General features: G+C 47.7%; 2 protein-coding genes across 9 annotated transcripts; one reads left to right on the top strand and one right to left on the bottom strand.

The window, feature by feature from the left end:
- Nucleotides 1-47,487: 47,487 nt before the first annotated feature.
- LOC119373294 (turripeptide OL55-like) lies at nucleotides 47,488-80,006 on the bottom strand. Of its 8 annotated transcripts, XM_049420491.1 has the most exons (9): nucleotides 79,816-79,943; nucleotides 75,692-75,729; nucleotides 74,880-74,961; nucleotides 74,736-74,764; nucleotides 73,794-73,848; nucleotides 72,921-72,964; nucleotides 69,676-69,699; nucleotides 49,122-49,191; nucleotides 47,488-47,733 (listed from the first exon to the last, which is right to left on the bottom strand). In XM_049420491.1, the coding sequence occupies exons 1-9, from the start codon at nucleotides 79,856-79,858 to the stop codon at nucleotides 47,618-47,620; spliced, it is 501 nt and encodes a 166-aa protein (XP_049276448.1). In that variant the 5' UTR covers nucleotides 79,859-79,943; the 3' UTR covers nucleotides 47,488-47,617. The 8 variants fall into 8 exon arrangements, with proteins under 8 accessions (XP_049276448.1, XP_049276449.1, XP_049276447.1 ...); XM_049420492.1 differs by lacking the exon at nucleotides 49,122-49,191 and having other exon boundaries at nucleotides 69,606-69,699; nucleotides 79,816-79,952; XM_049420490.1 differs by lacking the exons at nucleotides 69,676-69,699; nucleotides 72,921-72,964; nucleotides 73,794-73,848; nucleotides 74,736-74,764; nucleotides 74,880-74,961 and adding exons at nucleotides 54,150-54,193; nucleotides 56,773-56,827; nucleotides 57,515-57,543; nucleotides 57,683-57,764 and having other exon boundaries at nucleotides 49,122-49,215; nucleotides 79,816-79,941.
- A 17,946-nt stretch (nucleotides 80,007-97,952) lies between these two features.
- On the top strand, nucleotides 97,953-140,098 carry LOC119373425 (chymotrypsinogen B). The gene is made up of 8 exons (XM_037643451.2): nucleotides 97,953-98,193; nucleotides 107,469-107,505; nucleotides 108,450-108,529; nucleotides 111,340-111,423; nucleotides 113,986-114,104; nucleotides 137,434-137,678; nucleotides 138,923-139,065; nucleotides 139,852-140,098. Exons 1-8 carry the CDS (start codon nucleotides 98,128-98,130, stop codon nucleotides 140,020-140,022), a joined length of 945 nt encoding a protein of 314 aa, XP_037499379.1. The 5' UTR covers nucleotides 97,953-98,127; the 3' UTR covers nucleotides 140,023-140,098.
- The last annotated feature ends 4,081 nt before the right edge of the window (nucleotides 140,099-144,179 follow it).

Raw genomic sequence — 144,179 nt, 5'->3', positions numbered from 1 at the left:
TAGGCTAAAATCAACGTTTTCATGGCTGACGAAAAAGGCAGGTTTCTTGCCATAAAAATAACTTTATTTAATTGTGCACACATCTGCTGCCGTGGACGATGAGGGCCGAATTTCACTTATTGCAATGGTTTCGTGAAACTACAAGCAAAAGCATGCCTTATATGCGGCGTTTGACGTATTTCCAGCGCTTAATATAAATAGGGAACAAAACTGAACAGGCAGAAAGACCAAAGCAGAGTAAGAGCGCCGGTTTTCAACAAATTTTATTGCACAGAAAGAAGAGCTTTTTGTGTTAAATGATCATGCGCAAACAGACGCCGGAAGAGGAAATCTGGAGCATGCATTGTGCTACCCATCGGCTACACACGTCAGACACGTTTGTTAATAACAGAAAACATAGCGCGCGCTAGAAGAAGAGGGAGACGAGAAACGGCGCGTGGCACGCGAAGCTTTGGTTTTTTTGGACTGGAATGAATGAATGAATTGAACCTTTATTTCGCAGCAGAGGAAGGCGCTCGGCCGCAGTTTGGGATTGTTCGGTAAACAGCATATGATAAAGGGCTGCGTTGGGACGCGCTGCTCTATATCTTCAGGCGTATTGTCCTTAAACCCGGTATATATTAGAACGAAGTCTTCGGATTTTACAACGTCACCAAAAAGATAAACCCGTTTCTTTTTCCGTAAACGTTACATTGGATGTGCTTCCACAATTTTCGCCTCATTTTGTATCGCGAAATCTTCGGCAACCAAACGCCATCTTTCGTCCTTATATCTGTCAAGATCAGTAAAGTTAACAGTTGGGCGAGTTGGTGATAATTTCATGTTAACTTGTGAAGCCGCGTACGGAGGAGAGGCACAAATTGTTGCCCTGGCGCACGGAGACAAGGCACGAAAGGCAGCGGTTGTCCTGTCGTTTCGTTCCTTTTGGGCCTTGTCTCCGTGCGCTGCTTCACACATTAACATGAATCTGTCAAGAACGCGTGTGCTGTCAGACATTGGTTTGCACTGGCATCGCTTGCCACGGTCGTGTGTCCGTATCTGTATGTTTCTTTCCTATTTTTATGAAGCGCTGGAAATGCATCAAACGTCAGTATTCCAACTAGCCCACTGACAGCATTAAGCACTGGCATATGGCGTTCGCAGATCGTCTTGCGGGTGGTAATGTAATGGAGCATCCAGGCAGCCAGGAGGATGGTGGCGTAGTCAGGGCAGTGGTTTGCGGGGTTCGAACCTCCCCGAAATTGTGACGTGTTGTACCTGTATATATACGCGCACGTATACAAACACGCAAACATGCATAAAGTGAGTGGTCGAATACCCCCCCCCCTCCTCTCCGGCTCCCTTTCAAAAAATATTTCTTGTGACACCCCTGCAGGAAGACCTGATTAGGAAACAGGAACCCTTAAATTGACATACCGCTGATTTCGCCTTAGTGGACGACGAGCGTCCAGCTGCCCCTCAAGATTAAGCAGTGCCCCAGGATAAGAATTGCGCAAGGAGTTCCACACAACAACAGCAGCCACCTCACCCGACAGCACAGACAAACATATTGTTACGGGGTCGTGATGTCGACGAAGGCAGCAGTCGGCGTGTCGAAGATGGAACTCTTTATTTTGCCGAACTTGTGGCCGGAAAACGGAAAGACAAACTACAACAATGCACACTGTACAGAGATAGCGGCGAACAGAGCGTCGGCCGTCGATAAAACTCATCATGGCTGGGACGCGCCGTTTTTAGATGCGAAGTATCTTAAGGCGGAGCTCAATCCGGTGGTGGTGGTATGCGGCGTGGCCGCCCTTACTGCGCATGCGCATACCCTCTCCACACACCTGCTCTCCACTCCCCCTCTCCCCTTCCCCTCTCCACATACCCTCCCCCTCTCCCATACCTCTCTCCACTTCCCCTCTCCCCTCCCCCATTCCACTCTTCCTCTGAAAAGTGGGCTAGACATGCCGAAATTCTCTCCTGCGCAACGCCGCGATGAGCTCGAGCGCATGCGCGTCCCCTCCCCTTCTCTCTCCTCTTCTACGCTGCCCCCCTCTCGCCCGCCTGTGAACCGCGTTCCCCGCTTGCCCTGTGAGAATTAACGGCCAGGCTAGATGGAAGATACGACGCGCATAGTGTCCCTCTTCGCGTTCCACGACGCGAGGTCGGTAGCATGCCCAATGAACGCCAACGGAACGCGATCGTGCAAGTGCTCCGGCTTCGCATCGCCTCATGGTCCCCTTTAGCGGCAGATGGTGTAATTTTTTATACATCACGCATCGAACTTTCCAGCCTTATCACTGGTGGTCGCGCAAGCTCTGGAATAATCTTGACTATTCGCGTCCTGCGCGCAATGTTAACAATATGTTCTACTAGAATCACGAAGCTTCTCGAACACTGCGGCGCGGTCAGCGTCGAGCGTGGCTAGCCGTTCTTGCGGGTCAAATCCGAATACATCAAACTAAAATTTGCAGTGGCTTAGCTCGGCTATGCCAAGATATACGTAGCGTTAGCAAAGGTTCAGCTGATTATTCTGAGCTTTCCAGATTTCTGCAGCACGTTTAGCTTTCCGCAGCACGTTTAGCGTTCCTCTGTTCATTCTTCTTACGCTGTAGCGCTAATTGCCAGGCAACTACTTCGGCATCCGATGACATAAGCTTCTCGGCTCTTCTGAGCCGTTGAGCAGCATTTGCGCTCTCCTTCTCCATGGCGTTACCCACCTGCAAACGCCAGTCAGAGGCGCTATCAAGCGGCACCAGCGCACTGTCAGACGGCGACTGCACAGCGAAGGCGAATACACCATCTCCCGCTAAAGGGGACCATGAGTAGATTCGAAGCCGGAGCACTTGCACGATCGCGTTCCGTTGGCGTTCGTTGGGCATGCTACCGAGCTCGCGTCCTGGAACGCGAAGAGCGACGCTACGCGCGTCGTATCTTCCATCTAGCCTGGCCGTTAATTCTCACAGGGCGAGCGGGGAACGCGGTCGACAGGTGGGCGAGAGGGGGCAGCGTAGGAGAGGAGAGAGAAGCGGAGGGGACGCGCTCGAGCTCATCGCGGCGTTGCCCAACGCCACCTAGACAAACTTTGTCTAGGTGGCTTTGTCTAGATGGGAGAGGGGAATGGGAGAGGCTGAGTGGAGAGGGGAAATGGGAGAGGGTAGATGACATGGTGAATGGTGAGGTGAGTGGAGAGGAGGTGTGTGGAGAGGGTATGCGCATGCGCAGTAAGGGTGGTCACGCCGCACACCACCACCGGATTGAGCTCCGCCTTAAGATACTTCGCATCTAATGGGATCTTCGGCTGAGCCACACGGGCACCGTGCCAGTACGCCGGAAATTACGTCAAGCACGACACGAGTTCCGCGCCCTGCGCGATGCCAGACGAACGTCCGATTTGCTGGCGCCCCCTATGCTGCGCGTCTTAGCAGACGACATTTAGCAGACGACACTGCCCCTTCGCATTACGGAAACCTGAATTTCGATCGCGTTGCAATGAACACGGTGGAGCTATACGTCGACGGCAAGTGTTTTAGATGTCAACTGACAAATGAACAGTTGGAAAACCTCCAGGCAAGTAAGCATAACATTTTAGTTGACATGTTTCTGTGTCGGAGATAACATGCGCATGCTTCGACTTTTGCGGATCTCAAGCGTTTCTATTTGCATTTGGACTTTTTCCCTCTTTGCACGAAATATTAGATCCATCTCGAGTTCCTGGTTTCGCTGCTTCATTACAAGCGAGTGGTGATGAAAGCACCGAGGGACCGGCGGAGTGTTTTGCAAATGGTAAGCTGTGCGATGCTTTCTCATTGATCAGATGCTGTTTTGTGCTTTGTTTCAAGAGATCAACGTTCATGGATCATAATGAAGTTGTAGGCATCTCATGCTCACAAGAATGTCACACATGTACGCGATAAATAGATAAATAAATAAATAAAGAAATGAACAAATAAATAAACGCGTGCATATGTTTGTGCGAGCGAAACGTCTTTATTGTGCAGAGAAGAAAACTACGTCAAGGCTTAAGGTGTATCGCTACATCCTTTGCAGGGGACGCAACTGCAGAAGCCCAGTCGAAGGATACAACCTTATGGAGTGAGGGTGAAACGCGGAAGCTGCTGGAGAAATTCACAAACTGCATGCCAGAAGTTAACCGATGAAAAAATTCAAAGACAAGAAGACCATGTGGACAGCCATCGCCGCAGAACTGCGCCATGAAACCGGCATCGAGAGGACCCCACTGCAGTGCGAAAACCGCTTGAAGACGGTGAAGAAACGCTATAGCAATGCCCGAAAGCACAACAGGCAGTCTGGGGTTAGCCCCGTAGAAGTCCCCTATGCCGAAGAAATGAGCAAGCTCGCCGCCGTAGATTACAGCGTGCTCCCTGAAGTAATGAGAGGTGTCGGGCGCGTAGAGCGGAACCCGCCTCATATGAGCCAAGTCAGCGCCTCCGCTGGCCAAGCGAACGTACAAGCGTCTGCCGTTGAGCACGGGTCGGGTGCTGCTCAAGATTCTATAAACGTTGGCTCAAGAGAGTGACGTCGCAGCTTCACCGTCAGCTTCAAAGCGACCGAGAACCTCTCAGTCGCTCGCCAACGTTCTGTGGATGATCCACAAGGACAGAGAGGAGGCTAGGGAGCGAAGACATCAAGAAAAGATGGCCCTCATCGGGCAGTTGTTTTCCGAAAAAAATTAGAGGTATTGACAGATGCGAGATATTGCACACAGTCAGCAAACATAAAATAGTTTATTTTCTTGCTCGTTGAGGAAAAACGTAATAAAGTTTTTTTTTTTTTTTTTGTGGGTTCGTCTTGCTGCGTCCGCTCGTTGCAGCTTCAGCGGAAAGAACGTACCAACTTACATGCGTTTTCGCATCGTCTAGCAGATCGTGATTTCGGTATCATCTGTGGCACTTGTTGTCGCCTACCGGTTTCCTGACCTCCGAAACATTTAAGGAAGAGATAATTCGTTGTTGTTTCGTTGTTTATTCGTTTTTATTGTGTACAAAACGAGCTCACATAATACATACAGCATCAGGAGGTCCCAAGTGAGACACTGTCAGGGGGACCTCCTATCAATAGTATATACTATTGATAGGAGGTCCCCCTGACAGTGTCCCACTTTGGGACCTCCTGATGCTGTGGTACATAAAAGGTAAGTAGCAGCAGCAAAAGTTAAAACTGCGAACAAAAATAAAAAATGCATTCAATAGAGAACAATGAATAGTGAAATATAAAAAGTTAATTTACCAGAACAACATTATACAAAACTAAAAAGTACACATAAGTAGGAATACGAAGCAAGGAGGTGATAACAATAACAATAGTATCTGGGGTTTAACGTCCCAAAACCACGACATTATTATGAGAGACGCCGTAGGGGAGGGCTCCGGAAATTTCGACCATCTGGGGATCTTTAACGTCTAAATCTAAGTACACGGGTCTCGAACATTTTCGCGGGCCTCGACGGGCCTCGAACATTTTACTATACTCTAGCAGTAAACATGGCCCTAAGGTCTGCTATAATTAACACCATCAGTAACATTCAGTTAAAAGATCGCGCCAAGGCGCGCCTGTTTGCCTCCCCGAGTCGCCTCAGCAACCGAGTGGTGGCGGTGCTATCTTGCGTGTTTTCCTCGTCGGAGCTGTCATCCGTCCCCGACTCGTCATCCATATCCCGTTCCCCGTTCATGATACATATGTTGTGCAGCACGCAGCATGCAAGCATGAATTTTGTTGACCTCTCTGGTGTGTGAAACTCGAGGTACAAAAGTTGGCGAAACCTACTCTTGAGAACTCCGAAGGCGTTCTCGATACGCACGCGTGTTCGGCTCAGCCTGTAGTTGAATCGCTTTTCCTCGACGGTCATGTGCCCGTGGTCGCGGAACGGCGTCATAATGTACTCACGCAGTGGGTACGCCGCGTCTGCAATTATGTGGAAGCGGCCAGCCTCGCAGATTACAGGCAGCTTCGCGCTCACAAAAGATAACTCATAGACGTTTGAGTCATGACAATGACCCGGCGGTCCGCAAAATACATCTAAAAATAATCTATCTGCATTGCAGATTCCCTGCAGTGTGTACGTCGGGGTGTCGTGCCTATCGACGAAGCTGGCCTTGACTTTTTTGTTAGGGCACCGGGTCCGAATATGTGTCCCGTCCATTGCGCCAAGGACGTTCGGGAATCCCGCTATCTGAAATAAAATACAACAGTGAACAGTAATCATTGGTAGCTCCATGCGTATGTGATTTTGTCTAAATTTCCAACGTGAAAACTGTTGAGGCGAGCACTGCTCTTTAATTTTGCTGACCGTTAATAAAACCGCGATGAGCTCTTGCCTTTAGAGACTGCAATTGGCATGCACGTCAGCGTCGCTTACGTGGGCTGACCGTATGCTGGCCCTTGCACAATCGTTCATGCACAGAATACATACATACCGCCTCAAAGCAGACACTCGTCTGCTGTTTCTCCTCTTCTGTGAGCGGCATCTTCAGGAACTTAGGAGCAACAGCCTCGAGGAAGTCGGCGACCCGGTCCACCACTTCATGGAGCGTGCTCTCTGACATCCCAAATAGCTGGGCTACAGATCGAAATGTGGCCTTCTTCCCAGCATACCTGTAACAAGTAGTCACATCCAGATCTCAACTGAAGATGTCCTCGTGACTACATTTTTTCGTAGCTTATTATAATTGTTTTCGACAACGTTTGAGCATTCTAATGTAAGCGCGCTCTCACCAAAGGAAAGCTAAAATGTGTTCTTCGGCACTCTTCTGTGGCGTCTCGCCATGTGAGTGGTTCAGACTGAGCCGGCAGGTACTGCGACTCAGTCTGAAGTGTCTTCTGAACTGGAAAGAAATAACGAAAACAAACGTTACAGGATCAAACGTCGAACCTGACCCAACTGCTTTGTACCTCTTCATCATCGAACGATGCCACAACATCAGCGACGAAGTTGTCCACCTTTGGCCGCTCGCGTCGATGCTCTTGGATGGTAGCGATGATTGTGTCGTCTTCGCTATCCGATGAGCTACTCGATTCTAGCAGCACAATTAGCTTTTTGCAAGACGCGGGATCCATCCTGACCGTCTGCGAAAAATGCCCTCTGAACTGCGCGGCTCTCCTGCTACGTCGTCTGCTGCCGCAGTGTCGTCTGCTAGAGCGCGCTGCACGACGGGATTGCACCACGCTCCACCGTCGATCTCCGCGGTGGCGCGGTGGCGTGCACTCGTGTCGTGGCCGGCCCAGCCGAACATGCGGCACCGCACGCGTGGTGCCCAGGCGAACGTACGGCACCGCACGAGTGCGCAGAATACGCCACGAGTGCCGCCAGCCGAAGATGCCATAATAGCTGCGCGCGCCATGGCTACGTCGTCACCCCTCTCGAATGCGCAGAGCAGCAGCGGCGAGTCGCGCGCGCATGCGCAGCACGGCTCATGATGACCCCCGCGAAACCTGCTCTGGCTAGGCAAGTGTAGCTAACGCTACAAAACAAGAAGTGGGCATATCAATATCAACTACTGCTTCAGCGCTGAATAACTACACGCGCGGCCTGAAGCTGCCGAGGAATAAAAACCTCGTAGGCACAAGGAGAACACGCTGCGCATGCGCGTGATGAGAACGGAACGAAAAGCCCGAAAAACGGAAATGAAAGGAGTGCTTTTAAGCATGGAAAGTCAAGTACTGCGGAAGAAGATAAAATGAATGGTATTTTATTCCAAACAATGTTGCCCTCTCCCCTCCTATTCACTTCCTTTTCCCACATCCTTGCTAAACTATACTATACATGGCTATGTTATAAGAAGCATGCACTGAGCCGGTGGCGCCGCAGTGCAGGTGTGAACGAAAACCACTCGCGTGCTCCGTGCGACAGCCGACCCATGAGCGGAGCCGTGCCATGCTGTTAGCGGTGCTCCGCGATGTTGCGCATGGATTGCTGTGTCGTAAACTGTGCGAATAGCTATAAGAACTGCCCACCTGGCACAATGTTTTTCCGTTTTCCTCCGTGAGCATACTACAGAAGCCAGCGGGAACGATTCACAGCGCACGCCGCGTAAAGCAAGTGATCCCGGGCATGCTGTAGCTATGCCGCTGTGAATTCACGCTCCACGCAAGTTAACTGATATAGCACTCTGAAACGCGGTTCCGAAAACACAGTGCGGTTTAATAATGTATCTCCGCCATTGTTCCAACTACCTCTCTCTCCTCCTCAGGAGACTACCCACTACTAGTTTTTGTCCCAAGTGTGTCGTGCCAGGAGAAGAAGAAAAGTATACCACAGATAGGCCCCCCCTGCAGACAAGTGGCCGTGGGCACTTCAAGAAAAAAAATGATGAGACGGAGCTTGTCAGAATGGGTGCCGGCTTGATCCTTTCAATGCTGACTGTGTCGTCATGCCCATTACGCAGGATTGTAAAATGATGTTCACAACGCTTGATGACTGGGAAAGGACCGTCATAGCGAGGCTGAAGAGCACGGCGAGACGCATCGACACGAACAAAAACGAGTGAAGATGTCTGTAGGTTTGCCGGCAGAAAAACGTCGTTCTTAGTGTGAGCTGAAGTTGGTGATGGGCGCAAGTTTTGCATGAAGATCCGCAGACGCTGGACGAAAGAAGATGGATCCGAAACACTCTTCGTAGTAAAGGGGCTGACGAGGTCACAGGCAAACGGAGTGTGCAGCCGTAAACCATCTCGGCTACAGATCAGGCAAATTCTGGCCGAAGTGTTGAACGAAGGCCGAGAAGCACGATGGGGAGGTGTGATACCCAATCTTCGGCGTGAGGCTGCGAGGCGAGTGCTGCTTTTAGATGACGATGAATGGAGTCTCTCTACCATGCCATTTGATGCTGGATGATACGCAGTTGTGCGAATACGCGCACAACCCAGTAGAGATGTGACAGAGTTGAAAAGCGCTGACTCAAACTGTCTGCCTCGATCAGTAGTCACCGTTTATGGTACAACGAAACGGCTAATCCAGGTAGCAAGAAAGGTACGAGCGACTGTTTCTGCTGTGATGTCAGGCATTGGAGCTGCTTCAGGCCACCTAGTGTACCTGTCAATACACATAAGCAAATACGTATATCCTCGACATGGAGGTAAAGGCCCGACAATGTCCAAATGAATGGTGTCGAAACGTGTATCAGGGAGAGGGAATTTTCCCCATGGGGGCTTGGTGTGCCGTTGTACCTTGATACGCTGACACGCTGTGCAAGTGCGAACCGAGTCACGAATGTTAGCGCGTATGCGCGGCCAGACATAGCGTTCAGTAACCAGGTGTTGCGTAGCTCTTACGCCTGGATGGCAGATGGAGTGGACGGTGTCAGAAACAGCACGACGCAGCTGTGAAGGAACATAGATACGAGTGCAGTTGTGTGAAACATCGCATCAGAGCGTAACGTCGTCGTCGGGAAAGTTGACTTGTTACAGTCGGAGGGAAGTGGAGGACCGGAGTCGTGGAAGCTCATCGTCTAATGCCTGTGCCTCCGCGAGCGAAGAGAATGAAAGGTCGGTGGTGCCTGTCGTGCCATTGATGGTAATACGACTGAGAGCGTCCGCTGCACTGTTAAAGCTGCCTTTTACATAACGTATGTCTGTGGTGAATTCGGCAATGAAAGCAAGGTGTCGAAGTTCTCTAGGAGTGTACGTGGCACTGCAGGAACGTAAAGCTGAAACAAGTGGCTTGTGGTCGGTAAGAATGGCAAATTGTCGCCCTTCAAGGAAGTACCTGAAATGCTTCACCGCAAGGTAGGCCGCGAGAAGCTCCCGTCTGAAAGTACTGTATCGGCGCTCAGTGTCGCGTAACTTGCGGGAAAAGAAGGAAATTGGAGCCCATGCACCATTGATCCATTGATGAAGAGCGGCTCCAACTGCTTCTGAAGAAGCGTCCACCATGAGGCTAGTAGGAGCAGTTGGTGAAGGGTGGTGCAGGAGGGTGACCTGGGCGAGTTTGGCCTTAACGGCGGCAAAAGCTTGATCCGCAACCGCGTCAAAGGGAAGTGCCGCTGGCTCGGCTGTTGAAATCGAGAGTAGTGCTTCCAGAGGCTGCAGCAGTGAAGAGCATGTAGGGATGAAGCGGCGATAAAAATTTACGAGTCCGAGAAAACGCCGCAGACTACGTAGGGACGTAGGAGGCGGGTAGTCGATGATAGCTTGAACCTTGTCAGGTAGAGGAGTGATGCCATCGTTAGTGATCTGATGTCCGAGGAATGCTATCTCCAAGACTACAAACTGACACTTTTCTACATTGATGACAAGGTCGTAATCACGCAGTCGAGTGAAAAGCTCACGTAGATGTGCCTTGTGCGTTTCAGCGTCCTTGCTGGCAACGAGAAGATCGTCTATATAGGCCAAACAAAACGGCAAACCTCTTGTGACTTCGTCTATAAAACGCTGAAATGTCTGAGCTGCGTTTCTCAAACCCAAAGGCATTCGTAAATACTCATAGAGCCCAAATGGGGTAATTATTGTAGTTTTTGGAATGTCAGAAGGCTCAACGGGGATCTGGTGATAAGCTTTCACGAGATCAATCTTCGAGTATACAGTTGTGCCGGTTAAAAAGGCAGTACAGTCCTGAATATTTGGTAACGGGTATCGATCTGGAACGATGACTGCATTGAGAGCCCGATAATCACCACAGGGCCGCCAGTCATTGTTCTTCTTGGAAACCATCTGTAGCGCCGACGACCACGAGCTTGATGACGGACGAATGATCTGGAGCTGTAACATATGCTCGAACTCGTTGCGAGCAATTCGAAGTTTATCAGGGCCAAGTCGACGAAGGCGGCAGTCAACATGTGGGCCTGTGGTAACGATGCAGTGTGTCACAGAGTGCTTGGGGGTCTTATCCATTGGAGACTGCGTTGTAATCTCCGGAAACTCGTTGAGCAGAGTTGTATATGGTGACGTAGACGGTTTCACGAAAGTGGGGTTTAGGGACGTAGCGCGTGACACAAAACCATTGACCGATAAGCCGGTATAGCTATCCACCAGGCGACAGCGGTTCATATCCACGAGCATATGAAAATTCCTTAAGAAATCGGCGCCTAAGATTGCGTAGCGTACGTGTGCTATCCAAAATAACCACTGCAGTTTCCTCTTGAGACCAAAATCAAGGGTCAGAGACTTCTGTCCGTAAGTTGCAATGACAGAAGAATTGATCGCTTGCAAAGGAGTTGACTTCTCGCGGAGACGCCGGTCAGTTTTGGAAGCTGGAATTATGCTGACTTCTGCTCCAGTGTCCACCAGCAAGCGAAGACCTGTGGTTCTGTCGGTGATGTGGAAGAGGTGGCTTGATGATTGGCCTTGATCGCCCGCCGCTGTTATTGACGATCGGCCGGAGCGTTTCCCATGCGCCATGAGCAGGGTGGCACACATCTGCGAGCCGCGGCACGAAAACGCCGGTGATAGTAGCATGTGTTCTGCGATGAAAAGCGGTGATCGGGCTGGTGGAGGGGCCGTTGCTGAGCAGGCGACGTGAGAGATGGTCGGTGTGGACGAGGCTGGTCATTTAAGTCGCGAATGCTCAGCAACTGCAGACGCAAGTTGGCGACTTCAGCTGCGAGATCTTTTAGCGTTTCTCGAAGGGAATCTGCTTCAGAAATTGGAGAGGTGTGGGCAGCGTTTATGACTGCCGGAGCAACGCCCATGTCATCGGCCATTTCTGCCAGCTCCGACAGAGTCTTATCCTGAGCTGGGACAAGAGCCATTCGCACGGTAGGTGGAAGACGCTGTAGAAACAACTCACGTAGTATGTGTGTTTCCGAGCCGTCCGGCTGGTCCCCAAGCAGGTGTTGCAGGTGACGTAGAAACTGTGTGGGACGTCGGTCCCCGAGCTCTTCGTTGCACAGAAGTTGCTGAATACGCCGATCCGATGCTTAGGCGGAACGAGTCGGTGAAGAAGAGCCTGTTTGACTGTCGTATATGGAATGTCACCAGGCGGGCCCACGAGGATGTCGCGTATTTCGGCCATTGCCTGGGGCGGCAACGCTTCAACGAGGAGCTCATGCTTGCGAACTTCTGACGTGATGCGATGCATGCGGAACTTGTTCTCGACTTGAATGAACCACAAGGAGGGATCGGCAAGCCACAGCTGTGGTAGCGTTATGGTAGTAGTACATCCAATAACACCCGAAGAGGGTACATGGCCGAGTGCAGTGGCAGCGGTACCAGTGCTGAAGCCGTCGAGATTCTCACGCTGCTCCATGGAAGGTCGCGTTCGTAGTCCGGGTCACCAATAAATATAGCACTCTGAAACGCGGTTCCGAAAACACAGCGTGGTTTATTAATGTATCTCCGCCATTGTTCCAACTACTTCTCCCTCCTTCTCAGCAGACTAGCCACTACTAGTTTATGTCCCAAGTGTGTCGTGGCAGAAGAAGAAGAAAGTATGCCACACTGATATTATTACAGCGTTGACGGAAGCGAGTGGCAGCCGGCAAAGTCATCTCCAGTCTGCATTCTACATTTCTGCGGTTTTACGGCCGTACCGCAGTTACTCGAGCGGCGCAGTCCGCAGACTGCGCAGTTCGTAAACGAGAACAGTAAGGAAGAAGCCCAGGACGTGCGGCAAAATGCATCGGGGACCGCGAGAATTTCAAAAATTATTTCCCTCGTACTGCCTTTGCCCCGTAACAGCAATGTTCGTGCAAGTGAAGCCGTGCCACGCCGTTCTATTGTGCTACGTGACGGCTAAGATATGACGTGCAAAGCTGGCACGTGACAAAGTTACTTGAGCATTCATGCAGCCCGAGCAGCTTCTGCAAACGGAGTTAAACTACAGCACAGAACACTTCGCGGAACTGTTACGGCATTACTAAATGCAACACGCGCAGTTCAGCGATCGTACGTTTTTACTGGCACCCATCGCAACGGGTTGTCTGATACATGTCACACACAAATGTCATCGTCTACGCAACAATATGCAGTCAAAAGGGCAAGAAAGAATGCATACAAACATCGATGGTGACGGCCTATGTTTCTAGGTTTACGCTGGCCTGCCGCACAAATCGCCCTTCCAAAACACTCTGTTGCATGTCCCGGCTGCTTCGCGTCACATCTAAAACATGATTGATTCCGTATGATCTATGTCCTTTCTCTTTGTTCGAGGCCCTAAAAAGAATACTGCACTGCTAAATTTCTGAAAGCCTATCCGTTTTATTAAAGATGTCGCCTTCGCGCACACGCACTTGCATGCAACGCGGGCGTAGCAGACGAAAAGACAATTCGTAGCACGCGAGTGGAGAGAGAATAAAACGTTTATTTGATGTTCTTGAGAAGATCGGTCAGTGGGATCCTTAGTCCGGGATCCCATTGGCGCGGGCCGCTGTCCTCGCACGTTTCACAAGGGCCTCTTGGGACTTCGGATCCGAGCTGGACAGAGCTGCCTCCCACCCTTTTATGTTTAGTTGTGTCATGGGTTGCTTGGGTAGATTGTGCGGACATTCCCATACCATGTGGTACAGGGTGGAACAATACATAGGTACGCTCGATCACAAATCCGACATCATAGCTCTACACGATGCCATAGTTCCCGATATCAGATTTTCGTCGTACACAACACATGCCAACAAACACAACACATCGGTGAGCACGCGAGTGGGAACTGAAGTGGACTGTTGCGCCACCTGTGGGTGCTGTACGTTTCCCATGACAGGAGCCGCATGGCACATAACCGCTAGGCTATATAGTTATAAACAGCTTCATTTTTTTTAGTGGACCGGCGGTGAGTAGTGGGGCTCGTCTCATTTCTGTGGCACATGTCCGCTTCGCTGTGCTGCGAACATCAACGACCTCGTTAAGCTCGGCTTTAAAAGCCCCGCAGTAAAAATAGTGAACAATTCAGAGTACTGTGTAGCGTGTAGAATAAATTCTAAACGCTTTAGAGTACTATATCCACTTTACTATGGGTGAGCAATAAGCTCTCCCTGTTAAGCAGGGCCATACGCAGGAATTTTTAAAGACGATAGTCTTTCTTGGGGAACTTAAACGCAGAAATTTTGGTCTGTCTTTCTGTCTTTCTGTTTGTCGGCACGTCCCTCGATTCAGCCACTCGGCCAAAGTTGAACCACTTGCCCAAGGGCCAGCCGTCTTGAACTGGTAGGGCTGTTCATACTTGTGAACGTTGTCGATCAAAAAGTAAATATCATGCATATCTGAGGTGCAACATCACTAGGTAAGTATTAGGTGGCGTGTTCCTTTAATAGAAAATGCATACATACGTAATTTTAAGGACCCTAGTTTCTTAAGCTGCGCTGAAAATGCATAAGAATGGAAGCTTGAGCGAGTTGGTATGCGTTCATCTTTGTTGAAACAGCGCTCACTAGACGACGACGAAGTAAAAGAAGGCACAGGACAGGCGCTGCCTGTCCTGTGCCTTCTTTTACTTCGTCGTCGTCTAGTGAGCGCTGTTTCAACAAAGCTGAAAATGCGACTGCGCTGAAATTTGCCTTCCTCCGTGCCCGTCGCACGAGCTCAATGTTGTGTTTCGGTTTCGGTTCTGTATTGCACTGTACGAATGCCATGGGTTGGTGTTGGAAAACTTTAGTTTTGAGAAGGCCAAGAAGGTGAAAAAAAATATTTTAAAAATGAAAAAGCAGCGTTGTGGGCGGCCTTCAGGCTGCCGGTTGTGGGCGCCGCTCTGGCGTTCCTGTTTTACCCAGGCGACGTGTAAATAAAAGAGTGTGTGGAGAGTACTCGTTGAGTGCGGACGTTTCTCTGCTTCAGCGCTTCGCGCCAAACCGCGTTTTCGGGCTGGCTGGCGTCCCCGCCGGTCGCGTTGGTCACCGCCGGCCTTCGCCTGCTGCTGCGCCGGGACTACCAGCACGCAACACAGCACTCATGTTTCCCGACGTATTGCCAGATGGCGTCCATATCTCACACAGCGCCTCTTCTATCGTCTTTACACGACATTTGCAGCGAAGCACGCAGATACGCGGCCAATTTTTTTTTCGGGGGGTGTTTTTGTGTGGAACGGCTAACTTTGGCAACTGGTGGTCGCTGTGAAGGCGTGTAAATATTTAATATCACTCGAACAGGTAAAGCATGAGAAAACTTCGGGGGGGGGGGGGGGACCTAGTTATGGACCTGCTGTTAAGGGTAACTCCGCAGCAATTACAGACTGGAGTACTGTGCTTACAACTAATTGTCAACAATTCAGGGTATACTATATTCGCGGACAACTGTTCTTCGCAACGAAGGGAACGCTACGGGGGCGGAGCTTCTTCACATGCGCTCCTACGCGAAGTAGTCCGGTTTGGTGAGCGTCTCTTACCGCTGTGGAAAGGGATGGCTGCGCGCAACCAGCGTTGCATACCGATGTATACGCCGCTTAGAGTTTGAGGTACACGTGAAAGGCCGGATTTTCTCACGCCCGCAAAAACGCAAAGTGGCAACGTATAAAGGAAAATAAATGCAAATATCTCACTGGTGTGTGCTGCGTCCTGTCTCAAAGAGCTAGATATAAAAAATAAAGAAGTAGGTTCAAGTGCAACGCACTTATACACCGAAGGCGAACGGTGGCATGGTCACGAAGTTCCAAGCGCAACACCGGCCGAGCATCGCCGCTAGACCGGGAGAGGGCGCCACCATCACATCATCGTTGCTAAGGTTTTCGCCGCTACGGGCGCCCCCACGCAACAACCAATTGAAATAATTAAGAGACGAGATTGAAATAAGAGACGGTTAGAGTATTGGTGGCAGAAAATGAGAGAGAAAGAACAAAAACAAATAGTGGGAAAATTAGGGACATTCTGTCGTAAAGGGCAGAGAACTGGGCTGTGAATTAAAGTTTTTTTTTTTTCTAGTAGGATAGATTTAATCGAAGTAGAGGCATTAGGCCAGCATTTAAAAAAAAGCAAAAAAGTTTTTTTTTATTTGTCGAGCCTGGTGGCACACTTGTCGCCGCCCCATTATTAAGGGGACGCTCATAGCATCCATCCATCCATCCATCCAATAGGAAGGTGCCGGCTGGCGGTGGGTCTTTCCCGCCATGGACGCTGCTGAGGAGGCTCACCGAGAACGACAGCGCGCGCTCGCCGGAGAATGGCAGTGTCTGACGAAGAGCGGATCCCGCCGTTAGGGCTAAGCGAGCAAAGGAAGAGGGACTAGGTCACTTGCTCAACCCTTCTTTAGGAAAACAGGACACGGTAGCCAAACGGCAACAACGTAAAGGAAATCCCAAGGTGACAGCCAGAGAAACGCCGGTATCCAGCCGATCCCGACGTGCGGGCCCAAAAAAAATTCCGCGAAATGGAAACACAGCGAAAGGATGTGCATTGCACTTCCCCAGCATTCACTGAGAGTGGAGCTGCCCGCAATTTTTTATCTTGCGCCGAAAATATAGGCGCAGTTGCGGAACTACATTCATTAGCGGTAGCCTTCTCTTCGTTGTCAAGAAAGGTTGTGCGCGAGTATATATATTGTAATGACGAGACAAAGAGACACAACGCCTGTTCGCTAGGCCGGCTGTTCTAATCCCTCAACTTCCTCTTTCTCTCCTTCCGGTAGCCCGGCTCGCGCCAGCGCCCGAGTGCCGCTCTTTCTTCCTTACACTCGGCCACACTGCGGCATTGCAAGGCGAGCTGCGAAATCGGCTCCGGAGGGCGGCATTGACTGTTGCGTGGCGGCCGGTCTTGGCCACGCAGAGACTTGGTCTGAAGAGGTGCCAACGATACCTCTGGCGGTCGGCATTGGCTGTGTTGCGGAGGTCGGTCGTGTGACTGGTGTGGTTGCGATGGTCGCGACTTGACTGGCCAAGCTGACAAGCATTCTGGGGGGCGACATTGGCTGTGTCGAAGTGGTCGTTGACGGCCTCGATCGTGCTGTGGCCTAACGTGGTGGGCGGCAGCGGACGACGGTAGCATCTGGCACTTTTTAAGCAACCTCGGGACAAGCTTCCGCGCTGCTGAGTCATCAGTGTCCCCTACTTTAGCGCCGCACACATGTGAATGCTGTGTCTGCGACAAAACTTCAGGTACTTTGGTCGTAGAAGAGCGACGCTTAGATCGCAGCAGAATGTCTCGGATGTCTGCAGCCATGCTTGCCTCTCCGGCCTTAATCAGAGAGACATCGCTGAAAGGGATGGGAATGCCGCTGCAAGTGCTTTCTGGTGCGCGTCTGCGATATACTCGAACCGTCGAATGAGGAATCATGGATGTGGCGACTTTGTTGCGGAATCCATTAGTCAGGCCATCGGCGCACGTGGGCTGTACTGGCACGTCTCTTGTACCAGCAGTTTGGTTCTTGCTCAGCGTAAGGTGACCATCTGTGCATTCAGCCAATGACTGCACTGGACTTCGCGCACGTTGCTCCGGCTTCTGAGCTGGTAGCGTGTTGACAATTAGAGAAGCCGGCGTCTCCACGTGCTGAAGTGGTGATGAGCTTAGGGCTTGCGTCGTCGCCATTTGTGGCGTAGAGGCGGTCTTGGTCTCGGGCATGTAAGCTCGGAAAATGTAAGGTCGTTGTTGCTTGAACGTGGTCGTTGTCTCTGGTGATGATACTGGATTGGGAATGGGAATCGTGGAATGGGAGCGCTGTGGCGGAAAACCCTGCTCGCATCCGGTGCTGGTGTCTGCCGCGTGGCCTTCTGCGATTCTCTCTGTGCAATAGCTGCAGGGCACACCTGTACAGTCGAAGTGGGTTGCATCGCAGCGCCCATCCGCGGTAAATAGTGGGCCAGAGATGATAGGGTCGAATGCATTCGAAAGGGGACGAAAAAGACTTGTCAATTTGGCACACCATTCAGGCCAGGTTTGTTGCCTGATGCCTTCGTAGGCATGCCATGCCTTGGCGGCATCGCGAAGGCGGTCGATGGCTGCTAGCCATTTCTGCTGGTCCGTCCAGGCATGGTGATCGCCGAGCGAGTTGATGGTCTTGATCCACCCGACCGCGTCGTCCTGGAATCCGCGGAACACCGGTAGTTTGCAGGCAGCCGCCGATCGTGGGACGGCAGACGAAAATCCGGAGTGTGCCCACGCCAAGCATCCCAGTTGCTCTGAGAGCCGCGCCAGGGCGCAGCGGAGCTCTCGGCGGTTCTCGGGTGATTTGGCCTCAAGATCTTGTGAGGCGGTCGCAGCCAACACGGCATTGATGGCGCACAGTATTGGCAGCGCGGCAGGAGGCAGCTTGCAACTCGACGCTGTCAAGGCGTTAGTCGTGATGCGGAGTTGCGTGATGGTACGCAGCAGCTCCGCGGCGCTGTCGGTTGATCCGCATGGAGAGACAGGGCCGGCCTCTGCGGAGGATACAGCGGCTCCGGTAATCACGGCGGCAGGATGCTTATCGAAGAGAGCTTGTACAGCATCCCAAAGCGGCTCATGCGCTGATGGAATCTTGAGTGAGACGGCGTCGCCACAGGAAGCGTGAACGGCGTTCCCGGGCAACAGTAGGTCGTGCGCTGTCTTGGCGTCGCCGGGATATGCCTGCCCTTGGGCCACCGAGGAGGCCTGGACGCCGTCCTTGAGTGGTGGCATAGGTTCTTCCGGCAGTTGGGACGCGGGCTGCATAATCGTGGACGTTCCTTCGATGGAAGGCCCGCAGCGCCGATGACCTACGAGGACGCACTTACGGTTCGTGTTGCGTAGACTGCGCCATTGTAATGACGAGACAAATAGACACAACGCCTGTTCGCTAGGCCGGCTGTTCTGTTTGTTTGTTTGTAGCCTACGAATTTTGGCACATACCCACTCTGGGGGATTGGCCAAGAAAAATTATTGTAGCCACGGATGATAATTACGGTAATTTTTTTTCACCTCCCTATTACTAAAGTAGAAAAAAAACGCGAAGATACAAAGCAATCTAATTACAAAAGGTAATATAGCATATGAAGGATAATTATATTAATTACAATTTTTAGCCGACCAGACAGCTGAGTTTACCTGACCAGAACAAAATTTGGCTCTATGACTTACTTTTAATCACATTTTATAATTACGTCGCAAGTATTTTTCCAGTATTTCTTAGACCTTATGTTGGAATACGTTTAGTTGCTAAAATGAAATTACACACAGCATCAAAAATTTCTCTATGACAATGTCCCAAAACAGAGGCACCGAAATTTAGAACATTTTCTGCAGTTAAATTTAAACCAATCATTGAAAATGGGATGACCAGAAGTCTTTTCCTAATTATTGAATAGTTGCGGCATGATATAAAATAATAAAATCCCTCAACTTCCTCTTTCTCTCCTTCCGGTAGCCCGGCTCGCGCCAGCGCCCGAGTGCCGCTCTTGCTTCCTTACAATATGTATACTACCACGGCCGCTACATAAAAAAAAAAAAAAAACAGGTGCGGCCTGCTGCGTGGCGCCGAAACGGCGTCCGGGGCCTAGTTCTCCTGGCGCCCGCTCTGGCGCCGCAACACCGGTCCAGCTGTTCACGGAAAAGCGCTTCGACAGCCGCGATTGTACGCCCGACACTTACTCCAATCAGGCCGTAGATAAGGCGTTTTATAGTTGCGCATTACACATTGAAAATTGAAGTCTTTATTAAACTGCCAATTACCCCACATATGTGAACAGTTTGCCCTGGAGTACCAATGTTTTGTAGAGTGGCTCTCAATACTCTTCGTGAATGCTGCCTGTTTGACTCAACTGAAATGAAAAGTGCCACTCAATCACTCATCCCGTTAATGGAGGGGCAGTCGCCGGGCAGGTTCCAAGGGCTGACTTATCGGCCCACCGAAACGCACCACGAAAGCACACACAATTTAAATGTGGGTCATTTTAGTGCGCCAAGAAATGCCGGTTGCGGTCCAAAGCAAGAGTTAAAGCCAAAAGTTGACAACACAAACAAAATATATTCTCACTTAAGGCAGTACAAGCATCACGCAAACATCCACACTCGGCAGGTATCAATTACAACTCACAACATCACTTAGATGGTGTTTGAAACAACGGGAACAAACTTACCGTGCTACAAATGCACTCTCATCCATTAGAAACTATCCAAACACGTAAAGGCCTTGAATATTCATGAAACGTGTGCAGCCCACAATTCTTCGAACGTTTCACGAATATGTCTCTTCCAAGAAGCACTCAAACAATATCCAGCTCTGGTCACCGTCATTCGGCGACACTCTTCTAAACAGTGCTCCCACGGTGTCATCACTCGATTATCCAAGATCGACTGACTGCACTACAGGACTCACACGAACAACATAACTTTTTCGCCGACTTCACCATACCTTCCTACCCTCCGTCGTCTCTCGTTTGGATCCTTCCCGGTTTCGCGAACATTCCAAGTGATTGTTCCGCTCGTAGCACGCAGCGCAGGGACAGCTAGGGGAAGGGGGTTCGTCTCGCCGGTTTGTCTGCGGGCGGAATCGGTCGGTTCCACTTTGATTTCTTGGATTCCCCGAATCTGTGCGGGTATTACGCTGTCCCGACTGCGACGACGTCTTCGGTGCAGAGGGTAGGGGCTCGCCCTGGGCGCCTTTTGATACTTGTCTTTTTTTTTTCCTTGCGCGCACCCGTTGGGGGTAGCAGTCGGCGCAGTGGCTTGATGCTTTAGTCTGGATGCGGCGGCGCGCGCCTGTTTTAGCGCTCGTTTGAGACAGAAAGAAGTGCTCTCTTACGAATATTACGCTTCCCGACACTGCAGAATGCATGGGAATGCGTGGTACTTCACAGTAGCGTCTTTTCACACATTCGAGTTGCACAGCGGCACACAACAGCTTCGCGTCATAACGCCGCTAGAAAAAACCGTCTGCCACACACGCGCAGACCGAAAAACCGTACTCAGGCGCAGGAAACGTGAGGCAAGCTGCTCACACGCGCGGTCACACACAAGAAAGACACGAGAAAGCACACGGACACGCATAAATCCTGAGGCGACCACATAGTAACGCGAACCGGCGTCTGCCTTGCGGACCTAAAGCCCCTTGATGTTGGAAAGTAGCGACGCTCCTTTATCCACGCCGGCTCATCCTCGCCGCGCCGTCAACCTCCTCTTTTTTCACCCTCTCTTTCGCGGAGCCGGCGCATCCGCAACGCTGAATGGCTGCGACGCGCGATAGCTCCCAGTCAGGTGACCCTGACGTCACGAGAAGCGAGCGCAAGCAAACTTCGCGCGCTTTCAGCTGCTCACGCCCGCCATGAACCCTCCAGGCGTCAATCCTCCAGGCGTGTGTGTACGGGTGTGTGCAGGTGTATGCGTGTTTGTATGCGCGCATATGAGCGCCTGCGTTTGTATGTGCGTGTGCGCACGTGTTAACGTGTGTGCATGTGAGTGCGTTTGTGTATTCGCGGTGTTTGTGCGTGTACGCACGTATGTGTATGCGTGCGCCTGCGCGTGCGTGTCTGTACTCTGTATCACTTGTGCATGCGCGTGCGTCTCTGTATCGCTGTGTATGTGCGTGTGGGTCTGTATCGCGTGTGTATGTATGTGTCTGCGTGTCAGTATCGCGTGTGTATTTATGCGCGTGCGTGTCTGCATAGCGTGTGTATGTATGTGCGTGCGTGTCTGCATTGCGTGTGTATGTATGCGCGTGCGTGTCTGTATCGCGTGTGTATGTGCGTGCGTGTCTGTATCGCGTGTGTATGTATGTATGAGCGTGCGTGTCTGTATCGCGTGTGTATGTATGTATGAGCGCGCGTGTCTGTATCGCGTGTGTATGTGTGTATGTGCGTGCGTGTCTGTATCGCGTCTATATGCGCATGTATATGTATGTATGTGCGTGCGTGCGTGTCTATATCGCGTGTGTATGCGCATGTGTATGTAAGTGCGTGCTTGTCAGTTCGCATGTCCAGGCACGTGTGTCTGTAACACGTGTGTACGCGCCTGTGTATGTATGTGCTTATCTATATTGCGTGTGTCGGAGCGTGCGTGCCTGTATCCCGTGCGTATGATCGTGTGTATCTATGTGTGTGCGTGTCTGTATCGCGTGTGTATGCATGTCCGTGTGTGTACGTATGTGCGTGTCTTTATCACGTGCGTATAAGCGTGTCTGTGTGCCTGCGTGCATGCATCGTGTGCGTGCGTGTCTGACAGCGGCATTGACACAAAAGGCTTCGGGCTCACTCATTTGGCCCAATTTAAGTAAACCACCACATTCCTTCTTGGGTACCTTCTTTTAGCTCATCAAGACCACAATTATGAAAAAAATTCTAGCCTATACTTTATGCTGGTTACATTATATGCCTTAATACACCGCGTTAAGGACGGCCGAGGCGGCGACGGCAAGGTAAACCGCTCAGCCGCCAGTTGATATACTCATTTTTTTCGAAGCGCTTATTTGCATATACCGAAGCGTCTTTAAAAATATACTTGTCACTTTGTTCTATCGGAAGCCCGCTTTCATAATGACTATTGCTTAAGAAACAGGTTCTCATTTGACGCTTCAAGGGGCCGATTAAACAAGGGGCTTTATGCGGACCGTGATTGTGGCGCCCTCACCCAAAACAGCTGCCGCTCAGCCGACCCGCGCTTGCCCATTGACGGCGACACGACGCAGCAGGCCGCACCTGTTTTTAAAGACGATAGTCTTTTTTGGGAAACTTAAACGCAGAAATTTTGGTCTGTCTTTCTGTTTGTCGGCACGTCCCTCGATTCAGCCACTCGGCCAAAGTTGAACCACTTGCCCAAAGGCCAGCCGTCTTGAACTGGTACGGCTGTTCATACTTGTGAACGCTGTCGATCAAAAAGTAAATATCTTGCATATCTGAGGTGCAACATCACTAGGTAAGTATTAGGTGGCGTGTTCCTTTAATAGAAAATGCATACATACGTAATTTTAAGGACCCTAGTTTCTTAAGCTGCGCTGAAAATGCATAAAAATGGAAGCTTGAGCGAGTTGGTATGCGTTCATCTTTGTTGAAACAGCGCTCACTAGACGACGACGAAGTAAAAGAAGGCACAGGACAGGCGCTGCCTCTCCTGTGCCTTCTTTTACTTCGTCGTCGTCTAGTGAGCGCTGTTTCAGCAAAGCTGAAAATGCGACTGCGCTGAAATTTGCTTTCCTCCGTGCCCTTCGCACGAGCTCATTGTTGTGTTTCGGTTTCGGTTCTGTATTGCACTGTACGAATGCCATGGGTTGGTGTTGAAAAACTTTAGTTTTGAGAAGGCCAAGAAGGTGAAAAAAATATTTAAAAATTGAAAAAGCAGCGTTGTGGGCGGCCTTCAGGCTGCCGGTTGTGGGCGCCGCTCTGGCGTTCCTGTTTTACCCAGGCGACGTGTAAATAAAAGAGTGTGTGGAGAGTACTCGTTGAGTGCGGACGTTTCTCTGCTTCAGCGCTTCGCGCCAAACCGCGTTTTCGGGCTGGCTGGCGTCCCCGCCGGTCGCGTTGGTCACCGCCGGTCTTCGCCTGCTGCTGCGCCGGGACTACCAGCACGCAACACAGCACTCATGTTTCCCGACGTATTGCCAGATGGCGTCCATATCTCACACAGCGCCTCTTCTATCGTCTTTACACGACATTTGCAGCGAAGCACGCAGATACGCGGCCAATTTTTTAATGACGATAGTCTTTCTTGGGGAACTTAAACGCAGAAATTTTGGTCTGTCTTTGTTTAGAAAAAATTTATTTCATCACAGAACGCTACTAACAGTACAGTACAGTGTCGTAATCAAAGACAGTAACATATACAAGTGTCTGCGCACTATATACATGAAACATTTTTACACAGAAGTGCAAGTCCACAGGACGTCTTCAACACATGCTACTGTGGGCTAACATACACTTACAACAATCTTATTTTCACATGATATACATGACTTCGTGAACATGCAAGCACATATGTACAGCAGATGTTATGGTGTTGGCAATGTACAGATTGAATAATGGTGGCATGAAATGTATATATACAAGAACCCACTCGAATACGGGAACATGCACACACAGAAATAATAAATACATACATATTATATACATTCATCAAGCTCTGTCTGATGACCTGGCTACAAAAACCAGGCTAGATGGAAATCCAGCCGCACACGCCCATCAACCACCGACAAGAAACGGCATGACCATTGCCGTAGGAATTCCTCTTGCCCAAGGAAGAACAATTCCTCCGACAAAAAGGACATAAGTTCGGAGTACAACCGTTCCAGAATCGGAAACAGAGTTCGGCGACGGTGACCTGCTGCAACAGCCTCACACCTGTTACGCCACAAACAAAAAGCCCCCGCAGCAATTAGAAGGCGTGCAAAGCGACTACGCGAGCAGCGGCCAGATGTGACGAAACGATTAACTCCTAGGCCACGGAAACCAGTGTTAACGGCTCGCCAAAATACCCTTGCAATTACACACTGCTGCAGCACATGCTCGTTGGACTCTTGTAGTGGACAGTTAGGACAAATGGAAGATGGGACCATGCCCCACCTCTCCAGCCTGTCTCGTGTTGGGAGTACTCTCCATCCCAGACGCCACATGAAGTCACGGAGATGACCAGGTAGAAAGGATGCCGTTATCGCGCTCCACGAGACACGACTCGAACGTGCTAGACGGGCTGGAGGAACCAGAGGGAGCGGCAGGGCTGCCGTTGTATCTACAACCCGGTTTTCTAGAATGTCCACATCAGGGCAAACCTGCTGTGCATGCCGATAAAATGCTACTGCCGTGGAGTAAAATGCCGGCACGTTAAGTGCTTGCGGCGCGGAGTTAAGCCTTGCTCCCGGTAACAAATAGCGTAACTTTGTGCCTAAGAAATAGCAGGCAAGATCACGCGCTGGACACTGGTCACCGTTTAGCAACCGAAGCAAGAATCGCAGAGCAAGCAGCCGGCAGCGAACAGACACAGACGGGAACGCGAATCCACCTCTGTTGCGTGGTTGCCCAAGCGCAGCGCGGCAAACCAGCTCTGTTCCACCTGACCAGAAAAACGAGCCAAGAAGGGATTGCAACGACCGAGTTATTCGCAAGGGGGGCTGCACAACATGAGAAATGTACCATGCACGGCCGCAAAATACTGTCTGTGCTAAGTACCGTCTTTCCAACAGCGGTAAATCGTACTCTTGCGCTTCCCGGACGCGTCGTTTTACATCTTCGAGTACTGAAACCCACACGGAGGATGATATGCCGTGGTAGGTATAATCAAGCCCCAAAATACGTAGACAGCCGCTTTTTTGAAGGCGGAAGAAGGGACTTAGGCAGATGTCTGGGGAAACAATAAACAAATATCGACATTTTGAAAAATTTAACGCAGCACCGGAGATATTCCCATATTCATCGAAAAGCCGTAGGCTACGGGATAGGCTGTCCTCGTTCTTTAGATACAATGTGATGTCATCGGCGAAAGCTGTCACCTTCACAGTATCACTTCCAGGTAGTGGGAGGCCTCGAATGTATGGATCGTTAAGTAGTGAGCGCAGGAACGGTTCGGGACTAAGCACAAAAAATACTGGAGATAGAGGACACCCTTGGCGAACTCCGCGGGTAACAGGAAATGGCGCACTTTCATAACCATCAAGAAACAACGTGCTGTGTATGTTTCTGTATGCGTTTCTGAGAAGCTCAACAAAGTTTTGCGAGAAGCCAAACGCCTCCATAACGCTAAATATGTAGCTATGTTCAAGGCGATCGAATGCCTTTTCTTGATCAAGTGAAACCAAGAGCCCACGTGCTGATCTCGCTACCGTATACGCGATGATGTCACGCGTAACAAAGGAGAGACTATGAATTTCTCGTCCAGGGATCGAGCACGTCTGATGATGTCCTATTAAGGAAGGCATCAGGCTTCTCAAGCGCCGAGTGACAACGGCTGCAAAAGTTTTGTAATCAACGTTGAGAAGCGTAATTGGTCTCCAATCCTCCGGGCGAACTGAAGATGGGTCATGTTTAGGTATCAACACAATGCGGCCATCGTGAAAGCTATCTGGGAAATCAAAGTGCTCAAAGCAACGGCAAATAACAGAGGGGAAAGTGGAACCAATGTCATCCCAAAAGGTTAAATAAAACTCAACGGGCAACCCGTCCGGGCCAGGAGCCGAACCACGCTTCATAGAAGACAATGCTTCTTTGACCTCATCAGCTGATGGACTTGCACAAAGTTGTGCAGTTACATCTGCTGGAACCTGAGGCAGACCACTAAGCATTGTGAATGTCTCAGCGGTACCATGATGCGTTGACATAGCCGTTCGAGCCATGTTCTCGAAATGAGTTAAGAAATGTGATCGATCACGCGCAGGTGGCAACGCAACGGGAACGGCTCTGGCGGCTTGGGCAATCAGCGGATTTGACTGTCTGAGGAGCGAGCTTCTCGCAAAGCGCAGTACTTCGGGGTGAGCACATGGATTACGTCTGCAACGCCAGGCAGCCGCTGACAACGACGATGCTGCAATAAGGCGTTGGAAACGGCCCCTTAGCTCTCGCTGCCATGCGCGCATCAAAGGAGTAAGTCGGTCGACCCGAAGAGCAATGCGTAGCTTTGTGGCAGTGTCTGCTAGTTCCTCCGACATACGCCGTCTCAAAGCACGCCCTTCAACTGAGCAGTGTAGACGCCACTGTACCTTGAGCGCGTCCCACGAGTCCGGACCGGATCCAAAAAGGGAGGCGCGCAAGACTCTAGATAAACTGGAGCGCGAACGCGTGTCATGCAAAACGCGAATGTCAAGGCGCCATGGTCTCACTGACGAAGTGAAAGGAAACGAAGCCTCGAGCGCTACTGGTCGATGATCAGAGACATAAACAGGGGATGACGGTAATGGTATCACATCGGATCGCGTCACGTAAGAAGCTAGCGCACTTGACACGTAGAAGCGATCCAACCTACTTGACGATGAGCCACGCCGCCAAGTCCAGGCATATTGGGATCCGTGTACTAGTCTGTACGTATCTATCAAAGAGAAGTGCTGGACAAGGCGACACAGCTCTCGCGCGTTCCAGTCAGGTCGACCCCATCCCGGGCCCTGGACATCAGCTCGCGTATCTAAGACACAGTTAAAATCTCCGGTGAGTATTACATGCCGACCGTCAAGAAAATACACGTCCAGGTCACGGAAAAAATCATTAGATTTGGCTGCTTGGGCTGGCCCATAAATACACAGAATGCGTAGCCTGAATGACGATAGGTTGCAGTCAAAAGCCAGTACGCGACCTAGCCCATCATAGAAAACGTGGTGATCTCGCAAAAGAGTTCGGTTAAAAATAATGATTCCAACTCCACTGAAGCGAGATGTCGCGAAAGAAAAGTAACAGTCCAGGTTGAATGCGCGCTTGAACGCACGAACGTGGCCAATGGTACAAAAATTTGTTTCTTGTAAACACAGAACATCACAATGTTCTGCGCGAGCTACGCTGATAACCTCGGCTTGTTTTACAGGATTACGTCTGATGATGTCCTATTAAGGAAGGCATCAGGCATCGATTCAGCCACTCGGCCAAACTTGAACCACTTGCCCAAGGGCCAGCCGTCTTGAACTGGTGCGGCTGTTCATACTTGTGAACGTTGTCGATCAAAAAGTAAATATCATGCATATCTGAGGTGCAACATCACTAGGTAAGTATTAGGTGGCGTGTTCCTTTAATAGATAATGCATTCATACGTAATTTTAAGGACCCTAGTTTCTTAAGCTGCGCTGAAAATGCATAAGAATGGAAGCTTGAGCGAGTTGGTATGCGTTCATCTTTGTTGAAACAGCGCTCACTAAACGACAACGAAGTAAAAGAAGGCACAGGACAGGCAGCGCCTGTCCTGTGCCTTCTTTTACTTCGTCGTCGTCTAGTGAGCGCTGTTTCAACAAAGCTGAAAATGCGACTGCGCTGACATTTGCCTTCCTCCGTGCCCTTCGCACGAGCTCATTGTTGTGTTTCGGTTTCGGTTCTGTATTTCACTGTACGAATGCCATGGGTTGGTGTTGAAAAACTTTAGTTTTGAGAAGGCCAAGAAGGCGAAAAAAAATATTTAAAAAATGAAAAAGCAGCGTTGTGGGCGGCCTTCAGGCTGCCGGTTGTGGGCGCCGCTCTGGCGTTCCTGTTTTACCCAGGCGACGTGTTAATAAAAGAGTATGTGGAGAGTACTCGCTGAGTGCGGACGTTTCTCTGCTTCAGCGCTTCGCGCCAAACCGCGTTTTCGGGCTGGCTGGCGTCCCCGGCGGTCGCGTTGGTCACCGCCGGTCTTCGCCTGCTGCTGCGCCGGGACTACCAGCACGCAACACAGCACTCATGTTTCCCGACGTATTGCCAGATGGCGTCCATATCTCACACAGCGCCTCTTCTATCGTCTTTACACGACATTTGCAGCGAAGCACGCAGATACGCGGCCAATTTTTTTATGTAGCGGCCGTGATACTACAGAGTCGAGGTCTTTGTCACGAATGAAATACTAGGCACAAACGCCTAGCAACTTTTAGAGAATGCACCATTTCAAGACTAACTAGTGGCGCAGGTTTGTTCTGCTTTTCGGCATCATCTAACAAGTCTATTCGTCGTGCAATCGAGAAACGGTATCGGACAACAGGTTTCTTCGCATTCCTAACGGTCTTTTTTATTTGAATAAACGATGCGTGCCAGATAAAGACGTTGTGATGATTTGGATTGTGTGGCCGCGACGAAGCAAAGATGCAACGGCGGTTCGGCTCTGCGCTATGTGCTTCTGACGGAAGGAAGACGAAAACTACACCATAAAAAAAAAATTTTTTTTGTAAGACAACTTCTTGGCCAATCCCCCTGAGTGGGTATGAGCCATGCAGTAGAGGACACTACTACTACTCCCGCTAAAGGGAACCATGTGTATATCTGAGGCAGCGGGGAGATGGTTAGCTTGAGCGGGAGAAGGTGTAATATTTTTTTTTTGCTTGCGTTCTCGAGCCTGTGCCTTCCTCTGGCGTAGAATGAGCACTGCCAACCAGTCTCGGTCCAGCTCCCGCTGCGTCGAACTGCCGGCATCCGAGATATTCGACTCCCGCAAAGTCGCAAGATCATGTGCTTCTGTCTCTCTGCAGTCCATGCCATTGGTGTCGTCGTGGCATCCTTCATCGAGGGAAGGAGAGCACGAGCGCACCGCGTCTAGAGCCGCAGAAACAGAGGCGGCCATCGGCCGCTCGTGCCACGTCAAGACGCCGGAGGCGTCGCTGCTGCCTACTCGTCGCAGGAGTTAATAAGGCGCACGGGAGCTGAGAGGGGGGAGTGGAGAGGAGGTGTGTGTGGAGAGGGTTTGCGCATGCGCAGTAAGGGTGGTCACGCTGCTCACCCGATTGAACTCCGCCATAAGATGCTTCGCATCCAATAAACACTGATACTCCATATGCACTCCTCCAAAGCGTCGTGAAACGCGAAGACACACGCTACGCGCGTTAGCTATCTGAAGGATCTGCGTTTTGTGGCGTAGTGATTAGCGCCGCGCGTTGCGGAGCGAGAGTTCGCTGGTTCACTTCCGCGCTTCGGAAGCATCTTTCTGAATTATTTTCCTTTTGCACTTTTATATATATACACATATACATATACGGTGCATGACGACGGCGACGGCAAAAAAATCACAGCATATCCACGGAGTGAATGATGATGAGTGGGCGAAGCTGCGGAGGTTCATCGGTAAACCCTGAATCATCCGTGAATTCTGCACAGTACATCATCACCGACGTGAGATCGGGCGCGTTTATACTAAAGGTTCGATGAGTTATGACGACTTGCAGCGCACTTTAATTTTACATGTACGCTGTGAATTTTCATTGTTTAGAAAACCATTGCTTAGAAAACATCTGGCGTCTTTCGTTAAGCAGCTGGCGTCTTTTCGTTTTGCTTTAGAAACATCTGGCGTTCTTTCGTTTTGCTTTTACAAAACATCTGGCGTCTTTCGTTGGTTTATTTCATCAATCAACGGCGTTTTGAACAAAATTTTTATTGTTTAATCACGCACAGGAAAAATCTCACCAGGCACTACCCTGGAGGTAAACAATGGCTGCTACTAGGAATGGGAGACAGCAGAAGTCGGCTTTTAGCTACCACTTACACTTCTACTTCTACTAACGTTTCCTACTGGAACGTGCCAATGGCTGCTAATGGGGAATGAGAGACAGAAGAATTCGGCTTTTAGTTAACGCGCACGCTGCGAATGTTTTTTATTGTTCAACAACGCACAGGAGAATACTCCCACCGGCACCACCTTGCAGGTCAAAGCGTAAGACTGGTTACATACTACGCTACGAGGGACGAACGAGTGCCGCTATGAGGAGCTTCGCCCCTAAAACCAGCCGAGACTGTCCATGGCCTCCTAGATTAGCCGGCGGCGCGCCGTTGCTACGGCCGTCCCATTCGGCGCGTTGCCCAGCGGAGAAGCGTAATTTTGTCGCCTCTTGAAGGGCGCCGCAAAATGGCGATGTTTCCCCAAGGCTCGTGCGGCGCTTCGTTTGGCTTGTCTGCCTGGAACAGCCTGCAATTTCACTCACAACATCAACCGTGTTGGCACGTAGCACGCAGTCAACGTGCATCTACGCCTTGCTGCAGCTACAAAGAAGTTCAGGTACGTTATTAAAAGTTACTCCTTGCTTTTGCATACAACTTTAGCGGTCGTTTAAAAGCCGATTTGGGCAACAGAGGCTTCTACCGCGGAATATTTCATCTAGGTTGAATGCAAGCTTGCCGAACGGCGTTTTCCAAGTTGTCGCGAAAAATGACAACACGTAGGTATGCATTTTAGATGCGAAGCATCTTATAGCGGAGTTCAATCCGGTGGTGGTGGTGGTGGTGGTGTGCGGCGTGACCACCCTTACTGCGCATGCGCATACCCTCTCCACACGCCTACCCTCCACTCACCATCTCTCCCCTTTCCCTCTCCGCTCACCCTTTCCCCTCTCCCCTTTCCTCTCCCCTTTCCTCACCCCTCCCTCCCTCCCCTACCCCTCTCCTCTACCCCTCTCCACCCTTCCTCTGAAACGCGGGCTAGACATGCCGAAATTCTCTCCTGCGCAACGCCGCGATGAGCGCCAGCTCATGCGCGTCCCCTCCCCCTCTCTCTCCTCTCTTCCGCTGCCCCCTCTCGCAAGCCTGTCGACCGCGTTCCCCGCTCGCCCTGTGAGAATTAACGGCCAGGCTAGAGGGAAGAGAAGACGCGCGTAGCGTTCCCCTTCGCGTTCCACGACGTGAGGTCGGTAGCATGCCCAACGAACGCCAACTGAACGCGATCGTGCAAGTGCTCCGGCTTCGTATCGCCTCATCGTTCCCTTTAGAGGGAAATGGTGTACTTTTTAAAATCATTTGCACGAACTACGAAAGTACTGGGGCAGCTACATTACAGCATAGCTCTCTTTTGCTCAAACACCATAAGTGCTAGCATGCTACCGCGCTAGAAGACATTTTGAGGGACTGCAGGTAATTTGCTATATGCTCAAAAAATGTTTGTACATGCTGTCTACAAATTGCTGCTCACCTTTATTATGTGTTACTGCGAAGGGCAGATTTTTTTTTTTTGCTTTCACAAATGGTTATGCATTGCAAAATGTCTTATTTCATATACTAAGATAAGTATGTTGTTTTTCAGTGAAGCGGCCACCATCAGCCATAACAGGGTTCGTGGCGAGAGCAGTTGAGGAACAGAAAATATGCAGCTTCTGCCTTTCTCTCCACCTGTCAGATAAGTCCGGCCCGGCGCTGATGGGGCTTATTAGCCTGCAATAAAGGGGAGGGCTAAATTTCCCAAAGCCGGAATTTTTCACTGTCGTTCTGACAGTTAAGAACGCTGTTGACATAGCCCTGCCGCATATAAAAAAGAGCAACGTGCGTTAACAGGTGGCTGAACTGCTGTTGCCTCGACTCGAGAAATGCACCATTTTCATTTGTCCATCAATGATGACCACGCGACGAGCACAATATCTGTTGTGTTTGATAAATTCATAAGGCCACTATTAACTAACGCGGGCAGCACCGTGACTGCTCGAGCAACCTACCGCAGAAAGCTTGCTTGCAAGTCACTTCACAGAGAAGTGCTCACAATTTCAGTTGCGTTTGTTTTTGTATATGCTGAAAATCAAAGCTCTGGCTCTTGTCTTTGTAAATAAAGTGTCTTGTATCCTCGAGTGATGTTGTCTGCCCCCCACCCCCTCCCCCATCCAGGCTGTAGCTTTGGTGCATCAAACACCTTTCTTGCTTGTCCAGCACGTACACTAAAGAGGTTACTACGTTCACCTCAATTCCATACAAAATGTCAAAAACCTTATGCATTGCAGGCTGTTATGCACAGCTCTACCCAGAACACTGTATTAAGGTCGCCTCATGTCCCTCACTCACCGGTCGCCTCACAGTACAACACGCGAGGCGACCGATCAGCGCTCGTGTCTATTCCGTGTGTGTTTTTTGCTACAAACCGTCCCCGAGAGAAAATTACCAGCGCATAGCAAAACGTAACGTATGGCATCAGCGAACGGTCTTGTGGCGATGTGCCTCTCCCCGCAGTGCTAAGTATGCGTCAGAATTGAAGAGGCAATAGAACCAGTAAGCGACATTTTTCCTTTAGTCGGCGCACATGTGGGTTGCAATTTTCTATTACGCGTCGCACAGAGGCTGCGATTGCCGAGCTTTCGCCCCTCCGCGCGTGCCCGCGTCGAGGGAAGCGGGCCATGGGGAGCGTGCGCCGCGGTGCGGCGGCGGGAGTCGTTAACCCTAGGGTGCCTCGATGCGCGCGCCCCCGCTTAGAGTGGTGTCAGCTTTTGAAAAGGCAGGTGCCGCCTCCTCGGCCTTGGCGGCAGCGTGGCCGCCATTTTGAATCCCCCGCCCGGTCACTTGTGCATGGCGCGCGTACTGTTTTTAGGTCGGTGCTTGTTTCCCTCCAGTTTTATGAGCTCACTACCGTCACCGTGGCCGGGTGTTGCGTGCCGCAGTGCACCAATCATTCCAGAAACGCTGGGAGCTGTATCGTTTGAGAAGATACGAGGTTTCTTTGGACAGCAAAAATCAAACGTGACAAGCGGCATCCGAAGAACACAATATGTAGTTGCAGCGTAAGTTTCCGGCCGGTATTTCGAATGCACATGCAAGGATAACTTCTGCCGGTGTTAACCTTGCGTGATAAATGGGCACACTGATATCAGCTACATGCTTGAAATGCTTTGGTTCACGTGTGCATGAATCCTGCATTTTTCTTCGCGAACATTCTTTACTGCACTTGGTTGGTCCTGTATCTGCCTTTGATTTTTGCTTTCGCCATTTTTGTGATTTGAAATGTATCATGGAATATATTATGCGTGTTTGTCTGCAGATCAGATCCTTCTTTTTTCCTAATAATAATTATTTGTGAGAATTTACGTCCCAAGAGCCACGATATGTTTATGAGAGGCGCCGTATATAGTAGCAGGCTCCCCAAATTTTGACCATCTGTTGTTCTTTAATGTACACCTAAATCTAAGTACGCGGACCTCTGTCATTTCCCCTCCATCGAAATGGGGCCGCTGCGGCCGGGATTCCATTCCGCAACCTTCGGGTCACCAGTCAAGCACCATAACTAAAACCACGGCGGGTTCTTGTTTTTATATTCCTTTCCGTGTTTCAAGTACACCATCTGTGCTGGTCTGATGCCCATGTATGTATGTGTGCAGTTACATGTTTTTTATCCTTCCCAGTTTCTGTGTTTCAAGGTTACATTTTCGTCCTGTCTTAAATAATTACACAGTTCCTGTTTTTTTAATCATTTACTATCACTGTGAATCGACTAGTGGCAGTTGTGTTTTATTGTGTAATTTGCGTTTTATTTGTGTAATTGATTCTGTCAGCGCAGCATTATTGCGCACAAATAAATGGCCTGTACACTGGCTCGCGCACGCACGCACGCACGCACGCACGCACACACACACACACACACACACACACACACACAAACACAAACACACACACACACACACACACACACACACACACACACACACACACACACACACACACACACACACACACATATTCAGTATTTCATTTCTTTGAGCAAGCATAATTTATTTCTCAATAATGTAAGCCCTGAAGGCTCATACAGGAATGCGCATACAAACAGTTCTCGCGAAGCGTCTGTACAAATAAGACGCATGAAAACAACAAAAAGACGGGGAAGCATTGCGTACAGTAGACACGCTATGTCAGTAAAAAAATACAAAAAACAAAGTCAAGCTGTACAATGAGTACGTAATAGAAAACCAGTTATTGAAATAAAAACTCACAGGCTCCCTTATCATCTTCTTAGTTTTTTGCGCACGAAGCGCGGTTTTGCATTGCCTCCAAGATTGGAGGCACCTCACCTGGTTTTGCACTGCTTCCGTGATCTGACCATTTTTGACCGAGCTACGATGCCATGTGATAACGGCATCATGTGACGTCACGCCAAAATTTGTGACGCCATGATGACGTCATCACGTGACGATGATTTTTTGCGTCCTTCGTCCCCTACGTCGTGGTACGCTGACGCCGTAGACGCGGGACGCCGACGATCAAATTTCGCGTTTGATGAGGCATTTATGGCTTTCGCCTTAAAAAATACGTCTGCCACGGCGGTATAGTGGTGACGGAGCTCGGCTGCTGACCCGAAAGTCACGGGTTCGATCCCGGCCGCGGCGGTCGCATTTAGGTGGAGGTGAAATGCTAGAGGCCCATGTACTGTGCGATGTCAGTGCAGGTTAAAGAACACCAGATGGACAAAATTCATGGAGCCCTCCACTATGGCGTGCCTCGTAATCATATCATGGTTCTGGCAAGTAAAATTTCAGATAATAATAAAAGAGACAAATAAACTACGCCGTGCATCTGCCGCACAAAGTGTAAAACAGTATTGGAAACACTCAATATTATGTGCATGCAATTGGGCATGCGAGAAAACCTACAGAAAAAGAAACTGCAGATACAAAAAGAAGGAAAACCGCACTGATACTGCGCGCGGCGCATGCAAAGTTTTACGGCATACTACTCAACAATGTATTCATCTTTTGATAAGGACTCAAGGTGCAACTCGAGTGCCGATACAGTAGCGGCTACAGATTATGAGCAAGAAATGTCAGCAATAATAATGATAAAGAAGCTTTCGTTTCATTTTAGCAGGTATTCGCACCATACTGCCCCTCGGCCCTTTATTCTGTGTATAATATGTATGATGCCATTTATAATAAACGAGTAAATTGTTTGCAAACTTAGCAAAATGAGCCACCTTAATAGCGCTTAGGTAGCTTCGCAACACTAAATTGTGTGTGTTCAGATACATATACTGCTGCTGCTGACATGTATACAAATACTTTAAACGATTATTTGTGTATTTGGAATGCAGACCTTACGAGAAAATTAAGTAAAGCTTTAGACCTTGTCGTTTCCGGCGTAAGGAGGAGGATTCGCTTTCAACATAGCAGAGTCTACGTCTACCTCTAGCGCATAACACATGCACAGCCCATCAGCTTACATGAATTATATGCTTCCTTAATAAACATTTAGGCAACAACAGCAATAAAAGCTACCCAAGCTTCAAAAAAGAAAAGAAAAAGAGAAAGCTCACTAGCGTGCACTTATTTCCGGACGCATCCGCGCGCCGCAAGCGCTTTGTGTAGCGCGTTTCGCATGCTGCCGAGATGCGGCGGGATTCGCAATGGCGGCCGTCGTAGCAGACGACGCGCCTGTCCTCACCCTCAGCGGAGCGCGCGGGCATCAAGGCACCCTAGTTAACCCGCTTTCTCCGATTACGCGCTCTGCGTGCGGATGGAACGGCCGTAGCAACGGCGCGCCGCTGGCTAATCTCGGAGGCCATGGTCCATATAATTGCTATCGCAATAAAAAATTTGATGTTGCGTTTGAATCCGTGAGTACTGTACATTTCCACTCTATTGCATGACAAGCGTCGTTGGCGTTGTGTAGGTCATAGAGTTTCCTAAAATGACCTAGAGGGAACTCTGGCGCTGCGATCGTTCAGCCACCATGGGAATGATGGGTGGTACACGGATTTGCCTAGTCTTCGTGCTTGTGGGCTTCGAACGCACTTGTGGCTTTGTTTATTGCTATGTTTTGGTTTTTTTTTTTTTTCGGATAAAAGAATGGATCGTTGTGATCTTCGTGACCAGATTTGAATCGGTGAGCCTAAAGAAGTTAAAGTAGCGAAGTGAAACTGCTGATTTTTGCTGAACTTCGTTTTGCGACAAAGCGGATGCAGGCGACGCGGAGCCAAACGGAGCCAAAAGAACGAAGTTTAGACAAATCCGTGTACTACCCATGATTCCCATGCTGGCTGAAGCGCGATGCATTGCAGCTCCCATAGACACCAGCGCCAGAGTTCCCTCTAGTAAGTATTATAGGAAACTCTATGGTGTAGGTATATGACAGCAAAAAAAAAAAAAAACTGCGCTAAGGAACGCGGCGTTCGAAGGGGCGCCGGTCACATGCGTGTTTGTATGCACCGTTTTAACGCGATAGCGTTAGAGAGCTCGTTTCGCAGAAATTGCGCCGTCGGCGTCGGTGACGGCGTCGCTAGTGAGCGAAAAATCGTCTGTGACCAAAAAATCGAGAAAGATGCAAATAAAATAATCAATAGAAATCTTCGGTCCCATTCAGGATCGAACCCGAGCCGTTTGCGTGGTAAGAAGGTGTCCTACCCCGAAGCCACGGTGTTCTTTGCGACTACTTCGAAAACAAAAAACACTACATAACTGCCATGTAGTGGAAGGAGTCTACTTAACGCATTTTGTTCGCCAGGTGTCACGACGAAAATGAGCCCATTCGGCGATTTATAGCGCCTTGGCAAGGCCATTAAACTACGTTTTTCGCGCGATGTCACGCTTCGAAAAAAGCCGGGATAGTGCACCCATCGCCGCTAAAAACAAACACAGGCTTGAAAACAGCTCCAAAAATCGACAACTATGTCCATCTAGCGGAAAACATGTCGAGCAAAGAGCAAACATTAGATAATGTGCTGCCATCTGTGAGGCCCATTCTGAGAAACACGTCTCGACTCTCGCACAGGGAAGTGCTTTAGATCGAAAACCTTTACCATTAATATAGATACATCGCGCGACCGCGTGTGTGTGTCTGTGTGCGCTTGTGTGTGTGTATAACAACACACATTTAATAAGTTCAACTCTTAAAGGCGAAGCTTATGGCTCCCCCAATTTTTCCAATAATTCATGCGTCCTTGATAGTGGACATGTCGGCCAACCGCCATTTCTGACGCGGCAAACTGATCTTTTATCGACATTTTCGAGGCGGCTTGTCATTTCGCGGTGCCATATTCCCTTGTTTCTTGGACATGAACGTATCAACGACGTTGCTGCCTGTGGCAACTGCATTGCCGCGCTGCTAACCACGTGGATTCCGGTCCAATTCCCGGCATGAAGAAAAGAAACAGTCAGGAGGTAGCATGGTGCAGTGCGATAGAAAAACAAATTATATAATATCTGGGTTTTAACGTTCCAAAACCACGGAGCCCTCCACTACGGCGAGAGACGCCGCAGTGGAGGGCTCCGGAAATTTCGACCACCTGGAGTTCTTTAACGTGCACCTAAATCTAAGTCTATACCAGGCACGTAGGCAAGGGGGCCCGGGCGCCCCCACCACCCCGCAATTCGTCCCGCCCTCTATATTCCCGGGCAACTTTTTTGCCTTGCCCTCCCCCACGAAAAAAAATCCTGGCTACGTGCCTGGCTCATATATATATATATATATATATATATATATATATATATAGAGAGAGAGAGAGAGAGAGAGAGAGAGAGGGGTAACTTGTCGCCGGTCGCTGCCGGCAGCAAGTTATCTTTTCGTCCACTTTACTTTCCTCACATTTATATCCCATTTATTACACATAACATCTCGTGTACTTTCCTTGGCATTATTGTGAGTTAGTTCTCATGAATGTTGAGTCTAACAAAGAAAAGCGAGCCCTTTAAAAGTCACCTTCTTTCCTTCACTCATAGCAAGGGTCTCGTTTTGAAAGACTTCATGCCTTCAGGTAGTATACGAGGGATTATTGGTCAACTGCCAGCTCGTAAAAAGATCACGTGCTACGTGACGCCAAAAGGCAGAAAAAGAGTGCTCCACACTCGCCGTCATGGCTCCGATCGGCGCTAACACTCCTAGGCTTAAATGCACACACTATATACCCCATGAAGTGGACGGGAGGATGAGCGCCACCGTAGCTCAGTGGTAGAGCATCGGACACGTTATTCGAAGGTCGCAGGCTCGGTCCCTGCCGGCAGCAAGTTACCTTTTCGTCTACTTTGCTTTCCTCACATTTATGTCCCAATTATTACAAATAACACCGCCTATACTTTCCTTGGCATTATTGTCAGTGAGTTCTCACTAAAATTGCGTCTAACGAAGAAAAACGAGCCCTTAGAGGCCATCTTCTTTCCTATATATATATATATATATATATATATATATATATATATATATATAGTACGTCAGACACGCGCACGCCAGTTTTCGCTTGCCTCCATTTTCTCCATAAGCCAAGGGCTCCCGAATTTTCGAAACTCAGTTCTGAAACCCAGCAACGCCTCAATATATATGCAAATTCATTTTTTGCAAAAACTATTCAGCAGTGGAATTCACTGCCTTCATCATTGTTCCAATGTACCTCAGTGGAAAACTTCGAGGAAGGGCTCAAGCAATATTTCGCGCAAAGATTGACATATGTTTGACTGTTCGATGTTAATTGTGTTATGCTGTAACTCTTGCTATATTAACTTTATTTAGGAGCTTGCTTAACAAACACACATCCGTATTGTATTGCACTGTATTTTATTCTATCGTATTGCTTGAATTTTGTATTTTGAAATGTCGTATTTGTAGTGCTTGAAATGTTTTTATTGTATTAGTGATAGCAACTGTAACCCAACCCTGTAACGGCCTCAGGGGCAACAGTATGCTGAAATAAATAAAAGATAAAATAAAATAAGAAATGGGACGATGCCAGAATGAAACACTGCTATTTTTGTTTAAATATAACAGTTTTATGCGAAAGGCAGGATCTCCACGTTGTGTGGTCGAGTGGTGTCTTTCTCACGCTGGAGGAACGCCGGACACTGCTCACACCGTGCTGTAACAAATACAGGGGCATCTATTGGCACCTTTTACAGGCGAGCCTCCCAGTCAAATGTTTTAAATAACTACAGTAGCATGGCAAATAACACTCCAGAATGCCAATATAACACACAAAGACAAAAGACGCGTGAGTCAGCGGGAAAGAGCCGCGGAATCAGCCCCAACGGACGTCCGCACGAGACACGACTGTCGACGAGCAATCGCAAACCGCGAAGATAGAGAGCTGTTCAAGCTAAAGCCCCTCCATCGCGTCTACTGCCGCTTTTTTAGGTACCGCCATCTATTGTTCGACGACGACGCCCACATCCGGTTCCGGAGCTTCGGGAAGGAAGTTCTTGAGCCACTCCCTTCCGCTTTTTCCTTCCATCTTGTTTCTGCGCACGCATGTGCACACGCGAGAAAGCACACATTTGCTTCTCCGTTTCGCAAGTGTTGTTGTTTTGAGGTTCGTCGTAAACTGCCTGCCGCCGAGCGAGTTCTCGCTCGGTGTTTCTGCATCGCGAGGGCGTGGGCGGGCATGGGGCAGGTGGATCAACCGGAAAAGCAGCAGAAACATCATGGCGGCACTTCGGCTTCCGCTAGGCGGGGAACCGGTGTAAAGGGAGAGGATGCGGACGAGTTGGCGCTACTTAACCTAGCCGGCGGAAAACGCATGGAGGGGCTTTAGTTCAAGCTGTATCCTGAATTTTCGTGACAGGTCATGGCATTGAAAAACAAACTTTACGGCGCATTTTATGTTTTTTAACGATACAGAGTTCTTTTGTTAACTTGAGTGCTTGCATTCATAACCAAGGAAATAAAGCCAGTCGAATAAATTGTCATCCCAAAAATTGCTTTCTCTACTTTTATCAAGCTTGACCAAAGGAATATTGTTTATTTGGTCTCGAATTGCTTTTTTTTTATTTCTTCCCTGAAAGTCTGATACTGCCGTTTTCAGAACTCGGAGTGTAGAATCCTTTTGTCTGTGACATGCATTCACGTTCTCTCAGGGCTGTCGCATCTAAAGAATAAATGTTTCTTGTCTTTTTTTTTATTTTCTTTTCTTTTAGTGCATAGAGCCGTATACAGTCGAACCCCTCAATAACGAAATCATCGGGAAAGCGATTTTCGTTTGTTCTCGCGAGAATTTCGTTCTCGCGAAAATAGCAAAATACGCACACCCATCAATTACTTAGCACAACCAACATTTATTTAAAGATGTCGCTTATCTTGCTCTGTTTTCTGTTGCTTTAAAGAAGCTTGACAGCTCGAGCCTCGTAACTTAATAGGCTTTGCAAAGCTTCGTCGTCGTGGTAGTGGGCACCCAGGAAATTGAGAATGATGTCAAAAGCATCAGGAAGTTCGCACGAACTTACTTGCCTTTCTTGCGTTTTGTTGCTTTCCTCACTCTCGTCGTCACTCTCATATTCTTTGCGCACACTTTCAATGATAGCGTCGTGGCTGAACTATTCGTGCATGATAAGGTCGGCGTCAGCGCACAAAAAGTCGTGCAGTTCAACAGCGTCTGGTATCGCTTGTTGCTCTCATCATCTCCTGACCATGTAAACAGCAATGGTAGCGCCGATGCTTGTTGGTAGAAACGTATGTGCCCGACTTGTCGAATGAGCGGTGCTGCAATTTTCCAACTTCTAGGTTCCCATCTATTTCATGGGCTCAAAAAAAATGTTGCTGATCTCTAACTGAAACCTTCGTTGTTGCGGGGGTACTTTTTAAAACATCTTCGCTGCTTAGAGGTGGCAAATACATTGAACTCTGCGGACGTTCGCCAGGGACGCCAGATTACTTTGTTGCCGCGAGAATTTCGTTCTTGAGGGCTTTCGTTACTGAGGATTTCATCTGTATTTGCCGAAAAAATTTACTAAGCGGAACTTTCGTTCAGCTAAAGCAGTAATTACGGTTATCGCACGAACGTTCAGCTTGGAGTCGGAGCTCCACGGACCCGAAAGTCATACGGCCCCTTCTTCATTACTTGGCAGCGAACTTACGAGCTTGTCTGCAGCTACTCTGCATTTTGCATGTGAATTGTGAATCACATGCAGCCATGATTTCTTCCTCCCATATTTTACCCTTCGTTCCCCTGCCCACTATCAGGGTAGAAAAGTACATAAAGTCTAAAGTAGCTAAAATCTATGTAACGTGCTTAATTCCTTCCTTTCTATCTCTCTCAGTCTCTCTCAGTCTCTCAGTCTCTCTCAGTCCCTCTCAGTCTATCTCTCTCAGTCTCTCAGTCTCAGTCTTGGCGCTGGTGGGCTCGGAAAGTGTCGGTGAAGTTCTTTATTAAGCCCTATCTATCTCAGCTTCATAGCAGTCCTTACTTTTTTAGCAGATCAAAACGACTGGACTCTGTCCACAGCCATAATAGCCGCGCATTGCTTCGCTTAAAACGTAAGAGTTAATTCAAATGATCAAACTTCAGTCACAAAGTCGTTTGATTCGAGAATGACGAAGCTTAGGATATACTATAGGTAAATTAATCGCTTCATTTCTGCCTGTGTTTGTTTGCGTGCGTGTGTGTACGTGCGTGCGTGCGTGCGTCTGCGCGCGCGCGCATGTGTGTGTGTGTGTGTGCGCGCGCGCGCATTTTGCCCAATCAACCTGTTAACGCCGTCACCATTAGAACCTGCCACCACAAGTTCACCAGGGCAAAAGAGAAAATCAAAGTCATACTGAATCGCGACACGACAAATACTAGCATTCATTAGTCAAGAGCGTAGGTGATCTATATTACGCTTCCTGCGTTGAACGAAGAGTGCTCGAATTTAGTCACAGTTCAGCCAGGAAAGCTCTTGTTGACACTTTATATGTTATGTACTGAAGATCACGACCCATGCACTACGTACCGATGGTTAACCTGTGTAACGCAAATGTGCCGCCAAGATTTTAAAGACGATAGTCTTTCTTGGGGAACTTAAACGCAGAAATTTTGGTCTGTCTTTCTGTCTGTCTTTCTGTTTGACGGCACGTCCCTCGATTCAGCCACTCGGCCAAAGTTGAACCACTTGCCCAAGGGCCAGCCATCGTGAACGGCTGACGAGGTTCATACTTGTGTACATTGTTGATCAAAAAGCAAACATTACGCATATCTGAGGCGCAACATCACTAGGTAAGTATTAGGCGGTGTATTCCTTTAACAGAAAATACATAGATACGCAATTTTAAAGACCTTGATGGTATGCGTTTAACGTTGAGACGGTAACGCGTTTATTAAAAGATTGCCACAGCTGAAGCGATCAGCGGTCCAAGCCGAGCAAGCGCGAGCGCCAACAACAACCGTCATCGTCGTCTTCTTTCGCAGGCGTTCTTGTCAGCGCCCTACCATGTTACAAATCTCTCCCCCGCGGAAAGGGAGCCATCCTGGCGACTTAAGGAACAGGTACAACTGGTGGGTCATAATGCGGCTTCAGTCGATCGACGTGAACAGTCTCGCGGCCGCGACGACGGCGGTCCGTAGATGATTGAACAGGCTCAATCATATAGTTAACTGGGGATGCTTGACGTAGGACGCGGTAGGGGCCTTCGTACTTAGGCAGTAGCTTTGTGGAAAGGCCAGGAGCGGAGGAGGGAACGCGAAGCCACACCAACGTTCCAGGCGAATACGACTGAGGAGGCAGGTTTTCGTCGTGACGGTCCTTCTGGCCCTACTCGCCCTACAATATTACAACCCTAGTTTCTTAAGGTGCGCTGAAAATGCGACTGCGCTGAAACTTGTCTTCCTCCGTGCCCTCTGCACAAGCTCATGTTGTGTTTCGGTTTCGGTTCAGTATTGCATTGTACGAATGACAGGGGTCGCCGCTCTGGCATTCCTGTTTTACCCAGGCGACGTGTAAGTAAGAGAGTTTGTGGAGAGTACTCGTTGAGTGCGGACGTTTCTTCTCCTTCGGCGCATCGCGCCAAACAGCGTGTTCAGGCTGGCCGGCGTCCCCACCGGTCGCGTTGGTCACCGCCGGTCTTCGCCTGCCGCTGCGCCGGGACTACCAGCCCGCAACACAGCACTCGTGCTTCCCGACGTATTGCCAGATGGCGTCCATATCTCACGCAGCGCCTCTTCTATCGTCTTTAGACGACATTTGCAGCGAAGCACGCAGATACGCGGCCAATTTTTTATCACTGGGTTTATCCCGACAGTTCATTAAAAATTTTCACAGTTCTTCGTTACGTCTGCTTAATTATGTTGCCGTCCATGTGTTCCCTTAATTTTTAGTGGACCAGTGGCGAGTAGTGAGATCTGCCCAATTTCTGTGGCATACACGCGCAGAAGTTCTGGCGTACACATGACGGAAGAATTTCGGTTTCGCCGAGTCGAAAACGTACAAAAACCGGTAAATTGTTGGAATAACACGCATTCTTGAATCGAGGTTTGCAAGGCCTCCGAATGTTCAGCAAAATTTAACGCCGCGATTCTGCAAAACCCACTAGGCATGGCCAAAGCGGTGGGCACCGTCTGGAAGGACCCCATCGCTTTGCGTATACGACCTCGAGACTCCATGTAATCGTCTTTCTGTTAGGCCTCTAAGCTGTCAGAGTGACTACGGAAAGCCTCAGTGGAGGAACTGCGATGCTTTTAGTCTGACAGCTGGCCTCGTGTTGCCATTCTAGAGTCGCCGCGCCGTCGCGGTGGGGCTCGGAGGCCCGCTCCGCAAGCGAGCAGACGGGGTCCTACGTCTGGCTGCGTAGTGCAGTACATCCGACAGCTGCTTATCGGCGCATAGCGAGCCGCTGTCGAGGTCAGTGGTTTTTCGCGGTGCTGTTTCTCGGCCAGACAGTGAGCAGATGGTAAACAGCAGACGGCACGTGTCGTGTCGTCGCTTGCGTTGAAACGAGCGTCGTTCATTGTCAGTGAAGGAGGACATGTTGAACGGCTGCTGCGCGCCAGAAAAACTACGCACAAAACTAGACCCGCAGCTTCTACCTTTCATTGTGATCGCGTAATTAAAGTAATCCTATGGCGGATACAAGAAGTAAATCGAAGATCATTTCTTCTTGCTGCCACAGTTGTGATTCTGTTAACTTCGTGATGCATCGAAATGAGTGAGTGAGTGAGTGAGTGAGTGAGTGAGTGAGTGAGTGAGTGAGTGAGTGAGTGAGTGAGTGAGTGAGTGAGTGAGTGAGTGAGTGAGTGAGTGAGTGAGTGAGTGAGTGAGTGAGTGAGTGAGTGAGTGAGTGAGTGAGTGAGTGAGTGAGTGAGTGAGTGAGTGAGTGAGTGAGTGAGTGAGTGAGTTACTTTTCGGATACAATGAGTGCGGGTACGGTACGCATACGAAACGTAAGTGTTTTATGCTCGACTCCACTAAGAATTCAGTGACGTTATTACCACAAAAGAGCACGCTACTTCTCTTTCATTGGCGCAACATTTTCCTGATTGGCTACCAGCTTCCACTTTCACTCTTCTGAATTATACTTTCAGTTTTAACTTGACTTCTCGTTATAAACCTCCTAAGGAAAGCCTCTTAAACAAATGCGGTCAGAAATAATTGTCCATTGGGGTGGAAAAAGTTGGATTATTCAGGGGAAGGGTTAGAATGGGAAAGAGCGAGTCGGTGGGCCCCTATTCCCGGACTCCAGTGATCCTGGCTACACGCTCCGTCTTGTCCGAGCGGCCTCTTCGGACCTCGAGCCCTGGCCGAGCGAGGAGGGTCTCCAACGGCTCCCTATGGAGTAAATAACGCAACATAGGCGAGTTTGACTCCTGCGGCCTTGCTGCGCATTCCCACGTCACATGTGTCAGTGCCGGCCGCGCACCACACCATGGACAAGCGCCGCTATGTAATGGCGCTATGTAATAGTGGTGGGCCCTTTCCAGGCGGGGATGTCGTGAACATCGTACTCCTTTACAGAAGGTGAACGGACGAGAACTAGGAAGACACGCTGCGTCGGGCACAGCGAACCAATAGTTGAAAGCCGGAAACGTGAAGACTCGCCGTTCGTGGATTCTAAAAGGGTGTGCTAGATCTGCTGCCATTTTCTCATGTTGTTCTTTTTGGCGATACGCACAGCAAATATTGGATTTCTTAACGTCTCATAAATCTGATACTTCTCTTAAAACAAGTTTAACTTCCGTGTTATGATAGATTCCGATGAAAGAATAATTTTTTTACCCCCTGTCCCTAACTGAACTTAGCCAGCCTGCTAAGTCGGGATCAAACCCGCAGCGTCGGCCTTTTAAGTGACGCGCACCGGCCGTACCAAGCGGCTGCGGTCAGTTCACTTAGTCTTCGGCGTTTGGGTTGTTCAGTTGTCGAGTGCGGCCGTAGTTTGCTTCCCTCATTTATTCGTCTAGTTTTCCGAAGCCAGCGTTTGTTTGATCATGTCGATACAATTTGAGAGAGTAAAGCAATTTTTCTTTATTGCGAGAATGACCCTCAATTCCCTTGTGTGGTACAGCAGGTAGGGTACAGCATACAAAAAAAAGAATGCCTCACTTTGACAACATACTTGCTCTTCAGACAGCTTGTTCCATTCCGCTACACGCTTCGGAAAAAGGAATTAGCTAACATGCACCTCCCGAGCCGGTACTGAATTACTTTCGAGATTATGATCATTACGTTTAGAGACATAAAACGGCTTCTTCAGGCAAGATTCCTTGTTAATTTTAACCTTGTTGAATATTCGAAAAAGTAGTTACAAATAATGGAGGGCAGCGCAAGCCAATGAGACTTGGTTACCCCTTGCGGGTGACCAGGGTGAGGGACAAACGAGACGTTTGCTTGGAAGGTCAGCAACAAACAGTCTGTCGGCTTCGCGCAATCACCGACCTTTTTCAGTGGGCTGCCTCCTAATGATAACTCACTGAAAACGGACGACGACGAAGTGTGCGTCTTGCACAGCGCTTTGTTTACCGGGTGACAGTTTTTGGTGATTTTTCATGTTCCTCGCGTAGCCATCGGTATTTTATTTGGCTACACAGGAAGTAGACTGGCCTTCAGACCCTCCAGGCATGCCTCCGCCGTCGGCGGGCCCCTCGAGGAAACGGAACAGCGAACTCAGCGACGCCGACAGTGAGTCCACCGAACTGTATTCGGCAAGCAGTGACGATTCCGAGGATGAATTCACGCCTGTTTACAGTCGTAAACCAAAACGAAGATCTACGGGAGCTTCAACAGCTTCAACCGCACCTACTGTGAAGCCGAAGGAGGCTTCAATGAACTACACCGTCCTATTTGTGCCTGTTACGCCATCGGACAATCTGAGACACCTGAATCGGCAGACCATCTCGAGGAAACTCGAGTCTCTGGCTCCAAACGAAATCAAGGATGTTCGAGTCAACCCCCGCAAGAATGTCTTGGCTATCGACGTTATACACCAGGCATCTCTGCTTGCTCTGACCAGGGTCACAGACTTCGACGGTATCAAGGTTCGAGCTCACCTTCCACTTAACAAGGACATGGTGGTAGGTGTAATATACGATGTAGACATCTCCATTCCTTGTGGCGACCTTCCAATGCTCGTCAAGGAAGTTAGTGACCATAGCAACATCGTCCAAGTCTCACGTCTTGGCAACTCGCGTTGCGTGAAGATTGTCTTCAAAGGTGACATATTGCCATCCCACGTGAAGGTGGGACACTTTCGTCACGTGGTCCGTCCGTTTACACCAAGACCACTCCAGTGCCGTAAATGTCAAAAAATGGGTCATGTGAGCGGAGTTTGCAGGAACGTGGCGATTTGCCCCCGCTGTGCAGAGCCACACAATGCGGAATCCTGCCGAGCAACTGCCCTCAAATGTACCAACTGCCATGGAGCACACGAAGCCTCATCAAGGGACTGTCCATTAGTGAAAAAAGAATGGAGCGTCATGAAACAGATGGTACGGGACGGCTCGACGCACAAAGAGGCTGCTGATGTGGTGAGAAATAGACAACGACGCTCGCGTCGGCGACGAAGGTCTAAGACTACTGCTACCCAATCTGGACGGACAACGCGATCTCCTACACCGACAGATCGTCAGACTTCCCTTAAGCGACAGCTACCACTACTGCCGCCACCACCACCGCCCAACGCATCACAATTGGAGAGCCGGAAAGACGCAGAAGCTTTAAAAGCGGCGGCGGATGTCGCGTGGCCCTCACTGCCACCACTGCGCACTCATAAAGAGCCGATGCAGAATGCCCCGCAGTGTGCTTCATCGTCCACAGATGATTGTCACGACAAGAACCTACAAGTCCTCGCTGTGTTGAGGTCTCTCATGACCACGATGCGCACTCTCCTCAACGGAATGACAACCCCGTCGGCTCAATGCGCTCTGCAAGTACTGGATTCCTTGGAGCCAATCCTTGCAAGCCTTTTTTAGCATCTCGCAGAGGAACTGATGTCAAATATTTTCCCGTTGTGACTGTCTGTGTGTATGCGGTGAACACTGATGTGTGCACGCGTACTACTTGTTCCATCTTTCCTCCTTGCTCTCTCTCTTCTTTTTTCTCCCCTTCCTCCTCCCCCCGTGTAGGGTAGCAAACCGGGTACAACCTGGTTAACCTCCCTGCCTTTCCTTCGCTTTTATCTCTCTCTCTCTCTCATTGAAATAATGCACGGACGCTGTGACACAGTCGAGACGCGGTAAAAAGCAATGAAGAGAGACATTGCAAGTGTACAACCCTCAGCGTCTACAACATATCGGTATTCATTTATTTGAGTGGCACTTCAGATGTGCGAGGCGTGCCCGCATCACGACATTTCTCGTTCGAAATAATGACGTGACTTGGCGACTTGAGTGACGTCGCTGCTTCCACTATCGAGTGAGGACGGAAGTGGCGGAGGCGCAGCCCTTGCACACGTAGCTGTTGTTGCTGTTCACCTGGACGATGCTGTTGGGTCCACACACGACGCCCGGCTGCTTCTTCACGCCTGCACCATGAAAAAAAAAAAAGGCGTTTCTGTTCATGTAAGAATTCAGTATTACGCTTACTTCATCAAGACGTTCGGCAGCCTAAGTGGTTAATAGCTTTTAGACGTTATTAAACTGCGCGAGAAGACTCTGCGCTCGTGGTGTTCTGTATGTTTCTTACTCGGGGCCTCGTCTTCTTGTGTAGTTTATTAACGTCTAAATGCTTATTTCATCTCCGAAAGACGCGAAAGCGTAGAAAAACAGTAAATGACATAAGCCTCACAATAAGAAGATATGATAAAACATTCGGCAATAATATTTCAAAAATTTCGACACTACAGTCAGAGTTGGTTCGTGTTATGGCCAATGTACGTGTGTGGTGTTTGTGATCTTTAAGCGAGGATGACTTTTATTTATATTACGTCGTCTGTACCCACCGTGCGCCACGTAAACGCGGAATTAAAAGAGGACCAGTCTCGAATATTGCCGGTATTACTGAGCAGTAGCTGTCCAGGAGTGAAGCTTAAGGCATCGTGGAGGCGCGGACCACGCTGTTGGCGATGCTCTTCGAAGGCCCAGTGTGGTTACTATGTCCAAAGGTAATGAGTAGCATCTACTCCATTCTGATTATTCTCAGTCTGGTTCGAGATATGAAGCGCCTGAAGAGTACGTTTACTCCGACTGGACCGTTGTGGGTAGTCGAGTGACCGCAGTGATCATCATCTTCTTCATCGTAATCATCAGCCTGTCTTGCGTCCTCTGCAAGACTAAGGCATCTCCCAATGACCTCCAACCACCCTGTCCGTCGCGAGTCGACTCCATCTTATGCCGCCGAACTTTTTTTTTTTTTAATTTCGTCAATCCACCCATCTCTTAGCCGTCCCCGTCCGCGCTTCCCATCTCGTCGTATCCATTCCGATGTTGTAACTGACCCCCTCTTCTTTGTCTTTCTCACAACGTGGCCTGCCAAGGTCCATTTTTTTTTCCTTTTAATATATATACTAGGATATTACAGGGGTGTGTTCTCAAACAGGCTAAGCCTGTTTGAGAACACACCCCTGTTTAAGTGATATTTACTTACATTTGCACGTGCCTGTCAACAGCATCACAGTAAGCAAAAAGCACAGCGGAGCGATCTCGTTGAAAATAATTATTAGCACTGGATTCATTGATTCTACGAGAACGCGTGCATATAATCATGGCTGAATGTGCACTTACAGCTGGAATATTGGTTTCAGTCTCATGCACGAGTTATGCATTCGCGAAATGCAGAGAAACTAAGCAGGATGGTGGTGTAATAACGTTGGAACCCACCCTTATTGCATTTATAACTGCCGGGTTCAAAGCAGCGAGAGTTAAAAGAACAATCATTGCTGGTCCCACAGATTACCAAGATGTATACACTTACACACGGCACGGTCGGTACCGTAGCAAGGACACTTGATGCACACCAGTCCGGTCTTCTGGTATCCGCACACCTGGTTCGGGCCACACTTCGGACCCTGCAAAGTTTAAGGGTGGGACAGGCAGCGAATGACGATGCAAAGAATCGTTTAAAAGAATAAAAGACAGATGTAATAGAAACTCTTAGTCGCATACGGCTTAGGCGGCTACATCAATTAACGTAACAGTGGTGGAAGAAAGACATTGTATGGCTCTGCTCCTGGACCTAATTCTGCCATCTGTTTTGTTACGTCTACTATCAAAGCTAATATCAACCATCATATCAAATCCACAAATCATGGCGTTATGCGATCGCTTATTTCATGGTGCTTATGGATCGCTCTGAATAGCTTATTTAAGATTATCCACCGAAATTTACAATTTGTATGTGTATATATACATGTACACATACAAACACACGCACAAACGCACGTACGTTGCGGAGACACCCTAAGCGCCTGGAACGAAGCACGTGATGAACGCGCCGAGAATCTGGAGAAAAGTCGGCGCAAACTCGTCCGCGAGAACTTTGCGCCATCTCGCGGATCACGTGTAAACAATTTTCTGTGGAGCTGACGCAGCTCAGAGATGCTGGCGTGACCTGGCTGAGCTTGAAGGTCAAATTCACGGAACCAGGCACCTTGTGGGTCTGTATCTGGAGGTGTAGAACTGTCACTCCAATATTCACATAGTGTTTCGTCTTTCATCCAGAGTGATCAGAGACGAACGTATGCTCCCGTCCAAGGAAGAGAACAAAACATAAAAACAAGTGAAACACAAGTTATTCTCATGGGCGAGCCTTAGTCGAGGGGCTCACTGGCCTTAGCCGCCCGTTTAACCTAGTCGACCAGCGCCAGGAGGTTTAAAAAAAAATAACAATGCGCTTCTTTTTAAACCTCCTTGCTCCAGTCAAGCAGCGAGAGCCCACGTGTCATGCTCATCCTTCTTACAACGCAAATGTGGTTGCGTCATGCCTCCGACGATGAGCCTTCGATATCGAGAACAAGTGCCGCCAATGATCAGAATCAAGATTACCGTTGAAAGTTCTCTACGTTGACAGGGACAAGCAGTTGACAAATCGTTTTTTAATGCAACTGATGCCGACATTTTTACGAAAGCTTTTAAGCAGACTCGGACAAAATTAGGGAGCAAGTAATCAGATAACCTATTCTAGGCGTGCGATATGGTATCTAGGCGACGCCATCGCTCGCATTGGTTCGAACTGTAAACCTTGAAGATGCTGTTTCGTGACGGCGGTAACAGCTGCATGCGTTTCAACCGAAGGAACTTCCGGTCACTTCATTTATCACACCGAAGCGGAAAGTGTGTTATATGCGAAGCAGCTTATGGCGGAGTTCAATCGGGTGTGCGTCGTGACCACCCTTACTGCGCATGCGCAGACCCTCTCCACACACCTCCTCTCTACTTCCCCTCCCTCTCTCCACACCCCTCCTCGTTTAGATAAAAGGCTCGCGTTAGGCCGTACACCCGCTCAGTCACTGCGCCGGCTGCGCTGGTGTCATGAGTTCCAACGTCAACGTCGGCGCCAGTTGCAGTAATACCTTAACGCCTGCCGAGACCGCAGAGCAGCGGAAGGCTGGACGCGCCGAAGCGCAACGGAAACACCGGCAAGCGGACCCCGAGCTCCGGACTAGGGAAGCCCAGCGCAAACGTCAACGTCGGCGGGAAACTGCTACGGATGAAAGGCGTCCTCGACATGCCGAAACGCTGTTTCGCATCGCCTCATGGTCCCCTTTAGCGGGAGATGGTGTAATTTTTTTCTTGTGTCAGAGTAAAAAAAAAGGACTTTTTACATTTACACATAAAAGAATGTCGCCTAAACTTCAAGGGTACCTCTTAAAATGTCGCGCGGAGCTTAGAAGACTACTTATTTGAAATGTTTGGCGAAACACGTGGAGAAAAGGGCTGAAAATCTGCGGGCTACTCGCCAAGGCTTTTCTTCACCGCCATTGCTAGTAGGCTACGCCTGTGGACAAAACCGGAAGCCGTCCAGTAAATGCGTTTGTAGACAGCGAAACAATACGTGCATACAGTTTCCCTGTAGTCCACAACGCGTTTCCGAATACAATTCAAGAGCTTCAGCCACGATCCGCATGCTGGCATAGAACTAGCTCGCTACATCGTGATGGATGAACGATTAGCCGTTGCCAGCCATTTTGCAGTCACGTGCGCGTGGTAGCGTTGGTTGTGGCGGTACTTAACAATGGGGGTGGCTAAACCGAAATAAGCAGAGCACATTTCGGGTTAACTAAGACACGGGGTGTATGGAGCCGCGGTCACATTGAGAACAAAGTCGCAAATAACGAAATTTGTGTTTGTTACACGGCTCCTATGGAAAACAAGTCCAGTATTGACGTGTTCGACAAGAAAATGAAAGTGTATACATTTGTTTAATCTTTTCTTTATACTTTCGACAATACAGCGTTTGGCTAATTCGGACATTTTTTCTTTCCGGACCCGTGAAATCCGAGTTAACGAGCTTTTACCGATATCTAATGAGAAAACTTTCTATGAAGGCTTTGTTGAAGTATATGCGAGAGCGGGATAAAATACTATCAAGGGCAACGTGTAAAGCCGACAAGGATTATTGATTCCTAACGTAAGGAATTGCACAGCGCGGAATACAGGACGAAGCACTTGAAGAAACACTTGATAAAGTATTATTGTGCGTATCAGGGAAACTCCGACTTTGAGAACGAAAAATTGTGTCGAACAAGTTTTCGATGATCGCGGCATGAATCTTGTCTTAGCTCGTAACAGAGGCTGAGAAAGGCTAGAATAGAGAAGACGCCGGGCGCATGCCGCATGCAAACGTATTTCCGGAAAAGGCAGCAATCGTACAGTTTCCGGCAATAGAGAGCTTTAGAATTTGGGTCCCAAGAGGCTTGGGGGACCCAATAAGTTTGCGAGCCGCCAGCGTGAAAGCGCAGAAGCCAAGCCATTCTTGGGTCCTTGCGTTCGCGTTCAGTCCAGACGCAGAAAATTACAGCATATCCACGGGTGAATGATGAAGAGCTTGGGCGAAGCTCCTGAAGCAATCATGGTTACACCGTGAAATGTTCAGTGGTTTCGCCCAGCAGTAATCAAAGCGATGCGCCGCTTTGATTATGTTTGCTTTTTTTCTTCTTTTTTTATTCTATTTTTATTTTTGACAATTTTTATTTTTTGTTGTTTTTTTGTTTTTTTTTTTTGTTGGTTTTTTTTTTTCGATTTTTATGGGACAGCGCCATCTAGTATATAGTCACCCAACTGCAGTTTGCATGCATCTCTATGGAACAGCGCCATCTATTGAATGATACGGGAGACGAGACGGCGGGGACACGCCGCATGGAGCGACGACCGACCAGGTGATGCTATAAGGAGCTTCGCCCCTAAAATCTAAATCTATCGTGGGTCCCCAAGGCACCTCGCTTCGCTAGGCAGGCGACACAGATGCAGCGCGGGCCCCAACGCCGCGGGGCCCGCATCTTGCATAATGTTAATTTCCCCGCGTGTGGCGCCACGCGCGCTTTAACGCCGCCTGCGTTTTACCCAGCTCTCAAACTGTGCTGCTCCTTCGAACACAAGAGCAGCCCACACAATGCAACTTTGGGACCCAGTGTCTTAGGTCCCCAATTCTGAGACTCTCTAATAAAACACTACGCTTACGCATCACTTAGACAACTCCCAAATAAGATTCTGCGTGTATTTATCTTATTTTCTTAGGATAGTATGATGTGGTGTTAAGCGAATGCTATTCGCCGCGATAAGTATGCATGCTTGGTGAATACAGCGATAAGCATTACATGCTTATCGCTGTAATTATCAAATTTTGCTGGGAAGCGCTTGAAAAGCGAGGCGCGAGCGCGCCTTCATTTCATATTTACGTGTATTTCGTGGGCTGGGCTATCTCGGAGCGAAAAAGCAGGCACATTACAGCTCTAAATAAATACACGATTTCGAGGTTACGTGAGGCGTCCCGCAACTTTACAACTGACGTGTCAGAAGTGGACTCGAATATATGTATACAGGGACTCTAATCCCGATCCTCCCATGCGTCTCTGATATGGAAACCTAAGCCATCCAAGCGTGTAGGGTATCGAACCGTCGACATCCGAAGTATCAGATCGGCATGCTTCAAAGAATGAATAGCGATGACAAGTACTGATAAGGTGTACTGGTATACGAGTGCAATAAAGGTCGATAGTGTAGCGAAGCGGATGAAATGGTGCCAATGACATATGGGAATGCGTGCTGTCTGATCTAGCACAGCAAGCTTGAATAAACTCAGATAGCCGTTACGAATACTCCGATTAAAGACCGATAAAGTTCTGATGCGTCCGACGAGGTTACATCGGGGACTGATCGGCTCAGATCGGACTCGATGACTGTCCGATGGCGTTCTATCTGGTCTGGTGAAGGTTGCATGCGCTTCGATCGATCAGCCTCATTTACAAGAGGAGTCTTTAATTACCAGAGAACCTTGCAAAAGATTTGTAGGCGTTCGGGATTAAAACACCGCAGTTCTAGAGGTGACGTCACGCCACGCGTGATACCACACGTCACAACATCAAGGCTTTCCGGAGGCACCTCTTTGGACGGAGCACCAAAGCTCGCGCGCTCTTAGAAAACTCCTGCGGAGTCTCTGTATAACTTTTTCGCCCTTGCACTTAAGTAACACGGCTAAAACATGTTACAGAAACCACCAGACACTGATCGCTTGTAAGGGGTAGCCATCTTTGCTCAGGCGCTGCCGTTCGGGAGGAGCGAAGGGTCACCGTAGCGTTTGGCTTGCTCTTATCGCAGGCGTGTCGCTAGTGCTCGTTGGTCGTCAGCTGTAACGCAACGAAACCCGCAAGCCTCACGTGAAGCCAGCATCACCAGGTGATAACTGGGATCGTTATTATGTACGCTCGTTGTAAACACGGACGTGGGAACAAAAGAAGCTTACGCTCCGCTAATTGTACCCTATAATAAGAAGCCTTTTACGTACGTTTGTTCCACCGCATCTTGTATCCTGGTGTTCCAGGACCAGACCTGAAAAAAACAAACACATAACAGAGGAACAACTTGCATCAGGTCCAGCACTAGAGCTGTTATTTTTATACATAACAGTGCACACCATCCGGCACTATATATAAGGAACAAGAGAGTACGACGCACGTTGATTTTTTACGGTATATTTACTGGCGGCTCGGCTAGGGGACCAGCCTTTGCCAAAGGCGAGCGAGTTACCAAAGGCTGGTCCACCAGCCGAAACGTCAGTAAATATACCGTGAAATATATATATATATATATATATATATATATATATATATATATATATATATATATATAAAGAGAGAGAGATAGAGATAATGTAGCAAGGCCTATGTCAAGACCTATCAGTCATTTGCGCCTGTGTAAATCCGAGATGCTTCACCTCATCCTTCTTACAACGCGAATGTGGTTGCCCCATGCCTCCGACGATGACCCTTCGATATGGAGAACAAGTGTCGCCAATGATCAGAAACAAGATTACTGTTGAACGTTCTCTACGTTAACAGGGACAAGCAGCTGACAAATCGTTTTTTTAATGAAACTGGTGCCGACAGTTTCGCGAAAGCTTTTAAGAAAACTGACAAAATTAGGGATCAAGTAATCAGATAACCTATTGTAGGCATGCGATATGGTATCTAAGCGACGCCATCGCTTTCACTGCTTCGAACTGTAAGCGTTAAATTCGCCCTTTCGGGACGACGGTAATAGCTGCAAGCGTTTCAACCGAAAAAACTTCCGGTCGCTTCATTTATCAGTCGGAAAGTGTGTGTTTATGTTGTGTCAGAGTTAAAAAAAAAAGACTCAACTATGGGCTGTCGAGAGGGCCCACGCTGCGGCGGTCGGGCTTGGCCTGACTGTCCCAACGTGGGAGCGGCCCGCTGCGCGTTGAGTCGTGCTCCTCGGGACTTACAATAAAGTTTCGCATCCATCCATCAATTTTTACGTTTACAGATAAAAGGAAGGCGCTTAAAATTCGAGGCTACCTCTTGTAATGTTGTTCAGAGCTTAGAAGAATACTTATTTGAAACGTTTGGCGAAACACGGGGAGAAAAGTGTTGAAAATCTGCGGGCTACTCGCCAAGGCTTTTCTTCCCCGCCATTTACGTCAGGGGACGAAACCGGAAACCATCCAGATAATGCGTTTGTAAAAAGCGAAACAATAGGTGCACACACTTTCCCTGTAGTCCAGAACGAGTCTCCATATACAATTCAAGAGCTTCAGCCACGGTCCGCATGCTGGCATAGGACCAGCTTGCTACATCGTGATGGATGAACGAGTGCACCTTTCTTGTGTGTCGTGTTTGTATTGCGCTAAGTAATTTTTGTCAGTACTATGCACCAACTAGGCCCCCAAAAGGTCGTATGAAGATGAACGATTAGCCGTTGCCAGCCATTTTGCAGTCACATGCGCGTGGTAGCGTGTCGGTTGTGACGGTACTTAATAATGGGGGTGGTGCAGAGCACATTTCGGTTTTAACTAAGACACGGGGGGTGTGGAGCAGCGGTCACATTGAGAACAAAGTCGCAAATAACGACATTTGTGGTTTTTACACGGCTCCTATGGAAAACAAGTCCAGTATTTACGTGTTCGACAAGAAAATGAATGTTTATACATTTGTTTAATCTTTTCTTTATACTTTCGACAATACAGTGTTTGGCTAATGCGGACATGTTTTTCTTTCCGGAACAGTGAAATCCGAGTTAACGAGCTTTTACCGATATCTAATGAGAAAACTTCCTTTGAAGGCTTTGTTGAAGTATATGCGAGGGCGGGATTAAAGACCATCAAGGGCAACGTGTAAAACCGACAAGGATTATTGATTCATAGCGTATGGAATTGCACAGCGCGGAATACAGGACAAAACACTTCATAAAGGCTTATTGTGCGTGTCAGGGAAATTCCGACTTTGAGAATGAAATATTGTGCAGAACGCGTTTTCGATGATCGCAGCATGGGCCTTGTCTTGGCTCGTAACAGAGGCTGAAAAAGGCTAGAATAGAGAAGACGCCGTGCCCCCCCCCCCCCCCATGCCGCATGCAAAGGGGTTTCCTGAAAAGGCAGCAATCGTACACTTTCCTGCAATAGAAAGCTTTAGAATCGTGACGTAACGAAGGCGTATGTCACGTTATTTATATCAAGACCTATCAGTCATTTGCACCTGTGTAAAGTCGACATGCTTCAGCTCGTAGTAGATAGGTTGACCTTGCTATAGCCGGTTTTAGGGGTTAGGCTGTTACTTCAAGTTGTCCTTACCGTGCGTATAAAGGGATTTTGTTAAGAAAACGGCAGCCATCAGCGGTTTTGCTTTTTATTCCTGACACTTAATCTGCTAGATTTAAAGCTATTATTTTCATATTAGACTTTAGCTCTGATATCGTATATGTCACGAACTTTAACCTCAGCCAACATCATTTATGGTTCTATTTTTCGCAGATTATTTTTTACCTAAACCAGAAGTCGGTAGGTGAAGCGGAAGTTCTAGAAGAGTTCTAGAAGCGCTAGTGCTGCTCGAGGAACAAGAGTGTCGCTCGGTGCTCGCACCACGAGAAATAGAAGTGACAAAAGCTGTACTCACACTCGTAGGGTGATGAGGGGCAATCCTTCAGCCGGCATTGGAAACCAGGCGCACACTAAGAACAAGAAAAAAAAAGGAGCGTACTGGAGACGAGGACGTCGCATATTTTCAAGCATCGTTATTTAGCATGAAATGATATTGTGGTGGCCACATTGACACGGAGCAGAGAGAAAGCGGGTTTCGACTGATTCAGTTCTTGGAGGATGTGCATTCCTTTATTTAGAAAAAAAAAAATTTAGATACGTACAGTACGCATGCCTTAAAATACTTCGGCCTCAAGGCCCCCAAATATGTTACGTTGCAGAAGTTGTACGATTTTGCGACGTAACATAACATCTAACATCACACAACCATGAGGTATAAATACAAATGCATGAAAAAAAAAGCATAAAGACGCAGTAATTAGGACGAGAGCAAACAGCGCTAAACACGGGACGGAGAAGAACGACAGACCGCGTTTCCGTGTTCTCCTTCCCGTGTTTAGCGCTGTTTGCTCTCGTCCTAATCATGTTTACCAAGCAGCCCAGTTAAGCGCACTCGCGCAGTGATTGGAATCAAAACATGGCGGATTCCGCGAATGCAATCCAAATGAGGCGTAGAGTCGTTTATGGCATGCCATACTAAAGTATAGCGAAAATAACACCAAACAATAGTAACATTGATAACAGTTGCGAGGAAGTCTGTAGAAAACTGAAAAACGTCTGCGCTAATGCTCAAAGCACAGGACACAAATAATACTCACCGAGCAGGAGGTTGAAGAAACAGCGATGCCTGCAAAGGAGGCAGAACATCAGTGAGTTTGCGCATTGCGTGATCGGAAATGAAATTACGACGATTCAAAAGCGCATTCCCGAAGCTTGCTTAACAAACCGAAGAATACGATAACAGAGTGAAGAATCGCTATACTTACAGCGAAAATCGGTCTCACAGTTCGCGCTGCTCGAGAAGTTGGAGTGGAGAACGCAGCGCTGGCCTCCAGAGCAATCGGCATCCTGCAAGCGTCAGAGGGGATCAGTTTAACCCTTTCACTACCTTGAGAAAAAGCAGAAATTTTTACCGAATTTTTTTTGTTTGGCTAAGTTTGTATAACTTTCTTTTTTCTAAATGAACCGGTACCATTATTTCAATTCAATGGGGTTCCGTTATTTCAATAATGGCGTAATAAGGATAGCTGGAAGATGGCTTCACCACATGACATTACAATGAAAGCCGAGGCACAAGTGGCACAACATGAACAAGTGTGGCCATCTAGCGTCAAGAAACACAACTATGACAAGTATAGTCGTCATTGGTTTCATGTGGGACCATTTTTTGTTGATGAGTATAGTCGTAATCGGAAATTTTGGTACAAAATCTCATCACGACTATATACTCGTTAACGGGAGGGAAATAATTAACCCATAATGGCATGGAAATTAGGAACTTATGAGAAACAAGCAAGTCTCATTCGTGAAATAGGTTCACGGTGTGGCAACGATGCGAGAAAAATTACCCAGAGTAAGCATTTATTAGCTGTTTCGTAAATAATATCGGACTGCATCGTGCAAAAACATTCTCCCCGTGAATGTTTGTTTCAATCACAAGGGGCAACAAAAGCTGGAATTATCACTCCGTAACTATTACATTAGCAAGGGAGTGCGAATAACTAAACGTACTCACCGACTGGCAGGAAGCCGCTGACACAGCCACGACGCATCCTGGAAAGCAGTGTCCGAGTGTACAGAATGCGAGTGACAGTTACGTGCAGTACACACACAAAGCAAAGCGCTTTGCGGAAGAAGTGCTCGCCCTTCATTGTTACGTCACGCTAGACGCACCTAACTCTAATACTTTTTACTTTACAAAGCTCTATATTAACGCTTTGCGGCCCAACGACGCACCACTTTTGTGGGACCTATTTTCTTAAGCGTAGCGTTAAATGTGCACGAAGCGCACGGTTGTTAAATTCAGACAAGCATTCTTTGAGGCATGTGTAGTCGCGAGAGAAAAATATCACAAGTGCCAAATATCGCCACGGGAAAAATCGCAACACTGGGTGTCTTGTTCCCAAGCTTAGCATGACGAGAATGGCAGGAACGATCTACCTGTTGAAACGGGAGTAGCCGGCAAAAAGCAGCCCTTACTAAAGGCCAAACTTCCAGTGCTATTTGCGATTTTTTTTCTCTGCTAATGGGCAACGTGTGCTAATCTATTTTCTTTTTTCCGTTGCGACTGTACGTCTACAATTGACATATGCCCGCATTAGCCGGTTGTATTAGCAATGTAGGATTCCTGATGCATTAATAAGAAACAGTAGCGACGGTAATCAAAGCTGGCGTGGTAGTCGGCACTTACAGGAACCTCACGCTTTCGGCACTGGCCGACTTAACTAAGCATGAAAAACGTGGTAAGCAGTTTTCCGATGGGTATTCGGTGTGACTACAGACACTACAAGGTTCTCTTTTTTGTTTTTTTTTGTTTTATTTTTTGACAGCAAAGCTATAGCCTGTAGTACACGGGTCTCATACACGCGGCTCGCGGACCTTTCGCCCGCGTTCAGGCACGCCCGGTCTTCGTAGCATAATTTCTTCCTTGATAAGTGCATCCATCACCTGCGCAGACATGACTGGTCTACATTACTTTTTACGTGAGGCATCCCATTCGGTCGTCATGTGTTGAAGCATAAGCTTTAAACAGAAACTATTTCAGAATCGGCGGCCAGATTTTAGTTCCGGAGATTGGTATCGATATGTTGTTCGAAACCTGACGCCAAATGCCGTTCAGAAATTACCCTTTGACCCATATACAAGATATGGATAAGGCCTTCTTTCAAGTGGTAACAGCGCAGAAAGCGCAGTACGTGAAACTGCCCTGGTACAGGAATAAGGCTTTTCACGAAACATATGTTGAGCCTGTGTTTCCCGACTGTTGTCCTTGGCACGGTTCCGAGCAAATTTTTTTAACGCCTTACTTATCCCGCAATTAATGAGGCCCCTGAAAATCACCAATAAATTACAGGATAATGTTTGGTGTCTGGATAAGCAATTATAGCCTGTATTTTTTATGCATGGAAACTACACAGTAAAGCTCCTTTATCGAAAAGGATTGTTATGTCCAAAAGTTATGAAGATCACATTTGCATGTTCAAATCTATTTGAGGCGGGGCTATATATGTTAACGCGTAAATTACGTAAATGTACGATGCGTAAATTTGTCTGCATTTTATAAAACCCGTAAACTTATTCCGTGTTCATGTAGTTCAATCGTCTTAACATGATGGGCACGCATTAATTAAGCCCTATGGTCCTTTTTTGCAATTGAGGTGTCAAGGCATAGGACTGTAGGCTGTACGGGACAAAGTGGGCTATTTTGAAATTCCGACTCCGCAACTAAGCAGGAAAAGAGAGACAAATATCGGCAAGCTATATTGTCACGGGGTCGTTACGTGGGCGAAGAAGTGGGCGTGGCAATATAAACGAACTGACACAAGCAAACAAAGAACGTGTCTGATGGGCAGCAGCACTGAGGTTCACAAGCTACGCTGAAATGCACGAGCAGGTTAACCCGAGTGCGCGTTGAAACGTCGGAGATATTTTGTCCTCGTAACGAAAAAAAAAAGTATGCAGACAAAAATCCACACGTGCGCGCGCAGCGCGGTTGCGGCGGGGATTCTGTGTGCACGGGCAAAGCTCGGAAATATCTAGGCTTTTACGTGTCAGAACCAGTATACGATGATGAAGCGCGCCGTAGTGCTGGGCTCCGGAAATTTCGACTACCTGGGGTTACTTAAGGTGCACCTAAAGCTAAGTACATGGCTGCCATCAAAAATACGACCGTCGTGGCCAAGAGATCGGAAAGCAATGAGCTTCACGCAAATAAAATCACTTGTCATTTAAGGTGGAAGTCTTTAGAATAAACCTTGCACAAGAATATGCAATAACGGTGTGTACGCAAACGATCGACCGGTTAACGTGTACACTGGTCAAAATATGTCACGGAAAAAAAGCATACGTGTATAGATATTACACAACGACGCTGCTTTATAAATTGCTGCACGTAGACTACACATAGACTCCACCTAGAAATGCATTTTTAATTAGACTAATACGAAATATAGATCATTATAATGGCTGGGACAACCAAGGTATCTAATGTTTCGTTTCACGCTTGCTATAGGGACAAATGTAACTGATAGTTACATAAATATGTAGTCGTGCAGCCGAGTTCGTCGACAAGGGTTCGATTCCCGGCGACGGCGGCCGTGTTTCGATGGGGGCGAAATGCAAGGACCTTAGATCTGCTTATATTTCGGTGCACGTTAAGGAAGCCCATGCGATTGAAATTAACCCGGAGTCGTCTACTACGGCTTTACTCAAATCACATCGCAGTATTGAGGCGTAAACTCCTCAAGTTAATACTACTATAATTAGCAGCAGTAGTATTACTAAGCGTATGTGAATGCTTTAACCTCTGTGCCCTCAGTAACCTCCCCGTCGAGCCATCTGCACTTCCTGAAATTAACGAAGCTTGTTCGGGTTCGCTTACCTAGTACGGCCAGTGCAGCCAGCATCAAGTGAAATGAACCCATCGTTCTGCCTGTCTGCTTGGGTAAAACACTCGTTCCGGTGTCCTCGCCGCGCACACGCCAAAAAACTGACTAGTCAGGGGCGGCAGAAGCTACACGCTCGTTATATAGTAGCCAACGTAGCAAGCCGCCGCATGGTTTGCAGACTGCAATCGCAGCGACACTTGCTGGCTACTGCGGCAACAGAACGGCCTCTTTTTTCCCCTTGTATGCGCGTGCCTGAGTGTGTATGTATGTACTACTAGTGAAAGCAGGCAAGCGTGTGTATGTATGTCCGTTCCGCGGCGAGGGCACGTGCTCTCTTATCGGCGCACCGGTGAGGAAGGAACTGACGAGATCGGCAGCTTCAAGATGTGGTTTTGCACGTTTTGACCGGGAGTGGACGACTGGCCGGCAAGCGGGTGCAACGCACCGGCCAGAGTCGCACGTGTTGCGTCCGGTTATCGTTAAAGAAGCGTCGCCCTTGAACTGAGCATCTGTTACTTCGCTATACATTTCGGCCTGTGGCTCCGGCTTCCTGGGGTTTCCGATCTACGCTTTGTTAAAATATCTAGAGTGAAACTGTTTAGGCCGGAGGATAGGGCGTTCGGTGGGCGCAGGAAAACCTCCCCGAGCGATGACATCATCATGCGTCGCCTAGCAACGAGTTAGAGAAAGAAAAGGGGAAGTATAGAAGCGTTGAGGAGGGAAAGAAATAAATAAAGCCAAATGAAATTTCTCGGCCAGGCGGGATTCGTATCCGGGTAACCACAGTCCGAAGGTGAACACCTCTAGGCTATCCAGGCACGCTAGAACATATGTGGGAACCATATGATTGCGTTGCTATGGGCGAGAGAACGAAAAAAAGATAGAAAGAAAAAGAAAGAAAGAAGGAGAGAGAAATAGACAGAGAGAAAGAAAAATGTAGTAAGAGAAAGGGATAGATATACAGAGGGAGGCTCAACTTAGTTTTCCCAGGCTTAACTGGCCCTCTCCCTAGTTATGTGGCTATATCTAGACTTAACTGGCAGCCTCTAGCTTAGGCTTGGCTGGCATGCTAAGGAAGGCCATCCAGCTCCGCCGCTCCTTCAAGCTTGGCACCATCAGCGCGAAGATGCCCTAATTTTTTTTCCTTACACAATAAACGCATCGAAGTAGATTTTAAGCTGCAGAAGAATTAGCCCTGTATAATTATTTTGCACCACCTAGTTAGCGCTGTGTTGTGGCGATTGTGCATTTCTTTTGTCCTTGTCTTTAGCCTGCTCTACCGTCAAGTATCATGTGATGACGTCGCGTTTGCGAGACATCTAAGGCTTTCGTCCTAACAAATAACAGGGAACGAATGAGACGCGAACCAATCAGAGTCGGCGCCCCTGCGCAGGTGATGAAGGTTAGAGATAAACAAGACGCCAAATTAAACCTGCGACTCTAAAGTACGCGAGAGTCTGGCTGTCATAGCATTTAGATACGATTGGCTGGAATACACTGCAGGCTTTATCGATTTCAAAAATGGCGAACAGGAAATTCACTGACAAGTTATATAGAGACAAGTGAGCAAGAAGTGCGCGGGCATTTTCTTTATTGCCTCTGTAACTAACACTAGTCAACATAAGCCAACGGTACTGGCATTATGCGGGCAAGTGCGACAGGCCAGCCACAAACAGACCTTTTTAAACTTTGCTCCGTCCTAATAATTGTGTCTTCATTGTGTCACAACCCCCGCGCAGTAATGCGCAGGGGCTGTGACACAATCAAGGCACATTTGAATAAAGATGGAAGAGAGAGTTCAATAAAACTTCATTTGTCCCTCGTTGGTGCATATTCCCGAGGTAAAAGTAGCAGCGCAAACACGCAAGACGCCCCACATGAAAACGACACGACACAGACACACAAGCGCTATCAACTGCTTTATTCCTTCATATGTCAATGCATATAGGCCCAAGTATATGTGTGTTTGTGCTGGTACTTTTACCTCAGGAATATGCACCATTTAGGCCCAAATAAAGTTTTATTGCAGTTTCTTTCTAGTGCAGTGCAGCTCTTTGCGGCTCTTTTTGCGTGCCTTCTCCAAGTGCTTCGACTTCTACTGCCGTCAATGCATTGCTAAGCCACATCGTACTCGCGATCTGCAGAGCAAGGTTGTATGAATTTTCCCTGCGTCAAGGGCGTGTACCGGCAGATGTGAGTGTTTTTTCGGTCCCGTGTCTCCTTCCTGGGGCCATGTCAAGAGACTGTGCAAATTACTAAGTTCGGAACTATGGCGGCAAGTTCATCTCTTTCAGGGCTGACTTTGGGCTATTTGCCATTCAGCTGGTACTGAGTGGCTGGCTTTGAAGAAGTACCTTCTTGTGTTGGACTTGAGGCTCATCTCGCGGAAGCTAGGCGGAACTGTATGGTAAGGCTTTTGGGTCGCTCTGGTGGAAACAGCGCTCCTGTGGAAAAGATAACCGTTAATGTAATTTGGGTCAGCATATGCATGCAGACTGTGTCTTGGGCCCTTTACCCTGCGCCACGCAACAGAGGCATGCGATGAAACTACTATTCAGATATTTAGAGAGCATCGGTCAGCTCGACAAACTTTAATGGCACCTTGAAAGCACGTAATAAGTCACTGTCAGCACACGTCCCCGCCCAAGAGACAATAAACTCAGTTTGTGTGTTAACCTGTTTTTTTATTCTATTTTAACTTTTTTCTATTTCTTCTATATCTCTCTCTCTTTATGTATTTTAGTCCCCAATTCCCTTCCCCACGCAGAGTAGCAAGTCAGCGAATTTACACGAGCCGGCTAAATGCTCTGCCTTTCAATAAAGAATTCTCTCTCTCTCTCAATGTACTCTGAAATGTTAGCCTGTCTAATGACATTGACCAAATGCTAGTGAAAAGCCCTAAATTTTGCGTCCCTTCTCGTGTCCCTGCGCATTATTTGATGGCAATAAATAGAAATATTGCATCTAAGGCGAAAGGCGAAGCAGGAAGCCACGATCAATGTCTTCTTGAAGGCGTGGGGTGTTTAGATAGGTCGGTGCCCAAAGTCCAATCGCGGCGTTCGGATGTTAGTGTCCGACGTAATTCGTCTTTTTTAAATGCAAATGACCTCTGCCTTACGCAGACTGATAAGGAGGAGGGTTTCGTTGTGGCGGAAAAACGCATTTTTAACGAGAAAGCGCTGCAGGCTGTGTCAAAAAATTTTGTTCCTTTTTTTTATTGAAATAGAAAATAAATGAAAGAGTTGTTGTCACCATTGCTTGGTGACGGCTACCCCTTTCCACATAGTTGTTAGGATAAAAAAATAAGAATCGAAAATAATATATATATATATATATATATGTATATATATATATATACATATATATATACACACACTCCTAAAAGTTCAAGAACTCAGTAGCCATCGCAAATATTAGTGTCCTCAAAAAAACGCTGGAGCACATTCATCGCTTTGCGGTTTATCCTAGTCGGCCATGGGCCTAGTATTTTCGCTAACGAAAACGTTCGCTCCAAGTCCAGCGTGTGAAGTTCCTGTTCGAGTCGCTGCCTATGTGTGTCATGCTTGGGACAGTCGAGCAACAGATGATGCACGACCTCGTCGTCGTGGCCGCACGAACATGTTGACGATGATGCACGCTGAATCCGGAATAAGAAGTGCTTTGTGTAAGCGGTTCCGAGTCTTAGGCGATGAATGAGTGTGTCGATACGTCTTCCGTTGGGACAAGGGAGGTCGAGGTGAAAACAAAGTTTATAAAATTCACTGTAAAAAATTGGATTTGACGTCACTCCCAAAATGCATACAAAGTAGCTTGCGTCGCTCGCAAACGCGTAGAAAATTGACAGTGTTTTTCATGGCAAATACGCGAATTTCACAAGTACCTTTTAGGACCATTACCAGTGAGTCTGGTTGTTGGCAGCAGAATGTTAGCATGTTTTTGAAGAAAAAAAATTAAAGTCTCTAACTTACAACGATCCTTTTCGAACGAAACATTAGGATGACGTGGTGCAGTTTTTGCGCGTGAATGAAAAAGTGCGATATGTTATTTTCTGTTGATATAGAAGATTTTATCTATTCAGTACCACAGCGTGATCTTTTGTCTCCGGTGCATACATGCATCGAGAACAACGGTGCTATATCATTCCAAAATTTTGTCGATGTTTCAGTGAATAGTTTTTTTAAGTATTTTAGAGTACTATCTTAAAGGTACTTTTATTGCTTTTAATGACCAGCCATGTTTAAAGCGCAATCGCATAAGTATCAGGTCCTGTCTTGCTCGTGTCCTTGTTGATATTTTTTGCCCAGTGTGGACTGCGCTTTAAATAAAGTTTTTAGCGCCAAGAAGGTTTTAAAATTTTTTCAGGCATAGAAGTTTTTTTTTTCTTACCACAAGACTCATCCCAGCAGGATTTAGTCCTTAGGATTTTAGATTATCTTAATCAACTCGGACAATGTCTTTTTTTACTTTTGAGCGTCCTCGGGAAGGCATGTTGTAGTTTTTGGAACACAGGCTAGAATTCTGTTAACGGCATGTGTGTTGGTCGTACCAGCCACGAGCTAAAAAGCATCTTTTGCCTTTTAAGTCGGCGCACTCCAAAATTGTAGAGAGATGAATTGCGAACGTCTGCTATGGAACCGGCTTTAAAAAATAATGCTCTCACAAGACGCAAAACAGCTTCACCGATTAAATAAGCCAGCTTTTGGCACCAGGTTTCCATAAGTCGTTTCTCACTGTACTTGCCGAGTCCCTGATTCAGCAAAGGAAAACCGCCGAGAGGGCGGCCGCCGTACGTGACAAGTTGAGGCCAGTGGTGGTCCCTTATCTGCATAGGGTCACCCATCAGCTTAAGAAAGTTGCTGCCAGACATGGTGTCCCTGTGGCGTTTTCTGCGCCGAACAAGCTTTCGAAGCTATGCTCCCGCACCTGCGTTGTGAGCAGAGGAGGATGCAAAATCCTACACGTTGCTTCCTACGTTCCGTGTGCCGTCGGCGTGATTTATGCCATCCCGCTTTCATGTGGCAAGACCTACGTGGGTCAAACGGGAAGATGCGTCAACGAACGGCTCAGGGTACATGCGCAAAAGGTTAACAAGAATGCTGACAAAGAAGCACGCTTGTGGCTCGTTATAATTCTTGCTGCCATTATGAGGCACGATTTGAAGGGACGTCGATCCTAGGCAAAAGCAAGAATGAGCATGCGCGACTGGCCTTAGAAGCTTACCACATAATGAAAAGAGCTCGACTATGTATCAGTGATACTTCTTTGTCCCTGCACTCATCTGAATGCGAATTCTGGTCTTCGCGTATCTAATAAACCGATTTCGTCATTGTTTCGCTTTTGTTTAGTAGTATTGTGCACGCATGCATGGTAAGGCGGCCTTGGGCGTATATATGCATTGAGATATGTAGTAATACCGCACTTGGTAGTTTGCGCTTGCGTGTATGTCGCGTCTTTTCTTTGTGTGGCGTCTTGTGTGTTTGCGCTGCTACTTTTGACTCCGGAAGGAAGAACAAGAGCGCAAGGACAACCCTGAGCATGTACAACATACCGCGGAGTTCATTTATTTGAGTGGCACTTGTCGAGACAGCCAAGGCGCGGACGCATGTCGTCATTTCTCGTTCAAATGAGGACAACTGGCGAGTTACTGTTTCCGCCGTCACTGTTTCCGCTAATCAGTGAGCACAGAAGTGGCGGAGGCGCAGCCCTTGCACACGTAGCTGTTGTCGCGGTTCACCTGGGCGATGCTGTTCGGGCCACACTCGACGCCCGGCTGCTTCTCCACGCCTGCACCATGAGAAATATCGGAGTTTATAACAGAAGATATCGCAACGCTTATTTGACACCTTAAAGATGGCGAAAGTCAGGAGCGTAGCCAGGGGGGGGGGCGGAATTTTTCAATTTTGCTTGGGCATATATACACGCACACATACAAACGCACGCACGAACATACATAATGTATGGTTGACCCCCCCCCCCCCCCCGAAAAAATTTTCTGGCTACCCCCTTGGCGAAAGTCAAGCGGCAGAATCAATGAATAAACTTGATTTAAGATTAGTCCAGCAGTTTCCTTCGGGCGAGGTGGGGAGAAGAGGAGATTAAACTCTGTCTCGTCCCATCTTTCGTCGATGATGGCGGCGCAAAAAAAAAAAAAGAAAATTCAGCAGCCCTTCAGGAGAGGCGATCGAAGGTTAGTCTTCCTATATTGAACTGAACGAAGTAGGCGCAGCGCGCGCGATACCCTTTCCCTACCCGGCGGAAGCTAAACGGCTGTGATTTGTTAGGGACGTGGCGTTAGGGCGCGCCTACGCAGTTAACATCGCTCCAAATGGCTCCTATTCCGGCGCCGGAACGCGAGGTCGTGCATTCATATCCAGGCAACGATGAAATGCGGCAACGCGAAACCACAGGTCACCTCGACAAAGATCAGATTGCTGTATCAGAAACGGCTGACCGCCGACAAGCCCACGGTCTACAGGGCATCAATTATTGAAAACCGGCGCATACAAATGCGCATACTAGCGGCGCTCCTTCGAGGCCCACATTTCTGTATGTTCCGGCGCCGGGTTTTTGCGTACTACCACATCTCCACCGAAATCCAAATCCGAACAACCATTTCTCGAAAAACTAAGTTAGGCTTCCAAATATGAAGGTTCGCTAGAACGCTAGGTCATAACATTTCAAAAATTTTACACGACGGTCAGTGTAAGATGTTATCATGGCCCTCGTAGTACATCTACGCTGTTGGTAACAGTCAGTCGAGTAGGATGAAGTCTTCTTTATATTACGATGCAACGTAAACGCTGAAGTATACAAGAACTGACTAATCGGGAGCACAGCGGCTACTGGAGGGCGGCGTATTCCAAGAGGAAAGCTTGAAGCATCGCGGAGGCGCGCACCCCACTAGTGGTGCTGCTCTTCGAAGGCCCAGTGTGACCACTATGCCCAAAGGAAACTAGCAGCTTCTGCTCAACTACGATTAATATGCTTGGGGTTCAAGATACGAAGCACGTGAAAAGTTCGCAGTGAACGCACAAGCTGTTTAAGTGATCGTTTCTTACAGTTTCACATGCCTGTCCACAGCATCCCAGCCAGTAAATAGCACGGCGCAGCAGTCATGCAGAAAAAGAGTCATTCGCACTGAATTAATTGGTTCTACGAGACTGCATGCATACATACGGCTAAATGCATTTACAGTGGGCATATTAGTTTCGACCTAACAAACGCGCGCTGTATATTCGCGCGATGAAGAAAAGTTAAACAGGACGGCGGTGTACAAACGCGGGAGCGCCATGACGCTTCATTGAATTCTCGAGTTCACTTTAACTCGTGTTAACCCTTTGAGGCGCATGTACACAATTGTGTACACCACTTGTTTTTGTTAGTTGTATCGACTAGTGGCTAAGAGCCAGGTGAATTGAGCTTTGGATGAATTGAACCTCCTCCATAACTAATTTGTTTTCATTTACCTTCATTTTGCAGTGTATTGTTGCATATGACCACTTTGCATAAGGCACTGTCATGTTCGACGAGTCGTTCGACGTACCGCTTTCCGCGAGCCACGTCTAAAGTATCATTTTTTTTTTACTCAAAACTGGCATAACCGAAAACGAATTCGCACTCTATTTCTAGCCTACGATTTGATTTTATTTATACAAAAACAAGGCATGAATTACTTCAGAATAAATATATATTTATTTAACATGTAATTGGGAATAATACTATAACACACATAAATTAAAGTAATATCACACTATTTTTGCTGCAACAGAATATCGAGTGCCTTGAAATCATGTATCGATTTCACGCATTTACAGACAGTTCTTCATAGGTGGCGCCTGAAAGGGTTAACAATGAATGTTGGTACCACAAATAACCAAGAGTATGAAGTTGGGTATGTTGGTAATGCATAACTGATCGCGTAGCGCAAAATTTGACACAGGACAAGAGAGGGGGACGAAGACAAGCGCTTACTTCCAACAAGGTTTATTTCGAGGAGCGTACAGATATATACACTCGAAATGCGAAAAACAAACAAATCATTCAAGAAGCTCACAATTGCCATGCGCGAAAATCTTACATTCTCAGGAAAGAATTGTCTTTCCTGAGAATGTAAGATTTTCGCGCATGGCAATTGTGAGCTTCTTGAATGATTTGTTTGTTTTTCGCATTTCGAGTGTATATATCTGTACGCTCCTCGAAATAAACCTTGTTGGAAGTAAGCGCTTGTCTTCGTCCCCCTCTCTTGTCCTGTGTCAAATTTTGCGCTACGTGATCAGTTATGAAATAACCAAGATATACTTACACACGGCGCGTTCTGTACCGTAACAGGGGCACTTGAAACAAACCAGTCCGGTCTTCTGGTATCCGCACACCTGGTTCGTGCCACACTGCGGACCCTGCATTATTGAAAGGCAAGGCAAGCAGCGAATAATGATAGAATAATTTAAAAGAATGAAACAAATAATGTGAGCCTAGATTTTTCTCCCATGACACCAGTCATATATCTTCACTTTACGTGTATACCAACCAGTCCCGTTGATTACGCCACATTCTGATCACGTTCCATCAACAATACGGAATAATGTTGCCTTAGGTGCTCAACTTTGGTATTGCTTCCAGCAATACGAAAACGACCACTCTTATAGCGCTTGGAAAGCCAGAATGAAACAAGAGAACAAAACACAACAGGCAACACCAAAGCGGTATCGCGTGTGCAGTAGACTAGTGAAACAGTTCATCGAGTACGAAAGTAGGGGGAATCGTCCGAGGGGTTTGTTTTCTGTATTATACACAACTAATGAAACCGAGAGACAATTAAGCCAAGGAAAGCGTAGGGGACATTATATTTGTGGTTTCCTAACTTTACTGTAATAATTCTCACTTACACTGAAAGAAATAAAAGTGGACGGAAGATTACCCTTGCCATCGGTGGGATCCGAACCCACAACCTTCGAATTGCGCTTCGGATGCTCTACCATTTTAGCTACGACAGAAGGTGCTCCCCAGTGCGCTTTTCTGTGGGGTATTTATGTGTGCTTAATACCTGGGAGTATTAGCCAGCGCCACGCTCGCCGCCTGGGCTACGGGTGGCGTTATGGTTCTTCAACGTTAAAGAACCCCACGGGACCACCTGGGATTCTTTAACGTGCAGCTGTTATCGACAAATGTGATCTTTTATCGAGGTCGCTTGTCATTACGCTTTGCCGCATATCACTATTGCCTCGATACGAACGCATGACCGTCGTTGTTGCCTGTAGCAACAGAAGTGTGGCGCTTAGTGATGCAGAACTATCGATGGTACTATCGATAGTATCGATAGTTGAGTCACTATCGAACTATCGATAGTTAAAGATACTATCGATAGTGCTATCGATAGTAAGTACTATCGATAGTTTAAAATCAACAGCGCGAACTCATTGCAGAAAAAAATTACATCATCTCCCACTAAAGGGAACCATGTGGGGATGCGAAGCAGCGCATGGGTCGACTTAAAGTTCCGTTCATCACGGGCACCTTGCCCGATGTTAACGCGTCCTTGCAAGTGGAGCACACCATGAAATCACTGTTGTTGCTGTTGCTGTTACTCCTCCCGAACTCTTGTTGAAGTACGCCATGCGGATTCATCGCAGAATCTCGTTCCCCGACGCCATCACATGATTGCTGAGAGAGTGTAAAGGGGAGAGGCCACAACGTCTTACATAGCCCCTTACACAGGCCCGAACGCGCTAGCGCGTGCCAGCACACATGGTTTTGTCTGCGTTACGCCAAGCTAGGACAGCATACGGCAACCCGGGCCCCTAAAGTGCTCTGCACGTATCATCGTCAAGGCGGTCGAAGAACAAGAGGAGGAAGACTTCTCCTTGGGGCAAGCGCACGCTCAGATGGCTATGCTAGGTGGTACAAAGCGGACTGTCGCCAATGGAACTACGTACCTACGGACACAGCCCCGAGCAAAAGCTGCTTCGCATCTAGCAAATTTGGTTCCCCGCGCGCGTGTTTACATAGTGGAGCCGGAGGAGCAGGCTGTAGCGGAAAGGAAGCCGTTACATGAGGTAGAACTGCGCGGTTTGAGTTTTATATTGCATTTGATGATTTCAATATAAAAAAAATTATCAAGAACTAAGTTTGTTAACTGTAAGATGTAACTGGTTGCTTTTAAATATTAATTTATTAATGGACATATGCCGCCATTTTCACTGCGCAAATAATTTCTCTCTATAAAAATTTCCTCATAAATTAAGCGAAGCTGATAGTAGGCTATCGCGAATATTTTGGCAATTTGGCCAGCCAGCAACACCATCGTTATTCGCACCACTATGGATAGTTTGTCACGTGGTTGTGACAGTGAAGAATTCTGCAGCAAGACTGGGAAATACGAAGCTCTTTTTTTTTTGGTCGAACTTGTGCCCAGGAAATCAATACTCAGAATACAAGCGATACACGCTGCGCACTGATTGCGGCGAGAACAGTCGCCGGCCGTCGAGTAATCTGATAACCAGTGGAACGCGTCGTCTCTTATACATCAGTCATCAAACCTTCCAGCGTTATCGCTGGTGCTGGCGTAAGCTCTCGAATAAACTTGAATATTCGCGTCCGGCGCGTAATCTTAAAATGTCAAACAATCGCGAAGCTTCTCAAACATTGCGGCGCGGTCTGCGTCAAACACAGCTAACAGTCTGTGGGTGAAACCCGAATATTTCAAAACAAAGCAATAAACACGCGTGGCAGTAGCATCGCTAGTAATATTACCGATGGTACCACCGATTCGACTATCGATAGTTTATCGATAGTAGTACTATCGATAGTTTGTTTACACTATCGATAGTTTCAAAGAAACTATCGATACTATCGATAGTCAATTTACCGATAGTTCTGCATCACTAGTGGTGCTGCTAAGCACGTGGATGCCGCGAATGAGTGTCCAATTCCCGGCACAGAGGAAGGAAAAACTTAGGAGGGAGCATTGAGCAATGTGATCGAAAGAAATGAAGTAACTCAGGAACGCACACGCCAAGCTTCGCTTGCCCCCATTTTCCCGATAAGGAAAAGGCTGCTCAATTTTTTAGAGCTTTTTTTTTAATCTTGGTCCATGTTTTCTTGGGCACCTTGTATGTCAAAATCGACTCGAGTGTGATGGAGCACGAACCCTCTCCCTGCGAAGCGTACAATGACTCGGACCCCGATCCCTCTATACGTATATGGCATGGGACCTTGAACCTTCCGAGCGTGTAGGGTATCAAGCCGTCGACCTCCGCAGCATCAGATCGGTATGTATCAAAGTGGACAATGATGACAAATACTGATAAGATGTAATATGGCTCCGATAGCGGTCTAGCGAAGTGGATGAAACGGTGCCAGAGACCAATGTGCATAAATGCGTTAGGAGCTGGCTCACGAAGGTTTCTAAGGTCGGATAACGTATCAATACAATCGATTGAGCTGGAAAAAAAAACAATACGGCTTTCGACTTCGAGTAGACGTAAGCAAATTCATAAAGGAATGTGTGACATATACGCTCGCTGTAGGCTTGGGTGTGAGAACAAACTAAGTTGGTCTGTAGCTTCGGAGGCGAAAGATTCACTAATAAATGCGGTGTAACAAAAAGCCGTTTACGTACGTTATTTCCACCGCATCTGGTATTCTGGCGCTCCAGGACAAGACCTGCGGAAGCATGAAATATAAGTAACTGCACTCGCCAGTGGTCCAGTTTTGATTCATAACAGTGTACAGAATCAAAGACTGATAAAAAATTGCAGTTTATAGTTCCGGCATATCAATAGTCGGATGTATTACGAAGTGGTGCAAAACGCAATAATACTGCAAGAATTGTGGTTGAGCCTATGATTAAGTTGTCACTATGAGTGCCTATAGACACTGCAGCTGACAACTTAACCCTTTCAGACGCCAACTACGAATAACCGTCTGTAAATGTGTCAAATCGATGCAACTTTATTTCGTGGCACTCAATAGTCTATTGCAACAAGAGATAATGTCGTAATATTTTAATTTATGGGCGTTATAATAACTAATCGTAATTAAGTTGTAATTAAATATACATTTATCCTGTAGTCATTGATGCTCTGTTTTGGCATAAGTAGAACGAAACCTCAGGCTGGAAATATAGTGGAAGTTCACTTGTGGTATGTTCATTTTCAGCAAAGAAAAATTGTACTTTTCACATATCTGGCAGAAAGCGACATGTCGACCGACTCGTCGAACGTGGTAGTGCCTTCAACAAAGTGATCATATGCAACAGTAGACTCCAAAATGAAATTAAATGAAGGCAAATATATTATGCAGGAGTTTCATTTCATCCAAATCTCGATATATCTCGCTCTTCCTTAGCCCCTAGTTTATACAAAAAGAAAGAACAAGTGGTGTACACAATTGTGTACATAGCGTGTCAAAGGGTTCATGCCGGAGCTCAGTTAACCAGCGCTTTGCACCAGCTGTGTAAGGCCGATAAATAGAAACGACAGACGATACTCACACTCGTAGGGTGATGAGGGGCAATCCTTCAGTCGGCATTCGAAGCCAGGGTAACACTGAGAACAAGAAGAAAGATAAATAATTGCTGGGGTTGTACGTCCTAAACCACGATATGGTTATCAGAGACGCCGTAGTGGAGGGCTCCGGAAATTTCGACCACCTGGGGTTCCTTCACGTGCACCTAAATCGAAGCACACTGGCCTCTAGCATTTTCGCCTCCACCGAGAACAAGAAGAAAGAAAGTACGATGCTTACCACAGGGACGTCAAATATCTTCAAGAAGAATAGCTGTTATCTTATATATCGACGGTTACATTGACTATGAGTAGAGAGAAAGTAGGTATTGAGTGGTACTGTAGATTGTCAGATATTCATCTAAATAAGGCTAAATATGTATGGGACATGGCTTGAAACTAGGCCCAAAATATTTTGTTACGTTGCATAAGTTCTACAATTTTACACAGCTAACAGCACAACCATTTGGCACTCAAACAAATTCATGAAAGAAAACTCAGCAAAGGTGACCCCGAAGGAGGAAATGTGTGAGGATGGGGGGAAGGGAGGGGGGTTGCTTCTACACCCTGACAATAGAAAAAAATCCTGGCTTGAGGAGACTTTCTTTAGACACGTGAACTCTTACGAGATCATTATGCTCTCCTCTGGGAGTCATGGGGCTCAAAAGAGCTCATGTGCCTCTTTAAATAGTCATACAAGTGGCTAGTCAGGACTTGCCGAAAATAGTAGCACATGCCCCCTTTTTTTTTTCTTTTTCTTGGAGTGTACCAGACAGTGCTGGAAATCAAATACAGGTGATACTAAGCTTACAAGAAGAAAGAAAATACTTACAAAAAACAACGGTAATAGTGAAACAGTTTCGGGAAGTTCGCAGAGAATTAAGGAACGGTTGCCTTATGCAGTCTTCAATGCACAGGATATAACTCACCGAGCACGAGGCTGAAGAAACAGAGATGCCTGCAAACGAGGCAGAACGTGATAATTACGGATGCAACGACCGCAATTCGAGAAGTCCAACCTCGCGTAGTAAACCCTCCAATGAAAAATTTTTTTGTCTTAAAGGTTTACTTACAGCGATGATCGGTTTCACAGTTTGCTCTGTTCGAGTAGTTGGAGTGTAAAACGCAGCGCTGGCCCCCTGAACAATCGGCATCCTGCGTGCGGTATTCAATCCAAAATGACGTGAACAACGAACATTCAGAAAAAAAAGAAAGACGATGCATACAAAGGTTATGCGTGAAAACGGTTGATTGTGTGGCGAAGATGCGAGAATAGTTATTGGGAGTAAGGCATTATTTGTTTATTTTTTATTTATTTTTTTGCAATTACTACGAAACTTCACTGTGTGGAAAATTCTCCCGGGAATGCTCATGCTTCAGTCGTAGAGAGAAAAGATGATGTGGAATTATCGCTCCGTAATTGCTACGTTAACAAGCATAAGCGTTAACATAAGCGTTAACAAGCATAAGCATAAAGGGGCGAGGCTGTGACCCCCCTTTCCTCACCTATAAGAGGCGCCAAGTCTGGCTCACATTTTAACTCAGTCGATCCAGTTTTTTCATTGTTTACTGTGCACAGTTATGGCCATGCAGGATTTTAACAATAATGGTGGCCGAGAACCCCTGATGTTGCAAGTGTAATTGCTTCCCACTTTTAGCCCCCCTGAAGCAGAGGACCAAAGGCAGGCTATTGTGAGCAGCACGACATCACCTCATTTTCATTTTTCCATTGCGAAGCTTTTTTTTTTCGGATTAGGCCAATTGGGGGAGGAGGGGGGAGGGCGATGCAGTGAAACATTGCCCCCCCCCCTGCCCCCACCCCCTAATGAAGAAATCTGCGGACCCCTGTGTTAACAAGGAAGTGTCATTAAGTAAACGTACTCACCGACTGGCAGGTAGCCGCTGACACAGCCATGCCGTATCCTGGAAAGAAATGTTCGAACGTACAGAATGCGAGCGACACTTACATGCATTACAGATACAACACACCTAACGCGCTTTGTTAAATAAGTGGTCACCCATCATTGTTATTTCAAGCGAGACTTGTTTGTAACGCTCTGTGAAGCTATGGGACTCAGCAGCGCAACATTCTTGTGTTGCAGGGGTTAGCTACGTAAAAGCATTCACGAAACGAGTGATTGTGCTATTCAGAGAAGGATTCCTGTTAATTCATGTATACATGTGGTACTGGCATATACCCGAGAAATCAGGTTGTATAAGAATGTGGGGGTGGGGGGAGGGGGGAGAGAAAGATTGCGGGTCCATGGTTATAAAAAATTAGCACTGACCAAAGAACGCGCCGCACTCGGCAGTCACCATTAGCTTAACTGTTAAAGCAAATTAATCAGCTTTCAGAGTATGTAACAGAAGTCAGGCAGCACGCTTTCAGTAATGGCCAACTCTGCTTAGCTTGAAAAGTGTGCAGAAGCCGTTGTGAGGAGTAGTTGATGCCACTAAAGACGCTAACAGTCTATCTCTCTCTCTCTCTCTCTCTCTTTGGTGTTGTTTTTACGGTGAAGCCTTTAGCCACTAGGTGGTGAGCATTTCTCGCAGCGTTGTCCTAAAGAAGCACAAAAGAAAACCTTTAGAAACTGAACCGAAAAGTAAATGCATTTCTTGTGCATCACGCTTACAATATATTGCGGAGCATTCATTTCAATGATGAAGCACAAAGGAAGCATCGAAACCGCATAATTGATAAGGCACAATAAGCGTGTACCGTTAATACATTGGAGTGCATATATCAAATGGTATATCTGGAACCCATCGTATAAATCAGTTATCTGATTCCTGCAACGACTTACTATGTTATCTACGCCGTAACTTGTCTTCAGTGCCTCCCTCAGTCAAACTGCCTTCATATACAAAGCCAACAATAATTCCCGTCGTTTTACTGGCCAAAGCCACGATATTATTTTGAGGGATGCCGTAGTGGAGGGCTCCGGAAATTTCGACAATTTGGTTTTCTTTAACGTGCACTGACATCGCACAGTACTCGAGTCTCTAGCATTTCTCTTCCATAGAAATGCGACCACCGCTTACATATAAAACCCTAAACCGGTCTAAACTAAAATATGCCAGTGCCATTTATGGCAACTGGCAACTTAACATGATTAAGTCTCTTGAATCAGTCCCGAACCCAGCTGTCAGGTTCACTCTTTCTGACCGCTCCGATGACGCAAGCCTCAGCTTTAAAATGTCGGCTGTGTTTTTCCTCGCTCACCTCTGCCGACAAAGTGCGCGAATACAGTTATCTTTTAGGTTCTTTCATTCTTTGCACCACGGAGAATCAAATCGTCCTAGCTCATCGTTTCACCCGCCATACTCATCCAAGTGCTGCGTAATTACCATACATGTCCGTACATGTCGACGCTCCTCCTTTCATCACACAGGCCGATATTGTAATGTCCTTCCGTCTGGCATCACCCTCACCACCAACATTTCGCGCTTCAAGGCTGCTATGGAAGACCATTGACGAGTCCCATCAGCTGTTCTGACCCGCCCTTTCTCTTTATGGGCCCAGCCCTCGTGCAATGTCTTGTCCTGCGAGCTTTAAGGTTTACGGGCCCAGCCCTCGTGCCTGCGAGCTTTAAGGTTTATGGGCCCGGCTCTCGTGCGATGTCTTGTCCTGCGAGCTTTAACGTATTACGAAGAATGAGAACAATAAATAGCATTCCCCGCTAATATTTCCCTGTAAAGATTGCTGTTGTGCATGCTATCGCAGCGACAGCAGGTTGTGACACGGAGAGTGACGTCACTGTAGCCTTCCATATACAATAATAATTGTTGGGGTTTAACGTCCCAAACCACGATATGATTACGAGGGATGCCGTGGTGGAGGGCTTCGAAAATTTCGACCACCTGGTGCTCTTTAACATGTATTTAAATCTACGTACATGGGTCTCAAGCATTTTCGCCTCCATCGAAAATCAGCCGCCGCGGCCGGGTATCGATCCCACGACCTTCGGGTCAACATTCGAGCACCATAACCACTAGACCATCGCGGCGGTTGCCTTTCATGTAGTACAAAAGAAGGCACTTATACATGAAAACACCAGTGACTATCGTCGGACACTTTAATGCCGACATTGCTAAACCCGTCAAGAAGGACTGGCTCCTGTCGCTTAACAGGAAACACTTTGGACCTGAATGCTGCAACCATAATTAACGAACTACGCGCTATAAGTCGTGCTTGAATTTGGCCTTCGCCACAAATGTAGCGAAAGTGGTCGCAAAACTCACCACGGGGTAAAAGCAACCACAAAGTGATCGTCAGCACCATTTTTTTTAAAGCAATAAAGCATTGCATAACCCCTCAGCAGTTAACCGCTGAAGGGTATTCCAGAGCTTCGTGGTACTTTTCAGAGCTTCGCCGGACACTCATTTTTTCAAGGCTGCGATGGCACATTTAAAATTTTTATCGATAAATATAACCATTTAATATCTTCAGGGGAACACAATGATGTTCCAGTGAAGTTCCCAAAATACCTAAAAGTGCAGTACGCAAAACTGCCCCGAGGCAGAAATGTGGGTTTTCAAGGAAAATTGCCGAAAGGTGCCGTGGGCACGGTTTCGAGCTAATTTCGTCCCTGATTCTGCAATTACAGGAGGCCACTGGAAGTCATCAGTAAAATAAGCAGAGAAATGTTAAAGATTGGCAGTTATGGTGTGAACTTTAATTTGTGTGTATAACTATATACAACGAAGCTTCTTTAGCGAAAAAGATTGTGATGTCTAAAAGTTACGCTGATCCAAAATCCTTGAAATCTATATCCAGCGCAACTATATGGTCAAGCAGTAGAAAAAGCTGTGAAATAAATGTGATGAGTAAATTTGCCTTCCTTTTATACGATGCGTAATCTTATTCAATGTTATGCAACGCGAGCGTCATGACATTACAGGCGTGCCCTTTTTATATTGAGGTGTAAAAAATAGGACTGTAGTCTATACATGTCAAGTGGGCTATTCTGAAATTGTCTTCCGTTAGACAATTAAGCAGGAAAACAAAATCAAGCATTAACAAGCATACGGAAACCTATTCAAGCAAAGAAAGAATGTGTCACAATGGAACGCAGTACCGAAAGCGTCCTTAACATGCGATGCCGAAAAGTAGTACTAGCAGGTTAACACTGAAACGTCGGCAATGTTTTGACCTTTGCGCAGAAAAAAACAAAACAAAGAAAAACAAAAGAAGACTTGCATGCAGAAGAAAGGCTAAACGCGCATGCGCAGTTCGATAATAGCAGGATTCTTGCGTGTTCGAGCAAGGGCTCGGAAAGCAATGCGATTCATGCCAATACTATAACTTCTGATTTAAGATGGAATCTGTCAAGAATAGACTTTGCACCTTCTTTTCTAGTAACAGTGTGCACAGAAAAGGGTATGAAGCCAGTTAATGTTCTCATTGTCAAAATATGGCAAGAAAAAAAACATACATGCATGGCTATTCCACAATGACGGCGCCTTACAAGTTGCTCCGCGTGGACAGTGCGTAATTTCAGAGATAAGTTGTCGCGCTACTAAGCTCGAAGGCGTGGGTTCGATTCCTAGGGTTCGATTACCAGCCGCCTTTCGATGGGGGCGAAACGCAAAGAACACCTGTGTGCTTAGATTTAGGGGCCCGTTAAGGACGGGTATGTGGTCGAAATTGTTCCGCGGTCCTGCAATACGCGTTCCTCAAATCCTATCACAGTATTGGCACGTAGAGCTCCTGGTGTTAATATTATTTTAATTAGTAGTGGTAGTATTGTTAAGGGCATATGAATGCTTTAACCTGTGCGACATCAGTCAGCTCCTCGTCGAGCCATCTTAGTCTCCTGAAGGTAACAACGCGTGTTCGAGTTCTCTTACCGCGAAATGGTAGAGGTCCGTGTCCCGTGCGACATCAATGCACGTTAAAGAACAGCAGATGGTCGAAATTCCTGAGCACTCCACTATGGCATGTCTCAAAATCATGTCGTGGTTTTGGCGCATAAAACCCCAAATATTATTGTTATTGAGTTCGCTTACCGAGGACGGCCAGCGCAGCCAGCATCAAGTGAATTGATCCCATCGCTCTGCTCGACTGCTTCGGTAAAACACTCGTTCCGGTGTCCTCGTCACGCACACGCCAGAATATTGACAACTAGTCAGGGGCGGAAGACGTGACACGCTGTTTATATAGTAGCTTGCGTAAAGAGCCGCAAGCTGCCGCACGGTTCGCGGAGCCAACAGCAGCGACACTTTCTGGCCATTGCTGCAAATGAACCGCCCGAGTTTTCTTTTCCTTGCATGTGCGTGCGTACGTGTGTATGTGTGTGCCTGCGAAAGCACATGTGCGTGTATGTGTGTATGTGTGTTCGTGTCGCAGCGAGGCCACGTGCTCTCTTATCGGCGCACCGGCGAGGTAGGAACTGGCAAGATCGGCAGCTACAAGAGGTGGTTTTACGTTTTAGGCGAGTAGTGGACGACTGGACGGCACGTGAGTGCAACAGACTGGTCCTAGTCGCGTGTGTCTGTTTTTGCGTCTGGTTATCGTTGATGAAGAGTTGCCCCTTGCTCTTTGCATGCTTTAGTTTGTTAGATATGTTTGTCTGTGCTTGTGTCTTCGAGGCGTTTCTTACTTACGCTTTATAAAAATATTTTTTGCTTAGACATGTAACTTGAGGTAGATTTTAAATTAAAGAATACCTAGATTTGAACGATTATTTAGCGCCATCCTTTTTGCACTATCAATGACTTAGTGTACCCATGCCTCTATGTCATTTTGCATTTTTTTCGTTCGGCAATGCTTCGCAAAAGCCTGACATTTCAGTATCCGCGTCGTGGATCACGTGACGTATGGTTAACGCGTGAGCGTTAAGCCAGTCGTCATACACCAATTTAATTCATTGCAGGGAAGGTCAAAGTTATTTTTTTGTGACTTTTCATGTTGGTATTCAATCTTGTACGCTGGCTTGTATTTGCAAAAATAATTTTTTTTCTTATGTTCATGCGATAACTTAGCGTCGCGATTTCGCTTTGCCTTCGCATGACCAGATTTGTTCACATCAGTATTAAAGGGCACCACTTTGCGAGCCGAGAGGAACAAACGTTCTAAATAAGAAACGCTGACCGCACATATAAGGGCAAGTACTATTCTATACATATTTGCATTATGCGGCCTTACCCTCTCTCCTCGTCTTTTTTAGCAAGCTTATCACGTTTGTGGTTGTTTTGATTAAAGCCCAAAAAGAGCTCAGACACGAGATTGCTCCCAAGCCATTTTCCAAGTCATTCGCGGACCCATTACAAACTCGAGCAGGACAGCAACCAACACGGCAATAACATGTACAATTAGATGTACAATAGAAGAGAAAAACTGCACTAGAAGAGATGTACAATAGGTACATTAAACATGAGGCCACGCTTAATAAAATAATCATCCACTCGTGTTCATTCTGGTCGAAACCATTTGTGCCTAAACACCTAAGAAGCTCTAACATGACGTGGTAGGTTGGCATCTTCACGGCATGGCTGGGACCGCGCGAATTGACATGGGTTTAGGTAAAGACGATATAACACGCGCCGCTGACTTTCAATAAGAAGGTCACTCAGGAAAAGAAGCAGTTCATAGAGAACACTAGTTACGTGGTCTCAAATCCTTGGCGTGACGAAGTAAACTTCAGTTTGAAAGTCACAGCCACGCGACCCTTGCTTTGAAGCCCGAGTCAAGTAAGGCTGTTCCAGCCATCAACTCACACAAACTCGCCCGTTTTTTTCGTCCGTGTTAACTTGTGTTCATTCAGCAGCCTGGATGTTTGATATACACAACAGGTCTTCCCCCACTCAGAAAAGATATGTAAAACAGCAAGGAAATCACGTATTGGCATCTGTGAAGATCCGAAAACAATGTTTATTTGTTTCTGGTAAGTTTATTTTAAATTATTAAACGAACTTTTATATTACATAAACAATTATCTGGTGACAAAACAGTGTTGCGTTTAACTCTTATTTACCATGTCGATTTTTATGTCAAGTTGGGTATTCACAAGACGCTTCACCGGTGTTTTTCGCCCTCTCTGTTAAGACAGCGGTGCAAATCAAAGCCTTGCCATTCTTCCCGCAACTTATGGCCAATAATGTGATTAAACGACTGTGATAGAGTTCTGCTGAAAGTTTTATGCAATCTTCCTAAGTGCGGTGAAACATTGTTAACACGTGAACGATTCATACAATTTCCGGTGCAAACGTTCGAGTTATCAAGCGAAATTGCGCCATTTTTTAGTCAATTCGTATTGTACGTTTTTCCGAATAGTGTTTCTCTTCCAGAGCTTTTTTTTCTTTAATGTATAATAATTATTCGGGTTTTACGTCCCAACACCACGATAAGCTTGTGAGAGACGCCGCAGGGGAGGGCTCCGGAAATTTTGACCAGCTGGGGGTTTTAACGTGCACCTAAATCTAAGCACTCGGGCCTCTAGCATTCTGCCTCAATCGAAACGCAGCCGCCGCTGCCGGGATTCAGTCCCGCAGCCTTCGGGTCAGCAGTCGAGCAGCATAACCACTAGACCACCGCGGCGTTTTTTTTTTTTGTTTTTTTTTTGTAAGAGGGAAATTCTACTCATAGTCATTCCAAAACCGTATTGAAATTGCGCTGTATTTACGTAGAGAAATAAATGCAATATGAGTTTTAATGCACGTGGCGGTGGCACGAAGTCATATTATTAGCAAACGATTCTCAGCGCAGTTACTTTTTGGTATATATAGTAACATGCAACTCGCCATATGTTTTGGCTTCTGCATTTCCTGTGCGCCAAAACATATGGCCTGTATTTTTACCAGGAAATCTATTCAGTTTGGGTGAGCGTTCGTATCGCCCACTTCTGTAGTTGTGTTTTATACTTTTCTAGCGTAGCCTATTCAACGACGCGTGCCAACGAACTCGCTGTTTTGGCCAAAACGGGAAGGCCGGAAAGCAAAGCTTTAAAGCAGTGATAGCTAAGACAAGCAGCCTTTTTTATTGTTAATATTCCTTTGAGCTCTTCAATTTTGCTTCCTCAAACGATAAAGCGAAAAAATAACAAACAGGGATACGCACGTGTATGGCGTTCAGTTTGCGCACGCTCTGCAAATTCCTTTTATAGGTGCACGAGCGCATACTGTACGCAACTCTTTGCAGTGCGAAAAATGAGTGAAGAACTGGGCCAGCCTTCAAAATAAAGTTTTTAGCCCTAAACAAGTCATATGATGATGTACAAGAAAATCCCAATGGTTGACATATCATTATGAATTTTTTTCGGACAATTGCCAGGAACACCTAATTATAAAGGTAAAGGCTTTGGGAATGTGGTCCCTGATCACCGATGTCCGTTAAATAACAGCGACAAAATGCACGAGAGTTGACATCTTTATCTACTCGTCAACTCTTATGCATTACATTTGTGCATGTGAACTGTCATACCGCGAGATTCTTGTAATCAATCAATCAATCAATCAATCAATCAATCAATCAATCAATCAATCAATCAATCAATCAATCAATCAATCAATCAATCAATCAATTATTTATTTATTTATTTAACGTACCCAGGAACAACCGTGAGGTCTTTGTGCAGGCGCATGCAGAAAAAAACAATAAAAATAGACAATACAATACAGACAGTCTTCAGAAATTAAAAGAGCAAAAACACGTAGACAAAGAGAAATGAACACAAAAGGGGAGGAGTAAAATAAGACAATATGAGAAATATTGAAGGGCAATAAAAAAAATTAGTTGCACATATACAGTTGAAACCCGCAATAACAAAATCGGCGGGGAAAGCACAGAATTTCGCTCTTGCGGGAATTTCCTTGGCGCGAGAATGCGGCAGAAAAGACATGGAACTTACAAAAAACATATTTTATTTCCAAAAGTCAGTAGATTTGTCTTTTGCGGGCCTTACCATGCAGCAATTTCATGCCTGTCGATCGGGAATCTCGTTTGCAACGGTACAAAGTTCGCCCCATGCATTGGTCAGTGACGGCGGCACTGCGCTGTCACCAGTACCGTCATCAAGTGCGCCTACAGGCGAACCTTCTTCCGGCTCCGCTGGATCAGCGGGGATCAACGCAGAATCGTGGACAGCGAGCTGCACACAACGCCGAATTCTTCGGCGATGACCATTTTTTTCCTGCCCTTTTCCACCTCACTGATGATTGCAGCCTTATCTTCCAGCGTGATGAACTTCCGCTTTTTCGTTGGAGGCGGCATCTTCGCAGGCAGCGAAATAGGACGAAGCAATCGCAACACACAGTTCACGCTGCACCAAGCGACCAAGCAAACGCTCCACAAATGGCTCCACACATGCGACCATGTACGCGCAAAGCCGACAAAGCCAAGCACAGAGCAAAGCCAACGAACGAAACTCCATGAGGAATGTGGATTTGGCTACGTAGTCCGCGATAACGAGCAGGTGTTTCGGCAAGCCATCATCATCATCATTGTTGCCAGCTTTGTTTTTTTGTAAATAACGATGGCGGCTGCTTCTCAAGTGCGCTGTAGCGATAGTTTTGAACAATTTAAGTGTAGCATGAATGCATTTCAGCAGTTTCCGGATGTAGTTAATGTAGCGAGAGTAGATTATTTGCGCACTCCTGTTTCAATAATTTCGTTAATGAGGGACTGCGGTATCAATATCTTTCGTAGTCGCGAGTTACGAAATGCATTGACTCCTATGGGCGTTCGCCGGTGCTCCGAAAATATTTCGTTGCGGCGAGAATTTCGTTCCCTCGGGATTTCGTTATCGTGGGTTTCGACTGTACAACTATGCGGAAAGACGGAGAAGGGAAGACTGTACATTGTGCCATACTATGTCAAAACAGTGCAAAGCTCGGATAAAAACAATGATTGTGGACTATGAAAAACGTCAAGATCAAGAAAATTAATATTATAAAGACTTTGTATTCTGTGAACGGTAGAGTGTTGCAAGAAGCAGGCGGTTACATGAAACGGTCTGTTCTCTCTGGTTAACTTACGCGGAATTCGAAAATTAACACGATTGAGAAGTACAGGGCAGGGTATGATACCGTGGACTAGCTTGTAAAGAAATAAGATATCAGAACGATTTCGTCGGCAGTGAAGTGATGGCAGTGATAATGACTCAGCAGTATTTGAACGAGATCCAGAGTCATTTTTAGCAAAGCGATGGTTATATATGCTGGGGAATTATTTCTGGACTCGCTCAATGGTGTTACCGCTGGATTGAGCAATGCCATTCCATATCACGGACGCATACTCAAGTTGCGGAAGACATATTGCCGTGTATAATTTGCGTAGGGCCATGGGAGACCTGAATTCTCGAGATATTCTACAAACACATCCGAGAGAACGAAGGCCCCGCATAGCAGCACGCTTAACGTGAGAAGAAAAGTTTAACGCGCTGTCAACAACAACACCAAGATCACTGATTTCATAAACCTTGCATAACGGCACAGAATTGACAGAGTATTGAAATGACACGCTAGATGTTTTGCGAGTGATAGACATGAATTTTGTCTTCGAGGTATTCAGAGAAAGGTTATTACCGTCGCACCATTCGGAAAAAGAGCGCAAGTCTGACTGCAGCAAGCGACAGTCGTTAACTGAATGAATTTCCTTAAAAATCTTGATGTCATCGGCATACAAGAGGAAAGAAGAATTACGAATGGCAAAAGAAACATCATTAACGTAAATTAAAAATAGGAGTGGGCCTAATACCGACCCTTGAGGGACCCCACTAGTCACTTTATACAAAGAAGAGGTTTGGCCATTTACGGCAACATAACAATATCTATTGAGCAGATAGCTCTGCAGGAGATTCACAACTGACAAGTCAACATCAAAGTGCGCAAGTTTAACCATAATCAGCGTGTGGCTGACTACGTCAAAAGCCTTGCTCAGGTCACAGCAAATTACGTCAACCTGTCCTCTCTGAGAAATAGGTGTGGAGATCTGCGTCATGAAACTAGCAAGATTTGTGGTAGTTGAGCGGCCAGCGAGAAAACCATGTTGATCAGGAATCAATGAGTTTTTCACACTAAAAGACAATATGTCGTGAAGAGCCAGCTCGAAGATCTTTGATGAGGCACATAGTACAGAAATCGGGCGATAATTAGAAGCATCTGTTTTAGAGCCCGACTTAAATACTGGAAAATCACGAGCAGTTTTCCACATGCTTGGAAATGTGGCAGTGTCCGGGCAGTTATTAAATATCGTAGTTAGTACTGGGACAAATATACTACCATAAGCTTTTAGTATGGCGGAGGGGATGCCATCTGGCCCACATGATAAGGATGGTTTTAAGCGCTTAATGCATTCGCAGATAAGATTTTCATCCAGCGACAAAGCACTGGATGAGCTAACCGCCTTGGGCTGTTGTCTGATATCAGTGCTAGAGTCTGAGGCCTTATAAACGGATGAGAAATGCGTGGCAAAACAGTCAGCGACGGCATGCACTTCTACCCCATTTGAGTCCAGTAGTCTGAAGGACTCTCCGCTTTTGCTGGACCGTTTACGTACATACTTCCAAAACTCAGCCGGCCTGTCAGAGGCGCTTTTTTCTAAGAATTCAATATACGAACTATGATCCCGTTTATATAGGCGTTTAGAGAGAGTTCGAAGGAAGCTGAACTCTTCCTTCCACTCGCTGGATGGAGAACATTTAGATTTCCTGTATGCGTGATCTTATGCTTCAGTGCACTGATAAGTTCAGATGAGAACCAGTGGGGATATTTACGTTGTTTAGGTGTATATTGGGGAATAAAATTACGCATGCTGCTCAGTACAAGCTCCGTAAACCGATCAACCTGCTCATCAACCTTTGGTTTGTCAGTAACCTGTGACCACTCAACGGTAGACAAGTGATGATAGAGGCCCGTGTAATCACCTCGCTTGAAGGCAAATCTCGGAGATTTGTTAATAATAATAATAATAATAATAATAATAATAATAATAATAATAATAATAATAATAATAATAATAATAATAATAATAATAATAATAACAATAATAATAATAATAATAATAGTTGTTGGAATTTGACGTTCCAGAACCGCAATATGATTGAGAGAAACTCCGTAGTGGAGGGCTCCGGGATTTTCGACCACCTGGGGTTCTTTAACGTGCGTCTAAATCTAAGGACACAGAACTCCAGCATTTTTTATTCATCGGAGATTCATGTAGAATCACTTGGTAAAGCACAGCCGTAATAACCGATTCATAGCGAGATTCATGTAAAAACACACACGAAAAGCTACTTGCATAGCAAGAGAGAGAGAGAGAATTTTATTTGAAGGCAGAGAGGTCGGCCTGAGCTAGTGCGCTCTAGCCTGCTACTCTGCACAGGGGAAAAGGGAAAGGGGAAAAAAGGAGTGATGAGGGGTGATGATGGGGAGAGGAAAGAGATATGCGTATATACAATAATACAATAACCACGTGACGTAGTGGTTTCGCTATAGTCTTGTGTCCAGTTCTGTGCTCCTAAGAAAATCTACCACAGCCTTGATAGCAGTTGGTGACTTTGTCTGGTCGCACATAGCTGACAAAATACCCGTCTCACTTAGTGTTGCCACACCGATTCCTGACAACGTTAAAGCAAGTGCATTAGGTTGTGACACGTAAAGTGGGCAGTCACAAAATATATGTGCTGTTGTTTTCATGTACTTGGCATCGTTCACAGTTCGGGCTGTCCGCACGGCGGATGAGGTGTGCATAGCGGCGAGTGAATGCAACTCCCAGACGAATCCGGTGCAGCAAACTGGCGTTGCCTCGGTTCATTCTAGCCGGGAGGCGAAAAGTCATTTCCGGATCTATTTCCCGCAGGCGCCTGTATCGATGGTCTGGCTGAGACCAATAAGTGGTTATGCACTCTCGCATGAGCAATCTCAATAAAGAGTTCACGTCACCTCGCGTGTACGGTACTTTCACGTCGGTGGGGGCGTTAGAGACAGCGGTTCTTGCTTCAGAATCAGCAAGCTCGTTGCCTACCAATCCACAGTGTCCAGGAATCCATTGCAGTGTAACTGAATGACCAATCTTCTGCGTAAGGTCCAATGCGTGAATGATTTCTAAAGCGAGTGCATAATATTGTCCCCTTCTTGAGCAAGAGTAAATAGCTTGTAATGCGGATTTTGCGTCTGAGAGTATCGTCCATTTACGTGGTGATTGTCCGCACACGAATTGGATAGCTTCCCGTATCGCAACAAGTTCTGCAGCTGTTGAAGACGACCTGTGATCTAATTTGTACTTCCGGGAGGTACCCAGATGAGGAATCACAAAGGCTGCAGTCGAATCGCACGGAGTCACAGATCCATCGGTGTATATGTGCAGAGTGTCGTCGTAACGTTGAGTCAAATATGCCAAGGTGAGTTGTTTGAGCGCAGCACACGGAACGCGACGCTTCTTCGTAATCCCGGGTATTTGAAGGGACACCAGTGGCCTGTTCAGCGTCCATGGTGGCACTGTGGGGATGATGACTGGTGTAAAGTCAGAAGGGATGACGTGCCTGTGTGTATCGACGCATCGTGAGTAGGTGCAGCCTGGTCGATCTCTCTGGAGCGAAGACAAGGGATGGTTTGCGTGGCGAGTCAGCAGTCGAAGGTGGACTCTAAGGGGTTCACAAGACAAGTAAACCTCTATAGGGCATGTACGTGATTCCTCTATGGTGCCAGAGGTTGTTGTACACCTTGGTAGCCCTAGGCACGTTCGCAGCGCTCGCGCTTGAAGGCTCTCCAAAGTACGGATGCATGTTGCACGCATACTGGAGAGCACAGGTGCACTGTACCTTAGATAGCCAACGAACAATGTCTGGTACAACTGCAGGAGACTCTTCTCAGAGGGGCCCCATCTTAGTCCTGCTACAACTCGAAGAACGTCTACAAAACTAACAAGTTTGGTTCGTAGCGCAGTGACATGCTTCGTCCAAGATAGGCTGCGATCAATGACGACACCTAGGTATCGGTAGTGCGTGACAGCAGGAATCACTGCTCCGTCAGCGAAGATAGGGTACCGCGTCATTGATTTCTTTGTAAATACCAATGCAGCACACTTCGTTGTTGAGAGTTGCAGGCCTTGACGGCGCAAGTACTTTGACGTTACTGATGTGGCGTGTTGAAGTCTTGCTCGCAGTTGCGGACGCGTCGCTCCAGATGCCCATATGCATATATCGTCAGCGTAGGCGCTGACTTTGACAACGTTAGGGAGCTCAGCTGCAAGACCAATGAGGGTGATGTTGAAAAGCATGGGGCTGAGGACCGCGCCTTGTGGAACTCCACGGCTGACATGGTGCCGGCCCGTGTCACCATCAGGCGTCGACATGAAAATGGTACGTCCCTTAAGATAGCTGACTATCCACGCGTGAAGGCGGCCTCCTACGCCGATGTCTTCAAGCGCATCAAGAATGGCCTCATGAAGGACGTTATCGTAGGCGCCTTTAATATCCAAAAAAATGGCGCCTACTAACCTCCGACGTTGTTTTTCTTTTTCTACCGACGAAACTAGGTCAACGACGCCGTCTATTGACGATCGACCCCTTCGGAAGCCATTCATGAAATCTGGCAAGATGACATTGTTCTCCAATAGCCATTCCAGTCTCGTCAGCACCATGCGTTCCATTACTTTGCCGACACAACTGGCTAGGGCAATTGGCCTATACGAAGAAAGTTCGTGTAAGCACTTGCCTGGTTTCAGTAAGGCCACTATGCGACTGCACTTCCAGTTGTCTGGGACTGTTGCCGTGTCCCACGTAGAATTGTAGTAAGACAAAAGAACTTTCCGCGCCTCCTGGCCAAGGTGACAGAGAGCCGAATAGGTGATCCCGTCAGGCCCTGGCGCAGACGAGCGTCGGGAGGCGGCAATCGCAGCGTCGAGTTCGTGCATAGTGAACGGTACGTCGAGGCGACCGTCAGAAGATGGTGGTGAGGCGCAGTATGAAAGCGATACCGGTGAGGAGGAAGTGCCTACCAGTAATTGACAATAATCTTCTGCAACATCTACTTCACTCCGGCCTTGCTTTAGTGCGACAGCTCGGAAAGGAGACAACTGTTGTGTAGGTGTCTGAAGACTCCGAACAACTTGCCATATTCGCAACAGAGGCTTCCTGGGGTCCAGGGATCCACAAAATGTCCTCCACCGTTGTCTGTCGAGTTTGTCGAAGTGTCGTAATATATGCCGTAGTGCTCGGCGAGATGCAGACAAGTCTGATGGTGATCTCGTCCTCCTATACTTTCTCTCTGCACGACGACGGATTGCACGAAGGTGTTCGTATTGTGCATCAATCTGCGATCTTGGTTGTGATACACTGACATGCTTCGTATTTGCACTTAGGGCTGATGCGATGACACTCTCTATTTCAGAGAGAGATTGGATGTTGGTACACTGGGAGTCCACAGAGGTTTGGAATTCTTGCCATTCCACGCTTCGCACTGAAAAAGGAGCCGAACGGCGGAATGCTTTCAGTTGAATGTATGTCGGGAGATGGTCACTTCCGTGTGTTTCCATGTCTACACACCAGGAGGTGGTTGGCAGGAGAGCCCTAGACACGAAACAAACGTCCAGACAGCTGCTGTACGATGCGCCACGAAGAAAAGTTGGTGATCCATCGTTGATGGACAGCAGGCCCTGATTTAGTAGAAGATCAGCAATGTCCCTGCCGCGGGTGTTCATTGAAGCTGAGCCCCACATGGGATGGTGTGCGTTGAAATCCCCAACTAATACATGTGGACCTGGGCAAGCTTGGAGCACAGATAAAAGGTGAGTGCAGTCCACACGGCTTCTGGGGGGGATATATCCACCGATTATTGAGAGTGAACGCCGTTTGTGTTTCACCGTGAGGCATATATATTCATTTGAAGCATGGGAGGCCACGTCATGCCTCACGAACGTTAGGTCACGACGTATACATATCATCACTTTACTCGCACTTCGGTCGTCGCGAGACCACAGTGTCACGTATCCGGAAAGCCGAAAAGACGACACCATATTCGGCTCGCATATAATAACCACGGGAAATTGGTATTTAAACATCCGTTGTCGAAAGTCAGACAACCGGCTTCGCAAACCTCTTGCATTCCACTGCATTATTGCAGATGCTCGAACGCGCTCTTCGAATGAATTTGCCATATTGTTCTAAGGAAGCGCTACCAGGAGCGGTTCCAGCACGTTCAGGATCTGCACTGCTGCCTTTGCGCCCGGCGTCTGTAGCTCGCAGAGAATTGCACGAATGGACTTCAGCAGGTTCTTCAGTATGCTCTGAATCTTTTCAAAGTCTTGCCTATCGTTATGAGCCACCGTTGGAGATGCAGCCCACGATGTGGTCTTGCCTATTGCTCCAGACGGTAGCGAAGGCCATTCAGCATCTGAAGCATCGGCGTGCTTCGCTGGCTCGGCTTCCTTTTGTGCGTCGCTCGGACGGGGTGCTCTACAGATGGAAGTAGAGGCGTTATGCTGCGCAGTCATGTGTTTGGCCTGAACTGTTGTTGATTTATCAAGCTGGTGGCCACTGTGGTTCCGTTGGCGCCTGCGTGCGGAGCGGCGTCTATGACGGCGGATGGATGAGACAGCTTCCCTGTGTGTCGAGTTGTCCCTCACCATCTTCCGCAGGACGCGCATTTCCTCTTTTATCTTGGGATGTCGGACGTATCCAACCTTGACGTGGCTAGGCAGAGTCTCGGAATCAAACACTAGCTTGATGCAGCGAGACTGCCCGAAGCGGCGGATATTCAGGACTCGCACGGTCGACGTTACAAATCTCTGGAGGTCAGCGTCAGTGATGTCACTGTCCACGTCGTTTATGACACCAGTCGTTGTTCCTTTTCCGCGAGCGAGGAACGAGCGCACTGAGATAGCCCCCAATTGTGCGACGGCCTTCAGCCTCTCGAGAATAGTCTTGTTTGTCACGTCGACTGACAATATGTTCTTCCTGCCATTTATACGAATTTCAGTCACTTGCGCAGGTGCGACTCGCTCAAAATATTCAGTTAATGACTGCCTGTTAAGCGAGTTCAAGTTGTCTGTTGTAGAGGTAGGCACATACGAGATTGTAAAACACTGCTTGCCGGTATCCAGCGCCGGTTGCGAGTCTCTTGAAGATGACGTCCTTCGAAGCTTTCGCTTCAACCGGCGGGAGGTGAACGTCGCGAAGTCAGCTTCCGACTCCATGTCTTCCACGGACGAGCTGTCGGTGGAGTCACAAGGAACGGATACGACGGCACGGTCACTCATGTTCGGTCCATCGGTAGGCAGACGGCTGGGGCCCGCAGTCTCGTTGGGGTGATGGTCCCCCATCCCGAAGGATGACGTCCTCCGTTTCGCACGATCAGTGAGCGTCAGGAATTGTCACAATTAAGAAAAAACTGAGAGCAGTCCAAGGCACAAAGTATGCCCGAACGCACTTCCCTTGCATAGCAAATCGTTGGTTGAACTATCTTCAACGTATCTATTTGTTAGTTCATTAGGAATGACCGCGACGACGTAAGAACTCATACGTGGTGCCAGTCACTTCTCCTTGGTTCACATTGCACGTTACAATGCAAAGCTGTACTTTGCAGCATCGTTCTTTGACGATAATTGTTAGACTGTTGCAAAACGGAAACGAAGGTTCCAACCACAGCAGGGGAGAGCTGAAAAATCTTCTTTGAAAGAAACGGGAAAGTTGAAGTGTTATTTACCCATAAGCTAAATATTGATCTTTGGAGTAAATATCGTAGATATGTTTTTTTTTTCTAATTGTAAGAATCTACAGTAGGCGGCAAATATCGCCTGTTATGTCAACGATGGTATGTGGTAAGGAGAATAAAAAGCGTATAGCTGTCCATAGAACTTTAAATGTTTGATTACCGATAATTGGTACATCAGTCCAATATATTAGTTAACTATACCCTCTACGAATGACACACGTACTACAGAAAATATTGGAGAAATTCACACCCTACTCGCCCCCCCCCCCCCGCAATGGGTATGAGCCATGCTCGGAGGGAAAAATTCGGCAGATCCCACGTACAGTGGGAGTCGATGTTATGCGAAGCATGCGGCGGGAAGGTGACTGTGGCGTAATTTTTTTACTGAGCGAAAGGTTACGAAATGATGCTAAATATTTGTATAATTTTTATACGCACACATATATGTTGAAGAGCCGCATATGTGTTATAACCAGTTGTTTACACTTGGGTAACGCTTCCAACGGTAACGTGGGTAGTAGCAACACCAGAAGCGGTAAGCTGATAGGTAGTGCTTATACTTGTCCGTTATCGTAGAGAAAGCACGCACGTTTCACGAACCCGTGTGCATGCGTGGAAGGGGTTCCTAACAGTTCTTGACCAAGGTTATCATCACAGTGATGAGTGAGCACTAGACGATGGTCATGACTTTTATCGGATTCGGTCGCGATCGCGGAGGTGAGGGGTCCATGTGTAATGAAGTATGGGTTATGGTACAGCTGTTAGAAATCGTGGCTGCTTCGGTCATTTCGCCTACAAATTGTCTGTCTATAGAGCCGGCGACAAGTCGGAATCTGAAGTCACCCATCGCGTTGGTGAGGTTTAGGCCCTTGAGACTGGCAGGCCTGGATAGGGCTACGTAGACCAACATTAGTGGATGGCGCTTGTCGTATTCGTAGACTACCTGGACGTACGTGACATACGTAGTCTAGTCTACAAAGCGGATGTCAATCAATCTGTCATCATCCTCTGTCAGCACGATGCCATCGCCCAGCCTCGTAAGAAATGAAGAGGACACCGGAAACAAGTGCATCGTCGTGGCAACTGACTACCTCACCCGCTACGCCGAGACAAAGGCCTTGCACAAAGGCAGTGCCGCCGAGCTAGCCAAGTTCTTCGTGGAGCACATCGTCTTGCGTCATGGCGCCCCAGAGGTCCTCATCACAGACAGAGGTACCGCCTTTACTGCGGACCTAACTCAGGCGATCGACGTCGACGTACATGGCCAGCATGTCGGCGATGGTTTTATTTAGACGCTCGGTGAGGCCATTGGTCTGCGGGTGGTAGGCGGTGGTGCGGCGGTGGCTCGTCTCGTTGTATTTGAAGATCGCCCGAGTTAGGTCCGCAGTAAAGGCGGTACCTCTGTCTGTGATGAGGACCTCTGGGGCGCCATGACGCAAGACGATGTGCTCCACGAAGAACTTGGCTACCTCGGCGGCACTGCCTTTGTGCAAGGCCTTTGTCTCGGCGTAGCGGGTGAGGTAGTCAGTTGCCACGACGATGCACTTGTTTCCGGTGTCCTTAGGTTATGCATCCTGAAAATTATGGAGAGCAAACGAAAACAACAGGCTTCGTCTATGGGCACTGCTTGGTACGCGGTGCCGCAACAAAACGTGCTGGGGCAAGCAAAACGGCTTCGCCAACATACGTATTATCGGCGCGTCGCTCTTCAACGTACACCTTCGGGAGCGTCGGTGTGTGCGAGAAAGACCAGAAGTGGCGATCACGTTGTTCCTTGGCCGTCAATTATTGAAAAAAAACATGGTTGATCCCTCCGTCATAGGAATGGGAATAACACGAAAGTAAAGGGTGCCCTTACAGAAGTAACTGAATGTTTACTGTACATTGATATAAGAGAGTTTGCACAATGTATATTGATGTCTGGCAGCTAATGGCACCTTTTAACGTGTATGCACCCACTTTAATGATTGGTGGCACATCTCCATCCCGACGACTAACGTCCATGTTAAATGATTAAACAAACCCTTGTGGTAGCTGTAGTAGTTAACGGTAAAAGCGTAATCAGAGAACGAGGTGTGATAGCCAGAAGAGCGTCGTATATTAGACGCAGAACTTGGTCGCCGTCCCGCGGTATGTTAAAAGGTGATTGAACACCACGGCCGGACTAGAGGGAAACGCAAAGCGCGTCGTGCCGCCCCGGTAGACCGGCCGCGATTTTTCTCGGGGCGTGCGCGTGAGCGCGGAGTTAGAGCCAGGTGAGGCAGGCGCGCGTCGCAGAGCTATTTTTGGTTTGTATTAGCGTGATGCTATGAGCGAGGCCGACGCTTTTACGGCGCTTGGGCGAAGGTCGGCACCTCGCGGTGTGTAAGACATTGGCAAAATTGAACTTCTATCGAAAACACGCCGAATGGGACGGACGTGTAACGCGTTGAAGGTGCTAATGGCGGAGGCCACAGTAATGACGAATTACTTTACCTGACCGCTCCCAGAGGGCAACACCACCTCGCCGACTGGGAGAGTGGTAGATATAAAAGGCGCATTTGTAAAGCCCCTAGAGTCTGTGACCGTGGCGCAGTGGATAGCGTGCCCGGCAGCTGTTGTTGCGGACCGAGCGGTCGTGGGTTCAATACCCGTTGACGGAACCTTTTTTTCTTTGCGATCTGATCGTGTAAATTTTTCGACGTCATTTCCGTGACGGAAATGCGTCAGTGAAGTCTTGGTGGACCCCGGCATAAAACACTTTCGTGTTAAAAAATGTTTGGTTTTGGCTTCTATCTGCCGAACGGTCTTCTTCGAATAAGCCACTATTATTTGCACTAATCTGTAGTTTAGCTCTATGTACTTGACTACCGGCCACATTTTAAAGCCTTCTTTTAGTTCAGCTGCCAAACTACATTTCGTATTCAAGGCGGGAAGACAATAGGGCGCTTTAAAGATAGCAAGCTGAATTTACGACAGTAACAAGCGCTTTCATTTAATTCTGACATAGCCAAGCCTATTTCTCTCTCTTCCTATGTTCCTATCGAACATGCACACGCCTGTTTGACCTCGTGATATCAGCATATCGGCAATTTCTCTCTGCCCTATTCTAGCCCTTCCTACAACTCCATTTCTGAGTAGCACTGAGAGAAAACTATCGAAGGCCTATCGCCAAGCTTTTCTTTCATTATCGATATATATCTTGAGAAGCAACGACACAGATAATGCTGCGTGCCTTGCTGCGTGCCGCCTGTTCTGATGATGATGATAATAATAATAATGATGATGCTCCTGGGATGACTGGCACCTACCCACTCAGGCAGATCGGCCAAGTGTCGGGCGGATCATATAGTCTGAAAATTTTTAGCTGCTAATAAAGGTTACAGAGTCAATTAGAATGAAAAGCTATTTTAGTGAATACCAGTTTTAGCCTAGACTATGTTGCATAACCTCGCAACTGACCAAAAACCGTTATGTCAATATGTCATAATTTAAAGATTATTACCGGTTTATGTGTCGAATAAGACGATTTGATTCGCATATGAGTTTCTCTATAGCAATGCATATATTCCCGTCCGAGTGCCCCAGCACAGAAGCTCCAAATGACAACAGTGCAGTCGAAGTAACTGGCAGACCAAGGTGCCGCATTACAATTTCGATAGTTCGTTTTCTGAGAGAAGAAAAAGGTCGGCAGACCAGCAAGAAATGTTGGGGTGTTTCTACCTCATTGGAAAAGGAGCGTGTAGGAGAGATCGGCAGACCAGCTCTGTGCATGTATAAATTAAGAGTTGCAATTCTACATCGTAATCTTGTCATTGCTACTTCTGGCTGCCTTATTTTACACCATTTTCTGCTCCGAGGAAACTATTCTCTTCCTTCTTTTTCTTCGTCTTCGCCCTAGCTGCCCACGCGCCCTAACCCTGGTGTCGTTCTTCAACGTCACAATATCATCTTCTTTCCCTTCCTGGGGTTTATAGAACGTAGTTATATTATCAACATTGCTCGCTTAGTGTCAGTCAAAAGGAATGCACAAAGTAAGGTAAAGCTGTTAGTATTTGCATTATGGTGGTCATTTGAAACTTAAAGGGACACTAAAGGCAAATATTAAGTCGACGTTTATTGTTGAAATAGCGGTCCGAAAACCTCGTAGTGCTAGTTTTATGCCAATGAAGTGCTTATTTTGAAATAAAATCACGTTTTAGTGATCCGCATCGCGTTAGCGCACTTCAAATCGCCCGCCTGAAATCAGACTTTCATACGTCACTGCTGCCGTGCCCAACGTTGCCCGCCTTTACTGCGCGGCCGCCTACACTAGTAGCAGCTGAGCGAAAGTAGTGGGACCCACAGCAGCAACAACGGCCATCAAAGCCATCAAAGCTTGCCGCAATCGCCGCAATGGATGTGGACGGAGAACTTGACAACGAGACATTGGCTCGCGACAATTCAGCGACTTGAACCCCGATGAACGCGGTATGCTGCTGAGGGCTCGTAGTGCCGGCGTCGTTGCATGCGGCATTTTGTCGAACTTTCTGTCAGAGCGACTTTCACGAGCGCTCAAACACACGCGGCAGTACGCGATACCGAAACTACCACTGAGACGCGACCGCGTGAGCGAAGCAGGGCGCCGGGCGCGGTTCGGCGAAAACGGAACCTTTGAACCACGCGCGCAGTTCCCCATGGCAACGCCACAGAGGTCCTTTTTTTCCATGTATCAAACGAAAACGAACAAACAGCATTTTATTATGTCTTTTGATGCACTGAAGGTTCTTTTTTATTGCTGCTAGTTTGATTACTAGTGATTTATTGTAGGCAGACTCTCATACCTTATCCGAATCACTTCGAAAATGTCCCACCCGTGGCGCTCATCATGTGATACATTTAGCTTAATTTCTCGGTAAGTAGGGCACTGCTGTTGATAATATTGCCGTTTTAGACGTTTTCACACATTGACATTTCAGTCTGACATAAATTGTTATTTGCCTTTAGTGTCCCTTTAAGAACGCTATTCGCAAAGTGGGTCTATTCAACGAAAAGTTGAGTGGCTTCGTAGGAGTCTGACAGCGCTCATCGCCCCTCAGCCAGAAGTGAAAAAAAAGAACTAGATCAAAGAAAGGAACCTCGTCCTGACAACCACGAAGGCACTCGCGAAACATCAAACTCGACTTTCCTCTTACACACGTCGAAGCATAAGTTCCTCCGGCGGCAAGGACGCAACCTTGCATACAGTAAAAAAACAATAAGAAAACAAAACGTAAACACGTCAGGCAATGCGAGGACGAAACCACATTCCCGGTCGTTGATATGTTTCCATACGCGAAAGCCGCCGACACGCTGCCTGAAAAGTACCTTCTCTTCGCACACCCGCAACATCTCTGTTTTTATGCGTGTGTTTTCGTCGTCTTCGACATTTCTTCCCTGCTAAAGGACTTTGGCCTCAGAGCGTCTCGAGTTTGTTTGTGACGTGAAGACGTCATCGCAGCGCTGTGTGTGTGTGTTTCATTTTCCCACTGTTGACAAGACCGCGAAGCGACGCCGCACCGACGTAAGGAGGCATATACCGGGATGTTCGATTTCGCACATCTGAAAGCATCGCAGCGCGCATCAGTGTAGTGTAGCCGGGGTAAGGCGCAGTTTCAGGCGAGGCACGAGCGACATTGGCGATGTAGAAGAAGAATCTTCCAGGCCTCCGACATGGCGCCCGTCCGCTTTGCGCTCTGCCTCGCCGTGCTCCTTGTTGGACACGTGTGGACGCTAGCGGTAAGTCCTTACATGCGCCTTTCTTTCGAAACGCGGCCTTGTTTACCATTGCACCCCACTTGCCTGACAGCGTGAAACGGCTCGGTAAATCGGTGCCGAATCGGAATGTCTTCTCGTAGAGCCCTAACGTGCTGTTAAAGTTTAGGTTGTGTACAGTAGGAAATGGTATAAAAGGGGGACGTGCGCTTTGTATTCGAGAGTATAAAATTCTTGTTTTTTAAAGAAATCGAGATTGTGTTACTGTGGACCACCCTTTCGAGAAAGAGATATACCAAGGTAATACAGCTTAGCAGAAGGGTCTCAAATTTGCCTCAGCTGGCGTGCCGCAGTCAGGAAATTCACTCTCCCGCAAGGACAGGGACAATGAAGATTACAGCGAGCGACTTTGAACAAAGTGTCAGGTATACCAATGCCATATGAAAGAAGGCCCTTTTCTCTCATATGTTATGTCGTATATGAATGAAGGAAAGAGGTGTTAATTTTAAGGGCTCGTTTTTCTTTGTTATACACAATATTAATAAGCACTGACAGACAATAATGCCAAAGAAAGTATAGGGGATGTTATGAGTAGTAAATGTCAAGTAAATGTGAAGTAAATGTGACGTCTGCACGACGTGTCTGCACGACGTCGCGTGTCTGCAGGAGCAGACACGCGACGTCGAAGTTGGCAAAGACCAGATCGATGCAAGTACCCCTTATCGTGGTGGGTAGTTTCCGTTCCGCCGCCGACACGCACTTGAGCGAGTACACGTCACGCATGTAATCGACGAGCCATTCTCCTCCTCCTCCGCTGACGTCAACGTTGAAGTCTCCCGCGACTATAAGAGGCGCGCGTGGACACGCCTCGCCGCAATCAGTCAGCGTCTCCTCGAGGCAGCGATGAACCTGTTCCTGCGACCGGTTTGGATCGAGGTAAAGCGCGATGATCGCGACGTCACCGACGCGCACGGCAACGCACTCGGAGCAAGAGCGTCGACATGTTCCCGATCGTTGTTCCAGGTCGACGTTAGACGCGCGTAGCGCACGCCGGCTCCTAACGTAAACGGCGACGCCTCCCGCCGCCGAACGTTCGGAGGCGGCGTGCGTTACGGCGTCGAAACCTTCGATCTTCGGGGCGGCGGCGTTCCACGTTTCCACGAGACACAGCACGTCGATCTCGGCTAGGACGACGTCCCTTTCGACGTCCCGAGCGTGAGCTGTTTCCACTCGACGTGCGGTCGAGCGTTGCGGGCAGTGGAGAGGGTGAAGCGAGAGAGAAGTGACACGTTCAGAGGTGTTGCGAGCGGGCGGAGCAGCCGGCAGCTGCGGGCGCTGCGGCGAGCATGCTGCGGGTGAGGGAGAGAGTGACGTCAGCGCGCACCTGCGAGGCAAGCGTGCGAGGGGAGCGTGACGTCAACGCCGAACTGTGGCGTGACCTACTTGGCAACGCTCCAACACCTACGGCGAGGGGAACGCGTTGCGGCGCATTCGTACGGACGCACGTAGCGTACGGCGTTACACACGTGAGTCAAAGAGCTGCTTCGCATCTAATAAACTGTGGCAACAATAAATCAAATTTGCCGTAAGGCGCACAGAGGTGGGCTGTGAATGTATGTTATTTCATCTATAGTAGGATCGGTTAAAGCGAAGTAGAGAAGACAATAGGTCAACTTATGAAAAACAAGTTTTTTTTTCCTTTTTTTGTCGAGCGTAGCATCCATCCATCCATCCACCCATCCATCCAATAAAACGCCTGCGCGTTGATCACGTGCTTCTGCTACGTGTTTTCGTGTGTAGCTATGTCCTCCGGGTGTAGCGGTGGAGCTCGTTTTCCCCTCGTCTGCGCGCAGCACGGCGTTTTCTGATCGCCGTGCCTTTTATTGAATAGTCGTGGTTTTGCGAGCCCATCGTCGCTTCATTTGGCACGATATATCGGCTATTTCCGGGTTTCGTATGCGCTGTTCAAAAATCACAATATGTAGGGGGGGTGTTAAATCGTATTAATTCCGCATTTAGATCAGACTGAGGTGCTCAAAGTAAATACACCATTCCGGTGACCAAAAGTCGAAAGTCTGTGCAAGGTTTATTGCAACATTATACTGCATGTCCTGAACTGAATGCAGCCGCTAAATAAACACGTGGGAAGAGCGGGCAGAGGGCGATAATATTAATACCTGGGGTTGAACGTCCCAAAACCACGATATGATTATGAGAGACGCCGTATGGGAGGGCTCCGGAAATTTCGACCACCTGGAGTTCTTTAACGTGCACCTGAACCTAAGTACACGGGCCTCAAACATTTTCGCCTCCATCGAAAATGCAGCCGCCGCGGCCGGGATTCGATCCCGCGACCTCGGGTCAACCAACAGTCGAGCGCCATAGCCACTAGACCACCATGACGGGGCCGGACAGAGAGCGAAGGAGGGCTTCCCCCGTCGCCCCCTCTCGCCCTTCACTGCCGAATCTGACGTCTCTGCTGCAATGTATACATGTTCTACATTCCCGAAATCGCATCCTTTGACCAATGCGCGCGTGAAGACGTCGAGACAGAACTGTCGGCAGTCATTAATGGGCTCACGGGCTTATTGCAATGTAAAGTTCGTAGCAGCGACATTTATGAACACACTCACAACCGTGCTGCCAATTATGGCGTCGCCGCCATCGGTCACTTGTATGGCTTTCCGCCGGCAAGCGAGACTTGAACGACAGTCATCTTCGTCGAGTCACCGCCGTGCGCAATGTCGCTCGCGTTATTACTGTAACAGCCGAGTTGCCTTCACCGCTGGCGAGTTTGTCATCGCGGAAGCGTCTTTTCAGACGTATTCAACGCAGCGCTGAACCTTGTTGTCACTTTTCAACTTTCGTATTCGAATGCAAAACAAGAAAACTTAAGCGTGCATGAATAGAAAGTTAGTCGTCAGCGTGAAAGGCCGGATGGGTGGTGCCATCTGGTGGTGTGGAGATGAACGAGGCAAGCATTATTGTTACAGACACGTAGTGCATTCTGCTTCCCTGCTCGCGTAAATTCGAGTCAGCGGCCTAATATCGAAAGAGTTGCCGCCTTCTTACACTCTTTCCCCCGCGGAGTCCAGGCGAAAAAGAAACATACGTCTTTATAGTTGAGGTTCCACGAAAGGTCACAAAATTCCGATACCAACAACCGGTAAGCCGGTATTCCGTAGACCCATTTGCAAATACCGGAATATCGGACAAGCTAAAAGCCTCTAATATAACTTTTTTGCGGAACGTGGCATTAGTCTCAAAGCGTCAATGGCCTCTTCGCAGGAAGGACAGCAGTTCTCACATCTGACCCAAGTGCCTGTCGCCGCTAATTAAAAAGATAATTTGTTTTATTTCATTACTGCCGCCATTGCTATGCCTAGACATTTCAAAATGTCTCCTACCACATAAAAAATATTTATGAAGGTAGCCAATTCCCTTATTTGTGATGATCTTCCCACGCGTGAGCACTTGTGTGTGTCGGAATTTTTCGGTCTGATATATATATATATATATATATATATATATATATATATATATATATATATTCAGTGGGAAGTTCAGTGGGTCCGGTACGTATAGCAAAACAAGCCGGTGCACGTACGTGAAAGCAATATTTTATGCCTAACGTTTATGCCTAACGTTAGGCATAAAGTATTGCTTTCTCGTACGTGCACCGTCTTGTTTTCATAGATATATATATATATATATATATATATATATAGTTTATCCCATTGAGCGCCCATCATATATATATACATATATATATATATATATATATATATATGATGGGCGCTCAATGGGATAAACTGAAAACCATTTATTCGTAGCAAGAAAACCTTAAAGAAAACGTTACGGCGGCAAGGGGAAACACGCAACAAACTCACGAACAGTTTCTACGCACAAATTCCGTGCCGGTCTCCCTAACCTTCGCCACGCCGGACCGTACGCCACGCACACCAGCACCCTCCACGAAAGTTCACCGACCACTGCATCTTGGCTGCAGGCTGTGCTAGGTCTTTTGCCCATGCAGGGACATGCGCAGTGGCCACCGTTGTTGCTTGGTGTCACCGCTGGTGTGGACGAGGGCGAGGGTTATCAGCGATCCCCACAATATATATTAGACGAATTGAAGCGAACAGTACCTATTTCAACTGAAACTGCGCATGCGAGACAAAATGATCTTGCTGAGTTCATTCTAGCGCTGCGCTAACTACAAAATAAAACCTACATGTTCCTGAAGAAAATGTACTTTTGGCTTAATATCGCTGTCGTTTTCTCTGCAAAAATCGACTATGGGATTCCCGCTTTTGTCCCAAAACCAGGAACACAAATATGCGCGATTAACAGTGCATTGGTACTTGATCTTTCTATGGTGTCGTGAGATTAACATTTCTAGATCCTTTCGCGAGGAGGTTTGCTGCTAGGATGCAGAGTTCTCTGCATCAGGTACATGACAAGGATACTATTATAGGCACCGTACAGTCGAGTTTTCCAGTGCGACTGCAGCGCCAGAACGCAAAACCTAGCGGACAAAAAACGCAATAATGAGACGGGGTTGCTCAAAATGGAACGCGATGTGCGCGTCTCCCTCTCTGAATGAGTGGGCGGACTGCGGCCGGGATACACGGGGGACGCGTTCGCGCGTCTGTTATCTGCGTGCCCCTAACGGCCAATGCCAGTGAACTTGGGACGGGCCAATGCGAGCAACGCAGCTCCCTCTGGTCAGTGTACGGTGCCTATTGGGGTTGGTACTACTTCCTATACTAATAATGGATCTTTTTGTGCGGGCCTGTGCGTGTCAATTGCTCAAATTTCTAGTGAAAGTCTCAACCTCCAAGCCTTTCCCTGTGTTAGCCTATGCTCTGAATCGTTCGCTTTCTTGGTGAACATAGGTTGGCAAAAAAATCACAGCATATCCACGGAGTGAATGATGATGAGTGGGCGAAGCTGCGGAGGTTCATCGGTAAACCGTGAATCTTCCGTGAATTCTGCCCAGTACATCATCACCAACATGAGATCGGGCGCGTTTATACTAAAGGTTAGATGAGGTATGACGACTTGCAGCTCACTTTAATTTTACATGTACGCTGTGAATTTTCATTGTTTAGAAAACCATTGCCTTCGAAAAATCTGGCGTCTTTCGTTAAGCAGCGGGCGTCTTTTCGTTTTGCTTTAGAAACATCTGGCGTTCTTTCGTTTTGCTTTTACAAAACATCTGGCGTCTTTCGTTGGTTTATTTCATCAATCAACGGCGTTTTGAACGAAACTTTTATTGTTTAATCACGCACAGGAGAAATCTCACCAGGCACTACCTTGGAGGTAAACAATGGCTGCTAATGGGAATGAGAGACAGAAGAAGTCGGCTTTTAGCTAACACTTACACTTCTACTTCTACCAACGTTTCCTACTGGAACATGCCAATGGCTGCTAATGGGGAATGAGAGACAGAAGAATTCGGCTTTTAGTTAACGCGCACGCTGCGAATTTTTTATTGTTCAACAACGCACAGGAAAAATCTCCCACCGGCACCACCTTGGAGGTCAAAGCGTAAGACTTGTTACGGACTACGACTACTACTACTACTGCTACTACTACGACGACGACTACGAGGGACGAACGGGTGCCGCCTTAAGGAGCTTCGCCCCTAAAATGTGGAGTTCACTCAGACTCACTCAAGAAACATATCTTGCCCTTAGAGCTCACTCAGGCTCACCAAAATATTATTCACTCGGACTCACTCAGACTCACGGCTCATTCTGAGTCTGAGTGAGTCGGAGTGAGTCGACTCATGGGGCCGTTAGCCTATAATAAGCTTTTTAGCACAGTGTCAATGCTCTTTAACACCAATATCTTGCATAATCGGTGCTCTACTTAGCACCTTTTGATCTCGTACTTTCAAGTACGGGTTATCAGAGTTTGCAATTCAATAAGAATTATTTATTGAAGAGATGAATCACACGAAATGTTTTTATCAATAGCTTCCGGTGCAAAAGTTTGCAGAGGGAAGTGAAGGAACCTCCCGCCCTCTTCCTCCGCAATGCACGCCTCTGATCAATAAATATTGAGCTGAGGTATGAACGGTAGCGCGTTGAAGTATGTGGGAGTACGCGTGAGTATATACGTTAGCCGACATAGGGCTGATAGTAACGCTGAAGTTGAGGAGATACGAACAGAGGTCGACAAAAAATGTTGAGCTCACTCAGACCCATTCGTGCAATATATTTTGCCCTTAGGGCTCACTCGGACTCAGTCTCACCAAAATGTTCCTCAACCGCACTCACTCGGACTGAGACTCACTATAATCTTTCTCAAGCGAACTCGCTCGGACTCAGACTCACGAAAGCTTTACTCACACGGACTCACTCACTCAGCTCACATCTCTATATGAGTCTGAGTAAGCCTGAGTGAGTCGACTCATGAGTGAGTTTGCCGACCTATGTTTGTGAACACACAAAACAAGTGTCAGAACAAACTGACGGCCGATAAGGTACGTTCTAACACTGCGGAACGCGCAGACAAACCTGCCCCAGAACTGATGTCACTTTTGTTGGGGCCACGCTATTGGAAAGCCACGCATAGTTAAGAATTTATTATTGCGAAAGCAAATATATGGACAGCCTCGACGGCTTTTTGCCATCGCCGTCACCGTTGCCGTCATGTCCCTCCCGTATGAAGTCCAAATTTATAAGATCCCCCCGCGCATCGTATGGTCTATCGCGGGTAAAAACGCGCGAGCGGGGGCGACGAACGCGGTCGACGCAGAGATCAAACGAGCCGGCCCATTTCCGTCGCTCGGAGGGTGCATGCGATAACATCACCTCGCTCGGGAGGCCTGCCGTCGAAGCAGACAGGAAACGTCCCGCCCGTCTTTAACGAGCATGAAAAGACGAGATGGGGGGGGGGGGGGGTCGCGCGAGCAGCAACTTTAAACTTTGAACCTTAGTGCGCGGTCGCGATCGCTGGCGCGCGCGCTATCTCGACAACCATCACAGATGGCGGCTCGTGTACCCTTCTACGTGCTGCGCTCTCAACGCGAAGTGACTATGCGGAGAGCATCTCTCCTTGGAGTGGCGTATTACACTAGCGTTTTGTAGTTACGTGAGATCGGATACAAAACAGTTCGCTGCCGGCGTCACTTCGTATATTAGTACAATTTGTTGCTATCGCATTAATTGCTTCGCCCTTCCGGTGAAACTGTGACTTTTTTATGAATTAAATGCGAAGCATTTCTTAGCGAAACCAAGGCACTTTCAGCGTTTATATCTATCTATCTATCTATCTATCTATCTATCTATCTATCTATCTATCTATCTATCTATCTATCTATCTATCTATCTATCTATCTATCTATCTATCTATCTATCTATAGCCTACGTCCGAGTGGTCTCGTGATCGCCTCCTTAACTTGGTGTAGACGAAAATTGGCATGGGAGGGTAAGAGGGTTTGACGAATATGACTGTCTTGTCATGACATAAATCATGTCGCGTACGTCGTCAAACCTTTTGCTCCAGACATGTGCGGCACATACCCGTATACCACGGGCCGTGGTATACGGGTATGCGTCACAGGTGATTGACAGTTTATATCTACCCAAGAATGGCGAGAACAGACATTGTTTATTTAAATGCCAGAGCGTTAAGAAAAACGGACACCAGCAGCGTTGACCTGACGAATGCAAAGAATAAAAATCTGGATCCCAGCAGGAATCGGAATCATTCTGCATCGCAGTCAGGTATTCTACCAGAGAGCCACGCCAGGTCTTGAAACTGGTTTGGAAAAAGACCCTATGCAGGCGTAATGTCGGTGCAACGTCTATTGTGGTTGCGGTGCTGGCTATCTAATTTTATAACAAAGCAATAAACATTACATATGTACTCCTATGATACAGGCGTCACGTCAGGTTCACTTAAATCGTGGTTCCAGTGTTGGCTCCGCTTTTATAGCAGTCTAACAAACATTACATTTGTATTCCTATGATTCAGCAAGCTACATTCAAGCGTTGCTCTACCCCGAAGGAATACGCTAACCTAAGTTACGTACGATAATCACATCATCGCACCGTACGTGCACTTCGTTTCGATAACACAGACGCCTGTGCTCTAACGTGAGTGCTGATACTACGTCATACCATAAGTTATCATTTAAACATAGGTGTAGTAGGCGTGCCTGCTAAGCCCACAATGTGCACTGAACTCCTCTATTAGCAAAAACACGTCGATCCACCTCGTAACGCTTAGCTCAAAGCTAAAAACAAAAATGCTGCATAGAACTACTGGCTGTCTGCTTCGCATGAAGCCTACTCCCACAATGCGTGGGATCTGTCGAACTTTTATTTATTTATTTATTTATTTATTTATTTATTTATTTATTTATTTATTTATTTATTTATTTATAGATACCTCTAACGAGCTTCGTAAGAGGTATTGGGTAAGGGGCGCATCAAAATAATAAATAATGATGCATAATGAATGCGTCATATCATACAGGATGTAATAGCATAAAGCATACAGAAAATTTCATGAACACGTTAGATTACACAATTGAGAGGCAACACGGATATTAGCTACAAGAACAAAAGGGGCAGTTCAATCTCTTATAAAGTTACTAGAACAAAAATAATAGTGGACCCATAAACAAGGATACATCAGGGTTACATAGAAATATATTGGTGTGGGGATGTACCAATCAGAGGAAAAACAAGACATAAATTGTGCAAGTGCAGGCATTTCAAAGCAAACACATGTATAAGAAAACGAGAATGGGCTCTTCAATATACAGTGCACTTCATTGTCTTGCCGTCAGTCATTTCATGTAGTGCATTGGCCAATCGTTCAATGTATTGTACGACGATTTATCACAGAATGACATATTACACAGTCGAGGTACCACCGCTCGAACATCTATACCGATTTTACGTGCGGCACCAGACGCAAAAGCGCTTCTTGCTCTGAACTACAATGGTTCTTCACTATGTCACATAAGCCTAAAGCATAATAAGGTCATACCACTATTTACAGGCCAACTACCTTCATGGTTGGGCTGGAGCCCATCTTTTTCGCGCTGCAAATCACGGATAAAAGCACGCTCTTTTTTTAACGAGCTGAGGAGAATGCTCAGGTGTCGTGTTTCCCTTCTGGTATAAACGAATGCATCCAGAGAAATAACACGTGGTCTTTGTAACTGCATCTTTTTGCTGCGTATTGTTGCAGAGTTAAACGCAAAATTATGCCATTTTACGTAATAATGCACGTGACTGCACACTATAATAGTTGCTAAACTTTGTCATGCGCAGGCGACGCAGAGAGCACCAAGCGTGGATTCAGTCAGAGGTGAGGCACTGTTCAATAATCCGGGGTTATTTCTGTTTTTTTATAGGTTTCTTGTAATGTGTTTCTTGCGTCCACTAACTACCGTAGAACCGGTATCTCGCTCAGCGCTGCAGTGAGATTGATTGATTGATTGATTGGATTGATTGATTGATTGATTGATTGATTGATTGATTGATTGATTGATTGATTGATTGATTGAGTGAGTGAGTGAGTGAGTGAGTGAGTGAGTGAGTGAGTGAGTGAGTGAGTGAGTGAGTGAGTGAGTGAGTGAGTGAGTGAGTGAGTGAGTGAGTGAGTGAGTGATGAAATAAATATTTGCGTGACCTTTAAAATGGGTAAATAAGTGATCGAGTTCAATGAGCGGTGTATAAGCGCGTGACAGGGCAACTGACCCGCCGTGGCAGCTTGGCACGTAAATCATCGTGTTGGTAAGCTTCAGGTCGCAGGTTTGATTCCCGCTCACGGCGGCCGCATACCGACGGGAATGAAATGCAAATAACAATGGTGTACTTACATTTAGGTGCACGTTAAAGAACCCCGGAATGTCGAAATTAATCCAGATTTGCCACTGCGGCATGCCTCATAATCTTATCTTAATTCTGGCCCGTAAAACCTCAGAAGTTAATATTATTAACAAGGCATCTAAACGTGCCAGTACGTGAGTGAGAGTAAGAACATCAAGTGATCAAACTGCGTTAGTGAGTGAGCGAGCAGACTGTTCAACGTAGAAAGAGTACTTCATACGTTCACACTTTAACATTGTGTGGTTACTTTGCATAACTATAAATAAGTAGGCAAATCGGCGCGCTCCGTGGTTTTTAAGTAGACACCAGTGAGCATTTACTACGCGCTCTTATCAAACCTTATCGCATTTAGGCGGCCAAGCCCGCCTTATCAGTCGTACACGCGCACAACCACTTCTCTCGCTCGTCTTTTGTTCGCAGGGCACAGCAGATGCGGTCTGAATGCAGACACCAAGGTGGTCGACGGCAGCACGCTGTCCACCAACAAGTACCCGTGGGTGGTTCGTTGAACAACTTCACATTCATTCGCTATAGCATAAATAGCGAGCGAGCCTCGGAAGTACGACGAAATCGAATTTCGCATCCGTTGTCTTTAGATCGAAGCAACAAACCGGCCAGGATTTCGACACATCATAATGTACTTATGTTGTCAGTTACTTTCGCGGGTATTCACATGAATACCGTGGTGGGTACAGTACACTGATTTCCATTACCTCCTGTTTTGCTTTGACGGTATTTTGTGGAACTGTAATCTCAACTAAGAAGTTGATGTCGTTCATCATAGTTTGTAGACCTCATTCCTGCCTCTAAGCGCATGGAGCGTGGTTATGATACCTGTTTTGTTGTTTTAAAAAAATATATGTCGAAAGAAATGTATTTAGAAGGAAAAGGCTGGATTTAACGGTAAATGCGAGCAAAATGCGTTAGCATTACGTCGGCCCGTAGAATGGCGTCATGGTAACACATTCGAATCTCTTCATATCGAAGTAGAAACGGGACCATAAATTAAATCGGTATATCAGATATTTGTTGCAGCATTAGAGACAAACCTCGGCTGCAAGCAATCGGTAATCTGACTCGCTCAAAGTCCTATATACAAGAACGCATTATTGTAGGCTTCAAACCCACTTTAAGCGAGGTAATCCTTACCTGTCTCCTTTTGCATTTCAAACTTCAGTTCATACGGTGGCGCAACCAGTTAAATGCGTCTTTTTTTTTTCTTTTGGTGCTTGATGGCCAAATATTTCGCAACCTTTTGGAACAGTGTGGTTGTGGGTTGTATTTCAATATTTATTTTGTTTTTATTCTACCTTTTCGAGTCTTCAGCCTTGCTCGAAGCAAATGATTCTTAGATCAGGCATCGAGGTGGCTCTGGCCTTTTCGGTTTCATTATAAAAAGACTAAATGCAACTGAAATGAAGCGCGACGAACTAAAGGCCATATTTAGTTCGCTACATCAGATCATTCACCATATCAGTGTTCGCTATATCGAGTTTCAGCTGTAGTCCGGCATTGCTGTTACTTCAGCAATGGCCCACGCCCTACAAGCGAGTGCACGGAAGACCTCGCCACGAGGGACGCCTTCTTACAACTCTGAGCTGCGGAAGGCACGAATAATGCGAGGGAGGGGCAAGGTACAGCGCCTGTCCGCAACTTGTCGCGCTAGCTCAAGAAATGCTATTAGCGTTTAAGAAACTACACGAGATATCTAGGACCATTAATGGACCACCAGCCACAGACTCTTAGCTTGCGCTTGTTTTAGGTTCGTCAAGCCTCTGTTTACGGGCCTCCGTTTGCGGCAAGAATATCCAATAAGAGCTTGCGGCAAGAGTTTGCGGCAAGAGTTCATGTATCAGAAGCGGGCCCTTTACTCATAAAGCTTTTCTTTTTGTTCTCCTTTTCTAAAGCATGCTCTGAACTTCACTGAGTTACTGTGTATGGTCGAAATCGCAGTTGGCGAAAGCGCGGTTGTTTCGTTGTCTGCAATCGATATTTAATTTGCACATTTATTTGTGCCAGTTATAAAATTATTAAGTTACCATATATAACTCAAAAAAGGAGCTGTGTGGTTTTTCATTAAGCGGGTGTTACAACCTATAAAATGTGGAAAGCATTGTTCAAGAAATTTAACCCTACTTCAGTCCAGACTTGTACAGGTTACTGAAAAAAAGTAATCGATGACTATTACGATTGCTTCACTGTAAAAAATAGCCGATTACAATAACAAATTACAGCCTCAAAGCGTAATCCACAAATTATTCCAGAGTAATAGATTACTTCCCACGTTACTGTTCGTACAACTTCTTTATTACTCTGGCATTTATATACACATATAGCCAGTCATAAATAGCGAAGCTCTCGTTAACTCGTGCTGAAAAAAAGATATTAACCCGCCTAAAACTACCGTCAAAGGTTATTTTAGTGGTACACGCCCCTTGCTAAACTTCAAAGCGCAGCTTTGTTTGACACAAAAGTTTTAGGTATATACGTGCAAGCACCGATTTTACTGGCTCAATTTAACGGCAGCATCGACATTTAGCGCGCTGTATTTTAAATGAATTTGTCGCATTAATATATTTCATTTTTTCTGTCATCTACACCTTGATCAGTTCTAGCAGAGTTGTCTCTCAAAGTTTCGTTCCGTCATTTTCCTGCGTTTCTTCGTGAAGACGTCCTATGAAACGCTGAAGACCCTCTCCACTGACCCCCTGGAAGAAAGTGCGGTGTTGTACCGTACGAACACTTAACGCACCAGTTGTTGATTGCGCAGTGCTTTGAAGCATGCCTCCGAATTCTTAAGGAAGCGACGTGCTTTCTAATATGTAATCACACTGTAATTTTGTATTCAATTGCAGAAAAAAGTTGTTGCATTACAAGGATCGTTACTCCTTAATAGAAGTAATTGAAGCGTTACAAAATTGCAGTAAAGTGTAAGCGATTTCAAGTAATCCATTACATATTACGCGTTACGTACAAGTCTGCCTCAGTCGCATTTGCCGTGCTTATTACTACGTATAAGTAGCTATGACGCATTTATATCAACAGTCCATCATAAGCTGTGACTGGATACTCAGTACATGGTCCAGTTTGCTGACTTCAGATTACCTAATTTCTGGGCTATGATGCAGATGACTCTTCTTTGCAAGGCTTTCTCCGCGCACGTCTGATTTTTGCAGTTAGCGCGGTGCTTGCATTCAACTCATTTGCCCACTATCCTTGCTACCAATCTTTCTTTAACTACGCCGCAAGCTCTTTACCATTAGTTCTGTTTTTATCTTATCTAATTGCTTATCATCGCATCGCCGTTCAGGTGCGCATCTCCACCTACTACACGCCCATCGAAGGGTTCGACCAGAACGGCACCGACTCCTGCTCCATCCTCAAGACTGAGATGGTGAGTTGACGCATCCGCTGTTTCTTCGTAGCCAACCCAGGGTGACGTCAGTGAGGATGAGCTGCCGAAGCTTAGGCATCTCCCAGTGCTGTCGTATTTCGGAGGGAGACAGTACCGTCAGGCAACGGTGCATTCGATCGAAAACGATGAGCATGCGCAAAGAGAACCACTCAGTTGTACCGTTATTATTATTTTTTGTTGGCAAGAGCGACGAGTGACGCTACTGTTTCTCTTCCGAGGACTTCCGGTCGAGCGCTTACTTCCGGTCTTCCGAATATTCAGAAAGTGTGGTCTAAAAAAACTCATAAGAAGTCGGTTGTTCTGGTTCACGATAAGAGTCATATTGTGTACATATGATATCGTAGCATAAGTGTACTTAAGATAATTGCCAATCAGCTGTCAGAATAGTTAATCACCAGTAATTGAATGAGTTTGTTGAAAAAGCAGACGCTTTCCTTGTGAGCAGCTGCGATCTTCGCGGCACCTGCCGAAGCAGATCTCAACCACGCGCTTAATTCTACGTTGCCTCTGAGATCCACTTCGGCAGCGCGACGAAACACGAAGTTAACCCAAGGAGTACACCAGGGCACATGAATGCCAATGTGCGAGTGCCACTGCTAGACACCTAAGTCAACGATTAGGGCCACCTCCAGATTTTCTTTTCTTTCTTTTTTTTTGCATACGACTACATTTATGTTCTTGTGGGTTATCGCTTGCAAAAGCTTCTTACGCAATGTGCTCGTTACGAAGCTCGTTACGCAGCGCGCTACTGTCGTGCGCCTTTCTGAGATACTGTGTACCCTTGGGTCTTCGGAATACAGTGATACCTTTGTTGGTGTTTATTCAAATAGCGTTTTTTATCTGCTTTTTTTCGCAGAAACAAACGGGACATCATAGCAAAGAGTGTCTTGTCTTGCCTTCGTTCTTACGTAGTATTGTTCGCGCAAAAAAGAAAAAAAGGTTACAATTTTTTTTAGTAACTCGAACAGACGCAAGGATATCAGTAGAAACATATAAACTCATATGAGTGGGAGATTTCAGACTTGGTCTGCTGACTCGAAACTCGCGGGCTCAATCCCAGCCGCGGCGGTCGCATTTTCATAAAGTCAAAATTGCTAGAGGCTTATGTACTGTGAGATGTCACTGGATGTTACAAAGATGGTCACATTTCCTGAGCCCTACACTACGGCGTGCCTCACGATCATATCAGGGTTCTGCCATGGCACGTCAAACCTCAGATATTACTATCTTTATTCTTATCAGAGCATTAGCGTAAGAAGAGCCAGGGTGGGGGCCAGTTGGTTGTACATAGTGAAAATTTTCAGGGCGCTGCTAGAAAACGAAAGACGACGTAGATATAGAGAACCACAGGGGACAAAACAAGCCTTGACATAACACAATAGCTAGCGTGCGCTACTCGCCGCGCGTACAAAAGTACCAAAACCGGCTCACAGAAGGACGGACGCAAGTAGGGTTTTGGCCCTTGCGTACGCTAGTGACGTTCATTGCATTACGCTGAAACGCTACGTTTAAAACTTACAAATATATTATCACTGAAACCTTCCCTAAATGACATTTCTCATCTTCGGAATGGTAAATTCACACCCTCGCAATTTTTTTATAATATCGCGCGAGCGTTGATCCCTGGACATGGCAGCGCCTAATAAAGGCGAGCAGTAACGAGATATCCCACACGATGCTCAAGCGCAGAGATCACAGTCGTGTGCGAGGGCCGTTTGCTACGCTACCTGCTTAGAGATGCAAACACACTATCATCCTTATCTGAGCGACCGGGTGCTCAGAAAGCCGGTGTGACAGTGATCGTCGTATTGCTTATCTCGTTGCTTCTCGCAAGAATGAGAAACTGCCGTAACCTGGGGTCGACGCTCGCGCGATGTTATTAAAAACTTCTGAGGGTGTATGTCTCTATGTAAATGGTAATCCGTTTCAGAGCGCAGCTCTTAGGCGCCCGTTCCTGCGTTGAGCGGTGTCGCCGTTGTCGGCGTAACCGATAGAGCGAACGAGGATGAAAGAGAGCGAAAGAGAGATTGCCCCAAGGAGTTTTCCACCATGAGAGCCAGCGAGCCTCCGTGTCAGCGTCTGCAATGCTTTATGCCTGTTCACGCTTCTTGTGACCGCACAACGCGTGCCTCTCGCTCACGGTCACGAGAAAGTGGGTTGACCTGCGAGGCTTAAGAGAAGAAGAAGACGTGCGTTGGTCGACGGGACACCTTGCGTGTGGAACGCTCTAGCGGTTAAGCGCCCTTTATAGTCCGGCGCAGCGTTGCGTCACCCAACGGCGGCGGATGTTAGCGACGCCAGGTTGACCAGATTATACGTTGACGTGAAAGCCGAGCATTCCAACTCCCCCACTCGTCGCGCCGCGTCACCTTGACGCATGCGCAATTGCTCAACTTATCGCAATATCAAAATACCTAAACAGCTGCGCTCAGAATTCGCACTAGGCAGTATCGTAATCGTCGGTGAACTTTGTTAATGTTACTAAATACCTTACATGCTGATATGCGCGACACTCGATGCGTCGACTTTTAATTCTTTCAGAGCAAGATGAGCACCGCCCGCAGGGTCGGCAAGAACACGCAGACCATCGTGTCCTTGTGCGGTGGAACGATGATCACCCGCAGACACGTGCTCACCGCCGGACACTGCCTGCTTCCCGAGTGAGATGATTATTTCTTCTCAATACATATCTTACAGGAAATACAAGAAGTAAAGATGGCGCGAGGATCGTACGGCAATTTAAACACCGGTTTGTTATGAATTACAATGAGGTTGAAAGCTGCAAAAGTTGGTGTCATTTCGAGTCAATTGGCGAGTGGCGAGCGTCGTGTCAGTCACGTCCCTTTTGTCCTAGTTAACATAAATAAATAAATAAATAAATAAATAAATAAATAAATAAATAAATAAATAAATAACTAAATAAATAAATAATAAATAAAAAGTGCGCTAATTCATCTACACTCTAATTAGTCTTTGACTCTTCTTTCATACATATGAAAGGCACATGTATAGCACTCGTTTAGAGAGCCACATTAACCCTCTTTTAGAAAGCCGTGCGTCTCACGGCTCTCTTAAAGAGAGTCAATGTGACTCCCGAAAGAGAGTCAACGTGCCTCTCTAAAGAGAGTGGTACACATGTGACTCTCACAAGTATATAAGAAGAGTCAGAGTTCTTAGAGTGTACGCGGTATGACGACCAATGCGGCATTTTCACGAATTTTTTCAATCCTTCAATACGAGACCGATTTCCCAAAGCTCTTCGTTCCTTAAAGAAGCCTTGAAACACGACTTTCCGAAAGGTCACAAGCGCTTAGGTGCGAGTAAAGTGCGTCTCAGAAGGATATTGTCGCAGCAACTTCCTAAAAGCACCTTAAGTACGAACGGAGATATTACGAGCACTGTGTTCCCTTTTCCCATGCGAACCCAGCACACTCCAGTAGAGCTTGTTCCTGGGCCAGCTGGTGTCTATGCTTGATAAACATGTTATTCCTGGTGCATGCTTGAAGCACGAATAAAGGGCAGAGAAGGGACAAATGGATCTATGGGCGTCGGCAGGGCGGTGAAAAAGAACCACTTGCCCCCTCTCCCGCTCTAACGGGTCCCCAATACTTGCCCCCTACCTAAGCCACACCAGCGCTAGCCCCCTTCCCCCACCGCGATGCAACATGTGTTTGCACCCCCCAAGACAAAATCTTGCCTACAGCCATGGATAGATCTGAATTGTGCTTTTTAATCGTGCTTTCGCGATATGTCTGAAATTTTTCCACCTTTGACCGTCAATAAACAACTGGTGCTTGGGGCTGCTCTGTCTCTTCTCTCTCATTTCGCGTGCGCAGTGTTCCCCATCGGGGGGGGGGGGGGGGGGGGGGGGGGGGGGGGGGCAAGTGTCACCGCAAACACCCCCCCCCCTCCCCCGCCATTTGAAATATCCTTCGAGTTCAAAAAAAAAAAGGAAAACAAGCTTCGCGATGGAGACACAAATGAAGATGAAGCGATGGGTGCTTCCCTCAACGGCCTGCCTTCAGTCCCCGGCTTTCCGGGGATATAAATGGGAAGCAAACAGTCCTTGAAATGCTATGTCAGGAGTTCTTGGCCGCCACAAACCAGCATTGCCATTACTCTTTACTTTAAAGGGACACTAAAGTGAAGTACTGAATTGGTTTATATTGATAAATTGTACTCCGAGAACTCTAATGACAATAATTTCACCACCATAGGTTTATGAACTCAAGAGAAAATCAAGGTCAAAGTTTCGGTTTTAAGTTTCGCGCCAAAATTCTCCGCGCTTGACGTCACGGATTTCAAAGCGTATTTGTCCTATTTCGGCAACATTGGCTCAACGAAAACTCCTGAGACTTAGTATGTTAAGTCTATGGCCCCCTCAGTGGACACGTTAGTTAATTTTTACTGATTAACACTACGCAGGACGTAGTAGACGCCATCCAAAGATATGACGTCATGGCGTTTGGTGCAGGCATTTCAAGGTGGCATCGTCACCCGCATTTACTTTTTGCGCGTTTTCTCGCTTAACAAGCGTGTTCTCGCGGCAAGCGTGGTGGCATTGCAAATGTGAAAGAGTAATTTACTAATATGAGAAAATCGATTCCCTTCTTAGTGTGTCTTCAAACAATGATAGTAGAGCCCCCCCCCCCCCCAGCCCTTTGATGATTAGGGTAGGCGGTCGCTTTCTCCTCCCGTCTGTGCGCAGGCCTATAGTTCCAAACATTGCGCTAGGAATAATAAGCCCGCACATTCCATGCTGAAGTAGCGGGCCACCACATATTGCGGCGCAGCCTCTCATTCCTCTTGAGCCGTCGGTACTCGGGTTTCACTCAGAAATACACAACTATGATCGACATCCGAAACGTAGGCTTTCAAGTGCTCCAACTTCTTTAGCTATCTGCGGCAGTTGATACATACAGCAAGAGCAGTAAGGAGCCTGCCGTGTTTAGAGCAAAGGGTAAACAAAGAGGGACTTACCCCCGTATTCAGAAGCGCTCCTTGACTTGAACTTGACTTGCCACCGCCTTCAACGGGTTTCGAACGCGCTGCCTTCAGGCGGTGCCAAGGCAGCGCAAACGCGTTTCAAACGCACTCCCTTGAGGAGGTGGCAAGTCAAGTTCAAGTCAAGGAGCGTTCCTGAATACGGGGGTTAGGGTTGTCTGTATCTTGCACGGGAGAGACTGATTTTGGTCATGTGTGAGTGTGTGTGTGTGGGTTTGGAAAAATGGTTGACAATTAAGATTACCACGTACACTATAGCGGTAAGTCGTGCGTCCCTGTGAGCATGTGCTTAAGGCAAATTGAGCAGGTGATTGTTTAGAAAAAAAAATCACAGCATATGCACGGAGTGAATGATGATGAGTGGGCGAAGCTGCGGAGGTTCGTCGGTAAACCGTGAATCTTCCGTGAATTCTGCCCAGTACATCATCACCGACGTGAGATCGGGCGCGTTTATACTAAAGGTTCGATGAGTCATGACGACTTGCAGCTCACTTTAATTTTACATGTACGCTGTGAATTTTCATTGTTTAGAAAAGCATTGCTTTTGTGAGCGCGAAAAGTGAATGACTCTTCCTCCTCTTTACATATCATCATCACTTGTGCATCTTCGTCATCTGTATATATCATCATCAATGTGATTTCGGCTCGAGCACGGCTGAATAAAGCGGTTCCTCATAAGTGGTGGACGGTGCTTTTCGATCCTCAAGTCCTCTCGCCTGTTCTCGCTGGAGCTTCGCTCGGGTCGTCGCGTCATACCACCTGCCATGCCCGGTCAAGAAAATCCTGGCTCGTCAGACACCGCCGGCCCTCTCCAGCCTCCACCGCCCGCTCTGCCCATAACCAACCGCCTGCGTGATCCACCTGTGTTCTCTGGTCTTCAAGGGGATGATGTAGAAGATTGGATCCAAAACTACGACCTCGTCAGCGACTTGAACAGGTGGGACAACCCACAGAAGTTGCGCAACGTCCCTTTCTACCTGTCTGACGTCGCGAAAACCTGGTACTGGAACATCCAGATCTTCCAGCTTGGGACACGTTCGCGCAGCACCTTCGCCAAATCTTCGGTGCCCCCACAGTTCGAGCTGAAGCAGCTAAGAAGAAGCTCGCTGAACGCATTCAGCTACCCGGTGAGTCATACACCTCGTACATTGAGGATGTACTTGCCTTGTGCAAGCGTGTAAACGCCACCATGTCTCCGACCGACCAAATACGCCACATTATTAAAGGCATCAACACCGTCGCCTTTAACGCACTCGCTACGCAAAATCCTGTCACCACTCAGGATGTAATCACCATTTGCCAGCGACTCGAGGAACTCCAGACTCTTCGCCTCTGCTACGATGCCACCGACATTCGTCTTCCTGCGACCCTCGACTTGCGTACGCTGATTCGCGACATCGTTCGTGAAGAGCTTCACGGGCGCTGCTCTTCCTGCGCTACGGAAACTCTACCTTCTGCACAAACCGGCTTGCGAGACATCATTCGCCAAGAGATCGCGGCCGCATCGCGTCTGACGTGTTCCGACGGCCCCTGCGCTCGCCAGGCGCCAACGTACGCTGAAGTTGCGGCGCTCTCTGCTGCCACCACCGTTCCTGGGCCTACACCAGGAGACCACGCGTCTGTGGCTTCGTTGTCCCCGCCGGCGCGTGCACAGCCTTACTACACCGCTCCGCGCCCTCCTCGGCCCATATGTTACTACTGTGGCTATCGAGGACACATATCCCGCTTTTGTCGAAGGCGCCAGCAGGACGAGCAACGCGGCTACGTTCCCGACGAACGCCCAGGCATCCGACCGACCACGAGCTACCAACGGACGACCTACCGCTCTTCCTACCATCGTTCACCTTCTCCTCCCTACCGTCCTGATATGGCTGTGAATTCACGCGAGTCTCGTCGCAGGTCACCTTCTCCACGTCGCCGTTCAGTGTCGCCTCTGCGACCCGCCTCCCACGTCACGAACGCCCACTCGGAAAACTCCCCTATGCAGTTTTAGGAGGGGAAACTGCATTTACCGGACAGCCAACAATTCCTCCAGAGCGACCATCAAACTTGTTAGTAGTGTTTGTAGAAGGTGTACGCGTCGAGGCTCTCGTGGACACTGGCGCTGCCGTTTCGATTATTCGTGCTGAATTTTGTTCCCGCCTTCGCAAAGTGACCACGCCTTACTGCGGCCCACCTTTCCGTGCAGCGACCAACTCTATCATTCGTCCATTGGCACAGTGCACGGTTCGCGTCTGCATAGATGGCATTCGTCATCACATTGTGTTTGCGGTATTTCGTGAGTGCACCCACAAACTCATTTTGGGGTGGGATTTCTTGTCTTCTGCGTCTGCTTCCATATCTTGTGATCAGCGCCTCATACATCTGAATGCCACTGACTCTTTTTCGCCTGAACACGAAGGACGCATTCGACTTGTCGCCAGCTCCGATTATGTTCTTCGACCATCTATGGAAGAAATTATAAGCGTTAATTCCAACGACATTGTGGATGGTGATGTCCTCATTCTTCCTTACGGCCATACCCTGTCTCGAGGCATTGTGATAATTCCAGGCCTTATTCGCTTCTCTGACGGCTCTGCCTTCCTTACCGCTTTAAATCAAACCCCCGAATCTTTACTGCTGCCCCGTGGATCAACCGTCACTTGCGCGGTCGACACTCATTCCGTTGCGATTGTTGCCCTTCCGAGCCAAGAACTACCAGAGTCACCTTCGCCGCTACTCAATGCCTCTTCCACACCTTTGTTGGCAACCATAAGCCCTGACCTAACACCTGCACAGAGTCAAGATTTGCTCGCCCTATTGAACCGCCATCGTTCTTTGTTTGACGTGAATTCGCCCGTCCTCAGCATGACTACCGCCGCTACCCACAGCATTCAAACTGACGGCTCCCGTATTATTCACCGGCGCCCATATCGCGTGTCTCTCGCAGAGCGCAAGATCATCGAGGAAAACGTCTCGGACATGCTACGACGAAACATCATACGCCCTTCCTCGAGTCCCTGGTCATCCCCAGTTGTTCTAGTACAAAAGAAAGATGGCACAGTTCGTTTCTGCGTCGATTACCGTGCACTAAACAAAATAACGCGCAAAGATGTTTATCCTCTGCCACGGATCGACGACGCACTGGATTCATTACATGGCGCCGAGTATTTTTCTAGCCTTGACCTCAGATCAGGCTACTGGCAAATACCGATGTCGGAGTCTGACAAAGAGAAGACCGCCTTTTCCACCCCAGATGGCCTCTACGAGTTTAATGTGATTCCTTTTGGGCTTTGTAATGCGCCCGCTACCTTCGAACGCATGATAGACAGCGTACTGCGCGGTCTGAAATGGAAAACATGTCTCTGCTATCTCGACGACATAGTAGTGTTTTCATCCACGTTCTCGCAACATCTGCGCCGTCTTGAGGAAGTCCTCACCTGCCTCGCAAAAGCCGGCCTACAGCTCAATACGAAAAAATGTAGCTTTGCCAGCAAGACAATTAAGGTTCTCGGCCACTTAGTCAGCAAAGAAGGCATTCGGCCGGACCCTGAGAAGCTTGCCGCCGTTCTCAACTTTCCCCGGCCACAGCGTCAAAAAGACCTGCGCAGCTTTCTTGGGTTGGCTTCTTACTTCCGGCGCTTCATACGCGACTTCGCAGCACTTGCGTCCCCGCTCCATCAACTCCTCGCAAGTAACGCGCCCTTTGTTTGGTCCGAAGACTGCGGGAGTTCTTTCCTGGCGTTAACGCAAGCCCTTACGTCCGATCCGGTACTGTGCCACTTCGACCCCGACGCACCCACCATCCTTCACACTGACGCTAGCAGTCATGGTTTAGGTGCCGTTCTCCTGCAGCGTGACAACATCTCGCGCGAACGCGTCGTTGCTTACGCTAGTCGTGCTCTCACCGTTGCAGAAAAAAACTACACCATCACTGAGCAGGAGTGCCTTGCTGTTGTTTGGGCAGTACAAAAATTTCGCCCATATCTCCACGGCCGCCACTTTACAGTCGTTACCGACCATAACGCACTGCGCTGGCTTTCGTCACTGAAAAACTTATCGGGTCGCCTTGGTCGCTGGGTGCTTCGCTTGCAGGAGTACGATTTCGATGTCACCTATAGGTCTGGAAAGAAGCACCAAGACGCCGATGCCTTATCACGCTGCCCTCTGCCTAGCGAAGATAACCAACCATCGTCGCTCCAAAACGACACCGCATTTCCAGTCGCAGCGCTAAGTTGGCTATCATCCGGCACCCCATCCGTCCTCGTTTCGCACCAATGTGTCGACCCTTACTGCCGCACTATTGTTGAACGCATCAACGGCTCTTCTCCTCCTCCAAACGCCCGACTCCGTCGACAACTCAGACAATTCAAGCTTAACGGTGGTGCTTTATATCGCTATGTTTACCACCCCGATGGAAACAAATGGGTCCCAGTCGTACCACGTTCTCTCCAACGTGAGGTTCTGGAAGCATTTCACGATGATCCAACCGCCAGTCATCTAGGCTATCATAAAACTTACAACAAAATACGAAGTCGCTGCTCCTGGCCTGGCCTTTCTTCAGCCGTAGCCAATTATGTCGCCTCCTGTGTCCATTGCCAACGGCGAAAGCGACCAACGACTGCTCCTGCTGGCTTAATGCAACCACTTCCCTGTCCCGCCTTGCCTTTTGAAGTCGTCGGAATAGACTTGTACGGCCCTCTTCCAACAACATCGAATGGGAATCGTTGGATTGTCACGGCCGTTGACCATCTGACCCGCTACGCGGAAACCGCCTCTCTACAATCTGCGACTGCCACTGACGTCGCCGATTTCTTTCTGCGCAACATCTTTTTACGCCATGGAGCCCCACGCGTTCTCCTCAGCGATCGCGGCAAAGTCTTTCTGTCTTCTATTGTTGACCAAGTTTTGCGTGCCTCCAACACCATTCACAAGACAACATCTAGTTACCATCCGCAGACAAACGGATTGACAGAACGCTTTCATCGGACCCTCTCGGACATGATCTCAATGTACATCCACCCCGACCACACGAACTGGGATGCAATCCTGCCCTTCGTGACATTCGCCTACAATACGGCGACGCAACGCACTACCGGCTTTTCTCCATTTTTCCTCGTCCACGGCCGCTCCCCGAGTTTCGCTCTGGACGTCTCGTTCCTTTCGGCACCTGCACCCTCAACAGCTCCTTTCTCTGAACAATTTTTGTCTCGCCTCGCACACTGCCGTCACCTGGCTCGTGTTAACACCGGCCTTTCCCAGGAAACTCGAAAGGCTCGCTATGACTCGTCTCGGCGTGTTGTGACTTTTTCCCCTGGAGACGAAGTTCTTCTCTGGACTCCACTGCACGTTCCCGGCTTATGCGACAAGTTCACCAGTCGTTTTATCGGACCGTACACGGTCGTCGAACAGACATCCCCTGTTAATTACCGCGTGTGCCCTCTTAGCACTCCATCTGATCACCGTTGCCGTGGGACAGAGATAGTGCATGTATCTCGTTTAAAGCCTTATACCCGACGCATTTCATAGTACTCTCAGGCGGCCAGGCGGCCGCTTCCGTCGCGCGAGGGAATTAGTGTGAGCGCGAAAAGTGAATGACTCTTCCTCCTCTTTACATATCATCATCACTTGTGCATCTTCGTCATCTGTATATATCATCATCAATGTGATTTCGGCTCGAGCACGGCTGAATAAAGCGGTTCCTCATATTTTAGAAAACATCTGGCGTCTTTCGTTAAGCAGCTGGCGTCTTTTCGTTTTGCTTTAGAAACATCTGGCGTTCTTGCGTTTTGCTTTTACAAAACATCTGGCGTCTTTCGTTGGTTTATTTTATCAATCAACGGCGTTTTGAACAAAATTTTTATTGTTTAATCACGCACAGGAGAAATCTCACCAGGCACTACCTTGGAGGTAAAGAATGGCTGCTAATGGGAATAAGAGACAGAAGAAGTCGGCTTTTAGCTAACGCTGCGAATTTTTTATTGTTCAGCAACGCACAGGAAAAATCTCCCACCGGCACCACCTTGGAGGTCAAAGCGTAAGACTGGTTACGCACTACGACTACGACTACGAGGGACGAACGGGTGCCGCCTTAAGGAGCTTCGCCCCTAAAAATCGCAGCATATCCACGGAGTGAATGATGATGCGTGGGCGAAGCTGCGGAGGTTCATCGGTAAACCGTGAATCTTCCGTGAATTCTGCCCCGTACATCATCACCGACGTGAGATAGGGCGCGTTTATACTAAAGGTTCGATGAGTTATGACGACTTGCAGCTCACTTTAATTTTACATGTGCGCTGCGAATTTTCATTGTTTAGAAAACCATTGCTTTAGAAAACATCTGGCGTCTTTCGTTAAGCAGCTGGCGTCTTTTCCTTTTGCTTTAGAAGCATCTGGCGTTCTTCCGTTTTGCTTTTACAAAACATCTGGCGTCTTTCGTTGGTTTATTTCATCAATAAACGGCGTTTTGAACAAAATTTTTATTGTTTAATCACGCACAGGAGAAATCTCACCAGGCACTACCTTGGAGGTAAAGAATGGCTGCTAATGGGAATGAGAGACAGAAGAAGTCGGCTTTTAGCTACCGCTGCGAATTTTTTATTGTTCAACAACGCACAGGAAAAATCTCCCACCGGCACCACCTTGGAGGTCAAAGCGTAAGACTGGTTACGGACTACGACTACGACTACGAGGGACGAACGGGTGCCGCCTTAAGGAGCTTCGCCCCTAAAAAGTGGTGAACGATTTAGAGTACTTTGTACCCTACTATGGGAGAGCCATAGGCTGTCCCTGCCTCAGTACTGGCACGAATTTAACGTAATCATAACTTCTATTTATGAGCTCAAGGACTTTCGCGTTAACATAGTTGATTTTGCAATAGAGGTACACGCTTGTGTCGCGTGTTTCGGGTCGCGGTCTTCAACTTCCCGGCAAATACTGTCGGGGATTGTGATATAAATACTAATCCAAACGAAATATTTTAGACACAAACAACGAACCTCTATTTCCTAATGTGCCACGCATTTAGAACAGCAGAGATACAATACTTAGCCTTCGGGCAGAAACCTGTTGGCACGACTCTTATAGAGAGTGGAATGGCCTGCGTGCCATGGTTTCGGTCGGTTTCAAGTTTGCGATAGCAGCAGCACGTGTTGCACCCTAAGAAACTTCCGGTCACTTCAATTATCACTCTCTAACGCCGAAGCAGAAAGCGTGTTTTTAGGGGCGAAGCTCCTTAAGGCGGCACCCGTTCGTCCCTCGTAGTCGTCGTCATCGTAGTAGTCCGTAACAAGTCTTACGCTTTGACCTCCAACGTGGTGCCGGTGGGAGATTTCTCCTGTGCGTTGTTGAACAATAAAAAATTCGCAGCGTGCGCGTTAACTAAAAGCCGAATTCTTCTGTCTCTCATTCCCCATTAGCAGCCATTGGCATGTTCCAGTAGGAAACGTTAGTAGAAGTAGAAGTGTAAGTGTTAGCTAAAAGCCGACTTCTTCTGTCTCTCATTCCCAATAGCAGCCATTGTTTACCTCCAAGGTAGTGCCTGGTGAGATTTCTCCTGTGCGTGATTAAACAATAAAAATTTTGTTCAAAACGCCGTTGATTGATGAAATAAACCAACGAAAGACGCCAGATGTTTTGTAAAAGCAGAACGAAAGAACGCCAGATGTTTTTCTTAAAGTGTAGTAGTAGTAGTTGTATGTAGCCACCTCGCCCGATCGTCAACGGGCGAGGTGGACCGGCAACGGCGCGAGGACCCTGCCGTACGAGAGTTAAATCACACTAAAAGACATACTTTGCGGGCGATACACTCTAGTGAGCTTTCAACTTTTCGTCTTAATGTACATGATAAAGAAATTATTTCTACGAAAAACGCAAGGCACACCTTGAGCAATATATTTGGTTTTGGGACGCCAAATGGAACCACGAGGCGATGCGAAGCCGGAGCACTTGCACGATCGCGTTCCGTTGGCTTTCGTTGGGCATGCTACCGACCTCGCGTCGTGGAACGCGCGTCCTGTCTTCCCTCTAGCCTTGCCTTTAATTCGCACAGGGCGAGCGGGGAATGCGGTCGCTCTTTCGCTCGGGAGCGGACTTCTTCCTTGCATTTCACCGATCACAAGTGATAATGAAGGGACCACGTAAACCAGCAGTACAATAAACGTTTGATGTTTAATATATACACGATGTTTCACACTCTTTATATTATGTACTGGGCGCATTTCACGGAAGAGTTTCACGGTTTACAGATGATTCCCTCCGTAGCTTCGCCCCACTCATCATCATTCACCCCGTGGATATGCTGTGATTTTTTAAGTTGTGCCTGGCTAAGGAAAGACTCTTGTTTCGCTTTCAGGTAAAAGGAAGGCCCTTAAAGTTAACGACTAACTCTTATAATGTTGGGTGTGTAGCTTAGGGGAATATTTATTGAAAATATTTGGCCAGACACAGGAAGACAAGTGTTGAAACTGTGCGGAATACTCGCTAGGGCTTTTGTTCCCCGCCAATGCTACTTGACTGCCGCGGAAGCCATAAACAGCGCGCAGATCTGATAGGACCAGCATTTTTAAGTACATACGCATTTCTATGCTGAATTAACGAGAAAGCTATCCTTCCGTCTTTCTGTCGCTCCACCACGTAAGACGATCATCGTCATAAAGCAATATTTGCAAGAAACATTGGTAATAATAGTGGCGGTACATATTTTGAACACGGGCTCCGAAGGCGAATGTCTTAACTACCGGGTTACATACACACGAAACATTCATAGAAAGTGTTGTCGTTTTACAGCTGTTTTGCACCGTGGGTATGAAACATTCATAGGTTCAGATATATTAAGCGTGGGCTAAATATCCAGGCTTGAAATATATGAGCGCTCTGTAGCCGCGTTGCATTGCAATTGTAATAGGAAAACACTTTTCGTGAAGGTTTCGTTGAATTTCGTGGTATAGTGGAACAAGAAACCGCTCTATGACAACATGCAAAGCCTACATGAAGGATTGTACACTCTAGGGAAATTATCACTTTGAGAAAATGTTGTACCAAACACGCGTTTCGGTGGTCACGGCGTGCGCCTGCCATGTGCATGTTCCCGACGCTGACGAACGCTGGAAAGAAGGTGAAACACTTCATGCCGATGCCGCCCGAAAAGAACGTTCTGGGGAAGACTGCAACCTATAAAATAACTCCATGCTTTCGCATCGCATACACCACTCCCAAATAGGATTGTGCATGGATATTTTACTGCGATAGCAACTATATGGGCCCTCTCTGCAGGTTTTTGCCGTCGCCGTCATGTTCTGTATTAATTATTAATTACAATTAGATAACATCGCCCCTCCTGTCGTATCTTCTATGTGGAAGTAAAGGTGCGCGAGCGCTGCCGACGAATGCGGCCGAAACAGAGATGAAATGAACCGGCCATCGCCGTCGCGCGAAAGGCGCATGCGATAGCGTCGCCACGCGTGCGATGTCCGCCGTCGATGGCTCCTCAAGCAGACAGGAACCGCCCCGCTCGTCTTTCGTCGGGTGAAGAGGTGTTAAAGTGGGAGGGCTGCGTCGCTCGGGTATCAACTGCGAACTTTGATCAGTATCGCGCGCGCAATTTCGACAGATCTCAGTAAACGGCTCCTACCCTTCTACGTGCCGCGCTCTCACTGCTTACACTGTGTTGAGATGACAGAAAGCACAAAAACTGCTTCGCTCACTGGAGCGGCCATATTCTCTAAAGGCTCGACCACACCGAAGGCCGAAGCGGATGAGCGGGAAAAAAGGAAAGCGGTAGAATTCTCCTCGCCAGGCGACTGAAGCGGGTGGAAAACGAGGCGGCGAGCCGGATCACTCAGGAACAGATTTTTTTTTCCGCCCGCCGACGCTATCCGCTTTGCCGCAGCCAATCAGAGTGCCATGCGGCTGTGGCGCTGGTATAAACATCCTGTTGAGGCGGAAATGGCTCCGACGTTGCAGCAAATATACTTTTAATACCGCTGCCTTAAAAACACACTTTCCGCTTCTATATCGAGGGGGCGGCTTCTGAGTGACGTGTCATCGCAGTGTGACGCCACGGGAAGACAGCAACTCGCGACGTATTAGTGGCAGATCTGTCGTGGTGCACGTTATCAGCGATGAGGGAATTATCGTCCAGTGACGCCGCAGTGATTTCTGCGACTTAGGCTGCGTGCAGGACGCAGAATTCGCAAACTCAGTGGAACTGTGTGGACTCGTCGGGATAATGCCCACTTCAGTGGGGCTGGCTTGCAGATGCTCAGCGACGAAAACGTTAAAATCAAAGTAAAATATTTCATACTATAATCGGTGACAGCCTAAGAATAAATATAAGCTCCGCCCACGAGGCCGCATTTCTCATACTTTGCATGCCTCCGCGCTACAAACGAAGTAGTTCCTAAACAATGGCAATAATTTTCACTCATATAAACCTTACTTTGCAATACTGCACTGATATTGAAAAAAAGAAAGCAAAGCTAGATAAAATAAATTGTGAAGGCACGGAGTTCAGCGTCAGCATAACAATATATCTGTTGTTTGAATCGCACCCCGCGCTATGGATATCTCGCAGCCTATACGAAGAAGTAATGTGCATCTCAAAGGTGGTCTTTCTGAGCAGTACCTATCATGGTTTTAAAACAAAGGATACCAGATTTAACGTAAAACTTAAAATAAAGGAATCTTTATTTTACGGTTTCACAGAACAAAACAGGGACATTATTGACATTTAATAAGGTCGTCTGTAAATTTCTTTGCGAAACTTTCGCCACCAGTTTACTTCACTGTCTGCTGTAACTATGACAACTGTGACTCAAAGCGAAGTATGGCGAAGCGGTCTGAGATTGCCTTCATGAATTTCGACTCTTGTGTTGCCGTAAATATCACATTTGCGTCCCTAGTCGCCGTGCTTGTCATCGTGTTTGAGAAAAACGTCAAGGCTTCATTTGATGTCTTGTTTCCACGAAATAGAAGCGTGTAGCACACATGGAGCTTAACTGTGGCGGTCATTGCATGCGTTGCCGTTACGTTCATGCCAAGGAGATGTACGCGGCTAAATTGGCGTTGACTAAATGCTTTACGTGGGATTGTTTCTCACTTCGACAATCTGCAATGGCATTGCCATTACCCCTTAAGCCCTTGAGCTTTCAAGTTTTTATTTAATTTATTATTTATTTATTACATACCTGCGCCGCCCCAGTTGGCATTACAGCGGGGGGGCCCACTTTTGCAGGAAGCGGGGCCCCTACTTTCCATATATGTGTGTCTATATGTATATATTGTAGTGTACACGTACCTCACAGGAGTACGGCCACTAGCGTGGGTTCGGACTTAGCGAGCCACAGGGCCGCGTTTGCCGTCGCCTCGCGTGAACTAGCGCGCCGCTGCACACGTACGTTCGAGCGCAAAGGCGCCGAGCGCGACACGGCAAGTACACAGTACTGCTCTCGAGATCCGCAACAGTTTATTGCCTGCGGCAACACCACAAAACGCAGTACACCACCCGCTCCTAAAGGCGGCGGGAGAAGCAAAACAGGCTTCCCCACGCCACGGGCGGAAGTACAACACAAAGGGTGCCGCTAGCACGTCTCCGCGGGCAAAGGGCTGTAAGGAGTGGGGTACGGCGGGTCTCGTTACGGTAGCTGGCTCCCGCCGTCCGTCCCCATAGCCCAAGGTTCCCAGTGAGGAGGCGCGTTCTTTCAAGAAGGAACGTAGATTTATTTACATGGTTAAGAGATTGGAGTGAAAAGAGAGCGCTGAGAAATAACGTCAAAAGTCTTCGGCTTTTATAGCCCCGAGACCGTCACTGCAGAAGCACGGGCAAACCGGTGTCAGCGTCTCCCGCCAATCCGGTGACCTGTCGTCTTGGCGTCCGGCCTCCCGAAAGGAGGCAAATAGTCACACAATACACTCGCCACGCCCCGAATACTCGTAGGTGAGAAGGTCGGCGAGGAGTTCCAGTCCAAAGGGGAATTGGGGTTGGAGGACCGATGACCTCTGCTTCCACTGCCGGTAATACTCGGAAGAAGCGTTGAATGAGATGGCTGCCTCGGGTGAAGGCACCACCTGGGTTGATGGGAGCGTCTCCAACGGCGCGATCCCACGCTTACCAAAACGCACGATAAAGCGGGTGTGTCGAATTCCGGAAAACACGCAGACCGCTCCCTCCGGCACGGGTTAATTTTCCCTGCTGCGGTAGGGTAGAAGGCAGAAGTGGCTGGCTGAGAATCTCTTCCGCGGTACTATCTCACGAAGAGAACAACGAGCCAAAAAGGGGTCTCCGAATTCCGACGTCCTTTTTCTGGGAAATCCATCCACGGCGACATGTCCGCTCGCCCGGCAAAAGCTCCTCCAGGAAGAATCGGCGTTCCTGCCTCCGTCTGAGCGCCGATACGGGGGGAGAAGACAGCATTCTGGTAGACAGCCGCACGCTCAATGGCGTCTGCCTCGATGAATTTTAAGGCCAAACGTAACAGCTCCTCCGCCGCCCGAAAAATCTCGGCTGGCCAGCGCTCACAACCGCTGGGCACGAAGAGAAAGGCTGGTGACGAGGACGACGTCCTGTCTTGGAACCGCAACTGCGAACTCGCAACAAACTCCCAAACCACCTCACAATGATCGACAGCAGCAAAGCGAACCACACAACACAATGCCACGCCGCGATCAAGCGCCTTGGACTCGCTAAAAACTCTCCAGGCTTCTCAAGACACACAAATAAATGAAAAACCCGGTACTCTAAAATTTGGCAGAATTTTGTGCCGCCAAAGCTACAACACTCATGTATGAGTAGATGCCTACAAGATAGATCATTTTGGTCATCCAAGCAAAACAACACCAAAAGCAGATATAATCTGGCTCTAGATCCCTAAAAGAACCAATTTTAAAACAAGTCTGCTCCTACCATCCGTACTGCTATGTAGCGTTACCTTCTCATATCTAACTACACGAAAAACAACCAACAACACAGCTTTCACACGAAGGCTACCTAAAACCTACAGAAGATATCTGTGCGTATTCTCTACGCTCACTCAAAACAAACTCAAAACGTAGCCGCTATTACCTACTTGAGACACAACCTGACGTACTCGCAAACTCTTTCACAACAGATTCAGCTGCGTCATACAACACGAAAAACAACCAACAACACAGCTTTCACACGAAGGCTACCTAAAACCTACAGAAGATATCTGTGCGTATTCTCTACGCTCACTCAAAACAAACTCAAAACGTAGCCGCTATTACCTACTTGAGACACAACCTGACGTACTCGCAAACTCTTTCACAACAGATTCAGCTGCGTCATACAACTGTCTGAAACGTGTCCCTATCCTTAATGTTCAGTAAAGCGTAACGCTCAGCTTACGTGATTACACGACCTGTAAGCCTACAATGAAAGTGAACAAAACAGAGGGAATAAATATCGCGTACTAACAGGCTCGTGTGGTCAATGCCACCCGTCCCTGAGAGCCGCTCTGATAAAGAACGCACTGCGCTCTGCTGTGCTCTTTAGCTCTACACTGCTCGCATTCATAGAGCGCTGAAAAATTAACACGCATCATTAACACGCATCAAGTCAAATAGGAAAAGGATGGACACTTCTGAAGAAACAGTTTATTTGTCAACGTTTCGATCGGAGACAGATCTTTATTAAGGCAAAATTTACGAGGCTACGATGCGCTTTTATAGCGTCGTCCTCCGTGCAGGTAGAGCGAGAAAAAGAAATAATAAAAAAATCACAGCATATCCACGTGGTGAATGATGATGAGTAGGGCGAAGCGAACTCGCGCTGCAGCACGGCGATGACATTGGCGCGAGCGTGGTCCTTCTTGATGGAAGATATTGTGAGTAGATTGTTTGAGAACCACAATCTGTTGCACACACCGCAACTATGGCCGAAACTGTTATCAAGGAAGTCCCGCTGGAAGCGCGCGTCGGCGCCTTCGGGCAGAGCCCGCCTGATGCGTTTTGCAGCCACTTCACGTGCTCGCACAGCCTCGGGCTCTGCCTGCCGGTATGCGCGCTTTCTCGCCGCTTCACAGTCCTTCACATTTTGAAGATCCGATTCGCGCCGCAGCCGTGCAGCTTCGACCTCGCGGGCTCGAACGGCGGGGTCTTCGAGCCGCAGCCGTGCAGCTTGTCGAGCAGCTTCGGCCTCGCGGGCTCGAACGGCGGGGTCTTCGCGCCGCAGCCCTGCAGCTTGTCGAGCAGCTTCGGCCTCGCGGGCTCGAACGGCGGGGTCTTCTCACCGCAGCCCTGCAGCTTGTCGAGCAGCTTCGGCCTCGCGGGCTCGAACGGCGGGGTCTTCGCGCCGCAGCCGTGCAGCTTGTCGAGCAGCTTCGGCCTCGCGGGCTCGAACGGCGGGGTCTTCTCGCCGCAGCCGTGCAGCTTGTCGAGCAGCTTCGGCCTCGCGGGCTCGAACGGCGGGGTCTTCTCGCCGCAGCCCTGCAGCTTGTCGGGCAGCTTCGGCCTCGCGGGCTCGAACGGCGGGGCCTTCGCGCCGCAGCCGTGCAGCTTGTCGAGCAGCTTCGGTTTCGCGGGCTCGAACGGCGGGGTCTTCTCACCGCAGCCCTGCAGCTTGTCGAGCAGCTTCGGCCTCGCGGGCTCGAACGGCGGGGTCATCGCGCCGCAGCCCTGCAGCTTGTCGAGCAGCTTCGGCCTCGCGGGCTCGAACGGCGGGGTCTTCGCGCCGCAGCCGTGCAGCTTGTCGAGCAGCTTCGGCCTCGCGGGCTCGAACGGCGGGGTCTTCTCGCCGCAGCCCTGCAGCTTGTCGGGCATCTTCGGCCTCGCGGGCTCGAACGGCGGGGTCTTCTCGCCGCAGCCGTGCAGCTTGTCGAGTAGCTTCGGCTTCGCGGGCTCGAACGGCGGAATCTGCTTCGCGGCGTCGACGTGCAGCTTCGGCCTCGCGGGCTCTCACCTCAGGATTCTGTCTGCGAGCGCGCGCTGCCGCCGCCTTCCGTGCCCTCCGTTCCGCAGCCTTGTCTTCCATCTGGCGACTCCGAGCTAAAGAGAAAGCGTGCCAAGAGGGAGCCTCATGGCGCGTTACTTCTGAAATGTTGTCTTCGGGTGTCGTTGAAAACACGAGACGTAGTAAAGAAGGAAGAACGCCACACAGGCGAACACGCACGAGAGTGTCACTCGTCAACGTCGTCTTCTTCTTCTACTGCATACCAGAACGCGCAGTAAAGAAGAAAGAATGCCACACAGGTGAACACGCACGACAGTCTCACTCGTCAACGTCGTCTTCTTCTTCTACTGCATACCAGAAAGCGCGCTTCTCACGAGCTAGAGGTGGCTACTACAACGCTACAAACAAACGGAGGATGGACAGACCCACGGCATAAGGAGCTTCGCCCCTAAAAATGTAGAAACGAGAAAAACAGTAGCCAAAAGACCACGCGTATACACTCGCACATAGGGAAAACACGTGCATCCTCGAAGAAGAAAAAGGAAAACATATAAATGTCTATATAGATAATCTCGAAGGACACAATCAGTAAGTACATTCTTTTCGTCCATTGTCAAGCCCCACCTCTCCTATTGTTGTTCGTTCCACTGCGCTGCTAAGATGCACAAGTTCCACCTCTCCGGCTCCCCCCTCATTTGTTCGTGAAGCATAGTGAGGCTTCACACGAAGGGTTAAGTGCGTAAAAAAGGAGTCTATGCACTATGAGCTTCACGAGTTTAATATAAACAAATTATCACTGCGCAATTAATACATGCACACAATACGTAAAAAAGGAGTCTACGCACTATGAGCTTCACGAGTTTAATATAAACAAATTATCACTGCGTAATACATGCACACAATACACTCGAAATGCAAAAAAACGCCCGTTAGACAAAAACAAGAATTCCAAATCTGATATCGTGAACTATGATGCAACGCGATTAAAAACAGCTTTTTTTTTTCACTCAATAATAGTTTTAGTGGCGTCACTACAGTTACGATCACGATCCATGCAATCGACGTGTCACAGCGAGCGCATTATTGCACGGTTTGTGGACAACGATTACCTCGCACGGCGTTTTTAATTGCAAGGAGTTCGTGCATCGAGCTCGAGACTTACGCGACGGGCACTTCAACCTAGAACATCATTCTGGGCTGGTGGAACTCAATTCCGCTAAGACGACGCAACTGCCCCAATAGGCACACGTCGCATAATCACACACGCACGAGATCACCACAATTATCTTCTTATAATGCACACACCACTAATATTCTCCACATCTGGTTTGTTTACAATCGCATTGTGTTGCGCTAATGGGCTATGTTGGTCGCTTTCTTTCTTTCACGCTTCGTCTGCACATACGTGACTTATACAGGTGCACAGCACGGCGCATATCGCAATAGATCACCGAGATTCCCACGTTGCGAGCTCCAACTAACACACGCACACACACGCAATTGTGGCAACGGTAATGCTATGGCTTTTCCGGACGGTAAATCGTACACAGACACGCACATTCCTACTTCAGCGTCACCTCACTGCACACGAATGAATGCGACGACAATCGCCGATGTGGTGACCCTCAGGCGATATGCTTGGGGTATCTGAGCGATGGAGGGAACACACGCCGTGTTGCAACTTGACGCTCACGAAACGACGGAGCGCGCTAAAGCGTTGTAAAACACTCCGAGCTGCTGCCGCTTCGGTACAATTCAAACGCGGCACAGTCACAAGCTCCTACAGCATCGTATGACGACCGGCGAGGATGATGCTGGGTACGTGCGGATAACAGCAGGAAATAGCTTCTTCTAGAAGAAACAAACACCGCAGGAAATTCGAATCGACGGATCTCGGTCTCGGTGCACCGGTACCTCGCCTCTCATCGCGAACGGCGCCATGTTGCATTTTTCATTATTATGTCTTAACCGTTACGTCATGGGAAAGAGCGGCCGTTGTTGGACGCGCATAATACAAATGGACAGTGGTACAGATTACTTTTTATTCTTAACTTGCAAAGATTTTAAACCTCCTTGTTAGCTTATCACCGACTATAGCTGTCCAACGGGTCTGTGGAGAGCGTTAACACTGCGTACCAAGGAAACGAAAAATGTCCCTTTTGCGATGACCCAAGATCGTGTCAGTACTCGTTTGAGCGTTAGCTGACATTGTGCTGTTGATTATTTGTAAAACTAGTTCCATGCATAGAAGGCATGTGCAAGCGGCGGAGTTGAGCACATGCAGTCGTAATTTTCGCGTTATCAAAATGCAAAAATGAAATACTGACCGAAAATTGCGTCGACCACCAGAGCACAGGGTGCGGTTCTTTTTCATAAAGATATCAAGCAGAATGATTCTCCCGTCCGTGTGACCAGCAAAAGTGAACCCTTTTTCTTCAGTGTGGACGGCTTACTGCTCAGCCGTAGTAGAGAACGAAATACTGTAAATCTTTAAACACTTTTTTATAAACACACATCGGGCGGTCGCCGTATGATCGCTGTCGCGTATGGCGACATATTACTGCTCTTCTACAGTAGGAGGACGTAGTGCTCTGAATCGTTAGCCTTATACGCTTAAGGGGGCCCTGCAACACTTTTTGAGCATGGTGAAGAAACGCTGCCGAACGCGAGCCAAACATAGCGCAGCACACGGCCTGGAATTTACAATAATTCTCAACGTCAGCTAGAAATCGTTCCCTCTTCTCTCGGCAAATGATGCCATAAGCCCAAATAACCGCACCATAAACCCTAAAGTCCACGGCCATTGGCTGATTTGAGCATCGTGAGCTGCATGGTTACTGCGGGCGCCGCCGGATGCCGCCACGTGCGCGCACGCGCGCACTTGCGATCACATTGAAAGTAAGCTGCTCGTTCGAAAAAAATGTGCTCAAGGTTCAAGTCGGGGCTGGGACAGCGATAGGTGTTCCCGCGAAAGCTCCTCAGGATCAAATAAAGTTCAATTTTTGTCTGTCTGTCTGTCTGTCTCAAGGTCATGGCAAGCGCTGACGAACGGACGTATCTTCTTTCCCCGATGTCATACACCTCCCCCCCCCCCCCCAAACCCCCTGCTTAGCTTTTGGCGCATTACGAAATCAGAAAGGAAGCGTCTAAAGCGCTGCGACAAATCCCTGTAACTCCGCTCTTACATGACGGATTCGAACAATTTAACATTTGATTTTAACCCCTTTACAATTTAACCCCCTTTAACACTTGAAGGTGAGACCAATCGAAAGCGCTCGAAGTTATAGCGCTTGTTCACTGGCTTGATTTCTTGGAGAAGATGTGAAATAGCTTGTAATATCCCCATTGGCTCTCCACCTCGCATGGAAAGGGAATGAACGGTGCAAAAAAGGACAGTTGAGTGGCCCAAACAGGGGTAAGCCTCAGTGATAGCATAGTCCCTCAATACCTTTATTTTAAAGTATTGAGGGACTGTGGTGATAGCATAAAAGAACGCTTTTTTTCTGCCTATGTAGAACAATATTACCCGTACTTGCAGACAGCTTTTCTTGACAACGAAGGGAAAGCTACGGGGGCGGAGCTTCTGCACATGTGCACTTACGCGAAGTAGTCCGGTATGGCGCGTTTCGCAGCGCTGTGAAAAGTGATGGCTGCGCGCAATCAGCGTTTCATATCGACGCAGACGCCGTTTAGCGTTCGAGGTTCACCTAAGAGGCGCGACTTTCTCACGCATGCAAAAACGCAAAGTGACAACGTATAAAGTTAAACAAATACAAAAACCTCACTGGTGCGTTCTGTCTCAAAGAGCTACATGTAGAAAATAAAGTATTTTTTTTTCTGTCTCACGCAGAAAATACGGGCACATTCATTGTGGGGCTACACTCATAAGCGGTAGGATACGCGCGATTTGGCTGTCTAGCCTTCGCTTCACTGCCGCGAAAAGTTGTCCGCGAGTACAGAAGGATTCCCTATGGCCGGCGTTGCATGCGCAAATCGAGTGCAACTAAACTACGAAGCAGGAGCAGCGCTGTTGTGTGACGTAGGCAGGTAGTCGGCATGAGTGGCGGCAGTAGTGGCGTAGTTGAGCGGAGGGCACCCTGACGGCGAAGGGCCCTCTACCACACGATTCTTCATGAATATGGTTTAGTTAAAGGCATGTAGGTTGATGAGGATCAAAAAGTATGTACGACGATAGGTGTAGTAGAGATGTGTGGCAATTCAGTCGCTCAGCTGCAGCCTGTGGACCAGCGTGTTTCTAACGTTCTTGGTTTTAAAAAATCAGGAGCCCTTGCCCTACCAGGAAAATGGGGGCAAGCGAAGGTTTGCGTCTGCGTACCTGACGTGCTACTTTACTTTCTTTCTTTTAACACGAAAGTGCTTTACGCCGGGGTCCACCACGGCTCTACTCACGTATTTCCGTCACGGATATGACGTTGTAAAGTATAATGACGAACAGTTGGCTAAGAAAAAAATCCATCACCGGGAGTCGAACTTACGACCTCTCGTTCCGCAGCGCGAGGCGCGCAACGATTCGGCCACATACGGCATGTTCATTGTCATGCAAACGACGAGCTATTTATATACACCATTTACCGATGGCGGTACTCAGAGATCGGTGGCACTTCAGCCTGTTTTCGTTATCACTAGCGAGATGGCGCGAAGGGCTCGAAGAGCGCGGTTTAAAGGTTGTCGCTCCACGCGGATAAACGCGCGCCTCTACAGGGCGTGGTCGCTCGTTCGCGGGCTTATCTCGTGATGGCGGTAGTGTGTACGTCTTGAGCTCTCACCGCAAGTTTGCATTGAGAGCACGAAGGTCACTTCGCTCACCGCAGCGGCCGCTTTTGCGGAAGGAGCACGCTGCTCACACAGAAACAAGTTACAACTGCGACAGTGCGCGCTTATCCTGTGTATGTTCGTTCCGTGCGCCCATTCTGCTTGAGCAGCGTGTTGCAAGTTTCGAGCTGCTTGCCGTTCTTCGCGTGACATTACAATTTGTTGCTGTAGCATTCATTCCTTCGCACTTGGGGCGAAAGAATGCATAACAAACGCTCAACTACGTCTGTGAAGACACGTTTCACTTTCCTGTCATACCGATCCCTATGACAGAGGGATCAGCCATGTTTTTTTTTCTTTCTTTCTTTCCTTCTTTCTTTCTTTCTTTCTTTTTCTCTTTATTTCTTTCTTTTGCCTTTCTTTCTTTTTCTCTCCCTCTTTTTCCTGTCTTTCTTTCTTTTTTCTTACTTTCTTTTTCTTTCTGTCTCTTTCTTTTTTCTTTCTCTCTTTTTCGTTTCTTTCTTCCCATTTTCTTTCATTCTTTTTCCTCCTTTCTCTCTTCCTTTTTCTTCCTTTCTTTCTTTTCTCTTCCTTTATTTCTTTCCGCCTTTCTTTCATTCATTCTTTATTTTTTCATTCCTTCTTTCTTTATTTTCTCTGTCTTTATTTTTCTTCCTTTCTTCTTTCTTCCTTTCTTCTTTTTTCTTTCTTTTATTCCTTCCTTTTTTTCTTTTTCGTTCTGTTTTCTTCTTTCCTTTCTCTCTTTCTTTTCTCTTTCTTTCTCTCTTTCTTTCTATCGCACTGCGCAATGCTTCCTCGTTCATCCATGACCCATGACTGGAACGGGGCTTTCATCCGCAACACTTCAGTTGCTTCAGGCAACAACGACCGTCGTGCGCTCATATCCAGGAAGCAATGAAATATGGCAACGTAAAATGACAAGTCACCGCAATAAAAGATCACATTGTCGTATCCGAAACAGCTAATCGCCAACGAGCCATGATCGAGAAAACATTTATTGGAAAGCAGTCATGTGCAACTTCGCATGTGACCGGGCGCCTTCGATGGTCGCATTTCTGTATGCTCATGATGGTTAGCGCAAACGGAACATGGACGGAGAGAAGGAAACGACGACACAAGCGCTATGTCGTCGTCTTCTTCTCTCCGACCGTGTACCGTTTGCGCTAACCATCATGAGCATTTTCCAACTCGCCCAATTCGCTACCCTCTTTTTGTATGCTCGCTAGCGCCAGGTATCTCGTGTACAACGCCACGACTGAAAGATCCGAGTTATAATAAGAGTTTCGCTTATAACCTGTCCTCTCCAGAGAGTTCAAGCCTCGCTACGTGGTCCGGTACGGCTCGACGCGCACCTCCCGCCAAGCAACCGCATTCGTGAGCAAGGTGTTCAAGCACCCGAACTGCCACCTCGTGAACCAGGACCGCGCCGTCGACGACGTTGCCATTCTCGTACTGCGGACTGCCCTGCCTCTGTCCCCGGTGTGCCTGCCCCGGGCGGGTGCACCACTGCCCTCGCATGTCACCGTCGCTGGCTGGGGCAACACCATACCGAGTGAGTGTGCAGTCGGCGCCCGAGTGTGAGTCTAGAGCTGAGGATATAGTACGCACCAACCGAAGAAAAAATGGCAGCTCCGCCCAAGGAGGTTTAGGCTCCGCCCACAGGCTCCGCTCCTTCACCTGTGAAAGGCAGTCGTGCTAGCTGGTTTGCGCTGAAAGCCTAAGTACTTTTCCTCGGCTAATGGAAATATGCGCATATTAGGTATGAAAATTTCGTCGTTACTAGCTAAAACAATGCGTTTGGCTGAAGCAGCGATGTCAGAATACCAGACAAAATTTGCCATGACGTTCAAGTTTCTGATCTGAAACCAGCGACACGACGTAGGTCTATATAGCACATCAGCTCTGTGAACACTCGAGAAGTACTTGAGGTCATAAAAAGGAGTAAGCGCTATTAGACGGAGAATTTGTGCAAATTTTTGTGGGAGGTGCAGGGATAGTTGTGGGTGAAGCTGAGATTTTTTCTTAAATTGTAACCGAATATAGTGGAGGAACAAGTGATATCATGTGACGCAATTTTGTCAAGCCAACGCGTTAACGTTAGTTCTATGAACCTGTCTCGTCAAGATGCCGCCAGCTATGAGCAGTCCAAAAATATACGCACGAAATTGTCATGCTTTATGTTTTCATTGTAGAAGTAACTGTTAATAACGCGGCAGTCGCACTGGTATTTTAGATTACGATTGAGCCCCGATCGGGATCAAAATGGTTGAAGGCGATTGGCTCCAGTCCGTATCTTACGTGAATAAGCCAACTGCGATCAAGAAATTTGATCCCTATCAGTCTTGTTCGCGATCAAAATTGCGTCATCCAAAACCCGTATTACGCATAATTGACCATTTCTAATGCGATATCTTGACTACGTACGGATGTGACTAACACTCGCTGTCCAGACGCTTATAACTTCTACAAACGGGCCAGTTATAACATGCGAGGAACAAACGCTAGCAGGGCGCTACACTCCGTCATGCGCGCAGTCATGAGGGAGAAATTTGATGGAACCAAGTGATTAATATTTAGTGACAAGTCTGTATTGGTGCAACAGATTCGAATCCGAGAAAACGTATATGACATTTCACCCTTCTTGTCATTACAATTTAGAATCAGCTTTCAATGGACATTAAATTTGATGTTCCTAATGAATGCAAATATCTTCACGCCGTGCGCGCCTATCTGCGCAGTTTGGCTCCGTTGTTTATGTTTGCTTGGATGCGAATTTGTACATGCCTATGCTTGCAGGCATCGACTCGCTGCAGCTGCCTGAGCTCCTCAAGGAGGCCCAGATGGAGGTCATCGACAAGGAAAAGTGCCAGGAGGAGCACTCGTACGCAAACCTGACGCACCAGATATGCGCCCAGGCGTCGTCCGGCTTTCCGGGAGTGGTGTGTGCTTTCACAGGCCCCTGACCAGAACCCGCCTCATCAAACTTGAAAAGCGACCATAGACATCGGCGGCATCCACCTTAACGCGAGTGATGCAGGCGAAATATTAAGGATAAAGCCTTAGACGCCTCGTCAAACGCGATAAGTGGCCGTCGGCGCCAACGCGAGTGATGCAAAAGATAATCGTGTGATGGCGCACCCTATGACGTTACCATTACGTCACAATCTAAAATTTGTGGCGTCGTCATGACGTCATCACGACATCGTCGCTTGGTCAAATGTGGGCGGATCCCTGAAGCACTGCAAAACCACGCGAGGTGCAGAAAATGCCAGTTGTTAAAATCCCAGAGGCAGTGCAAAACTACGTTGGGTGCAGAAGCTCTCGGGAGGTCGTGAATCAGTACAATAATCGAGTGAAAGGGAAAACAAGATGGCTGTCGCCCTTGAGTCGTCCTAGGCAAATGCATAACGGACCGCGTGAAGTGTTAGCTATGGAACGAAAAAGACGTACAGGGCAGCGCGTAAAAGCAATCTACCGCAGCAATATAGAAGACAAAGTTCTCCCTTGCTTCCACATAGTTTGGCCATCTATGACGTCATGATGACGTCACACGATGACATCGAATTATGATTGTTTTGCATCACTTCATGTTGACGCCAATGCCGCCGACCGTCACTTTTCGCGTTCGATGAGGCATCCAAGGCTTTAGCCTTAATACTTGTCCCTCTTGTCCACACAGCTGTGAGCAGCGTTGACGGTATGCCCTCTTTTCTCTTTCCTCGCAGGGCGACTCCGGCGGCCCTCTGATGAGCAAGGGCTCGTCGGGAGAGTGGACCCTTGTGGGTGTCGTCTCGTGGGGCAACGAGACCCGGTTCAGGTCGTCACCGTTCGTCTTCTCGGATGTCTCGGCACTGCTCACGTGGATACACGACATCGTCGCCATGCCCGTCTGGTAGCCAGCAGAGTGAATTGTCTGCAAGCAGGCTGGGGAGATGGCCTAATAAAACGAGTAACCGGTGTCGTTTCAGTTCATTGGAGTTTGTTCTTTGCTTGTTCTCCTGTGTGCGTGTGCGAATATTTTTCTTCTAGAGATCCAGCTTGACTACCTGCTAAGAGCGCATTCTCTGCGTCTCTTGGTGCTCACCAGATCACATACTGCATGAATCTGTATGATGAGGGTTGTTTCTTCATGTTCGTTTTGCGTAGATAGCCAAAGCTCACGTGTGTATGTGTAAGAAATACGTAGACGTTTTTAAAAACTTACCTAAACGACACAATATTTGCGTGTCGTGTTGGTTAGCTTTGCTTACTTCGAATAGACGAATTACCCTGAAATTGCAGCGGCTTTCCTACGCATGACTTAAACTCTGAGCATTCCCCATTGCTTATGTTATTCTGTACAGTGAAAAAAACTGACTAAAAACATGAACCTAATAAGGTTTTACGTGCTAAAGCCACCATATGATTACGAGGCACGCCGTAGTGGAGGGCTTCAGAAATTTCGACCATCTGGTGTTCTTTAAAGTGCACTGACGTCGCACAGCATGAGGGCCTCTAGAATTTCGCCTCCAACGAAATGCCACCGCCGAAAATCATAAATGTCTGTAGAGACCAGAGAACTCAAGTTTTCTCCTGGCAACAATGTATGTATACTGCTCAATAGAACAGTTTTTAGCAGCTATATGAGCTGTCGGAACCAAACTGGCACGAACCTCCTCCCTCCAACTTACCTCGTGCGAGCAGGCGATTACCTTAGAAAGTTACTGCGAAGTCTTAACTGTTGAAATACATAGCAGAGAACACCATTTTGTTTCTTGTGTTTTCCCTTTGCTCCAGCCTTGACTAAGAAATTTCTCGTTTTTCACTAAGGACAACGTCACTAGCATGTGCATGAGTCGAGGAACGAGTTCGAAAAGTTTATTATACATGACTGTTAACGCCGTGTGCGGACGTAAAAATATTTTGTGCAAAGTGATCCTCGTGAACGTTACCCTGCCTTGCGTGCAATGCGCGCGAGAGGGTATGAGCAGATTTAATCTGCTATTGCAGCCTATAGTGTACGCTACATTGCACATATGTATTGCGAATTTCCTGAATCATGCTTTCTCTTTTTCTTTGCACCCCCTCATTCCCCACCCGTCGTGTAGGGAAGCAAACCGGACTCGGTCGAGTTACCTCCCTCTATTTATTGTATACCCCTCACTCTCGCTCTTCACTTTTTAGTGAACCATACTAACGACCGCAAAAAGACACATAGTTCATTACGCGTATGCGAAATAAGGTTCTCGAAGGCGAAAGCCACCTCTGTATCTGTGCCTGTGCTGAGCAGCACGGTATCCCACTGCCCATCATTAGAAATTGCACGACCATGTCGGACCGCCCAACCCCGGTGGCTGTAGGCACCGGGTTCGGGTACTTAAACCTTTGAGTGCCCTAACGACTGGCTTAAGATTCCTTTTTGTTGTTGTTGTGCTCTCGGACAGATATCGCAAAATATATGGTCAGATGCCACGAACAACATCCAGTGAAGGAACGCATTCTTTCACCCTGGTAAACCGCAAATGTGAACCTTAGGTTCTTTCCACATTCCTTGAAAATCGCAAGTACATCACTCAATGTTTTGGAAATACGTTCTCGTCTGCTATCATCTAGTGTTCGCCCATGTATCGAAACATTCTAACGGCCATACCGTCCATGTTCCGTTCAATGCAGTCATCAACACATCTGGAGAAAACATTACTCAGAATAGAAGCAGTCGTAGAAATTATGCAGGTACCTTCTTTTTGACTGCACAAATCGCTGTGAAACTCGGTGACTGCTGATTTCAAACATCAACTCGAAATTTCCATGAAAACACTAAAAGCAATGCAACACCTGTTACGCAAATCACATTCACTATCGTGCAAAGGTGCGCACCACGCATACATTTTATCTCCCCCTCTAGAGGAGACTAACACAAGTCTTTAGCGTCGACGCTATACCGGCGTATGTGCCGGAATTGCATGTCCCTAAAAAAACCAACAACCTCTTCTAATAAGGCGGCAATAGGGGCTAGTTGGTACGTCTTCATGCTTGTGATGCGCTGCCGGAGGTCACGGACCAGAGAAAACGAGGAAACAACACAGGGTTTGCGCATCACCCTGTGTTATTTCCTCGTTTTCTCTGGTCCGTGTCCTCCGGCAGAGCATCACAAGCATGAAAACCTCTTCTATGTTGAGCAGGAACGCGCAGGGAACATTCACGCTGCTTAAGCACTTTTGTCATTTGGGACAGCATCAACTGACGTGAACCCTTCTCGGAAGCAACAGTTTTGAGCGGAGTTCTTTTTTTAATCATTTTTACTGTGCAAAACGCGTCCAACTCTAAACCTCTTGGTTTACTCACACTGGAGGCCACTTGTTGGGGGTCAACATTTTCTGATCGAGCCACGAAATTCTTCTTAATCCTTTCTAATTACAATTGCTACTATGCCACTTTTTTTACTACGTCAGAAAAGACTTTTTTTAGAAAGCATCTTTTCTCGCACTGCCACAATAGAAACGCGTCTTTGTCAGCCACAAGCGCGCTAAGATATTGTTAACCAAGAAATCAACAGTCGGCCTTGCGGTTATACGTCTTTGAAGACCTGTTGCTGAGTTCACAAGAACACCAACACCTACATTGATATACAGAGACCGGGCGTTTTCACAAGCGAACCACGCAACTTACCTTTAACCTCGACCCGTCTTCAAGACGCCGAGAATGGAGTCCGGAAATACATCGTCATCATGCACCACGGCATTTTTCATCTTGAACATGATGAATTTTCCTATAGGCTGGGCCTGGGCGTACAACGTTCTGTAATAGATTCGCTGTTCTATCTACGATAGAGCACCGTTATACAAATCAACGGACCTCGGTATGTACTCTCGTGTCGATGGGCCTTACACGAATCCAATATCCCGAACGTTTTTGCGTATGTTCGTGCTATCCTGTGGCACATTTTGTGGAAATGATACCCGGGAAAGCAGGACGGTGACAAATGTTCGAAATAAGCTTGATTTGACAAATGGCTTTCGCGAACAAAAATGTCTCTGTGACCCGGAGTATTTGTTTATGAATGAATATGTTTGCTAAAGGGTCACGATACCGGCCTTCCTTTTGCAGCGCGCGTCAGAATTCATAAGAACCGTTCAGGTACAAAATGCTTTCCTCGCGATGTGGCCCTCGCGCCGTCCTCCAAGCCCAAAAACTCATGCTTCCATAACGCGCGTGCAGTTAGACCAACTGTGCTTCCCGCTTCCTACTCTGCAACCTTTTCCAGGGTCAAGAAGGTGGGTCCTCGGAGTCTTCGGGCAGGGGTGGTCCTTACACCAGCTGTCACCTATACCTTGGGTTCTGAAACTGACAACCTTGTCCGGTAGATGCGTCCACGGTGGTCACTTGCCTCGCTTTATGTCTCTGCCGTGGTAATAGGGGTAGTCGTACAGGTACAGGATGCTCAGGGAGGTCAGACCAAAACGAAATGTTTCAAATGACTGCATCCATTGGAAACCGGACAGCCGATTCACAAGGCTGCGGCCTCTAAAGTTTTGCTCGCGATAGTAAAATACCAGAAATTGCGAGGATTGTCCGTGAACACGTATATACGTACATACGCTAGATTTTTCTAGATATCCACATGAAGATATATACTAATCTCAGCTTCAAAAGTTTTGAAGAATGACTCGCACACAGGCAACATCTGAGAATGTTCTATTTAATAATATCTTCTTTATAATATGTCTAATTCTTTTATCTTTGTCTAATCTTAACTGCATTAACTATGCTCCTTTTTATATATAACAAGCAACGCTGTTGGCAGCGCAGATGTCCATCACTACAACTAAAAAACAGCGCATCTTTTGAAAAGAGCATGTAGGTGCTCCTCAAAGAATTCAACCTTGCCGTAAAATAAGGGGACGTTAATATAAGGAAGGCGTGGCATATCTGGAGCAATTTGTCGCCAAACGGGTGGTAATGGTTCTTGGCTATCGTCCAAAGTGCACCGCTTCAGCCTTCGGCCGAGCTAGCTCGCCGAAGCACGAAGACGGAAAAAGGACACGCGTTGTGACTTAATCCTTGGATCAGAAGT

Source organism: Rhipicephalus sanguineus, chromosome 11 (genome assembly GCF_013339695.2).
Source record: "Rhipicephalus sanguineus isolate Rsan-2018 chromosome 11, BIME_Rsan_1.4, whole genome shotgun sequence".
Classification (NCBI taxonomy): domain Eukaryota; kingdom Metazoa; phylum Arthropoda; class Arachnida; order Ixodida; family Ixodidae; genus Rhipicephalus; species Rhipicephalus sanguineus.
Note: the sequence above shows the minus strand (reverse complement) of the source record. Positions and strands in the feature narration are given on the sequence as shown.

What these genes read in the sequence shown, in the direction of transcription:
- LOC119373294 (XM_049420486.1), bottom strand. Translation starts at nt 79,858, where the DNA reads ATGGGATCAATTCACTTGATGCTGGCTGCGCTGGCCGTCCTCG. An exon ending in TTTCTTCAGCCTCGTGCTCG is followed by an intron (nt 73,849 to 74,735) that starts GTGAGTTATATC and finishes TCTTGTTCTCAG; the next exon opens with TGTTACCCTGGCTTCGAATG. An exon ending in CCCCTCATCACCCTACGAGT is followed by an intron (nt 49,216 to 73,793) that starts GTGAGTATCGTC and finishes TAAACTTTGCAG; the next exon opens with GGTCCGAAGTGTGGCCCGAA.
- LOC119373425 (XM_037643451.2), top strand. Translation starts at nt 98,128, where the DNA reads ATGGCGCCCGTCCGCTTTGCGCTCTGCCTCGCCGTGCTCCTTGTTGGA. An exon ending in GGACACTGCCTGCTTCCCGA is followed by an intron (nt 114,105 to 137,433) that starts GTGAGATGATTA and finishes TGTCCTCTCCAG; the next exon opens with AGAGTTCAAGCCTCGCTACG. An exon ending in CGTCCGGCTTTCCGGGAGTG is followed by an intron (nt 139,066 to 139,851) that starts GTGTGTGCTTTC and finishes CTTTCCTCGCAG; the next exon opens with GGCGACTCCGGCGGCCCTCT.